This window comes from Ursus arctos, unplaced genomic scaffold (assembly GCF_023065955.2).
Source record: "Ursus arctos isolate Adak ecotype North America unplaced genomic scaffold, UrsArc2.0 scaffold_32, whole genome shotgun sequence".
Taxonomy (NCBI): Eukaryota; Metazoa; Chordata; class Mammalia; order Carnivora; family Ursidae; genus Ursus; species Ursus arctos.
In genome coordinates this window covers 2,203,015-2,340,039 of record NW_026623008.1, presented here as the reverse complement: position 1 = coordinate 2,340,039, position 137,025 = coordinate 2,203,015, and the positions used below count along the sequence as shown (strand labels likewise).

The 137,025-nt window shown below is 56.6% G+C and overlaps 6 protein-coding genes and 1 long non-coding RNA gene across 14 annotated transcripts; 3 read left to right on the top strand and 4 right to left on the bottom strand.

The window, feature by feature from the left end:
• The first annotated feature begins 28,679 nt into the window (after nucleotides 1-28,679).
• On the top strand, nucleotides 28,680-35,753 carry CUNH1orf174 (chromosome unknown C1orf174 homolog). The gene is made up of 4 exons (XM_026519997.4): nucleotides 28,680-28,801; nucleotides 33,302-33,412; nucleotides 34,281-34,766; nucleotides 35,151-35,753. The coding sequence occupies exons 1-4, from the start codon at nucleotides 28,787-28,789 to the stop codon at nucleotides 35,262-35,264; spliced, it is 726 nt and encodes a 241-aa protein (XP_026375782.1). The 5' UTR covers nucleotides 28,680-28,786; the 3' UTR covers nucleotides 35,265-35,753.
• DFFB (DNA fragmentation factor subunit beta) lies at nucleotides 35,580-54,681 on the bottom strand. 5 transcript variants are annotated; one of them, XM_057305126.1, is made up of 8 exons: nucleotides 54,363-54,643; nucleotides 53,234-53,360; nucleotides 48,397-48,585; nucleotides 47,499-47,578; nucleotides 47,249-47,419; nucleotides 45,396-45,496; nucleotides 36,902-36,992; nucleotides 35,580-36,758 (listed from the first exon to the last, which is right to left on the bottom strand). In XM_057305126.1, the coding sequence occupies exons 1-7, from the start codon at nucleotides 54,483-54,485 to the stop codon at nucleotides 36,926-36,928; spliced, it is 858 nt and encodes a 285-aa protein (XP_057161109.1). In that variant the 5' UTR covers nucleotides 54,486-54,643; the 3' UTR covers nucleotides 35,580-36,758; nucleotides 36,902-36,925. The 5 variants fall into 5 exon arrangements, 4 of the variants coding, with proteins under 4 accessions (XP_057161109.1, XP_057161110.1, XP_026375777.1 ...); XR_008956717.1 differs by having other exon boundaries at nucleotides 35,891-36,474; nucleotides 36,648-36,992; XM_057305127.1 differs by having other exon boundaries at nucleotides 35,891-36,763.
• Nucleotides 54,682-54,750: 69 nt separating this feature from the next.
• On the top strand, nucleotides 54,751-88,665 carry CEP104 (centrosomal protein 104). 3 transcript variants are annotated; one of them, XM_057305124.1, is made up of 22 exons: nucleotides 54,751-55,002; nucleotides 58,774-58,899; nucleotides 61,494-61,667; nucleotides 61,981-62,119; nucleotides 63,328-63,390; nucleotides 63,691-63,767; nucleotides 66,168-66,336; nucleotides 66,774-66,929; nucleotides 67,871-68,092; nucleotides 70,401-70,598; nucleotides 71,164-71,331; nucleotides 71,876-72,049; nucleotides 73,476-73,652; nucleotides 77,269-77,475; nucleotides 77,874-77,981; nucleotides 81,794-81,830; nucleotides 82,210-82,276; nucleotides 82,829-82,937; nucleotides 83,200-83,338; nucleotides 83,492-83,559; nucleotides 85,299-85,389; nucleotides 86,299-88,665. In XM_057305124.1, the coding sequence occupies exons 2-22, from the start codon at nucleotides 58,787-58,789 to the stop codon at nucleotides 86,412-86,414; spliced, it is 2,772 nt and encodes a 923-aa protein (XP_057161107.1). In that variant the 5' UTR covers nucleotides 54,751-55,002; nucleotides 58,774-58,786; the 3' UTR covers nucleotides 86,415-88,665. The 3 variants fall into 3 exon arrangements, with proteins under 3 accessions (XP_057161107.1, XP_048077677.1, XP_044247343.1); XM_048221720.2 differs by lacking the exon at nucleotides 54,751-55,002 and adding an exon at nucleotides 55,244-57,902 and having other exon boundaries at nucleotides 86,302-88,665; XM_044391408.3 differs by lacking the exon at nucleotides 54,751-55,002 and adding an exon at nucleotides 55,244-57,902.
• LOC125283064 (uncharacterized) lies at nucleotides 88,666-96,652 on the bottom strand. Its single transcript, XR_008956718.1, has 3 exons — nucleotides 94,937-96,652; nucleotides 91,098-91,252; nucleotides 88,666-90,904 (listed from the first exon to the last, which is right to left on the bottom strand). It is a non-coding gene; the product is annotated as an uncharacterized LOC125283064 (long non-coding RNA).
• Nucleotides 96,653-98,729: 2,077 nt separating this feature from the next.
• Nucleotides 98,730-109,852, top strand: LRRC47 (leucine rich repeat containing 47). Its single transcript, XM_026519998.4, has 7 exons — nucleotides 98,730-99,365; nucleotides 104,636-105,094; nucleotides 106,005-106,121; nucleotides 106,816-106,931; nucleotides 107,442-107,544; nucleotides 107,845-107,934; nucleotides 108,064-109,852. Exons 1-7 carry the CDS (start codon nucleotides 98,745-98,747, stop codon nucleotides 108,310-108,312), a joined length of 1,755 nt encoding a protein of 584 aa, XP_026375783.1. The 5' UTR covers nucleotides 98,730-98,744; the 3' UTR covers nucleotides 108,313-109,852.
• On the bottom strand, nucleotides 108,830-115,050 carry SMIM1 (small integral membrane protein 1 (Vel blood group)). Of its 2 annotated transcripts, none has more exons than XM_026520000.3 (4): nucleotides 114,950-115,050; nucleotides 114,557-114,693; nucleotides 112,785-112,904; nucleotides 108,830-112,498 (listed from the first exon to the last, which is right to left on the bottom strand). In XM_026520000.3, exons 3-4 carry the CDS (start codon nucleotides 112,892-112,894, stop codon nucleotides 112,372-112,374), a joined length of 237 nt encoding a protein of 78 aa, XP_026375785.1. In that variant the 5' UTR covers nucleotides 112,895-112,904; nucleotides 114,557-114,693; nucleotides 114,950-115,050; the 3' UTR covers nucleotides 108,830-112,371. The 2 variants fall into 2 exon arrangements, with proteins under 2 accessions (XP_026375785.1, XP_026375786.1); XM_026520001.4 differs by having other exon boundaries at nucleotides 114,557-114,686; nucleotides 114,950-115,040.
• Nucleotides 115,051-116,034: 984 nt separating this feature from the next.
• Nucleotides 116,035-130,092, bottom strand: CCDC27 (coiled-coil domain containing 27). The gene is made up of 12 exons (XM_026520163.3): nucleotides 129,679-130,092; nucleotides 129,042-129,174; nucleotides 127,851-127,961; nucleotides 127,130-127,287; nucleotides 124,628-124,807; nucleotides 123,529-123,786; nucleotides 122,892-123,270; nucleotides 122,613-122,743; nucleotides 120,510-120,587; nucleotides 120,004-120,216; nucleotides 117,891-117,995; nucleotides 116,035-116,449 (listed from the first exon to the last, which is right to left on the bottom strand). The coding sequence occupies exons 1-12, from the start codon at nucleotides 130,090-130,092 to the stop codon at nucleotides 116,324-116,326; spliced, it is 2,286 nt and encodes a 761-aa protein (XP_026375948.1). The 3' UTR covers nucleotides 116,035-116,323.
• Nucleotides 130,093-137,025: the final 6,933 nt, after the last annotated feature.

The window sequence follows — 137,025 nt, the reverse complement described above, 5'->3', positions numbered from 1 at the left end:
CAATCAGCACAGGGAATTCTCCTGGTGACTATTATAGGTCCAGGCAAGGACACATTATCTAGGCTGGCCAATCAGAGTGATGAGAAGAACTTGGACTCCATCTATCTTTCTCCCCCTGGGTGTTGTCCAATCGATAGCTGGCAGCACATATCTTGAAGCTATGAGGGAGGCTGCCTGGGGACAAGGAGAGGCAGAGTCAAGAGAATCACAGGACAGTGAAGCTAGAGCTTTGATGGCACCGTGCCTGCAGCTGACCTCACCTCCGAACCTGTGTTTACGTGAGATGATGCATCTCTTTATGGTTAAACCAGGCTGCGTTGGTTGTTCCATTCTTATGATCCAAGGTATCCTCACTGGCACAAGTCTGAGAGTCATTCTTTCATCCACTCATACCGTCTTTGCTGAGAATCCAGTACACTCACTGGGGTACTCTCTCCTTAGTGCAAGGAATAAAAAAACCAAGTAAGAAAAAGTCTTCTGCCCCAAGTGCTTATAGTACAGGAGAGCAGACAGATAATTAACAGACATGTACCACCCAGGTGAGCAAAAGACAATGAAGGAGGGTCTGAGCAAGCTTGGCTGAGGGGTGGAGGCTCAGGGGAATAGGGTCAGGGAAGTTCCCAGCAGAAGCAGACTTGTGAGCCATGGTTGTGTTGCTTCCTCATGGTCCCTCAGATGAACCATCTGACTACTGAGAAATGCCCGCTATGTCTAAAGTTAGAGGGTCTAAAGCGTGGCCAGACCTCCATGGCCCCTCAAACGTCCAAGCCTCAGGAAAGTGTGAGTCAGTAAAGGAGCACACAGTGAGACAAAGGAGAAAAAAGTAATGGCCAAATTGAGGTTATCACCAGATTTTATTCTAAGCTTTGTGGATAAGTTCACTTCTGTTTTTGAAGACCCACACAAAGTACTTTCAAATTTAATTTAAACCCATTCCTCACCATCCTGGAAATGTCCATGAGAAGAGCTTCCTGGGGAGCTCCCTGCTGAAGCCTAAGCCTAACCTCAAATGAGGCAGGACACTGGGGTGGCCAAGAGCCCCACTGCCTGCAATTGCCCTCACCACTCACTAGCTGAGTGACCTCGGCAAAGCTCAATTACCTTCTGTGGAAAATGGGATAACAGCAGTGACTACTTTACTAGTTAATGTGAAGAGTCCATGGATAAGAGAAATAAAGTTCTTAGCACTGCTTCTGGTATGCAGTGGGTGCTCAATAAGTGTATTATTTTCTAGATACTTTCACTCTAATTAAATGGTCTATTGGTGAAGATTAATCTTTCTGGCCAATTGGTATAACAGGGATTTACCTTCCCAGCTAAAATAACCAAAAAAAAAAAAAAAAAGGAAAAATATATGAAATAAGAGTTTTCATTCCATGGACATCAGGCAACAAAAGAAAGTAATTTCTAAGACATAGGAAATAAACAATGTGAGCCTGAAGATCTCCCCTGCTTGCTGCTTACATTGGGTGAGTTTCCAGACTGCAGCACAGCACAGGGAACCCAGTTGGAGGCCAAGGGACCCTGAGTGGAGAAGACAGAGCTAAGAATCCAGGGAGGCCAAGGCATCCAGAGTTCCCAGGATACTGCACTGGAAGGGAGAAAGCAGCAGAGAGAATTCTGGAGATCTGCAGAAGACCCCCTTCAAGGAGTGCAAAAGACACATCTGTTAAAGGACCGTTACCCAAAGTGCACCAAAAACTCTCAAAACTCAACAATAAGAAAACCAACTATCCAATTTTAAAATAGGCAAAAGACCTGAACAGATGCCTCACCAAAGAAGATATACACGTGGCGAATAATCCTATGGAAAGATATTCCACATCATACGTCATCAGGAAAATGCAAAACAAAAAACGACGAGACACCAGAGCACACCTATTAAAATGGCCAAAACCCAGGATACTGACGACACCGAAAGTGGAGCACTAGAAAGTCTCACTCGTTGCTGGTGGAATGCCACGTGGCACAGCTACTTTGGAAGACAGTTTGGTGGTTTCTTACAGAACTGAAGGTACTCTTACTATATGATCCAGCAAGCATGCTCCTTGGCATTTGCCAACATGGGTTGAAAACTTACGTCCACACAAAAACCGGCACACAGACGTTTACAGCGGCTTTAGTCATAGTTGCCAAAACTTGGAAGCAACCAAGATGCCTTTCAGCAGGTGATGGGTACATAAACTATGGTGCGTCCAGACAATCAAACAGTACTCAGAGCTGAAGACGAGTGAGCCATCAGGCCACGAGAAGACATGGACTGATGTTTAAAATGTGATTACTACGTAAAAGAAGCCAGTCTGAAAAGACTACATATGTGTGACTCCAACCATATGGCATCTGGAAAAGACTGAACTGCGGAGACACTAAACTATCAACAGCTGACAGGAGTGGAGGAAGGAGGGATGAACAGAGAACAACGGATTCTTAGAGCACTGTTGTATGGGATAACAACAGTGGACACGTGGCATTATACGTTTGCCAAACCCATAGAATGTACAACACCAAGAATGAACCCTCACAGAAACTATAGACTTTGGGTGATAATGATATGCTGACATAGCTTCCTCCTTGGTTAAAAGAAAAAAAAAAAGGCCCCCTCTGATGAGTGATGTTGATAATGGGAGAGGCACAGAGTATATGGGAATTCTCTGTACTTTCCCCTCAATTTTGTTATGAACCTAAAACCTCTCTAAAAAACAAGTCTTTTTGGAAAGAAGAAAAAAGAAAAGTTATCACAATCACATATATTCAAAAGCTATAAAGACATGGAAAATATTTTAAAAGACCCAAATAAAACTTCTAGACATGAAAACCACAGTATCTGAGATGAAAAATACACTGGATGAAATTAGTAACGGATTAAACTGGGCAAGAGTAGACTAATGAACTTAAAGACATAGCAATAGGAAGTACCCAAAACAAAACACAAGAGAAAAAAATAATTTTGAAAAATTACTAGAGAATTAGTGAGCTGAGGAACAACTTCACACAGCCCAATATAGTGTAACAGGAATCACCAAAGAAGAGGAACACAAAACCTATTTAAAGAAACAATGGCTTAAAATATTCCAAATTTGGATTTAAAAAAAGAACTACAAACCCACAGATTCAAGAAGCTCAGTGAACTTTCAGCACAGGAAACATAAATGCACATCATTTGTTTACCTCCAATGATAAAGTGAAATTTGCAAAATTAACCAGAGGAAAAAGACTTGTTACATAAAGAGAAACAAAGGTCAGAATAATAGCAGATTTCTTACTGCAAACAATGAAAGCGAGAAGACAGTGTATCAACATCTCTAAATCACTGGTTTTTTTTTAAACCGTCTACTTGGAATTTTATACAGTGAATTATCTTTTTTAAGAAATAGAATTCTTTTCTGTATTTCAATATAGTTGACACAATATGCTACATAGTTTCAGGTGTGCAACATAGTGATTAGACAGATCTATAAATGAGGCTACACTCACAAGTGTGGCCACCACCCGTCACCATACAAGGCTACTACAATACCATTGACCATATTCCCTGTGCTGTACCTTTCTGGAAGCCTTATATAATGAAAGTATCTTTAAAAAATGAAGGCAAGGATTCCAACTTCAGATAAGATAAAGTAAGCACACTCCACCTGGTCTCTCCCACTAAACGCAACTGTAACACTTGCACACATATACGGACCAGTTATTTAAGAGTTTTGAAAAGTAAATAGTAGCAGGCAGATTGAGAAAGAAAAACAGATTTTTTTAAGTACCAAAAGTGGACACTGGCACAGAGGGAACTTAAGAAAAGACTTCTAATTCTGACTGAAGGAGAAGGAACAGAGCCCCTAATGCTCAGAGAAAACATGGACATCCCACATCTTTCCTCTTCTATTTTCTCACGTCCCCGCCCCCACGCGATCCTATGGCAGGACCACACTAGAAACGAACGAGGGCCAAAATTCTGAGGCAGAGGACTCTTCCTCTCCAGTCAGTGGATCAAGGATCCCAAGAGGGCAGGGGAAGCCCCATTGATCTTTTCCCTCTTTCTCCAACACTGGCACCAGATAAGGACATAGTCGCACACGTGCATGTCAGGGCAGGGTCACTAGAGCCCTAGGTTCCTGGCCAAAGGACTAAAAAGGGCCAGAGATCATGGGGAAGATTGCAGAGAGGGAAAAGCTCTGGAAAGCAACCCCCTGAAGTTGCTATGAACTCCTGGTCTCACCTCCCCAGCCATGCATGGCATGAATCTGATCCTAGATGGTATACCAAAGACTTGGAGAACTGAATCACCTCGGGCTCAAAGACTAGCCCCTCAGCAGAGCACAGGTGAGACAGATTTGAAGGGTGTCCCAAAGGCTTTGAAAACTGAACTGACCTTGGAGTCACAACCCACAGAAGATGTGTTGGAAAATGTGGCTGGAACCCAGTCAAGCTTATTGTTTGCTGAAACAAAAACGCCACCATTCCTCAAAGTATACAAAGTACAGAGTCTCATAATATTCCCAATGTCCAGGATACAATCCAAAATTACATGGCATATGATGAACCAGGAAAATCTCAACTCATATGGAGAAAATCAACAACCATCCCCCATGGCAAGATGGCACAGATGTTCTGATTATCTGACAAAGACTTTAAAGCAGCTATTATAAAAAAATTCTCCAAAAGGCAAACATGAATCGTTTTAAAACAAAAGGGAAAATACAAAGTCTACTTAGCAAAGTGGGAGTCATAAAGAAAAACCAAATGAAACTTTAGAACTGAGAAAATACAACGATTGAAATGTTAAAACTCCCTGGACAGGGTCAAAGTAGCTCACATACAACAAATGAAAGAGTCCGTAAAGATCAAGATAGACCAATAGAAATGATCAAATCATAACAACACAGAGAATAACAGCTGGAAAATAGAGACTCGGGGATCTATGGGATGATTAAAACAGAAAATCTACCTTCACGTCACTGGAGTCCCCGAAGGAGGCGAGGAAGAGCACAGCGTGGAAACAGTAATAGCTGAGGAGCTTCCCAAATTTGGTGAGAGACATAAACCCACAGGTTGAAGAATCTCAGGGGACCGCGGACAGGATCAACCCAGAGAAATTCCCTTCTCTTCGGCCGGGTACTGAGCGGTGGGGAATTTCGAGCATACGTGGCTCACCCGTTCCCACGATGTGCCCAGATGTGGAAGCAGCTGCAACACATTGAGTCATAGGAGAGGCCGCTCCAAGTGATGCTAGCCTCTCTCTCCTTTCCCACAGTTCTCTCTCAGCCTCGAACAGTCAGATCCAGCACTTGGAGAGGTATGCCTACAGCTTCCTTCTGGCTTGGGGGTCGGGGTGACTGAGAGAAGGCTAGAGCCGCCAGAGGGTTCCCACTTTGGCTCCTCATCCCAGGGCCCCCCTCCCCTCCCCGGGCTCCTCCGGGCCTCCAGGGGGTACCCTGGACTCTTTCTGCCCCCTTTGCTTGCAACCATGGCTTCATCCCACTGTTCTTGGTACCTTCAGCCCCATGTGTGCCCTGTGCCCCTTTTCCCCATGAGACCGTGCAGGGTGGTGACTTGGGTGCTTGTATCCAACAGAGCTATGACCAGTTTGAGCCCCTCCATTCTGAAGACCCCAGCATATTTGGACCAGAGCATAGGGCCTTTGGTTCCTCCCTGGGGGCAGAGAGACCTTGACCCCACCCCTAACCTGTAAAGCAGCTGAGGTCAGAAAGGACGAAGGGATCTGAGAGACGCAGAGGAAGGGTCTCCACGCCAGTGTGGGGGACACATTGACTTACCATAGCTGCTCATGGCTCAACTGTCCTTGTCTTGGGCCCCCCGGCAGCCCTACCCAAGCTCCAGGACTTGCTGAACCGTTTCTCCTCCTGCCTGGAGGGGAAAGCAACACACAGACACACTTCTAATGTTTTCAGCCCACCCACAGTCCTGTGTCCGTGGTGGGGGCTCCTTTTCCCCTCGCATCTGGAGGAGAGCACAGCTCGGCCTGCTGATGTCAACCCCCTCCCAACATCCAACTTTCATCCACCCCCCACCTCTCCTCATTTACAGGCGACAACCAAGAGGACCACGTATTGCCCGAGAGACCACACTGTTTGGTTTGCTAGCAATTCCCATGGGATTTCCCCCAAATGCACTGACCGAGCCTCGGGGCCCTCAGCTTCCTCGTTCTCTGGACATCGCTGGCAGAATCCCGTCGTCATCACCAACACGGCTCAGCTGGAAACCAGGGTGGGTCCGAGCTGTTGTCCTACTGGCAGGCTGGTAAGTCAGCCAGCCAACTTTACATGCTCAGGCAGAAAAGTACAACACCACTCACAGGGTAGCTTCCGGAACAGTGCCTCCACGTGAGTGCTCCGGGCCCGTGTGCAGTGGGCTGCCACGCCCAGAACCCCACAGGTAGGACACTTGGGGCTCCTTTGGGGCTGGCATGTCTGCCCTTCCCTCCCACCCAAGAGACCTTATCTCCTGAAAACACGCCACCCCCAGCTTGAGAAGGAAGGCCTTTCGGCTCGTAAGCAGAGCTCTCTGAGCAGAGGCATGCCTGCTGTTCCATCAGCTTGCCAGTCCCCTCTGCTCGGTGAGCCCGGGCTGTGCCGATCCTGACGTATTTGTGGAGAATTCTCTCCCCAAAATTAATAACTGAGTTGGAGGGATTTGTTTCTAGTTTGTGACTGAAGTAGAAGGGGCAGAGGGGGGTCATTTGGCCCCAGGTGGGCTCCTCCAGGGGCCACCCCATACGACACCGTTGTGGACAGCCGGCAATGGCTAGAGGGACCTCAGACAGACTGGACAACCTGGTCTGGGAAGGACAGGGCTCTCACACCGAGGCAGTCACCAGGCGTCTAGTTCCCGCAGGGAAGGAATTGGGGCCTGTGAGCGTGGAGGCCCCCATGCAGCCTCACCCGGAGAGCAGGACTGCGGACCACTCTCTAGGTGAGGCAGGGACCACACAGCCTGGGGACCATTGGACCACTTGGCTGCCTAGTGGCCTCTGTCTCCCGAGGCAAGCAACGTCCTTGACATTCCCGCACTCTACCCTGCAGGAGCACAGCCCCTGCAGTTGGACATCCTGCTCTGCCACTTGCCTGCTGGGTGACCTCAGGCAAGTGTCCACCTCCCTGTGTCGATCACGTGGGGGAAATGGCAGCGCCTGCTTCTCTGAGCGCGGAATGAGCTGATGAAGCGCTTCATGTAGTGTGGACTGCACAGAAAACGCCCAGCGGCTCTTAGAAACAGCTCCCCTACACTTGGCTTCTCAAGGCAAACCGTGCTGTTCAAATGCAGGCCAGCTCCTCCCCCGCCCCAGTCACCACCAAGGAGGGCTCCCCCTCTCCCCGCCTCTCCTCCAGCCAGGGCTCCCCTCTACCCGCCTCTCCTCCAACGAGGGCTCCCCCTCTACCCGCCTCTCCTCCAATGAGGGCTCCCCCTCTACCCGCCTCTTCTCCAACCAGGGCTCCCCTCTACCCGCCTCTCCTCCAACGAGGGCTCCCCCTCTACCCGCCTCTCCTCCAACCAGGGCTCCCCCTCTACCCGCCTCTCCTCCAACCAGGGCTCCCCTTCCACCCATCTCTCCTCTCAGGAGGAACAAAATATGGCTGTCTTCGTTTCTGGGGCTGTAGTAACAGAGCACCAGAGATGGGGGTGGGGAGGGGGCTTAAATCACAGACATCTGTTCACCCCCAGGTCTGGAGGCCGAAGTCTAAGATCAGGGTGTCGGCAGGTCGGCTCCGGTTGAGGCTGAGGCTCTGGCCTGGGCTCGCAGCCGTCTTCATGTGTCCGTGGCGCTCCCACTACGGTCCGCATTTCCCCTACGAGGACACCAGTCCTGCTGGATTGGGGCCTCATTCAGCCCGAAACACTTCTTCACAGACCGTCTCTCTAACAGGGCTTCCTTGTGAGATAGGCCCGTGAGGGCTTCCGCATGTGAGTCTGGGGGGACACCATGCACTTGCACCCGGCTGTCTGCGTTAACGCCCTTCCTGCGGGTGAGCTCGCGCAGAGGGGTCTTCCCTCACCCAGCGCCACGCACGGGGGGCGCGCGGCACACAGCAGCGCAGGTGGGGCCCCAGCGCCCCCTCCAACTGACTGCTCTATTTTCTGCTCCACGTGGGAGCAGACAAGTCTTTTGTACAGTTTCTTAGGACGGAGACTGCTCTTTATACCTGCAGCTTCGGGCGGGGGTGGGGGCAGTGAGGCAGAGAAGGGGCGTGGAGAGCTGTGTCCAGGCGACTCTGGGCCAGCAGATGCAGACACATGACAAATAGTGCTCAGGTGGGCTCCCCGCTGCCAGCACGGCCTCTGCACATCTGCCAGGAGGAGGAGACAGGAGCTGACTCCCAAATTGTCCGGGTCCCAATTTCCCTTGCCAAGAAAAACAAAGCCATCAGGCATTGGCTCCCTGGTTATTGTCTCTGCTCACTGTCTGTCTCTGGCTCTGAGAATTACCCACGGCGCTGGTAGCCGCATCAGAGGAAGCCCTAGGACCTGGTCACTCAAAGCTGGGCTCGAGCATGACCCCGAGAACCCAGAGGGTCACCTGCTGGAGGCGTGTCAGCACCCCCCGGAGTGGGGTTCCCCCACCTCCCTGCTGAGACCACTCGGAGGCATTCAGAGAGGTACTGTTGGTGGGAACTTAATAAACTGTGGCATGAAATATTTATCCACTTATACCAGCTTAAGTAATTTAAGTTTGCTGGAAATCAGCATCATGTTTTCATTTTTAATGAGCCTTCTGTAAAGCAGCCCCTTCTGTCACTGTCAGGTGTTGGGGGCAGGAGTTTCCACAGCCCGATGCAATTTTAATCTCCCTCCATAAACAATGCTGAACAATGCACCATGCGTGGAAGCCTTGCCCAAGGCCGGGGGGAAGCTTGGCCTTTGTTCTAAGTAAGTCCCATGTCCACTAAGGTGTCTCCTCCCTGCTCTCCCTCCTCTCTGAACACCAGGGACACGGGTCACTGCTTAAGCAGAGCCCGCAGGGGCTGTGGTTGGCTGAACGATGGCCCCCAAAGGCGCCCCCATCCTAGTCCCCACAACCTGTAAACGTGTCCCCATATGTGGCAAAGGGGACATTGCAGGTGCGAATGAATTAAGAACATTTAGATGGGGATGATCTTGGATTATGTGGGCGGACCCAATGTCGTCACAAGGTCCCTATAAGAGGGAGAGGTGGGGGTGTCACAGAGAGGAGATGTTTTGCAGACAGAGGAAGGGTCCACCAAGGAATATGGGGAAAAACAAAGAAACAGTTTCTCCCCTAGAGCATCCAGAAGGAGCACAGCCCTGAGGACCCATTTTAGACTTCCTGTCTCCAGACCACAGAAGAACAAATGTGAGTGACTTAAGCCACTAAATGTGTGGTCATCAGTTACAACAGCAATAGGAAACAGATACAATGAGTTTCTCTCTTCTGACTGCCCCCCAACCAGGTGGTTCTCACAGGCCACCCCAGTTCCGCAGGTGCCAGGCTTCAAACCCACCTCCCACCGCGTCCTGGCCCTGGGCCCCGGCAGGTGCCTGAGTTCTCTCTAAGATGATACCGAATCCCTGGGCGGCTGGAATGGGCTGTGAGCCGTGGCGCCCCCACAGCCCTGCCCCCTCTCAGAGCGGTCTGCGGATGGCGCCCGCAAAGTGGGAATGTCTGCCACATTAGTGCTGCCCGTGTGTCTGAGACAGCGCCTCCAGCAAAGATGAAGTAAGGAGCTCCCATGGCTCAGTTAGGACCAGTGACAGCAACGGTAGGCAACATGGCTCCGGGTGGGGGAAGATTCGGGCCGGAATCCCACGAGGGACTCTGTGACTCACAGTCTAGGACGATAACCTGGGGGCCTCCCTCCCAAGCCTAGCACTGCTTCCGGGAGAGAACTGAGCTCCCCAAACATTCCAATTCATGCAGCCCACGTTCTGAGCCCGGGGGGCGGGGGGCAGACAGGGTCCCTGCCCTCTGGAAGCCCAGGGAGGGGGTGGAGGAATATCACTGGGCTGCAGTGAGCTCCTGGAGGCGGAGATGGGATGCAAGGGAGGATCCCACCTGCAGGCAGGGAGGGCTTCCTGGAGGAGAAGGTGACTGAGTACACACTGGTCCAGATGGTCACAGTTAGGAAAGGTGTTTGCCATCTACTTGGAGACAGATGCGTCCGCATCTCCCACATCTCACTGTGATTCTGGAACCCATGAGGGGTGCTAAGGACCACCCAGGGCAGGGGACTGCAGGGGAGGAAGCCCGTCCAAGGGCTACTGAGGAGGCAAACAGACATAATTGAGAGGCTGCTTCCCTGAGGGGCCAGGAGGTGTAGGGACTTGCAGGGACTGGCTGGTTTGGGCCTGGGGGCCTGGAGAAACAGAGGTCTGAGGGCTGGCCAAAGGTCAGAGCCGGGCTGGGGAATGCAGGAGTGATGTTGGCTTGGGTCCGCAGACTTCCAGGACCAGGCAGAACATCTGCGGTCAGACACAGGCAGCTGCCACCCGGGCTTTGCTCCGGAGACAAGGAACAGTCAGAACCAGACGAATGAGGCTGCCAGCCAACCAGGAGCCCTCTCTGAAGAGCAGACCCTGCTCTTCCCACGCAGGGATTTTATCTCCCACCCCTTGTTCTTCTCCCCATGGCTGACGGCAGGGGAGAGATACCTGTCATTCTCCTCACCCACAGTGATGGGGCCCTGCCTCAAAATCCATCCGGGGAATGTGTGGGGGTGGCTTGCCTGGCAGGGGCGGGTACAGGCGAGGGAGGGACCCTTGCCAGACGAAGGGCAAGCAGGCCCTGCGGAAGGAGGAGGAACGTGCCAGGCAAGGCATTCCTGGGCTGGACAGTAGGGCCCAAGCCAGCTCCTTGAAGATGTCCTAAGGTCAGTCTCTCTGGCAAAACCCTGGGGAGGGCAGAGCTCACAAGGCCCACTTGGGAAGGCTGTCTGTGGCTTAGCAGGAGCTGTCAAGGTGTCTGTAATGACCTCAGAATTTCTCTTGATCCCTCCAACTCTGCGAGTGCCTAACCATCCATCCATCACCAGGGGAACGTGGGGTGCCATGTCCCCAAGTGACCCTGACCTGTCTGGACCACAGGTGGGCTGGGACAGAGGCTCTCTCTTCTCGTGGCCCACAGGCTGCTCCCAGCTGCAGCTCCCACGACCCACCCACAGGGCGAGAACCTCACAGGCCCAGGGTCTGCAGAGCTGGGCAGCTGGCGTTTCCAGACACAGCCAATTTCCCTCACATGCCCTATAAAAACCTAAATGTTTGGGGAGGCACTGTCGCTCCCCTGGGACACAGACCAGGCCTGGCACCTCTCTCACTGCCAGGCCCAAGGTGGAGTCTTTTCTCACCACCCCCTAGTCAAGCCAACCCCTTAACCCACACTCTGTGATGTGAGGGATGTGGCCCAAACCCTGACACATTGCTGGGGAGAATGAGGTCTGTATTCCCCCCTCCCTCTTCTCGAAAGGACCCTGGTCACTGGATGAGGACCCACCCTAACCCTGTTTGGCCTTATCATAACCGGATGCCATCTGCAAATAAGGTCACATTCACAGGTATCGGAGTTTGGACTTGAGCAGCTGTGTTTGGGGGGGGGGACAATTCAGCCCACTACAGCTGCGAACATCAAACCAGAGTGAAACCAGACACGACATGCCTCTGGATGAAAATAACTCAGCACCTTGCCAAAGGGACCACACTGGAGTCCAACTGAGCCTCTGGTTTTAGGGGCCACGTGCCAGGAAGAGCCGAGGACAGAGGGACATGACAAAGTACACCATGAGGGTGCAGTCAGCAAACCCGGAGTGTGGGCACCTCCGCGGCCCAGCGGCCGGGGCCTTGACAGACAGGCTGTAAGGGAAAGCAAGGGGTGGATGTGGAACCTGTCAGCTGAAAGAGACATAACGATAGATCAGGTTTAAAATAATGGGTAAGACTAAACCAAGTTCCACCTGTTGACGGGGGTGGGGGCATCAGGGCTGTTGGCCTTAATAATCCATGAAGCTAACTACAGTTTTCTCTATAAGTGCTTTACTTTACAATGGAAAGGGGGGTGGGGCAGGGAGAGGCAGAGGGAAAGGGAGAGAGAGAATCTCAAGTAGACTCCATGCCCAGTGCAGAGCCAACACGGGGCTCGATCTCACAGCCCTGACCTGAGCCGAAATCAAGAGTCCGACACTTAAGGGACTGAGCCTCCCAGGCGCCACCCCTACAATGAAAGGTTTTAAAAGTTAACTACTGTAATTATTATTAAAATTACCATCATCTCCATCACCCTCATCAGTATCCTTAACTCATGCCGCAAGTACTTCTAGAGTCCCCTCTGTTGGCACTACCCTGGGTGCTAAGCATCGGGTGATGAGAAAAGCAGGCTTGATCCCTGCACTCCATGAACTCACCACCTGGGGCAGGTAGGTGGCGAACAGGTAAACATCCGTCCACATACTACCACACAAGAACCGCCCTTCCCCAGCCCAAGCTGTGTGGGACGGGGGCGGCCCTGAGTCTGGGGGCAGCACGTGAAGCCTCAGGAGAGGTGGGCATCAACCCACAGCCATCCACCTTTCCCACTCAAGAGAGGATGCAGGGGCGCCTGGGTGGCTCACTCGGTGAAGCGTCTGCCTTCAGCCCAGGGCGTGATCTCAGGGTCCTGGGATCGAGTCCCGCATCGGGCTCCCTGCTCAGCGGGGAGTCTGCATCTCCCACTCCCTCTGCCCCACCCCCTGCTCATGCTCTCTCTCTCTCTCTGTCAAATAAATAAATAAAATATTTTTTTTAGAGAGAGAGAGAATGCATCTTGCTCCTGGGAAGGATAGCAAGATGTGGCAGCGAGCCTGTGGTGATCGCCACGTCCTGGCACGTCCCTTCCTAAGAGCCTGACGTGGTGACTCAGTTATCGCCATCCCACGTGGAGAAAGCAAAAAGAAGAACTGGCTGGGGCTGTGGAACGCTGTCAGCGGACATATGACCCACACATGGGAACAAATGCACAGTCTCAGTGTTCACTGCAGAGTCGGGCAATTCTGCCCCAAAGGGGAGTACAGGAGTCTTCTCCATCAGCCCAGAAAGTCCCCTGGGGCCCCATCCCCATCCATTGCTGCTCTTCTAAAAGCTTCACTTTTCCATTGTGGACACCTGATCCAGGCGGATCTGTCATAATCCTGCTGCTGCTTTCCCAAAGTGGAGGCCAGGCCTGGTTGTCATCCCCAAGGCCCTGGACACATCACTGCCCACCGTCACCCCCAAACCTGCAAACATGGGCAGGAAGAAGTGCCAGCCGGCCAACCCTTGGGGAAGGGGCAGAAGGGCGTGGCAAACAGGTACCTGCCAGCCTCGGACCACAGAGTTCAGCCAGCCCACCTGCCTTCCCACCTGCCTTCAAGGGGTGAGGGCCCAGGATCCATGCCAGCCCCAAGCAGCAGGCTGGCAAGATTCCAGAGCAATCCCGGGAAAGGGGGAGGGGGCGTTCCTGCGTGGTTGGAAGTACCACTAGGACTGGAAAATCAGGCGTCTTTGTCTCCTTCTCCCAGGCTCCCAATAGGCAGAGGAGCTGGCGGCAGCCGGTTTCAGGGAGTGGAGGGCAGCTCGTGTCTGGATCTTTCTCCAACAGTTCTACCCACTGACTGAAACGTCCCTGGAATTGAAGCAGGTGTGCAGTCCCCGGAGGTGACTTATCCCTGCTTCCTGGTGTCCCAGCCAGCCACCTTGACATTTGCCTTGATCACAAGCTAAAGTGGCGGAGAACGTGGGGGTCTGCCGATAAGACTAGCCCCCACTCCCCATCCCTGCCCACTAACAGAGCATCCTCTCCAGGGGCAGGAAAGAGCATAGCCACCCACTGCCACCATCGAGAAAGGGAGGTGTTTCCACGCAGATGACTTCTGAGCCCTATCTGGTAAAGGAAAAAGATTGTCCCTGCAAAAGCGGCTGATGTCTGTGGGCCGGGAGTAAGTGCCAGGAGGAGCTGGCCTCCGGGCCGGCCTTCCTGGCGTACAAAGTCTTCCTCTGAACGGAGTAGGAGCCTCGCATGAGCCGCGAAGCCACAAATAGCGCTGGAGAGGGTGAGTCCTTTGTCGCTGGTGAGTCCAGAGGCGGGAGGGAGGCAACCGGGGGTGTCTTGCCTGAAGGGTCAGGATCCCATGGGCACCACGCTTCTGTGTCCCTACAGCCCTCTGCCTCCTCTTTCGCAGGTCCCCCAGGTGGGACCTGTCCTTTCAGCGGCCCCGTGGGCGGCCTCCAGGTCTCAGAGGCGTGGTCACAATCTGACATCACCCACCGTCCTGGCTGTTTGCAGTGGGCATTTTTGGATGAGAATTCCACCTGGAATTAGTTCAAGAGTTTCGTAGGAAATCTGCTGCGTGAATGTCAGTGAAGGGAGTCTGGAGGCTGGATTCCATCCCCCATGAGCTAATTCCGCCTGTGCTTATTCCTCAAAAGGAGGTTAAGTACCGACTCCCACCCCCGGGCCCAGGGTGCGATGTAATCCGGATGTTTTCCTGCGTGCCCTTCACAAGGCAGCTGCACAAAGCAAGCCTGGAGAGAGGACCCTCCAGAATGCTGGCAGCCCCGTTCTCCGGGCGACCCACGGAGGTGAGCAGAACCAGAGTCAGCAGCTAAGCCCGGGGTGTGCAGTCATGGGATCTGTCGTCGCCTCCTGGGCTGGAGCCTCTGGGTGGCTTCTCTCCGGACCGCCCGAAACCCAGAGTCATAACCCGTGCTCTCCCCACTTTCAGAGAAGGAACTGAGATGCAGAGGGGTTGAGTAGCAAGGTCAAGTTCACACAGCAATTTAGTCGCAGGGCTGAGCTCTTCACTCAGATCTGTCTGGATCTGCCCGAAATAAACCGCGTGTGCCATCAGCCCCACATGCAGCATGGTTTCATAGACCCCGGAGAAGCACAGAGGGCGCCGTCGACCACACTTGACCACAATGCTTTCTGGTCTCTTCTAATCGATCTTAGAATTCCTGAAAACAAAACTCCTGTGGGTTTATTTACAGATGTCTTATCCCTCTTTCCCTCCTGTCCATGCTCAACAGGAAAATGTCTGTGCGAGAAGGTGTCAGAGGAAGGGTGTCGCCCCCACGCGGAGCCCCTGCTCCTTCTTCACACGGTCACGTGTGGTTTGTGGCCCGGGGTCTCCAGGAACAGCCGCCATGTCCCCACGAGAGCCTCCAGGGACGACCCCAGCCAGGCTGCCCCACTGGCTGTGCCCCACATCCCAGGAGGGGAAAACGTGCATTGGGGTTGATGAAGTGGGTTTGTCTACACGGCGTTCTGCCGTCTGCAGAGCATGAGCTCACGCACTATCTCACTTGATTCTGAGAGGAGCTTCAGTGGAAAGTATTTTTATCTGCACTTTACTGTGAGGACCCAGGGATCTGGAAGTGTCCCCAGGCCACGCAGAGAGTAAGTGGCAGAGCCCAGATCCCAACCTGAGCTTTCTGTTTGGCACGAAGGAAATACCAACGTGGAGAAGAACACGTTGCTGCCTCGAAAATGCGCGTTTTAAAGCTTGCCTGTCACCCAGGTCTTTGGTGGGGGGGACAAATCATACCACCCTCTTCCCATCCGCGTTCTGAACTGATTATGAAATCAGACGAATGAGTCAGTGTGGGGAGAACCAAAATCTCACTGCTGCCGTGAAGGGTTGGGGGGCACAGCCTTGTGGCAGAGCCGGGAGGGCTCCCTGCCCCAGGGCAGACCTGGCTGGCTGCGCCCTGCCCCCACCACAGTCTGGGCAGAGAGAAAGGAAGGAGGGAGACCCAGTTCCCTCGGCTCATGATGTGTCCTCTTCTGTCGGCCTCCCACTGGCAAAGGTGGGCCAAGGGCTGCCCCCCACCCACCAGGAGGTTCGCTCTGCTGGGAGGGAGGAGAGCAAGGACAAGAGGCCCGGAGCCTTCCACAAAGGGACATCTCTCCCCTGGAAGGAAACGTCAGGAGCAGGCAGTGACCACCCACCCAGACGCCTGGGCCTCCCCGTGGCACAGAGACGAGGCCCAGAGCCCCCTGTGAGGTTGGACGGGTTTGGAAAAAGACCAGCTGACCCTCCTGGTGCAGGGTCCTCTCCTCGTGAGGAGGCCGCACCCCTGCTGAGACCTTTCTCTGTGAGCCATCCAGGGCCACTCAAGAAAGCAGAAGTGCTGCCCACATTTCAGGAAAAGGGAGTTTCTCATGGGAATTATGGCTTCTGAGAATGGGGGGGGGGTGCCTGGAGGAGTGAAGGTCTGGAGGGAGGGGAGCGGGGAGAAGGGCACAGATCCCTCCCACCTAAAGCAGCAGCAGGTGGGAAACTGAGTCTCAGGAGCCGAGGCCACGAGGGTGTGGCCCCAAGAGGTGCCACGCACGCGTTCTGTGGGGGGATGGCTGAGCCCCAGCCACTGCCGCCCCACCATGCCAACAAAGCCGCTGTGTCTGAGCACCACCACACCCCCCGAGAGCCACGGCTCATGCTGCATTGAGCCCCGCAGAACACACACTGGCCAACCCGGCCTGCCCGGAGGCAGATCGCAGTCTTTGCAGGAGAGGCCCAGCAAGTGGGCGAGAGATGCCCCAGCCCTCTGGGTGGAGTGACAGAGATAGTGTGAATTCTGGGGGATGGGGAGAGTCCTCTATGGGACTTGGGGGGCTGCACACTGGTGCTGCACTAGGGAGGAGGGGAGAAATGCAGCCAAGGCCCAGCGTGGACAGAGGACCAAGAGACTTTTCAGAAGGATGGCAGTCAGCTTCTCCCTTCTTTTCCCTTTCTGGAAGTTTTCGTGAGTCAAGAGGGGCCGAGAAGCACCACAGAGCAAGGACGCCATCGGTCAAGCCCAGGGAAAAAGCTGGGATGAGCGGGGGCTGGGGGTACCGGACACCCCAGAAGGCTCTGTTCTTGAGGAAGCCCGTGCCTGTGATGGGTCTCTGGGTTCTTGCAAAGAGATGCCCGTGGCCCCAGGTGACCCCTGTGCCTGCCAGTCTGACAGCAGATGCAGGGGCTCAGGTCCTGCCTCTTCTCTGGGCCCTGGTTAACTGAAGATCTGGGATAAAGTTTCCGAGGGGGTCTGGGAACCCCCGAGGCAGAGTGTTGGTGGGGACTGTCCATGTTCAATCAAGGCTGGCCTCTCCAGGGAGCCTGAGGGGCACGACCCCTGAAACTCAGGGACCTGTGGGCTGCTGGAGTCCCTCCTCCTGTTGGGCTGGGGGCTTCACTGTGTGGCCCAGGAGAGAAGCTGAGGAAGGAACAAGGTTTGAGACACAAGATGGGAAGGAAAGCTGCAGGGAGAAGAGGGGAGTAAGGAGCAGCTGGAGTGTAGAGCAGAGACACAGAAGCGATACAGAGAGAACCCAGCCCTGCCCCCAGGGGGACGCACACACCCCCAGGAGCAGCCCAGCCAGCAGCCCCAAGGCACGGTCAGGGCCTCGTCACTCTGGGCTTCCGCGTCTTCCTTCATGACTGAGGGGTGTGGACCAGCACATCCCTCCCTCCATCATGATTCACTGGAGGCCCCACAAAGAAAGGGCGTCTTCCAGAAGAAGCCCATGGAGTGGGGAGTGGGTGAGAGAGGGAAAGTCTGCAGCCTTGACCTGGGTCCCAAGTCCTGGCTGTGCCCCCTGGGTCCTAGCAGCAGAGGCCATGTGGCCGCCTGGCAGTGCCCCGAAGAGCGCCGCGGAGGGGCTGGGCCAGGGGAAGCAGAGGGTGGGGAAGGGCAGGGCGAGCAAAACTCCACCCACCACCAGGACCCCCAGCACAGAAGGCGCATGCGGGCATCCCTGAGAATCAGATCAGCGTGGCCTCCAGGCCCACGGGCGGACACTGTGCAGGTTGGGGGGGGGGGGCGGGGAGTCCCTACTGGTGGCGAGCAGGTGAGCTCCTCCATGATGACCCTGCCCTGATAGCAGCTGCCTCGTCTCCCCGATTCCCGTTCAATACGCTGATTTCACGCCCCACGTCCACCAGGGTGTTGGGAATCCAAGAGGCACTTTCTCTACAGAGGTAACTGCTGCTCACTGGACCCTAGCCCACCCGCAGACTCCGAAGGTCATCAGGGACGAAGGAGCGGGTTCCCTGCCCCGCACCTGCACCTGCCGCCCTCCTCCCCAGCCTCCTCCGAGCCCGAGGCCTGAGCGGGATCTGCTGCCGTGGCTGCAGTTCCCTGTCTCATCCTGCCCCCTGCTGTCAAGACCCAGACAGCCAACTCTGCAGGGTGAGCGGCTGGGACGGCTCTCCACCCCGCCACCCTCCACTCAGCCCTTGCTCTGCACCGGCACTTCCCCTCCCTGGGGGACAGGGGCCTCTCCCCTGCAGCCCACATGGCGGGGGAAGTTCGGGCAGGGGCAGGATATCCAAGTCCAGAACCTGACGCTACCACCTCCTCGTTATGGGGTCTTGGGCACCTGACCTCTCCTCCCCGGGCCTCAGTCACCCCAGGTGTAAATGGTGCAATGAGAGAACCCATGTCTAGGGTGCTTTGAAAATCAAATGAGATAATGCATGAAAGAAGCTTAGAACGGTGCCAGGCATGATGAAAGTGCCCTCAGAACATGTAAGTGTCACGGCTCACCCCATCAGTGTGGGGGCTCAGACGCCGAACATCCCCAGGTTCTCCTGACTTGGTTATTCTATCCACACTCACCAGGGACCTGCCAGGGGCCCGGGCCTGTCCCGGCACGCCCCACCTCTGCCTTAGCCACCTTTGCAGGGGAACACCCTCTTCTCCACAAAGGTGACACCCTCGAGCTGGTCAGTAGTTGGGAAGGCTAAGTGTGCAAAGCAGGGGCCCCACACCTCTTCTGATGCCTGCACAGCCTGCTTGTCCCGCCGTCCTCCGAAGACTTCCCCAGAAGACCGCTGGGCACCTCCAACACCAGCCCACAGGCGTGGGGCTGCACTGCTGGCCTCGTGGTTCAACGAGTCCTCGGCGTAAGAGCCGCCCAGGCCGGAAGGCTAGACAGGTATGTGGACATTCAGGCCTGGGCCACCGGACCTCAGCAGCAGCTCTGCTATCTCAGAAAGTTGGACGTACCTGACCCTGCAAAGTTTAAAAAGCCACTGCTAGGGAAAGCCCCGTGGAGATTCTCAAGCTGAAAACAGCACCATCTGGACACAGCACCATGCCTAGTGGGCGACGTTAAGTAACCACCAGCTCCGGTGCCGCCGGGCACGGAACCAACAAGGGTTTCCTGACCTTAAAGCACATCCCTCGTTAAAACTCCAGGAAGCAAAGGCACAGCAAGAACGACGTCTTCCCTTTGGAGAAAGAGACGACTAGTTTGCGGCTGCCGGGGAAGGCTGGCCTCCGGGGAGCACCAGGGGCCAGGCTCGCTGTGGGCTGGGGGGCAGAGGAGCCTCGCCTGGGTCCCGGGGGTCCCGGGGAGGGGCAAGGCTGAGCCTCCTCCACCGGCCGAGGGACCCGTGTTTCATCGTCTCGGTGAGTTGGCGGGAGTTGTTGCACAAATTACTGTGGTTTGGCGGCCCCTGAGCTCTCGTGGGCCTCATTTCGGAGCAGCGCAAATATTAAAACATCGTTATCTGCGTGCCTCTCCGCGGGGGATTGCGTCCTCGCAGCCACGGAATCAAAAAATTTTAGTAAATTAAAAAATTATTCAAAAGAACATTTCTCTCTCACCAAGAAAAAGGCAGGGTGCCTCTCATTTTCCTGAGAGGAAAAATGTTCTGTAAAACCTTCCCCTTTGTAATCAGGTGAACACAATGGGCATTAGTTCCAGGGAATTCAGCAGAAATCAAGAGAAAAGAGATAAGAAAGTTCCAACCAGACTATGAGCGGGGGAGGGGGAGTTACGGACCCACCAGGACACTTCGTTTCATCTTCTCCATGGGAAGGGGGCAAATACTTTAATCCGGCCTTTGGCCCCCACTTGTGGGCAGTCACCTCTACCATGTCCTGCCTGATAGGAGGGCCTGCCTTCCTGGGGGCCTTGGGTCACCCTGGGCAACCCAACAACCTGATGCAGAGTGGTAGTCTTAGGGTAGGGCTGGCCGTGCCAGAAAGACCACCCCTGCGATTTGGGGTGGGGCTTCGGGTCCCAGGTACCCTTACCTGGAGACCAAGGTCAACCATGCAGGGGACCGACGAGTCATTAATCAGTCGATCGTTCATCAGTCACACTCTATGAGGCAGTCCTATCTAGCAAGTGTGTGGGGCAGCGAGGCTCGGGGGCTTCCTGGCTGGTGATGCTCCCTCTGTGTGTCACACACACAGGACGGTCACGGGTCCTGACCCCGTGGGGAGGGGACAATGGGCACTCGCTTTGGGCACTTTCCAGGAAGCGTCTCTTCCTTTGGCTGATGTCAGTCTGTGTCCTTTCCCCAGAAGAGCCCAGTGAGTTCGGCTCCTTCTAGAGAATTAGCCAACCTCGGGGTGGTCTTGGGGACGCCCAAGCTTGCAGCTGAAGTGAGGTCTTGTGTGGACCGCGTCCTTTCACTTAGAAGTTAACTTGCGCCGTGCGTGTGAGACAGACAGACCGACAGGGCAAGAGACAGAGAGAGAATGAATATCAGTCCCCCGTCTCCTCGTCTGGTACAAACGTGTCTTCTGGAATACCAAGGTTCTATATCCTGGGACTAACAAATCCAAGGGAAAAGATTATCCCCACCTTTTCACCTCTACACTCATGCCAACTGCGTTACTTTGAAAATGTCCAAGAATTCCAGATGGTTCAGTCATAAACCTTGTTAGCCGTTCCCTGTCCGTGAGCCAGTAACCCCACGAACCGAGAGACGTGTGTGTGGGGACCAGATAACAAAGCCGGCCTGCCTTCCGCTCTGTGCCCAGACTCAGAAAGTGTGGCTGGAGCATGGTGAAGCTGAAACCGTTCCATTCAGCAGCCGGGAGGGAACGGGGAGGAATCCAGCCTTGGCGGCAGCACCGCCCAACAAGCAAGGTGACCTCCGCGACATTCGCTCACACCTGTTAGCTGCTGAGAATGAGGCCGCAGGTAACCCGGCGGGGCCGCTCAGATGTACGTACAGCTCCATTTATCCAGCGTTTAGCTGCCTCGAAATGCACTGACCCAAATCTGTTCTGGATTCTCAGCAGGCGGCAAGACGGGAGTGCCGGCCGCGGGGACACGAGGAGGCCGATGCCCTTAGAGGAGAATGGGGCTTCCTTCGTGCAGAGTGAGGGGAGGCTGACCGCTTGCCGTGCTGCTCCCTGTGCCCAGGGAGCGAGGGAGACCTCCGCTGACCCACGCAGGGCGGTGGGGGCGGGGAGGCCCTTCCTGCGTCCCTCAGGATCCCCGTTGACTCAGGGCAGCCTTCCCAGGTCGACCTACAGACGCATATCAGATATGGTTTTGTGAATGAGCCACCTCCCCTGTCGGACACCTTCCTCTGTTCCCCGAGCCAGGAACCACCCGTGTGATACGGGGAAATATGGGGCTGCCCTGACTTTGCCATGTTTCCCAACAAATACTACCGATGCCAAGTCTCTCCAGCCCCACATCACCGAAAGCAAACCCGTGCATAGTAACGGCACGTCTTTCGTGTGGTTGAAAGGCCACGGGAAGCGAGGGCTTGGTGCACGGTGGGGTCCTCCGGGGGCGGGCACCTCTGCCTTCCTGAGCTGGCCCTTCCCCCGCTGCCCATCAGAGGGCCTTCATCGCCTGCGCGGACAGCCGGACAGCCGAGGAGGACGCAGTGCCTGACAGCATTCCGCAGCCCAGAGGAAACGCATCTGATTTGGAATCTGATGGAATTCAGCCCCTCAAAGCCACGGCCAGAAACGGACCTAGACTCGGGGTCAGTTGTTCCTGGTCCTACTGAATCTATGTCCTGCCAGAATGTGACGTCAGTGCGACCTGGCAGGGCCCCCGCTGTGCCTTCCCCTGGGTGGGTGGTGGCGGGGTCCTACCCGTGCTCGGGATTCGGTGCCTGGGACTCAGACCGTTCCAACAGAACCGCGGACAGGGACGCGGCCACGGAGGGGAAAACCACCACCAGTTAACAATCACCACACTTGGGGACAAATTTCACTTCTTTGGCGGCTGTCCCTAACGCGTCACTGATGCCTAGCCAAATGAGCCAAAAGGGCAATGGGACACGGAAGCACTTGTGAGTGGGCGGCAGGAGTAAGCCCGCTGTGAGCGCCTCTCACACATCTCGGCTCCGCAGCCCAACCCTCGCTTGGCGGTTAATAGGATCATAAGCTGATTTCCATCACCACCACCCCGCTTGCTCCAGGGCAAGGGAGCTCTCAAAACAGGGCTTTTCATCTTTGTGTTTTTCTTCCTGCCTGCCCAAAGGTTCTCATAAAATGGCATTTTCTTCATCTAGCTGGAAATTTAGCCTTTTCCAGGCTCTGCCAAGCCCAGGTTTTTTATTCAAAGGACATTGTAACTGCGGTGCCCCCCCACCCCCCCACACACACACCATGGGCAGCAAGCCGCTGGGAAGCTTCCAGGCCAAGGGGATGTCGGGGTTCGTGGTCTGAACACTCGGTGCTGATGGCAGCTCCTTTGTACCCCAATGGGAGTGTTTTCTGTGCTTCTCTGTTATCAGGACTGTCCTGGTCTCGACGCTTCTCTGCTCACTTTCTGAGTGTTTCTGTCTGTGGAAGTCGGCAAGCCCCTCCCTCCTGAGCGGGAACCACACCTCCCCGAGGCCAGGGTCCCAGCGCCGTGGTGTGGCCTGCCATGTTTCTCGCGGTCTGGAGGCTCCACAACCAGCTCCATAAATGTTTGGTGAACGAAATGAAGGTACAAGGGTAGCAGTCACGACGTGCTAAGGAGGAGTCAGGAGACAGTTCCTGGCTGATTCCGGCTGCTTTTCACTGGTCCAACGTTGGTAGAACATGGAGGCATCATTAGAATTTTCTTTCGTGCACGTTGACATCTGACTGCGTCCCAGAATGACCTGGGAGTTGCTCTCAATACAAACAGAAGCGCTGTTAGATTTTTAGGACACACACCTAATCGCAGAAAAGACAGAAGGCAAGAACTGAAAGCCAAGTGGACGGAATCTAATCAGCGTCAAGAAATCCTGAGGAAGGACCCCTCGGGTGGTGCGTCCAGGTGACCACAGCTGTGAGCGTGGAGGGCACCGGTTCCCTGTCTCCGAGGAGCCAGAGGAGACTCTGGCCCTGGATAATGACCTTCCGTCGACCATCAGCTACCGAAGCATGAACACGTGTCATCCCCCATGCTTGCACACGCTTCCCAGCAGTTGTTCTCCAACATTTCAACTCCACAAACTGTCCGATTAGCCTGCAAAGTGAGCTACAGAAGTCCCATCTGCGTTTAGCCATGGGGGGAGCTTTGTGAAGGGGCAGCACCAGGCTTCCCCCCCACCGCCCCACCCCTGCACAGGGGCATGCACACGTACCCCTCCGCGTCCTCCTCCGGCTCGGTGTGCACACACGTTCTGCACACTGCCTCCTCCAAAAAGCTCTTCTTGCCCAAACTGACTACGGTGACCACTTCCTGCTCGACGCTTGGCGGCCCTCTGGCACACCGTGGCACTTCCTGGCGGCCGCAGCAGGAGCTCTGCGTGCCTCTCAGGTGCCCGCTGAGGCTCCGAGCCTGCACAGATGCCTTACACGCAGTGGGGCCCCGGCGAATCTGTGTGGTATTAGCCCATGTGAGCAGTCGACATCTTTTCAACAGCAGACAGCTGTCCGACCAGGGGGCTGCGCTTGTCCAGACACCTACGATGGCAAACCAGGCTGCGAGCTTCACCGGTCTTTTACTTTTTTAACCAATGCTTAAACGTATCACATCCCTTTTATAAGTAGACCTGTTTTTCAGAGGAGTTTAGGTTCACAGCAAAACTGAGAAGATACTGAGATTTCTCCTATTTCCCCCCTCCACTATCACTCAGCCTCCCCCACTATCAACACCCCTCCAGACTGGGACATATGTTATCATCGACGAACATATGTTGACACGTCATCATCCCCCAGAATCCACAGTTTACACAGGGGTTCATTCCTGGTGTTGTATATTCTACGGGTCCAGAAGAAAATAGAAATTCCTCACCCGGAGTTGCTTCACTGTCCACAGTCCCGTGTCCTCAGCTCATGAGCCCGCCCCACCTGCCCCTGGCCACACCGACCTGGGTGCCCTGTCTAGTTTTGCCTTTTCCAGACGTCACATAGTTGGAATCATACAGAATGCCTGTTTTTCTGATTGGCTTCTTCCTCTTAGCGTGATGCATTTGAGGCTCCTCCGTGGCTTTCCACGGCGTGATAGCTCATTTCTTTTTAGAGCCGAATAATATTCCATTGTCTGGATGGACCATTTTCTTTATCCACTTGCCTTTTCAAAAGATCTTCTTGGTTGCTTCCAAGTTTCACCAATTACAAATAAGGCTGCTAGCAACATACTTGTGCAGGCTTTTGTGTGGACATAAAGTTTACCTCCTTTGGGTGGATACCAAGGAGCATGACTGCTGGATCACATGGTAAGAAGGTGTTTAGCTCTGTAAGAAATGCCAGCCTCTCTCCCAAAGTGGCCAGGCCATGCTGCACCCCACCGGCGATGAGAGAGGTCCTGCTGCTCCATATTCTTCCGTGAGCTGGTTTGCTTGTGGTTTTCCCTCACTTAAAAAAAAAAAAAAAACTATTATATCTGTCTTTTAAACATAAAGGGTCAGCATGTGCAAGACAATCCCTCATCATACAGGCCACCACCTGCTGGCAGAAAGGAGACCTGCTCTGGCCAGGATGACCCCGGTTAACGAATCCACTGACTTAATCAATTGAAAATTCTCTTCAACTTTCTCGTCAGCCCCGCAGTGTTTGTGCAAGGCAAACACTGAGCTGTGGACAGAGTGGTGTTTGGGGGGTGAGCTTGTGTTATGGGCGAGAATACAAAGTTTCCTCCCAATCTTCAATCCGCAACTCCCTTATATGCATTCTTACCACCATCCGTCCCTTCCGCAAATATTTGCTGAGCACCTAGCAGCATGTGCCTGCCTCGGAGCCAGGCTCTGGGGCCATGGTTGTGAGCAAAACACAGGCCTCGCCTTCTGGGAGCTTGCAATCCTGGTGGGGGTCTGACCACAAACAAGGACCACACCAACCTCACACGCCTGCCATCGAGAGGAGGAGAGGATGGCCGTGGAGGGCGGGGGCACAGCTAGTCTGGAAGAGGGAAATGAAGTCCATGTCAGGAGCGAGAGAATCCAAGAACATCTCCTCCACCAGCTCGGGGCTTCCCGCCTCACCAGGAGGGGCGGCCTTGGCCCAGGTGTGGGCTCCTGCCTGCTCCCTCCTGCTGGGCCCCTGACATGGCTTCTCCCCTGTGGCTCTCCTCACTGCTGCGGATTTACAAGTCCTTGTGTGATTATTCCACCAGCACCCATCCCCCTGCCCCCTCCCCCCACTCCCCCACTCCCACCACCCCCCAGCTGGACTAAAAGAATGACAAAGGCAGGCCGGGTGACTCCTTCGAGGGCACCACTGCCACTGCTGTAACGCTAGGCCGAGCTCGGTCCCAGGCACACAACAGGAGCTCAGCACACACACTGAATGAGTGAGCAAGCGGAGCGAGCGAGCGAGCGAGCCATGCTCCAGGAGAGAAAAGAGGCAAGCTGCCCCTCGTCCTGAAGGAAAAGCAGAATGCTAAATAAGGTATAATGAGGAGACTCAGCTTGTGGGTGGCCGGGAGACTGCTGGTAATGCCCCCTCCCCCCCCAAGGACATGCAATTTAAGCTGATTTGAGGTTCAAAGTGGGGATTAGCCAGGAAGGATAGGTGGGGGGCTGGGGAGAGCAGGTTTTCCAAGCAGAAGGCACAGCACGGGGCCAGGTGGGGAAGGGGATTTGCTGCACTCTGAGAGCTAGGAGGGGAGCGGTGCGAGCAGCAGAGAGTGAGGGGAGAGGGCAGCAGGGTGAGATGAGCCTGGAGGAAGGGCAGTGGTGGGCACCTTGCCTCCAACACATTCATTCAACAAACATTCCCTGAGCACCTGCTATGTGCTGGCCTTAGAGGTCATACTACTCCGGTTCTTGATCCTAGAAGAGGGGAAGCAGGCCCCCGCCCACCCCACCCCCCAAGAGCTTCAGCAGGGGTCAGGCCACCACTGGTAAGTGACCACTCTGCTGCTGGAGAAGCGGGACCAGCTGTGCAGTCTAGAATTAGCAGGAACGGTCACTGATTGGAAGTGGGCAGTGAGGGAGGGTAGCTGACGGGGTGGCCCTGGGTGTCAGGCCTGAGCAGCTGGGGGGCTGGAGATACCGTTCACACAAACAGGGGGGTCAGGGGGACGGGGCAGCTTTGTGAACAGAGTTGAAGCCCTGCTCTTGGGAGGTTGCACTCCAGAGGCACCCAGGGCTCGGGCCTCACGGAGTCAGGCGTGCCCAAGCAGGGGTTCTGACATCCGCTGACACCATGAGCAACTGGAGAGCCAAAAACTGGCTGGTGGCAATCGACTCCCAGTTTATGAGAAGTGGAGTTCTGAAGGACTCCAGAATAAAACCACTGAACCTAGCTTATTAGGAAACCAATCTCAGCGAAAGTGGGACAGGTTAGGTGTTTAACACGGTTTGGCCTTGGGTTTCCCTCCAACAGCTGGCGGTGATTATATTAGTTTCCTTTTCAAATGGATTTTCCTGCCAGTCCACATTTGTCTTCTCCCTTCCACATAGACCGTGGGAAATAACGCAGTGGGGAAGCACAACCCTGGGAAGGAAGAAGGATTCGGCAAGCAGCCAGGTAGATGAGTGGCTGTGAGTGTGCATGAGCCTGTGAGCGTGTGTGTGCATGTGAGTGCGTGTGTGCCTGTGAGCGTGTGTGAGCCTGTGAGCGTGTGTGTGCATGTGTGAGCATATATGAGCACGCATGAGCTGTGTGTGCATGTGAGTGTGCATGAGCCTGTGAGCGTGTGTGTGCCTGTGAGCGTGTGTGAGCCTGTGAGCGTGTGTGTGCATGTGAGTGTGTGTATGTGAGCGTGTGTGTGCATGTGTGAGCATATATGAGCACGCATGAGCATGTGTGTGCATGTGAGTGTGCATGAGCCTGTGAGCGTGTGTGTGCCTGTGAGCGTGTGTGTGCATGTGAGCGTGTGTGTGCATGTGAGTGTGTGCATGTGAGTGTGTGCATGTATGAGCATGTGAGCGTGTATGTGCATGTGAGCGTGTGTGTACATATATGAGCATGTGTGAGCATGTGTGAGAGCATGTGAGCATGTGTGTGCATGTGAGCATGTGTGTGCATGTATGAGCATGTGAGCCTGTGTGCATGTGTGAGCACATGTGAGCATTGTGTGTGCACATGTGTGAGCGTGTGTGTGAGCATGTGAGCGTGTGTGCGTGTGTGAGCGTGTGTGTACACGTGTGTGAGCGTGTGTGAGCGTGTGTGTGCTTGTGTGTGAGCGCATGTGAGCATGTGTGAGTTTGTGTGCATGTGAGCGTGTGTGACCGCGTGTGAGCGTGTGCGCATGTGTGAGCGGGCTTCACTCGCTGTCAGCAGCAGCCCCCGCGTGCGGTCCGACTGAAGGGGCCCCACCTGGTCTGCAAGGCACGGAAGAGCTGGCTGGACCCTGAAGGACCCTCACTTTTTATGCACCAGACAGCGGCAGCAAGTGTATTTCCAGGCTTTGAGGGAGTCGTTCCACAGCAGCAGAGAACATTAACGCTCCTGGAGGAGAATACGAATCACCCTCTGCTGAGGAACGACACACAGAGGGACCCTCAAGCGGTACATGAGGCCCAAGCACAACACAGGTCACTTTTCAACCTTCACAGTTTAACTGGAGCATCTAATGCGTCTGACAAAACTGCCTGATTTAAATGTTCTCACCTGCAAAAACATAATAAACACCACTCTCATCGACTTGCCACACTCCTGTGGTTGCCGCTGCAACGGTGCGGGCCACCTGGAAGCCAGTTCCAGAGGGGCACCAGCCAGGCGAGCGGACAGCGCTGGGTGTCCCTCAGCCCTCGGACGGGGGGGGGGGGGGGGGGGGGGGGCTGATGGCCACCGCGTCCTCTTCCAAAGCACATGTCCTAGACCGCGGAGCTGGGGGCCTGGGTGTTTAAAGGCAAGACTGGATTTCATCTTTTTTTAAAACTCTCAAAATTGGTCATGGCTTCAATGCAGGGTTCCTGAGCTGCCAAGAGCCAGGACACTGGAGAGGGGAGGGGGCCGCGCCGCCGGCCGTCACCCTGAGGCCGGGGCTGCGGAGGAGCGGTGCTGGAAGGGCTGAACCCCGGGGAGGAAGGGCCGTCCGAGGGCCGTCCGCGCTGCAAGAGGGACTAGCTGCGGTCCCCCTCCACCGCGGGACAAGCTCGGGCGCGGTAGCCAGGGTCCCTGCCGCCAGCTTCGGGGCAAAACCACGCGGGGACTCGCCGGCCCACCTCCGGGGGAAGGGGCTTCACCAGCCCCCAGGCCAGGAGCATTACAGCACAGTCGCGACGCTCACACACCAGGGACCAGAGACTAGAAACAGACGTCCCCTTTGAGCCTGGAAGAGACCGCCCTCTGGTGAACAACCACTTCCCGCCTTTCCCCCAGACACGTGGCCGGCGCTTCAGGGAGATGCCCCTAACAAACATGGCCTCCGCCCCTCTTTAAATGCTGTGGCCGCGGAAGCAGCCGGGCAAGGGCCCCTCACAAACATGGCCGTCGCCCCTCCTAAACGTGGCCCTCATGGCAGCCGCCAGAAAAGCGCCCCTCACAAACATGGCCGCCGCCATGCCCACTGCTACATCGCCGACTTTGTTGGGTCACATGCCTGGGGACGCCGGGCTGTGATTGGCCAACCTTCTGGTGGCGTCAGACGCCGGGGCGCGGGCCGAGGTCCGCGGGGTTGCAGCTCCTTGGAGAAGCGTTAGACCGGGACGCGGGGATTTGGGGCGGTGCTGGGGGCGGCAGCGCGCCGCTCACACTCATGAGGAGCCGGAAGGTGAGGGGCCGAGGCCGGGTGCGCCGAGGCTGCGCCGAAGAGGCTGGGGCTTCGGCCACCCTTTGTCTGGGGAGCAGAGGAGTGGCCGCAATTCGACCAGGGCCGAGGGGCGGCCTCTGGTCGTCACCCCCTAGGCCACCCCTGGGTAAGGGGGCTCCCAGACTAGGGCCCCGGGGTTAGGGGGTTTCCAGAGCACGCCACCGGGGAGCCGGGGTATCCTGGGTCACGCCCCCCGGTTAGGGAGCGCCCAGACCATACCACGGGGTGGGGCGGGGGGAGAGCATCTTGGGTCACGCCCCACCCCACCCCCAGAGTAAAGGGCTCCCAGATTACTGCCCTGGATAGGGGGGCTCCCAGAGCATGCCACCGGGGGAGCCGCGGTATCCTGGGTCACGCCCCCCGGGTAGAGGGCTGCCAGACCACATCCCAGGAAAGGGCGTCTCCTTCTCCAGAACTAGTTTGGACCCTGGGAACTGCGGCCCCCACCGAAGCCCTGGGTTCTTCAGCGTATGACCAGCTTGGCCGCAGTCGCCTCAAGTGCGAAGGGGGTTGGGAGGGGACTGACCCGGGCACCGGTTCCTGCACTGGGTACCTGGCGACGGGCTGGGGCCCACAGTTGGGTCTGCGGGTGGGGGTGGGGGTGTTCTACCGGCCTGACATCTCTGTCTTTCATGGAATTGTTTGGCCCGTTCACGTTTAAAGGTACTGATAGGGTTGGATGCACAGACGCCGTTTTACTCTCGTTTTCTGTAAACATGTCTGTTTTCTTCTGCTCCTTGTTTAAATGGATTAAAATGAGTATTTTCTAATGCAGCATTTTAATTATTCACTGTTGGTGAACATCTTCGCAGCAGTTGCTCTGGGTTCTGGTGTGTGCCTTGTAACATAGTGGAGTCAGCTGCAGAGGGGCAGCTGCTTCGTCCCAGGGAGAGGCAAAAATGTTCCTGTATCCCTTTACCCGCCGTCTCAGGATGTTGTTAGACCCATTGCGTCTCTTCCTGTTGGAAGCCGGCAGCCCCTGCTTTCATTCTGTCTCCATCTGTGCGCGTTTTCTCAGCCCGGGACAGCCTTGCTACCACCCGTCCTTTGTGCCGTTGCTGCCAAACGAACCACGTGCCTCTGTGTCTACAGCTGCTTTGTGAATCAGTAAGAAAAGGGGTGCATGGGCATGTAAACGGGGTTCTGTACGATAGAGCTACTTTCCTGGTGCTCCTCCTGTGAACTTTAGTTCCCGTCGGGGATCCTGGAACTTCCTTTACTGGTCCTCGGAAGGCCAGTCTGCCCGCAGCAAACTCGGACCTCTCTTTCCCTGGGACTGTCTGCCTTGCTGTCCTTTTTGAAGGATTGCTTTCTTAGATAGACGATTCTTGGCTGGCAGGTTTTTTTCTTTGAGAACGTTGCGTATGTTTGACTATATCCATTGTTTCTGCTAAGTTAGCGGTTTATTTATCGGGCTCCCTTGTCAGCGAAGAGTCATTTTCTGGGGCTGTTTTCAAGATTTCTTTTGTTTGGCTTTCCGTGTTTAAACCGTGCGGTGTCTGCGTATGGAGCTTGTTGCATTTCTCCTATTGGGAGTTAAGTTCTTGGAAATTCCTGTGTGTTGGTGGTTGTTTTGCAATAAATTTGGGAAGTTTCAGCCATTATTTCTCTGAATATGTTTTCTGCTCCTTTCCTTCTTTCGTGGTACTCCCATTACACGTATGTTGGTGCACTTAAGTGCATCCAGTGTTTTCACAAAGACTTCCTTTTGCTTCATTCTTTTCTCTGTGTTCAGTTCTTTAGTTGTGGTTTTTTTTAGTTCTTGAACATGTTCGTAATGGCCACTTTTAAGGCTTTTGCTGATAAATTCACCCCTGGTCGCTCTCACAGGCACTTCTCTTGGCTGGCTTTTACTCCACTGTAGGGGTCTGCTTTCCTGTTTCCTTGCACGCTCCATAATTATTTGTTGAAACTGGACATTTCAGATGATGTAGCAGTTCTGGGTTCCTGTCTCCCACCCCCACCCCATGGCATATTGTTGTTAGTAGGCTTTTTATTTGTTTAGTGGCTGGGCAGATGTTTCTATTGGACTTGATTTCCCACCTCTCATCTGTCCACCAGGGCAGCACTGGACAAGCCCACATTCACCCTGGGTTGGCGCTCTTCCTCTCTCCCTGACCACACCTGGCTGTTAAACTCCCATTAAATGCCATTTGATTGCTCAGTTGATTCCAGCAGTAGCCTGGGGCAGAAACTGCTCTGCAAACTAATCCAGTCTCTGGGTGGCTTTGAAGGCTGAGGCCTAGTTTCTGGAGTCATGTTCGATACTTGTTCTGACCCCAGGAGGGCTCCTCCAGCTGAGTCATTCCCTGCTTCTCACCTGCAGACTATCTGGCCGAAAGCCTGTCTTCATTCTCTGCCTTTTTCCACCTCCTCTTCTGTTCCTGAGAGCCCACTTAGGCACGACCTTGTCCACATTCCTACGAATGAAGTCAGTTCCTTAGGGATCAAGAGCTCTCTGTTCTAATGTCTGCCTCTCCCTCAGGCGAAGTCTCAGAGTCCGAGCTCTGTCCTGGGACAGTGACAGGACAGGCTTCACTGCAGGACACCTCTGTCATACTGAGAGTGCTCTCAGAGGGGCGGGGTGGTGCCAGCACCTGAGATGCCCTCGGCGTGCTTCTCCTGGCCTGGACCCACCTCCACAAGCAGAGGCCAGGGTGACGGGGCCCCAGTCTTCTTAGTGCTCTGTTGGGGTAGAGCCTCCGTCCCACAGCTGGGGTCTGGGCAGAAGAAGCCCCCTCCTCTCAACCACACACATACACACACACACTCCCGGACTCAGGCTCAGAACAGGAAGGATGAGGAGAGAATGAGAAAGGCTGACATGCTGCTCCGGGTGGGAGAGAACCCCTCTGTGTGGGAGCGGGAGGGTGCCCTGTAATCTCAACGGTGGCGGTCTAGAGTTCACATACCGCTGAGTTTTGTAGGTGGTTTTGAGTGAGTGTTTCTTCATTTGTTCTTTGCCCATAGGACCATTTCCAAAATCACCTGCTATGTCAGTGCTCAGTGATACTCGGTGATAGTAGCAGCTGTCCTCAGGGCCAGTCGTCCATCCATCCATCCGCTCCCTGCCCCCCCCCAGCACAGTCACATGAGAAAGTGTTGGGAGGAGGACTTAACAGAGAAGAGGAGACAGTCGGTGGCCTGGGACAAACGTGGCCATTCCCTCCTGGGGGGAGAGGGCTTCAGGAGGTGTGCTGGTATAGGGCAGGGGGGAAGGGCATTCTGGAACCTCTGCAGGCTCCGCTCCCTGCGTGTGGCTGTGACCCCGCCACTGCCAGGCTCAGCCAGCCCTACTCTTGACACGATGTGGGCCTAGACCCAGTGCACCCACCCAGCAGGCCCTTTACCTGGTCCAGAGCTCCTTGTCCCCACTGTGCTCGCAGCTGGGAGGGTACCCTGTCCTTCCACAGGCCACTGCCTTTCCTTTTCCTTGCATTTTGAATGCTCTCTGGGAACGCTCCCGCTATCTCACAGCCTGGGTGAGCCGCCACCTCCCAGGGCTTCTGGAAGCCTCTAGGGCTGCAGGCGGGGATGGGTGGGACACCACTGTAGAGATTTCTAAGCCAGCCCGTCTCCTCTTTGACCGGTTTCCTCTTGGTGAGCATGCTGCTCTTTACCCGGCCCTGGGGCCCCCAGTTTTGGGGCCTGCTGTGACGAGAGCCCTCAGGCTCCCACCTGCATGCCCACCCATCCTCACTCACTATTCTGTGTGACTCACTTCCATTGTCAGGTTTCAAGCTGAGCTTTAAATGATATCATTTTCTAAGTGCATTTGGTATCCATTCCAGAACAGAAAAAGGAATCAGTGGAAAAGCTGGTGAAATTCAAATCAAGTCTGTAGTTTAGCGAGCGGGGAGGGCTGCCGGCAACGCAGGCTTCGTTTTGCCAGATAAACCAGGGGTTATAAGGTTTCACTGTTTAAGCTAATTCCTTCCTTGTCATTAGAAGACTGCCTCGCATTAGGAGTAAAATGGACACAGACCGTTGATAAGATTAGCTAGAAGTTAACGGCTTTAAACCCATAGAATCGGGACTGTTTCCTCCTATAACTTGAGGGAGGGTGGAGTGTGGGGGTGGCTTTCATTTTTCATGTCACCTTTTATCAGGAACTTGAACACCAGGTGGAATTTGGAGAACCTGAGAAAGGGGATGTGCTGCTTCTGAACACATTTGAAGTTGACTTAGTATCTCCTAACTCCCAAACGGAGGTTCCTAAAAATGTGTAAAGGAGACAAACTGCCCCAGGCTTCCAGGACTGTAGGAAAGAGTAGATCTGCATCTTAAACCCAAAACAGTTTTGTTTGAATTTGCACAAGGCCACTGGAGTTTTTCTAGAAGGATGATGAGGGTGGGGGTGGGAGGGAGGCTCCAGCGCTTTCTGCAGGTAGGACATCCGCGTGTCCGTGCTCACGTCTCGTCTCCCAAGAGCACTTTCTGACGCTCCGGGACCTGCTGTAGCTCACAGGTGCAGTGCGGTCTTCAGCGCGCCTCCGAGCCCGCCGCTGCTCAGCCAGGTTGGCCTCTGCCCGGGAAGCCGGCACCGCCACGTCTGCCAGGACAGGATGTCAGGTGAGCCTTTTGACCACAGAGACGCCAGCACTTGACCGGGGTGTCCCTTTCTGTACAAAACGTTGGCCCTGAGATGTATCAAGAAAGAGTGCGCTGCTTACACCCCAGACAGAAGACAGCAGTGCTGTGATCGCTTTCAGGGAAAGCTGTGCTCTCAGGTCCGGGTCTGTGCTTTGGGGTGCTCGCCCCTCCGTGGGCGTGTGTGTCTCGCACTCGGTCTCCACACGCACCTTTCCGGTCACTCTTGGAATTCGACCTTCTGCATGACGTTGGCTGGCGCGGGCCACGCCCCTTCACCCCTCAAGTCTCGGAGAGAAAGGTGTGCTTATGCCCGCCGTACGGGTGCCTAGCAGCCCTAGTGCCCCGAGTCCTGGAAGGCTGACCTCCCGTGCGGCACGCTCACAGGTGTGGTTGGGACATGGTCTGCCACCAGCAGCTAACACAGTTTCACTTCCGTGCGCTGCTCTGGAAACCGTGAAGTCCCTTTGACAAAGACTTGCTGAGCGCCTGCTCCGCGCCAGCACGCAGACCCTGCCTTCGCGCAGCTTACGTTCTCGCAGAGACGCAGGGGGACTGGTGGTTGGTTGTGTTACCGTCTGTCCTGCCTGCTTCCGAAGTTCCCTCAGGATCGACAGCGCCCTTGGGGAAACTGGCGGGGGGTAGGAGCGCCGGGGGTTGTGTGTCTGCGTTCGTCCCCAACCGCAGGTTTAAATTCTGTCCCTTTGGAGGCACTGACCTAACCCTATCGTAGAAGTCGTGGAAGGTGTGAGAAGGAATACTAACCTCTGGGACTGAAACGTTCTTAATTTGCTCTCTGCCTCGTAATCCTAGATGTGTCCCGTTTCCCCTTACATTTTTCTCTTGACAGACCTCGTCACACAAAGCCGCCGACAGGCGAACTTCCAAGAAGTTCAAGTATGACAAAGGTCATCTCCTGAAATCAGAATTACAGAAACTTGTCCCTAAGAGCAATAGTGTTGCATTGCCCAAAATACCACCCGAGAGCCCTTGTGCCAGTGAGACTCGGGGGTTTGCTGAAGACCACGTGCTGCCTCCAGGAAAAGGAGCTGGTGCTCTGGCCCAGCCGGAGGCCGCGGGGCGCCCCCTCGGGCCCTGCACCGCTGTGGGCGCCGCCAGCCCAGCAGGGACCGAAGACGGCCCACGCCTGCCCGCACCCGGGGCTCTCACAGGAGAGGAGCCTCCCAGCAGCCGCACGGCGCGGGGCAGCTCAGCGCTGCCAGCGGAGCAGGTCCACAGGCCCCCGCTGCAGACGGATGACAGCGTCTTTCTGGACGAGGACAGCAACCAGCCGATGCCGGTGGGCCGGTTCTTCGGAAACGTGGAGCTCATGCAGGTAAGACTGGCGCCTCCTGCCCCCACGGGCGCCCCCACGCGGGCTGCACGCTCGGTCAGCACTCCCCCCTCCCGGCGTGCGTGTGGCGCTGCCTCGGGACAGACTCCAGTCCCCGCGAGGAGCAGACAGACCAGCTCCCTGGGAGCAGCCCCACTCTGAGCAGAGGATCCCTGCCAGAGTGCCAGCTACTGCCGGGAGGCCTCTCCTTCCTTGCTCGGCCCTCGGGGTGTGGGCTGCTGTGTGACTGGGCCTCCCCGCACGGTTGTGGGTGGGAAGCAGCACCCCACGCTTGCGGGGCATCGGTCGTGGGGAGCGAGCCCTCACCTGGAGTGCTGGCCGGAGCGGTGGGCTGCTGGTGGCTGAAGTGTGTTTCCTTCCTCCAAGGACCTTCCACCGGCGTCTTCGTCTTGTCCTTCAATGAGCAGACGAGAATTCAGGAAAATGCATTTCCGAGCCAAAGAGGACGATGATGATGATGACGACGGTGCAGAAATGTAGAGAATAAAGTACATGGTGATTTCCTTGCATATTTAATAACAGTTAATAGTTTGACAGTTTAGCAAGTGATGAAATTTATATCAAGTTTATCTCCCAAGAAAATGTATTCTTAACCAGACGTTGAAGCCGACGCACAGAAGTCCTCGTGCAGAACACCAAGTACCTGGAGCGTTGACACTCGTGACCCAGAACCATCTCGGAGGCAACCCAGCCGCTGCTCCCACGCACGTGCATTTTCTTGTGTCTGTGTGTACGTGATGGCAGCTCGGGGTTCACTGGGGAGACCTTTCTGAAGAAAACTCCTCACTTAAGCTCTTTAGTTTTGATAATACACAAGTTTATTTTCCATTATCAAAATTTGATCATACTTGTGATTGAGTCAATGCCAGTTCTTAAAGAACTCTCCTTTATTTCTGTATATGAAGCTAATGTTTACCTTGGAAATTTTGCAAAATACATATGAGAAAGAAATAAAATATATTTTGAAAATATTTTTAAGAAATCTTTACGTTCCTACAACACTATTCCTTTCTAAAATGTTTGAGAGCCAAGTGGAGAAAACGAATCCTTTCCTCTCTTCCGCGTGTAAGGCTGGGTCAGCCTGGTTCACGGGGGGGGGGGGGGGGCGTGACATCCTTGAGTGCCACCCAGAGTGGAGAGCTGAGGCCGTGCACTAGAAGGGACGCGGCCCCCCTCGTGTGGAGTGTGGGGTTCCTGAGACGGCAGCGGTGGTCCTCGCGGTCCTCGCCCCGTGTAGTGACGAGGCCGCCGGCACCGAGGGCTATGTGCTCCTCTGTGGTACAGGGAGTTACAGAGCGTTGGGAGGGGAGAGCACCAGGAGGGGGCCTGGGTCCCCCACGACCCACACAAGGAGAGAAGCTGCCTGCAGCTCAGGAAGACGGGCCTTGAACATCCGCTCATGAGCAGGTCTCTTGTTGAGCTGTGGTTATGTCCACCCCCTTGTCCTTGTCCGCAGTTTTAGCCAGGCTCAGCCGCAAGTCAGAGGCAAGTGTCCTCCCTGTGACGCGTCTTCAGAAGATGGGAAGTGGCCCGATGCTGCGTCGCCCGCCCACGGCACTCACCTGCCTCTCTGCACGTAGGCATTCATCACGTCCCATCCCCCCGGGGAGCAGGTGAGTGCAGGCCCGGCAGAGCGCGAGACCACGGGCACCCGACCTCACGGCAGTGCGTTGCTGTGATTGTCGTGTGTCTGTTGGTCACAGGTACGCCCGGTCACGGGGTGCGTACAGGGGAAAGATGGCACATAGAGGGTTCGGGACGAGCCGCGCTTTCAGGCACCCACTGGGGGTTACGGACATTTCTTAGTTACGACAGCTGCTGGAGTTAGCCCTGGGAAAATGTGCGGTGGGGCACGGAGTGTACCTTACAGGAAGGATCGCTTGGGGGCAGATAGTGGAGGTTCCCCGAACGCTTCCCGCGTGGCCCCTCTGCTTCCACTGTGACCATCTTCCCGCCAGCAGCTGTGACCTCCGCCTACTCTGGATAATTTTGTAGTGTATTGATCAACAGACTATTTAATAATTTGAAATCATTGCTCGTAAAGGCATTTTGATGGCAGCCAGAGGAAACAAGTAACTACTTGAGGTTACTGTGGAAATAACTAGTAATCACGGCACCTGGTTCGTGGTGACCGGGCTGCCTCAGATTCCAGGAGTCTCCGTCCCACGTCCTGGCTTCTGGGAGAAGCGTCGGCCTGAAGCAGCACACCTGCAGGAGAGATGTGCGGCCACATTACCACCAAAATGCAAAATGAAAACTGTGCCCCTAGGGGACCAACCCCTGCTCACGCCACGCGGGATCTCCTGGGGTTGGGAGGATAGCAGGGGTGGCGAAAGTGTAACCGTGCTGGTTACTCCGCGGTGAGGGGCAGCGTTAGAAGGAAACTCCAGGTGTCCCGTCACCCTGAAGCCCGTGCAGGGTGACGTCGGCCAGATGGAAGGAAGCAGACTCAGCCCTGGGAGCAAAATGAAGTTTCAGGAAGCCTATTAAAATAGCCGTTCACTCTCAACAACTTTAGTTGTGTGTGCTCGGTGATCTGTCCTGCCTCGGAATGCCGGCTGCAGGCCCTGTAACAGTGTGACTTTCTAGAAGCGCTCTCTGATGTTGGTATTCACAAAACCACGTACCCGTGGTTGGGTGAGCAGTGCAGGAACTAGGAGAGCCATCCTGCCATGCTGTCTCAGCGCCTGTTGTGCCGGGACCCTCAGACCCGCTCCCACAACCCCCGGGATTCAGGAGAGATGCCACGATACCCACGGTCCCGTTTATCATGGAAACCACACACGGGACAACGTGCCAGAGGAACAGCCCCCCGCGGTGACTCCCGGTGGCGGCACAGACGTGGGCCTCATTCTCCAGCCACGCGGGAGGCTAACCGGGCCTTACTGCGGTCAGTCACAGAGGCTTTGACTGCCCACCTGAGGACCTCAGCTCCTCAGGTCTCAGGCAGTCTGGAGAGCAGCTCTCTTGGGACCCACAGTCAGGCCCCTCCCCAAATTGCTTCAAGGGCTTCCTAGAGCATCTGGAACTGAAACCCCCCTTCCCCCGGTCTCACCTCATCAGCCCCTGCCGTGCTTGCACCCCTCACTGGCCTCCTTCAGCACAGACCCCCGCACCTCGTCCCAGCCCCCACTCCTCTCCCCACGCTGAACGGCCGGCTCCCTCTGGCTTCCCTGCCCTGGCTCCCCATCCTGGCTGCCATCAGAGGCTGACTGCCGGCAGCCCCTCCCGTAAGCTGCAGGATCAGGATCTGGAGGTCCTCCCTCTGCTGCCTTGCTGACCAAAGAGCCTGGCCCATGGCAAGTGGAGGGCCTGCCAGTACAGGGGACCTCGTGCCCGGGCAGTTCTGTACCCACAGATCACCAGACCCTCCACTCATAGCTCCCAGATTTTTCCTCCCTTCTTTTGTTGAAAACAGCCTGTGAACCCCTCATTTGCAAAGAGGTTGTGCCACCTACTCTGACCTGGGAGTCTGAGGGTGACAGAACTGCTGATGATCCCCCTCCCGTAACAGGCACCCAGCACCCAGGCCGAGGGCCCCGAAACAAGCAAACTGAACCGCGTCACAACCAGGAGAGCCTTGCGCTCTTGCTCAAAGTCAAAGACTGGATTTCCGATGTCCCGCCTCCCGAGGGCTTGAAAGTGCCCATCGGAAAGGTGAGCGGCAGGGGCGAGGCGGCGGAGCCCCAGCAGATCAGATCTCAGCGCCAGCCAGGCGGGCCGCACCTGCCGGGCTGCAGGAGGGTCAGCAGGACAGCCCAGCGCAGACACCCTACCCGGCCGACTGCGCCACACCCCCACTGGTGCGCTTCCACGGGGCCAGGTGAACGCCACGAGCTAAGGCCCCACACGCAGGATGGGCTCCTTCTAAGACCTCTCTAGTTCAGTGAAGAAAAGAGAATCATTTGCATCATTTTTTAGAAATTACTGACCCTTTGTTCTTATCCTTATTTTCATCATTCCCACAGAGTGCAAACTTTTGACACATCTACTGAAAAATCTTTATTGCTTTTTACGATTATACAAAAGTAAAAATTCAAATATTACAATGCGTAGGACTTTAAAAAGTAAATTTTAAAAGATTATGAAATACATGCTCATTTTAAAAACTTCAAGTTTTATAAAATACATGATTTAGAAAGTTAGCCCTTTATTTTATTTTTATTTTTTTTTAAGATTTTATTTATTTATTTGACAGAGATAGAGACAGCCAGCGAGAGAGGGAACACAAGCAGGGGGAGTGGGAGAGGAAGAAGCAGGCTCATAGCGGAGGAGCCTGATGTGGGGCTCGATCCCATAACGCCGGGATCACGCCCTGAGCCGAAGGCAGACGCTTAACCGCTGTGCCACCCAGGTGCCCCTAGAAAGTTAGCCCTTTATAATCCAGTGCATGCCCACCGCATCCCCAGGGTCACCGTTGTCCCGACGGCACATTTCCTCACAGACTGTCCCGCGTGCACTAACACACACGTGTGACACAAGCACAGACGTTATAAAATCAGCAGGTCACACTCCGCGTGGAGCAGCCTGACGCACAGCCCCCCGTTTCCGTACAGAAACACAAAACTGCTGCCCCGCTTTCCATGATGTCGACGGGTAAGACCGAAGCACGACAGCTGAGTACGTCTAGTTCACAAGAACAGCAGTTTCCTGTGGTTCAGCACGAGACCACAGTCAGCCCTTCCCCTGCGGACACACGTGGACAGTCTCCCTCTCTCTGACATCACAAAGGGCACGGCAGCGCGTGTCCTTGCACCTGCTTTACGGAATACAAACGTTTTACCCCACGGGGGCAGCAACCCTCGGGAGCCATCAGAAACACCCCGAGGACAGCGCTCTGCATTCGCCGCGGACTGGAGACCCAGCCGAGAGCTGACACAGACTACTTGTCCCGGGACCGCGCGGCCACGTCTGGCCTGACGCCGTGTCCGTGTGGAGGCCACTGGGCATGCACCCGGCAGCAGGACCATCAGGGTAGGAGGGGCCCCTGAGCGGAGGACAGTGCCTTGTCCCGGCCGACCCACCCGCGCCCCGGCCGTGCACCAAACTGGTCGTCTGGCGCTTGGGCTCTCGGAGGGGCAAAGGCCGACTGAGAAATGTAGTGAGGTCAGAATCTGTAGGAGGACCTCTGAAGTGTCTCCAGGAGCCACCGCAGTGACGAGCACAGAACAGCAGCCACTGGAATGGCGCGCGCCGGGGGAGGCGGCACGTGTGGCCCGTCACCGGCGCTTCCGGGCCGGCCGCCGCCTCTTGGGCTTCGTCTGCGGTTGGTAGATCCTGTGTGGGTCACAGCCGAGCCTGTGGGTGGTTTTCTTATGGCAGGCGATGTGGACCAACTTCAGGTTCTCCAAGGTGAAGAGCAGGCCGTAAAAATACTCCCAGGCCACTTCTCTGCCGTCTCGCTCCGTAATGGCTTCAGCCAGCGCGGGGACCACCGTGCGCTTCTTTTCTATTCTGTAAAGGAAGTAAGAGCCGGTCACTGTGCGCCATCGCCATCCCCCGGCACCTGCCAGGACGCCTGCTAGGACAGCACAGCTGAACCGTGAACCAACGTGGGGGCTTCAGGAAAAGACGTGAGCGCGATGGTTCAGATTCCAAAAGGAGCCGCGCTTGGAAACACCCCGAAGGAGCAGCGTGGCAAGGACACCTCCTGTTGCTGTCAGCGGCAGGAGGACTGGGGGACTGTCCTTTACCGGGGCATCACCGCACGCGGCCACGCCCGCCGGCCCAGCCTGGTACAAGCAACTTGGCTTGTCTCCTGCAGGACACTGGGGCCATGCACATCTCTAAGTCCTGGGAAGTATGCCGAGGGAAAGGGGTCGAGCCCGGCGTCCTCAGTCCCCACCAACGCCTGTCCTCGCGGTGAGCAAGTTCCTCAGCAGAACCCGTGTCCTCCCCGGAGAGCGTCATGGTCAGGGCTGACGTCTGTCTTTCCAACCCGAGCCTCGTGCTTGTGTGTGCCCATAATGCTTGCTGTAAACCTGTTTCACTTATGAACAAACCATTCAAAGCCCTGTACTAACAGGTACGGAAGCCTGCAGACCAACAAGAAGGCCTCACAAGTACCGGAGCTGGCGGACCAAACCGCACAGACTCGCGTCCCCACCGCATGGAGAGATGCTGAATAAAGGGGAAAAGAAGTACATGCTTGAGATCACAAGAAACAAGGGGGCCCCCACTGCCAGAAACAGAGAGGTCCATGCTTGACCTGCAGGGGTGAGCCACCCTCCTGCAGAGCCCCAGGGGAGAGCCGGGGAGGTGGGACTGACAGCCCCCTGCAGCCATCGGTGTGGGAAGGGGAATGGTAGGGAGCCCGGGGCTCTGGGGAGGGAGAGAAAGCCACCCCATCAGCTGCTACGGCTGCGTACCCAGCCCCAGAACAGTGGCTTGTGAGGGTCAGTGTGGCGGGGCTCCTGCTGACCCTGACCCACTCCTAGGGCTGTGCTGGCTGGACGGCTGACTGGGGCTGGGCTTTCTCCCCACGGCACTTTTCACCCTCAAGGAGCCAGGCCAGGCCCCTCCCTGGTGACGGCAGCACCTGGAGAACGGGCCCCAGTGAGCAAGCACGTATCAGGGCTCCACTGGCATCCTGTCTGCTGGAGCCACGTGGCCAAGCCTTATCCAGCAGTAGGAGGGGCGGGGAGGACACACAGGGTGCCCACAGCAGGAGGTAGGATTCGGGGAGCACCAACAGCAGGACCGTTTCCACAGTCACCCAGAAAACCAGGACCTTCAGCTCACCGTTCACGGACAAGCAGTCCGACCTTGCGCCACCACACGGCGTGGGGGCCAAGCTAGAAATTAATACTCAGTGGTTTCGGCACCACTGAAAGCCCCGGGTGTCCAGCAGAGACAAATGCAAAACCACTCTGTGGGGACAGGACAAGCCAGCGCACACAGAACGCCTACAGAAAACAATCCCACCAAGGGTGGACTGGGGTCCGGACACACCACCGTCGCAAGGACCCCCGAGAAAGACCGGGTTACAGCCTCTGAAGCAGACCGCTGAGAGCTTAGGGAGGGCTCCCCGAGACCTCTTCTGACACCAACTGTGAAGTCCAGAGCTCCCCGAGACCACCCCCTCTTCTGACGCCAACTGTAAAGTCCAGGGCTCCCCGAGACCACCCCCTCTTCTGAAGCCAACTGTGAAGTCCAGGGCTCCCCGAGACCACCCCCTCTTCTGACGCCAACTGTGAAGTCCAGGGCTCCCCGAGACCACCCCCTCTTCTGATGCCAACTGTGAAGTCCAGGGCTCCCCGAGACCACCCCCTCTTCTGATGCCAACTGTGAAGTCCAGGGCTCCCCGAGACCACCCCCTCTTCTGAAGCCAACTGTGAAGTCCAGGGCTCCCCGAGACCTCTTCTGACACCAACTGTGAAGTCCAGGGCTCCTCGAGACCACCCCCTCTTCTGACGCCAACTGTGAAGTCCAGGGCTCCCCGAGACCACCCCCTCTTCTGACGCCAACTGTGAAGTCCAGGGCTCCCCGAGACCACCCCCTCTTCTGACGCCAACTGTGAAGTCCAGGGCTCCCCGAGACCACCCCCTCTTCTGACGCCAACTGTGAAGTCCAGGGCTCCCCGAGACCACCCCCTCTTCTGACTCCAACTGTGAAGTCCAGGGCTCCCCGAGACCACCCCCTCTTCTGACTCCAACTGTGAAGTCCAGGGCTCCCCGAGACCTCTTCTGACGCCAACTGTGAAGTCCAGGGCTCCCCGAGACCTCTTCTGACGCCAACTGTGAAGTCCAGGGCTCCCCGAGACCTCTTCTGACGCCAACTGTGAAGTCCAGGGCTCCCAGAGACCACCCAGCTTTGACAGTTTGCTCAGCAGGCTCAGAAGCCCCTGGACACTGTTATACTCACGGCTGTGGTTTATAATCACAAGAGGATGCATATTAAAATCAGCCAAGGGAAGGGACCCACAGGTAGAGTCCAGAAAAGTTCCAGGTGCAGGACTCCGGCCGCCCTCTCCCCATGGCGGGCAGAGGACCCCCCCTGGCAGCGGCGGTGAGCACACGCGTGGGGTGGTGCCAGGTGGGGACGCTTCCCTGGGCCTCAGTGTCCAGTCTTCACTGGGACTCTGACACGCGGGCATGGCTGGCCACCCAATGATGGGCCTCATCTCCGGCCCCCATGAGACCAACAGCCCCACCCCAATCACACTGCTCCACCATGCAGCGAACCACAGCCCCCAGGGGAACAAGGACGCTCCTAGGCAGGACACTCCAAGGGCTTCGGGGTGACCTCCCACGGGTCGGGGGCATAGGCCACATCTCTCTTTGGACATAGCTAAATTCTTTACAGCCATAAAACAAATATGCTTAAAATGAATAACCAATGAAATTTAAAATAGAAATAACAATGAAAAAGGGGTGCCTGGCTGACTTGGTCGGGGGAGCACGTGACTCTTGATCTCAGGGTTGTGAGTTCAAGCCCCACGCTGGGTGTTAGAGACTACTTAAAAATAAAATCTTCAAAAAAATAAAAAATAAAATAAAATAAATAAAAAATATAATGAAAACAGATTGGTATAGAAAGGCTTGTTTTACAAAGAACCCAGAAGCACTTCCAGGAAGGAAATATGGACTCGGTGGACAGACGGGAGGCATCACAGCTGCAGAGGGAATGAGCGAATGAACGACAGGGAAGCGTCCGAGGTGGCCCAGGTGCATCGCAGACACCACGCGCTGGGGGTGCAAGCAACAGATGTAGCTTCCCCCAGTTCTGCGGCTGGGTGGCTGGCCGGGGCTGAGAGTCCCTGGCTCAGAGAGGCACCCTCCTCACTGCGTCCTCACCGGACGGTCCCGCAGGTCAGGCCCGTCCTCGTCACAGCCGCCCTGAGGACCCATCCCTAGACAGTCACGCCGGCCACCAGGGCTTCGATGTACGAATGCAGGGTCATAGCTCAGCCCATGGCCGGACGTGGCCGGGAACACCGCAGCAGAGCTGGAGTCTGAATGACCAGACGCGGCACAGGGGAGCCAGGACGAGAAGGCCCAGCACGCAGCCGCGGGTAGTTCCAGAACAGCCAGACGGGGAGAAGCCAAGAAGTCGTGACTAATAAATGCTTACGAGTCTTCCAAAATCCAGGAGAAAGTCATCTCAGAACAAAGAAGACAAGTCCCAGGGAGAACGTGAAGGAAAAATCGGCCCCTGCACACGCCACGTTCAAGCAGAAAGAGACAACCCGAAGATGCCACCGAAGAGGCAGAGAGCAGGCCGACGCCCGGAGACCCTGCCATCCTGCCTTCCCGGCTCTGAAGGGGGACCCCCGGCGCCCCAAATACGCACGCGGGAGTACAGGCTACAGGGACGTCTTCCAAGACGGAAGAGCACGGAGCGCCCACAGACCCGCACAGAAGCAGCGCGTCTGAGGTCGGGAAGGAGGCTGGAGGTCAGACGCACGGAGAAGCCGGCCGGTTTGCTGGAAGGTCTAAGTGCTGCACTTACAGACGAAGATATGACCGAAGTTTCAGAAACACTGCTCCCGCCTCTGCTGCCTCATCTGCACTCTGCTCCAGGCTGGTCTGTCCCACCCTTTAAAGCTGGGACTGAGCCCCAGATCAATGTCCCCATGCCCCAACGGGTCATGGAAAGTAGCAGACGATGAGCTGGGGAGCCCAGACGGCATCTTGGGGTGCTCGGCGCCCGTCAGAAGGGGGGAGGCCCAGCCCCGCAGCTCAGGCACCAGGACGGCCCTTCTCCCCTGGATGTGCGCCCCCTCCCCGGTGCCCGGGGAATGGCTGACAGGGCCTGAGAATCTGCCTTCCTGACCAGTCCCCAGATGCTGAAGCTGCCGCCAGCCCGTGGACCACACCTACGTGGCCCAGAACAGGAGACCACGCAGGCATGTCCCGAGCAAGTGCTCACCCCAGGCTGTCTTATAAGAGTGGAAACTCAGAAGACCAGACACGCCTACCCGTACACACAGAAATGCAGGTTCAAATGACATTCTAGTCACAGGGTGAAGCGCTCTGCCCCTGGGGAAACGAACGCTCTGAAGCTACAAACGCGTCCCCGTGAGCAGGACTTAGAATGGAGAAGCACGGCGCGGCACCACGTGTGAGCCCGCTCCGTCCATCCTCAAGCTCAGACCTGCAGGGGAAAGGCCTGGACCAACCAGTATCACAAGGACCCACACGCAGAGGAGCAGTTCCCGGGGGGAACTTCACACACCCGGGTGAAAGCAAGAAATGCCCCACACGCCATATCAGAGCTCTCGCTCTGAGATCATCCTGCTTAAGGCGGGAGCTCCCCCGCCCCAAGTGCAATGTCGTGACAATGCCCACTGGGCCGCACAGATGGGAGCTGAACAGGACAGGGGGACATGCGCCACGTCACATGGATGTGGGCGGGAATCGGACCAGTTCCTGACAGAGCCCGCCACGGTGAAGGACACCTACCCACACAGGTTAGGAGTGTGCCTCCCGCCCACCCTACACGCCCAGGACATGGCTAGGTCCATAACCCACAAGCTCAGCACAGCAAACACAAGGCAGCCGGCCAGCCACGGACGCCACAGCGTGGACAGGCCCCAGCAGGTGCTCTTTGGGTCTATATACTTAGTTCGCAACAAGAGACAGTCCTGACGTCTACGGAACCCATACTCACATGTGGTCCAGGTTCCACGTGCTGAAGAGGACCCGGCTCTCCCTGTTACCATAGGGATTGATGGAGTGTTTGGAGGCACAGGTGTCCACGTCAAAAGGACCCTAGGTCAAAAGAGAACAAGGTCCACGAAGTGAGCTCAGCTCTAACCCACTGGCCTCATAGCTGAGAAGAAGGTCCCCCCCAGTAGGGGATTCAGTCCTGGTAAACAGCATGCTGTTTGAAGCAATTAGGAATTCTGTCTTTGGAACAGTCTCCCCCTTTTCCCTCGTGACCCCCAGTATGATACTCTGCATTGGCCAAGGGGACAAGCTAGTTCCTGCCATTGTGAGGAATGCCAGCTTCCCGACCATGTGCGTCTGGGGTCTCCGTGCCCCACACCTACCGTCTCCAGCCCTCCCCACACACCTGCAAGCACTTGCCACCACCCGCCCCGTCGTGGGGAAGGAAGGCCCACGGCCCCGCCCACACACCGGCTGCTCCCTTTCCATCTGCTCCACACGCCTTCCCGGTATTTCCCTACAATCACAACACAGCGCCTGGGCATCAGAGACGTCAAAGAGTCTGAACTGCCCGGCTTCAGTTTTCCTGTGGTCGGCGTTCCTGGCCATGCCATGCTTCAGTCACTCCTACACAGACGTCTGCTGAGCACACGCCACATGCCGTGGTCCCCACCCCCCATCCTACGCTCGCCACCCCCAAGGCTTCCAGCTCCCCAACAGAGCCCGCTGCCCCCACTTTCCCACCCTTGTCCCCCCGCAGGGTCACTTGTCCACTCCCACCTCATTGTTCAACCCAGCTTTAAAGTGTCACCTCTTCCCTGAAGGCCCCTGCTCACCGCACCTAGGACTGGCCTGTCCCCTGAGGGCCTGCACAGCCTCCCAGCTCCAAGCCCACCGCCCTCACTCACTTACAGGCCTCGGACCTCAAGCTTCCTGATGATGTCAGGGTGAAGTCCTCGTCTCTGCTCCTCCCCCACGAAACACCTGGGCTCAGGTGATGCTCGTGGAGAGTAGCTGGGGTCATTTGCAGGCTAACAGGAAGTTGGTTGGGAAGGAGCAGTGTTCTGCTGGTCAGGGCCCCTCACCCACAGAAGGAACTGCCCAGGCAGAAAAGCACAGGGAGCCAGCCTGTGGGAGGGAGGCCATGCCCGCCTCCAGGGCCTGCTCTGTACCCTCAGGCCACAAGTGGGGGGAGATTTTACTGGACATGCAAAGGAGCCCAGGTACTCAAAGAAGCCCAGGAGACCAGGAAGGAGGCATGGGCAGCAGGACAGCCCCTGCCCCTCCTTGCAAAGGCCAAGCTCCCAGACTCGTGACCCTGGTCAGTAGCCCCTGTTGGCAAGTGGTGCCTCTGTAATTTCTCCGAGTGTCCGGAAGGAGGCCCAGAACACTGCTTCCAGCTGCTGGGACCCCACCAGGTCACATCTGGCCACATATCCTGAAATCTGAGCTGCCATCTAGTAGGCTTCCCTTGGGGGACACACCGCATTTCAGAAGCTGTGAAACTGTCCTTCCCTTTTCCGCCCCCCCACTCTCCTCCCAACGGGGCCGAGGGGAGGCCTCCACTCCCGGTGCAACTGTGCACTCCCGACCACATCAGCGATTCTCAGAGGAGGGCCCAGACCGGCAGCACCACCGGGGAAGCTGTCAGAAGGGCTGCTGAACCAGCGGGGGGGGGAGGGGGGAGTGGCAAGCGGGCGTCTTCCACCGACCGTCCGGCAGATGGGGGTTCCAAGGCCACCGAAGTCGGAGAACCACGGGCTGAGCTGACCCTTCCCTCAGGCCAACGCCCACAGGGCTGCCCAGGGAAGCCATGGGAGGCTGGCTCAGCGGGATCCAGGGCCCACGGCGCACCTGGCAGCAGAACCAGCCTTCCGGCGTGCAGAGCCGGCCTCCCGCCTTGGCGCCTCTGTCGAAGTAGCTGCCGTTGTACCCCGCCGCCCGGAGCTTGTGGCACATGAGATCAGCAACGCGGGAATACTCCCCCCGAGCCTCCACACCGACCATGGAGGCGTAAGAGTGCACCTGGGGGAGAGCAGGGGACGCTGCGGCACGCTGGCGCTCGGCGTCCGAGACCCGCAGCCGGCCCGGCCCGCACACCCACCTCTCTCAGGTAGCTCCGGATCCGGCTCTCGCAGCTGTACCTCAGGTACCCAGACTTACTCTGGAATCGGGACTCCAAACCTGCCAGGAGCGAGACAAGACGAGCCCCCCTGCGTCCCCGGCTGTGCTCTCCTGCCGGCAGGCTGGGCACACCGCTGGCCTCGTCCAAGAATCGCGCGTTGTCCTGCTCGCCGGCCCCCCCGCTGGGCATCTAGACGGCACCCAGGGCCTCTGCTCCTGCCCCCCCAGCTCCCTCGTCCACAGGGCTGCAGACGCGAGGGGCTGCGCCCACGGGCTTAAAGGCCGGCCCTGAGGGGGACGCACCCCGTGTCCGTGGCCAGGTGATGGACCAGCAAATACGGACCAGCAAATGCGGTCCAGCCATGCAGCAGAATGAGAGCAGCCCGAAGAAGGAAGGCGGCTGTGACACACGGACAGCACGCATGGCCCCCAAGGGCACGGTGCTGAGTGAAACCAGCCAGGCTCAGGACACACGCTGTGTGATCTTGTGTGAGGCCCTGCAGGGGGCAGATGAGAGACAGAGCGTGCACACGGGGGCGCCAGGGGAGCGTGCACGTGGAGCGGCCACAGGGGCCGGTGTCTCATAGGACAGTTTCAGTTGAGGAACCTGAGAAGGTTCTGGAGAAGGATGGCGGTGACGGCTGCATGCCAGGGTGAACGTGCTCAACCCCATTAAACTACACACTCACACTGGTTAAAATGGAAATTTTATGTTGTGTCACTTTTCCACAGTTCAGAAATAAAAAGGCCAGCCCCAGGGCCGCGAGAGCAGAGATAGGCCCCGGCCCGGGAACTGCAGCAGGATCCGGTCCCCCCCCCCCCCCCCCGCCGCACGGCCAGCTCTGAGCAAGCCCTCCCGCTCCCAACCCCCCAGCTACCTTCAAACCACGGCGGGTCCTCGTCCCTGGTCTCGGCCGCGATGTTCTCACTGACTGTGTGCAGGAGGTCGGCCAGCAGCTTCTGCCGCAGCGGGGCCTGCTCGTCGGAAAGCAGCTGCCGGGCGGCCTGGATGAGCCCCGCGTGCGGCTTGTGGAACGCGCTGAGGAAGCGACTGAGGTCACTCACATCTGCCACCAGAAGGGGAACCGACAGAAGAGCCAGCAGTCCTTGAGTGCTGCCGCGGGAGACACGGAGCTGCCGGCCGTGAGAACGGGCTCTCCGCACATCCAGCATCTCCTCGCTTCTGGAACTGCCCAACCTCAGGGACGTCCTGGGCCCCAGTCCTTGCCCAGACACCAGCGAGCCGTTCCCCTGCGCCTGGGCCTGGGGACCCGCCCCACAGGCGATGCAGGGTCGGGTGTGGAGGGGACAGCACCCAAGCGAGTGGCTGCCTTTCTCTTCTCCAAATGAAACCTCCCACATCCATGGGCCTCCTTCTAGACCCCCCTCTGGATCTCCCCACCACAGTGCTGTCCCCCCAAGAGCCCCCCCCCCCACACCTGCTCATGGCCGAGCAAGCACGGAGCACCAGCAGAACCAGAGTCCACCAAGACCCTCCGTGACACCTCGGCCAGCATGTGCAGGAAGAACAATGCCCCAGGCCCAGCGGGGTGGTTCCAGGGACGAGAGGCTGTTCAATGCTCAAGAATCAACCAGAATCATCCGCCCTTGATGGGCTAAAGACAAAAATCCCACGACCACATCCACTGCTGCAGAAAGACTGCAAGAAACTCTTCCAGGCCAAGGGCTTGGTGAGAAGTTTCTGGACTTAACGTGGAGAGCACAAGCACAAAAGGAAAGCACAGACAATATGGGCTTCATCAAAATGGAAAACTGTCGCTCGGTGAAAGTCTGTTCCGGGGACGCACAGCCAAGCAACAGAGCAGGAAGGAATGCCCACAGGCCACACCTCACAAAAGACTCGTATCCAGAACTCATCATGCGAAAAACTCAAAACTCAACAGTTAAAAACTCCGTGAGAAGACGGACAAAAGACATATGGACAAAGAGACACTTCCCCAGAGAGGACACATGGACGGCCGACCACACCACCCACACCAAGACCGCCCTGCACACCCAGCCGGGCTGCTGGGGCAGCAGACAGCCACACTGCCCGAAGCTGGACACGGGACAGGTGCCGCGACTCTGCAACACAGTCCACTGCTCTGTTCTACAAAAGACCACTTTATCGAGATGGGATCCCCACCCCTCACAATTCACCCGCTCGAAAGGTACAACCCCGTGTTCCCTAGTTTGTTCACCGAGCTGTACGACCATCCGCAGATCAGAGCACCCGCATCGCCTCAAAAAAGGAGTCTGCACCGGTCAGCTGGGATCCCCTCCCTGCACCCCCGCCCCCAGCCCGAAACAACCACCAGTCTCTGTCTCTGTAGATGTCTCCGCTCTGCACATTTCAATACGAACGAGATCACGGGATACGTGGTCTTCTATCCTCGCCTCCTTTCCCTCGCGCGAGGCTGTCCATCCCCTTCCGAGCGGTCAGTATATATTCCAGTGTGCGGACACACCACACTTTGTTTACCCCTTTGTCTCTCGGGACGCTACTGGGGTTCCACCTTTTGACCATATGAACAATGCTTCTAGAAATAATGATGTGCAAGTCTTCGTGTGGACGTGTGCTTTTGTTTCTCTGGGGTGTGTGCTGGGGTGGACTGCGGGGTCACAGCTGACTCTGTTGGATCATCGGGGGAGCCACCAGCCTGTCCCCCACAGCGGCGGCACCACTTCCCACCCTCCGGCAACGGCGAGCGCTCCGGTTCCTCCCGTGCTCACCAGCTTGTGAGCGGTGGGTGCAAGGCGGTGCCTCACTGTGGGTGCGATTCGCATTTCCCCGATGACGACGACCGGGTTGTGAGAGTTCTTGATTTATTCCGGATACAAGTCCCTGACCTGATACACGATTGGCGACTTTCTCCCATCCTGTGGGTTGTCTTTTCACCTTCTTGATGGTGTCACAAAAGTCTTACACTCTGAAGTCAAATGTATCTATTTTTTCTCTAGTTCATGTTTCTGGCGTCACATATAAGAACCCTTAGACAAACTCAAGGTCATGAAGACGGACTGCTGGGTTTTCTTCTGAGGGTTCTACACGTTTAGCTCTTGCATTTAGGTCACTAAACCATTTTGAGCTGATTTTCGTATACGGTGCCAGGTGAGGGCCGGGCCCACTCTTCAGCACCTGGATGTCCCGCTGTCCCAGGACCGCTTATTAGAGATTATTCTTTCCCCCACTGGAAGGTCTTGGCACCCTTGGCACCATCCGCTGATCGCAGACCCATCGGTTCCTTTCTGGAGTATCTTCTAGTCCGGTGTCTTGACTACCGTTGCTTTGTAGTAAGTTTTCATATGAGGAAGAGCGAGCGTTCCTCCTGTGTTCTTCTTCAAGGTTGTTTTGGCTACTCCAGGTCCTTTGAAATTACGTAGGAATCAGGAATTAGCATCAGCTTGTCGATTTCTGCAAAGGAACCACCTGGAATTCCAAGAGGGACTGGGATGCTCTGCAGGTCAGCCTGAGGACTGCTGACATCTTAACAGTGTTAAACCTTCCGGCCCATAAACACAGTGTATTTTCCCAGGTATTTAAATCCTTATTTTCTTGGAACAATGTTTTATACTTTTCAGAATATAAGTTTGGCACTTCTTTTATTACATTTATTCCTAAGTATTTTATTCTTTTTCATTCTGTTATAAACATAATTGTTCCCTTAATTTCATTTTTAGGGTATTCACTGCAAGTGTACAGAAACAAGCTGGGTTTCATGTATCGATCCTGTATCCCACGGTGCTGCTAAACTCACTGATCGGTCCTAATAGTTTTTTAGTGGATTCCTTAGAATGTTCTATACACGAGACCACAGCATCTGTGACTAGTGATAGTTTTACTTCTTCCTTTCCAATCTGCATGCCTTTATTCTTCTGGACTAACTGCCCTGTGCAAAACCTCCAGAACAGCGTTAAACAGACGTGACAAGCGTGGACAGCCTCGTCTTTTAAAATTAAACACACACGATATGACCCAGCAACTGCACTCCGGACGTTTATTCCAAAGAAATGCAAACTTATGTCCACACAAAAACCTGTACATGACTGGCCATGTGGGCTTTATACGTAATAGCCCAAAACCAGAAACCAAAACATCTCTCAGGAGGTGAACACGGCCGCGTCACGGAATGCCACTCAGTGAGAAAAAGGAACAGACTACGGATACACACACCACATACGTGGATCTCGGGGGCTTGCTCCTGAGTGAGAAAGCCCATCTCAGAAGATCATACGCTGTGTGATTCCATTTCCGTCATGTTCTCGAGATGACAACGTTACAGAGATGGAGAACACATCAGTGGTTGCCAAGGATGAGGGATGGCGGGGATGGGAGAGGCAGGCATGGTTATAAAGGGGCAGCGTGCGGGAGAACTTTGGAGGGGGGGTGCTTCTGTACCTTGACCGCAAACACACGAGCCTGCACAGTGATAAGACGACACAGAACACACGCCCTGGACCAAGGTCAGCCTCCAGGCTCGGATGCTGTGCTAGGACTATACCAGGTGCACCCTTTAGGGGACACTGTCTTTGCAACTTCCTGTGAATCTATCACGATTTCAAAATAGACAATTTAAACTTTTTCTTTAAAGAAGTTCACCAAGTAAAATGACTAGTGGTCTCAGCGGAGAGGGAGGGGGAGACAGGGAGAGAGAAAGAGAGAGGGAAGAAGAGAGAGACAGAGGGTGGGATGGAGGGAGACAAGGAGGGGTAGGTGGGAGCAGGGAGGAGAGCAACCCAGCCTGGTCTGCTCTCAACTACACCATGACATGGGAAAGAGAAGGAACAGCCAAAGATTCTCAGGACCACAACCCTGACCTGCCCAGTCCCCGCCTCCTGCGAGGGGCCATCCCAGGTGGCATCACAGTGACTCTGCTTTCTGGCTGCCTCTTCCAGAAGGAAAAGGCCCCACAGAGAAAAAGCACTCACGACCTCAGAGCACACACTAGATGGGTCACCCCTCACTACTGACAGCAGAGTCCCAACCCCACGACAAAGCCACAGGCACACTACTGTGGGGCGTCCTTCTGGCCCTCGGGCCGAAGAGGCAGTTATCTCCATCCTCCAGGCTGCCACTTCCTTCCTGGGGCACCAGAAACATCTCCTGAAATGTCAGGCACTTTGCATAAGAGCCAGACAACCCTCCGAGGAGGAGAGCACACTCGCTTTGCCACTGGCCTACGGCTGCAGCGTGGAACTTGTCATCTAGCTGGTGCTTAAACACAGACACCCCTGAAGAACCACTCCTGAAAGCAATTGCTCTGACAAGGCCCCCAATGTGATAGCACACCAGCCAGCGAACACCAACGCAGAACAGACACTGAGCACGGCTCCAGCCACTGCCCCTGCCCTCGGAGCCGCATGGCCCACCTGCATGGAATGGCGTCCCTCCCTCTGGCTCTGCCTCACCCACAAACCTGTTCAGATACCAACCCCCCAATCCCTCCCTCCTGCCCTCGGGAGTTACGAGGACACTGCAAATGAACATAAAATTTAAAGAACTCAGAAAAGAAGAAAAGACACCTGAAACACCCAACTGGAAAACTGGGCTCCTGGGCAAGAGGAGGGACAGCTCTCCTGATGCCGAGGGCTGCCCCCTTGGGAGTTCGGGGCGGGAAGACCCTCCCTTTCCCAGGCTGGTATCCATGGCAGGCCCCCAGCACCTCCAAAGCCAATCCAGCTTCCCAGCCACGCTCCCACGTCCCCACCACTTACAGCCTTGCCAGGTCTGGCCCGAGGTGAGAACCACCAGCTCCGAGTTGTCAGGGACGCTCCAAAAGTAATCTCCAGTCAGCTCCGTGCCATCTTCGTAGAGGCACAGGCGGGAGCCGGCGACCGGGAGCTGCAGAGAGGGAGGGCAGGGCAGGATGCGTCTGTGTTGGGTCTCAGGCAGGCCCACCCTGACAGCAGGAACCTGAGCCTTTCCACCGCGGTCCTCACAAGCGTTTTAAAGAATCACGACCCGATGCCGTCTGCATTCTACAGGTGGACAAGCACCTGAGACAGTGCTGAGGTCTCAAGGACCCACGTGTTGAAACAGACACCTCCTGCAGGTCATTCTAAAATACGACAAGTCGTGTAAAAATGTATACACCGTGGGGACGACTTTGCAGGATGCACCACGCAGACACTTTCGACGTTAGCTCCTGAAGGGCACTGAAAATCCCAGCCTGTTTCAGAAAATGACACCTGACTGCTTCCACTAAGCCCATAAACACACCCCCATCAAGAGGGCACATCACCTGACTGGTGTCAGGACTCCCCCACTCAGCGCACTCAGCTTCCTTGGGCGATGATTCATGAAGGAGAACATCTTACTGGAAAGGACTCATGGCCTCGGGCTGACAAGGCATAACCAGCTCGAGGTACCACCAGTTGGCTAACACCTGCTGGACACTGAGGCGTTTTATGAACGTGGATGGCAACTCCTCCCGCACCTGCGCCCCACTTATACACACACCCACAACCCGCCCTGCTCCAAGTCCAAGTCCAGCCAAGAAAACAAATGCAGTAAGAATCCAGTAAGAATAATGACTGAAATCGCTGGAACAATAGTGCTAGAAGGGCCTTTCGTGGGCCTCTGAGCACAGCCCTTCATTTTACAGAAGGGCAAACTGAGTCCCAGAGAGGCCGAGGGGCTGTGCTCTGGAGCGCACAGCGAATTAGCAAACGTGCACTCGAACCGGAGTCCCAGAATCTCAGGCCAGGGCTGCCGTGATCCTCACGGTCAGAAGGGGGAGGTGTTGCCCCAGAAGCCCTCCGCAAACTCCCGCCGAATGGGGCTCGGGAACCAGAGGAAGAAGTGAGAGGACGCGCCCGGTCCCCGGACCCTGGCCACAGGCACCTGCAAGTGGAGGCACCCCTTCTGCAGCACCTCCTGGCAGCTCCTCCCCGCCACCCCGAACTTCTCCTGGCTGTGCAGAGCCCGCAGCTTGAACGTCTTGGGCTTCCGGAACACCGCCAACATCCTCAGGGCCTCCGAGCCCGCCGGCGGTACCTGCTTGGCGGGCCGCTCAGGCGCGTGGTCGCCCAGGCCGCAGATATCAGCTGAGCGGCGGGGGTCCTCCGCCCTGTGGGCTCTGCTGCGGGGACGAAGGTCGCACGGAGTGCCCCGGAAACTCCATTACCCAGAAGGCCCGGGGAAGAGGAGGCGCGGTTCCGTCTTCTGCGCAGGCGCCGCCCCCCAGAGACTCCATTACCCAGAAGGCCCGGGGAAGAGGAGGCGCGGCCCCGCCTTGTACGCAGGCGCGGCCCGGTCCGGCCGGCCTGGTTGTCATGAGAGCGACGGCCGCGGCCCTGGCGCTGGGCGCAGGAGGCCGGGGCTGCTCCTTGGCGGCCGCCGCCGCTTTGGCTCTGGGGTGCGGACGGGCGGTGGGCGGCGGAGGAGGCGCCGCCTGAGCTCCGGAAGGCGCTGCCGAGGGGCGGCGGAGAGACCTGAGGACCGTGCAGGCGCCGAGGTCCGGACGGGCCTTCGGTCCTGACAGGTACCCCGAGCCCCGACAACGCGCGGACCCGGGATGCGGGGCCTGGCGGCTGTGGGTGCGGCCCGGGGAGTCGGAGGGCCGGGAGGTCGGGGTGCGGGGCCTGGCGGGTGTGGGCGCGGCCGGGGCAATCGGGGGCCGGGGGCTGGGCCCAGGGTGCGGGGCCTACTGGGGTGGGCGCGGTCGGGGGGCCGCGGACCCGGCCGGGGGCGGGGAGCTAGTACGAAGGGTGCCCCTGCCGCGTTGGGCGCCGCCCGCCACTGCCCAAGGTCCGGTCTGCGGTGGCCTCCAGCCGGCGCCGGATTTACCGTCAGGTACTGTCCGCACGTCCGGACCTCCCTGTTCTGGGCGCACAGATGACCCAGAACCCTGCCTGACCCGAGTGAAGAATGTGGTTACGCCCCTGTGCAGGTTCAGTGCCTCTCTTCACCCCCACTCTCCCCCATCTTTCTTTGGTTCCTATTCAATTTCAGATAGGCTCTGCGGCACTTTCAGTCTTTAAGATTACTTGACCAAAAATTATTTACTCGTGTAACATTTAGGTGTCAATAAAAAGAAAAATGGAAACAAGGTTTGTTTCTTAGTCTTGTAGCAAAATGTTGGGAAGTTGCTGGATTGTTTCTGTTTAATTCATAGATGTCAGCAATCCTGACACATAACTGGAAAGGTACATGTTGATAGACTTGGTGAAGGAACCCCGAGCTACCTTGGTCCATGCAGGTACTATCAGGCGTAGCAAGGAAGCCGTGGACAGCAGTTGCTGCTTGGGGTCCTGCATGCTAATAGCTGAGTATTCAACAGAGCTTTGATTTTTCCCAAAACGTTAGTGGTGATTTTTATAGTCTAATGGCAGTGTCCTTTAGTGACATCTCAAGTATCATGTAACACTCCTGAAGGTTTCCACAAAGGGGACCCAAGGGTACAAGGTGGAAGGGCTTTGGAAGAGGGTGGCCAAAAAGGAATCCTTTTCAATTACTTAAAGTGAGTTAATAATGTTGTCTTTACAGTGCCCAGGCATGTCTCCTACCTGGTTACTAAATGCCAGTACTTTGTTTTGAATTTTTGAGGCAATATCGTATAGTGGACACAACCTCTATTTGGACTTCAAAGGTCCTATTTTAAGTCTTAGAACCTTAGCAGAGGGTTTTGGTCAAGATCAGAGACTCTGGAACCCAACCAGCTAAAAATACTCTGCCTACGTGGCTTACTAGCTGTGTAAACTTGATCATGGGCCTCTCTGTACCTCAGTTTCCATATCTCTAAAGTTGTGTGACAACAAACCTATGTCAGGGTTGTTATGAAGGTATGTGTCTAGGGCTGAGGACAGTCCTTGGCACACAGTAAGTGCTTTAAAGGTAGCGTCCATCTGCAAGCAAGAGTGCTATGTAAAGGAATATACGTCTTCTACAAGTGGGGCAATGTGAATGGTATTTCGGATTTTAGAATTTCAAGGTACATAATCACATTTCGTTGAAAATACTTAGTAGATGCCTACTAATTTCAAGGTGGAATAGAAAGTAACGGGCCCTGCTCTTAAGGATGATGGAAGGTTTTGAGAAATTCAGAACAGAGAGATAGAACTGAGCTTTAGTTAAGTTTGGCTGGACTTCAGAATTCGAACAGCAGGTCGGATCAGGACACAGTTGACCCTTCAGCCCTGGACAGGGAGCACATCAAGAGCTCTGAGTTAGGATACAGGTACTGATGACCCCAGTTGTGCTTGAGGAGGAACACAGGACAATTGGGGGCAGTGTTCCAAGTGGGGAGTCTGTGGTCACCCACTAGAAAAGACAGTGGGATGGAGAAGAGTGCATTCAATCGTAGTCAGTCATCTGAAAGGCAGGACCAACAAGACTTGGCACGTGATGGATGGAAGTGGGGAGGAGAAAGTGCAGGGTAAGTGGAGGCTGAAAGCCCCAGCTCGTGGAAGGAGCTGCAGTGTGGACGACAAAGCCCGTTCCTGGTGGGAGCGCAGGTGGGGCTCTGCAGCACGCCTGCATACAGTCACGCTCATTCAGTGTTGGCGCTTGCTTTCCTTTATTTTCTGAGTGAGTTTCCTTCAGTGCTCCTCTGCTATACTGTGACGTCCTTCAGCAAGCTTGTGTCAAAAATTATGATCTTTAATAATGGTTTATTATTCTGTTAGTAATGCTTTTGTTCATATATTCGAAGAAGAATGGCGAGTACCAGCCGATGATTAATTTATTGATGTGGGTCATTTGAGGTTTCGAGTGAAAGTACAAGACCTAGATCATGTCAAGCACATTAAAATAAGCAAAATCATGCAGGATATATGTATATGTTGCCTCCTACTCAGGATCTCAATTGACAGTATGTCCTACCCCAGAGAACTTTCTGGAGAATTCTTTATTTTCTATCTTAGTGAGGACTCTTCTTGTTGCAGATACTTAAAGCTAATTCAGATTGGCTTACTGGAAGGGAATTTGACTGGCTCAGGAACTGGAAAATAACCAGAAGTTTATGGGTAGTTTGGGCCTTAAATGTGGCTGAACCTCTGGGTTCCCGAGGCAGCTGTTTCCCCGTGTCAGCCTGCTCTCCGGCAGGACCTCCCCACTGGTGGCCACCAGTAGCCCCCGGAAATGTTCCCCAGCTACAGCCCCAGCAAGAGGAAGGCTTCTCTTTCCCTGTAGCCCCAGCAGAGTCCGGGGATAGAGCCACATTGGTCCCATTTGGGCCCTCTCATGCTCCCACCCCTGAATAGCTGCTGAGGAGGGACGTGGAGCCCACAGACTGACTGAGCCCGGGAGCGGTGCGGGCAGAAACTGCCGCTGAGCTGCTGTTTTCAAACCAGGACAGGATGGGTGCTGAGCAAGCAAAACCAGACGTCACGACATCCATCCTCGAGATGATATTCAGCCGTGGACTGTTCACTCAACAATGACGTAAAAAGTTCATCCAACCACTATTTAAATATCTGACGCAGGCCCAGGCGCACATCTGCCCCTGGCGTGTATCCCCCTGGAGTCTTGCCCTCCCTGCTCGGGCCGTGCCTTTGCATTCAGCGGTCACCATGCTGTTGATTAAACTGCCCCTTTCCCCCTTATTTTTTTATAACTTCTTAGCGTACCTGTTGTAGTAGTTTCTTAAGTAATATAAAAAAATTTGGTGTTTGTATCTTAACAAAACTCTTTGGTCTTGCCATATCAAAGTGCCCAAAGTGGGTGACTTAGAACAACAAAAATGTACTCGGGAGGCTAGAAACCCACAATCAGGGTGTCAGCAGGGCTGTGCTCTTTGTGAAGACTCCACGGGAGGGTCCTTCCTGGCTCTTCCACCGTCTGGTGCTGACAGAAATGCTTGGCATTCCTGGGCTTGGCTTCTTGTCTGTGTGCATGTCTGTGTCTCTCAGATGGACACCAGTGCTTTTGTATCAGGGCCCACCTACTCCAGCACGACCTCGTCTTCACCCCATTACACTGCAAAGACCCTATTTCCAATAAAGCTCATATTCACAGGTACTGGGAGTTAGGACTTCATCCTCTTTTGGGGAGGACACCATTCAACCCACAACACTGGTCAAATTTTTAGGACATGTATTTGGAAAAAGTCAAGATAAATGGTACCTGAAGTAGAGTTAGAGGCTCCTAGGAGAAACACTTAACAGAAAAACTGGATTCGTTGAAAGTGATGGGAAAATTCTGATATGTTGTGAATTATTTTGTCTATGAGCAGGGCATGAGCTAACAGGTTCAATGCTGTAAAGCGTCACCAAGTTCCTTTATCTTAAGGAAGTCTCTCCTGCCCTATCAACAGCCCAGCACCCAGGATGCCCCACAAGATTGGCTTCGTCGTCGTCAGCTCCTCTGGACATGAAGATGGCTTCAGCGCCCGGGAACTAATGATCCACGCACCAACCGTCAGCGGGTGGAGGTCACCGAGGTGGGCCGGGCGGCGGCCGTGGGCTGGGGCGGCGGGCTGCCTTCTTTCCGTGCTTCTGCTTGTATTACGACTCAGGCCTCAGAACCACACGCTGTGTTTGCAGTGATGGGATGGGTTATTTCCTGCTTTTAGTGTTTTTAAAGACAATTTGTTGGATCTTATTCCCTGATAACATTAACTGATGTTCACTTAAGAAATGTGCTACGGAGGAGAGGGAGAAGGGACCACGCAGGGTTGTTAGCCGTCCTCCCTAGCCTCATTCCCATCCGTGTTCTGTGCCGAGCTCCTTAGTTTCACAACTGTGCTTCTGTGGGTGAGATTTTGTGAACCCCAAACTTTAACCAGGAACGTCTCTTTCAAATGTTTGTCTACGATATATGTGCACCTTTAAAAATGTCCATTACTTGAGAAACAGTACTAGTTAGTATTTTTCTGAAACTAAGCCTTTTCCTGAGAGGCGTTCAGTCTTCACCAAAGGTGGAGTCATAGGTGTTCAGGAGCCCAAGCGCCTGATCAGGCTTCCTGCCCGTGAGGCCAGCTCCCCATCCCGGTCCGCCCCCTCCCAGTGTCCCTGCCTCTCACGCTCCCCACCGCCCTGTCACCTCTTAGTGTCCCTGAAGGGCTTTGATGCGTGCTTGAGCTCGATAAACTACGTTTGAATTACACACTCCCAGGCCCATCTTTTGAAGGGTTTTAAAAAGCATACAACTTCCAAATTTTGTCCATTGTCTTTTCCTTAAACTGCTTCGGAGGGTTTTTTTCATCATCGGTCACTAAGTGCCTTTATGCCTGGAATGACCTCACCAGGGGTCATAACATGTGCTCATAACATGAGGCCAGTTTGAGAGCAGTAAATATCTTACACGCCTGAAGCCACGCTTGCCCACCATGGGAGACTGAGCAGTGTTCGTCTCACAAGCCCGTCCTAGCTGCCCTCCTGCCCCAAGTGCATTTCTCTTCCGAGCTTTTCATTTCTGAAAACTCCAGGCGACGGTGCCCCTGGGCTGAGAGGCCATCTGATCTGAGCTCACCCACCCCCTCCTCACCACACACCCTCCCCCAGCACCCCTGCACACCCCTCGGAGTTAGACACAGAGGCTGCACAGGTTCTCGTGCACTCAGCCTAGTGTTCCTTTGTGCACTCTTCCCTCCTCGTTTCTGTTGTGCTGTGTGAGACCGGGCACTCGTGGCGCAGCAGTGGGTGAAGAGGGTCCCAGGGGGGTGGCGCTGCTGCTGCCCGGTGGGCAAAGCAGGGGGCCGAGGAGATTGGCTGCGAAGGGTGGGGGAGGGTGGCTGGGTCAGGAGTTTGTTTTGTCTGTCATATCCTATGCCTTTCAGGTGACTGCATGGAAATGTCAAGTCACCAGCTAGATCATAGGCTTGGACTTGGGGTGATGTCTACTTGGGGTTCCTTGACAAGCAGGTTTTTAAAGCCAGGTTCTGATAGGCTCCCCAATGGTAAATGTAGGGAGAGGGAGGAGTCTGGAACCCAGCCCAGGGGCAGTGCAGGCCTGGTTAGAGGGGAAGACACCCTAAGGTCATAAGGGCTCAGGCCTATGGGCTGAGTGAAGCCAGGACCGGAAAGTACACTTGCACACAGCGTCATGGGTCTCAGCGGTGACCTTGGCAAGAGTAAGCTGTGAAAACACGGGCCAAGTGCCCTGGAGGGGGCTGGGGAGGGGGTGCATGAGAGAGCTGTGCTGGTTTGCCAAGGGCAGCCAAGTGGTGGCATGGGACCTGAGAAGGATGTGGGGTCATTTAAGGGTTTCTTAAAACAGGGGGTTCTAGAGTGTGTTTGTGTGTTGATGGGAGTGACAGGAAGAGAAAAGGCTGGGTGGGGGCAGGCAGGCTCCGGAGCAGTTCAGGGGAGTGAGTGGGGGGTGGGGCACCAGCAGGGAGGCTGCTCCGTTCAGGGAGCAGTGGGAGCAGCCCCGTTTGAGGCCAATTTTCTCAGTGGAGTGGGGGGCCGCTGGGAGAGGTGGCAGAGAAGGGGGGAGCATGGCCAGTGGGCAGGAGGGGCCTCAGCTAAGAGGCCGCCGGGCCCTTTCCAGCTGTTCCATCCTTTGCTGCTTCCCCCACCCCAGGGCTTTCGACGGCCCACTGTTGTAGCAATCCAGCGCTCGCCGGCTCTGCCTGCAGAGTGCCCACTGTCGGTGCTCTGTCGCTCAGTCACGAGCAGGTCCCGCAGCCGACACTGGTTCTCCAGCCTGTTCTCATGTAGGTTGTTAATGTGCTCTCACTTACGAGGCAAAGCTAGAAGCTCCACCGTGGACCGTCGTAGACTTCTCCTGCGGACACTGAGCACGCGTGGTAGGCACGCATCGTTCAGGGTTCTCTGAGCAGGTGGCTTTCCCGAAGCGTTTGGGTTCCTGTGCAAAGTCCTTGGGCTCCGTGTTTCCCGCTAGTACAGCCTCTTAAGACCGACGTGTTTATCTCGTGTTGAGGTTCATTTCAAACCGTTTCATTTCATACCATTTTCCAGCTGCCAAAAGCGGGAGGGGGGGGCAGTCCGAACTGGGGCTCCCGGTCCGCGTGCCCGGGGCGCTGGCGCCAGCCCCTGCGGACCGCCGGGAACCCGCACATGTTTGCTTCAGGTTTTGCCAGTTTCCGCAAGAAATCGTTCTCCAGATGGTGGAGCGGTGCCGCGTCCGGAAGCTGCAGCTGCTCGCGCACCAGTACATGGTCCCGAGTAAGGTGGAGTTCTACGTCAGCGAGAGCCTGCCCGGCTACTTCGTGCCCTACCAGGCCGAGCGGTTCCGAAGACTCGGGTAAGCGGGAGCCCGCGGGCTCGTGAGGGCGACCTGCAGCCCGCCTTTCCCGTGTCAGCTCTCGGTCCTGGTCTGGAGGCGCGCTCCATCAGCAGTGTGTCAGCAGGACCGCCGGTCGCGTTCGTCTCTTCTCCCCAGGGACAGAATTTGCTCTAAGAGAACTGGTTAGAATACGATTTCTGGGCTTCTCCCGAGGTTTTTCCATTGTAGACTTGACTTTGACTGAAACCCACGAGTTCAGTAGGAGCAGAGGCCAGTTCCGTGGCACACACGTTTTCTGTCAGGTGATTCCGGCGTGTGCTCTCCCTTCCAGCTACGTCTCTCTCTGTGACAACGAGAAGACGGGCTGCAAAGCCCGGGAACTGAAGTCCGTCTACGTGGATGCAGTAGGACAGTTCCTGAAGCTGATTTTCCACGAGAACCACGTCAACAAGTACAACATATACAATCAGGTGAGACGCGCGCTCCCCACCTCCTCGCAGCATCACGGGGCCCCGCGCCCCTTGGCAAAGGCATTTCAAATCTTGCTTTGAGATGGTAACTCTTACGGGAGAACGTGAGCTCTCCAGGAGCCGTGCTGTGGGATCAGGAGCTGCTGCCCCCGCAGCAGGTGCACGCGGGGCACCTGCCGGCCCAAGTGCGGTGGGCCGCTCAGGCTGGCTGCCCGCTCGAGCTCAGAGGCTTTGTGGGAGGAGAAGAATCAGTTATGCGGTGAAATGATAGTTTCGTGGTGATATTAGGTTTAAAACCAATATCATCTGCTGCTTTTTACAATTTTTTACAGTGTCCACTAGAAAATGTAAAATTACCCACGTGGCTTGTGTCGTTGCTGTCAGGTGACACTCTTCTAGATAAACCCCTAAACTTCTACAAGATAACGCCCCTGGTAGGACTTGGGCATGTGATTTCGTGGTGGCAGCCCAGCTCTGAGTCCTCATTCTTATCTCTCCCTCCCTTGCATCCCGTCTTTCTGTCCCTTTTTCTTGTCTTTTCCTTTAGTTGTGTTTTTGGCGTGCTTCATGTAGTAGGTCAGTTGTGTCCAAAGCAGACTCTTCGTTAGCATGGATACTGGCATCAGGCCCTGCCCCTCTAAACATTCCACCAAGTCAGGGTTTCACACCCAGCCAGCGCACTGGGGAGAGCTCTGGTGTGCAGTTCTGTTGTTGGGCCGCTAACCTGTTTCTACGTGGCCCCAGCAGTAATAGCCCCTCACGTAGTTCCACCGCAGTGACGCTCCAGGAACGGGGGGTGTGGGAAGGGCTCCTCTTGAAGGGGGAGCCACGGACCCAGACAAACGGAGCTGTGCTAATGCGGGCTTTCGGTCCATTGTCCAGTTTACCAGGATCAAACAGATGGGACCCTGTGCTGGACTATGAGGGGACGGTTCGATGTGATGCTGTGTTAAAACCGTGGAGGTTTTTAGCCATTATTGTTTTAACGTACTTTAGACGTTAAAGTAACCATTGGATTAGGCATTAGAATATTAACTTACATAATTTACAATAACTATTAATAATAATTCTGTAGCTTGACATTTTATAATTACGTGGTTTGTTGTACGTCATCCCATTTGATGACAGTATGGGCAAGCAGTTTATAATAAAGGGGGTAAATCATCACAAATTTTATACTTAATTTCGACTGGTTAACTCTTTCTTAGGTTGCTCTGGTTGCAGTAAATATCATTGGAGACCCTGCAGATTTCGGTGATGAAAACAATATTGTAAGTTTGGGAAGTTTCATTCTTGAAGAAAATGTATTTCTAACAAGAGGGGATTGATTATTTTTGGCACAAAAAGTGTCATCTTGAAAATCTTTATACAATTGTTGAATAACTAGCAGATAATTTCTAGCAGCTGTAGCATATTAAACTTTCTTTCGCTCAAGAATTTTAACTGTCTGTCCAAGAGACTAGGATTCTCGAAGCGGGCTGACGTCTTTATATCACACCACCTCTTAGTTAAGGTTTCATGTTGTTCCTGTTTTCCTCTGAGACGCTAAGCAGAACTTTTTGCTCCCAAAGACCTCTAGAGAGAAGCTGATTGATCGTTATCTGGGGCACAGCGGCGAGGACCCAGCTCTGGAAGGAACTTGTACTGGGTAAGAGTCCTCCCCCCAGGGCCGCCAGCTCCTAGGACTCTCCGCAGAATTGCCCGGGTGTGAGTCACCTCCAGAGGACTGTGGTTCCAGAGCCTCTAAATTCAGTTCCGAGCTAGATAAGCCACAGATGGGATTGACTTAAATACACTTAAAGATTAAGGTCACTGTTGTACTTCGCACATCTTCGTTTATTGCCCTTTGGAGACCGCTCCATTTCTTGTGTGTTCAGGTATTACTAGAAAGTTCCCACATGCAGGTAAAAGATCTGTCGGCCGTCCTTTGATATTGTATTGGCACAGGCAACTTCATAGGTAAGAATTCAAGGAATTAATTGACCCAGATTATCAGTTTCTAGCGCGTTCATCTTATGTCTGCTTTAAGCCCTCCCCTGTCTCATCCAGCCCATGTTGGTGTGGCTCCCGCCTCCCTCAGGCCAGGGGCCCTCATGAAGCCCGGGCTGCAGGCCCAGGGCAGGCCACACTGGCAGCAAGGCTCACTGTCCACTGGTGCACGCCCTTAGCACGGCAAGTGGCTCCGGAGTGACTGCAGAGATTCTCTCCATAGTTTACGCAAGCCTGGCTTAAGAATGAACGACCTCGTCACTGGTTTGGACTGCCTTGCTTCCTGTGGCGCCTCCCTGGGCCTCCAGCCTGGCTGTCACAGGGCGGGTGTCAGTAGGGAGTGCTTGAAAAGTAGAGGCTGTCCCTAAATGTGGATTACAGTAGTGAGGAAAGTGACCTCTCACCTAGGCAGCCCCTTGGTCTCCTGCAGACTCTCCTGTGCCTGACAGAGTAACAGCAGTGCCCGCCCTACCTTTCCGGGTGGGGACTGCCACACTGTCCCTCCCTGTCCGTCAGCACCACCCCCGGGACAGCTCTTTGGCTCTGTCCTCCGTGAAGCTCCTCCAGCTGGTGAGACATGGACAGCCAGTCCCACTGGTTGGTTTTAGCATCTCCCGTAGAAGGTCTTCGGGTAATTTGGACTCTGTTTACGCCAGTTCTTTATCAGGTTAGCCCACTGGGCTGGCAGACTGCGGTTTGTCTATCCTGACTCTTCTGCAGGGCTTTCCTGAAGGTAAAGGGAAAGCAGAGCCCTCTGTGGAAGGCGCGTGTGCAAGGCTGAGCCAGGGTCACCACTAGGGGGCGTTCATGGGCCGGGCAAGACCTGCTCTTGGGAAGCTGCCCACTGCCCTGGAACTGACTCCCATGCCAGAGGGCGTCTTGTTTTCCTTTGTAGCATTTTCATGATGAAGTCGTTGTTTTCATCTCTAGGACTTCAAGGCAAAGTAACTTTGACCTAAAAGTGTAGTATCTGTATTTAGGTAAAAATAATTAATCTTGTGCCAATACCAAAGCGTGTTGCTGTTTGGTCCTTGCTGAGATTAATTGCTACTGTTCAAAGCTGCCGGGGCTGAGCCTGCCCCCAGGCCTGGAAGCAAACAGCCTGATTTCCAGGGGTCAGGAAGTGTTGGGGAGATGTTTGATCGTTCTGAAAAGTGATGTTGTCCTGTGTCCTGTTTCAATTGATTTTTAGACAACCAAATTTTTTATAAGTAATGTTTTTATTAAAATTTACCTGTATATGAAGATATCTGAGTCAAAGCTAACAACCGGCTTATTTTGTGTAGCTGATACGGCCGACAGAGACTTTGAAACATGTTCTCTGTCAGCACTTTTGTTGCGTGGTTAGACTGGCATTGTTCTCAGTGTTAGACCCAGGAGAAAGCTGCCAGCCTGCTGTAGAATTTGAAAGAAAGAATGAGGTGATACTTCATCAGGAATGGGTTACTCAGATCACTGAACAGATCTTTTATTCCTGGAAGAATTATTCTGATCTGCCCAGGACATGCAATATAGTGCAGCCTGACCCTCTGGCTGAGGCCCCGGCATAGCCCATCTGCGTCTTTAGTCTCGTCATGGTCACTGTGGCGCTGGTGTCGAATGTGGATGCCTGGACCACCTGGGACCCACCAAGGCAGACTCTAAGGATGGAGCCTGGCCGTTTGCTTTGGCTTGGGCTTTCCCTCGTCTACAAATGATTCACGGCACTGTTATGTCCCCGGTGCCCAGAGCAGAGCCGGGCACAGAGTCCACACTCAGAATATCTGTGGAAGAGCCAATGCAGCAAGGGCTACGGTGCCCCCAGTGCAGTTTAACTAACGGTCCGGAGCACAGGCTGTGCATCCGGAGAGACCTGCCTGCACGTAAGAGCTGGGTGACCGGAAGCCCATTCCTGATTTTTCTGCGCCTCCACTTTCTGTGGCAAGAATGCTCCGGAGCAGATGTGGTGGGGTGCGTGGCTGCGACCATACCTCCCGCACCGAGCCCGTAGCACTCCCTCCACCACTGTCCTGTCACACGTGGCAAAGTCAGCGCTAAAGTATTTCTTTCTTTCCTTTAGGAAACCTGACTATATCTCTCCACTAGATGACTTAGCCTTTGATATGTACCAAGATCCAGAAGTTGCCCAGATTATACGCAAATTAGATGAAAGAAAACGCGAAGCCGTCCAAAAGGAACGTTACGACTATGCCAAGAAGCTAAAACAAGCTATTGCTGATTTGCAAAAGGTACTGCTCTGGAGAGAATAGTCTTCCTCGGGTGTGTGAGACGGCGGTCAGTGGTCCTGAGCCGCAGTACAGCAAACGCGTAGGTCTCTATAAGCTATGGCCACGAGTGTGGGTCCAAGAAGGTAAGTGAAATAAAGTTACAGATGGATGAGCCCTGAATAAAATGTAGGTGAGGGCTCACACTCAGCCTCTTCAGACGCCACCCGCAGAGGCCACGTTGCTGTCCTAAAGTGGTAGGAAGACATAAGATGCTTACGTCCCTGTGGACTCGCGCCGTCTCTCAGACGCCCTCAGTGCGCCTGCTGCCGCGTGGCCCGGGCTCGGGCCCTCCTCCTGGCGGGCTACGCGGGCGGGCAGCACCTGCGTGACCCGGGCCTTGCTTTGCCCTGGCCAGGGGCGGATGCGCATTTGAAGCAGCACGACCTTGTGTGCTTCAGGTCGGAGAGCGGCTCGGGCGGTACGAGGTGGAGAAGCGCTGTGCGGTGGAGAAGGAAGACTACGACCTGGCCAAGGAGAAGAAGCAGCAGATGGAGCAGTTCCGCAGCCAGGTGTATGAGCAGCTGCAGCTGCACAGCCTCGTGGACGCCGAGCCGGTAGGTGCCTGGGCACCGGTCCCGAGGGCCGCGGAGACGCACCTACGGGGCCCGCGTGTGATGTGCGCACAGCTCCGTCATGCGCCGGTGACGGTTTGGACAGCTGGTGCCAGCTCTGGGGCCTGCAGTGGGGGCGCTGCTGGACCCGAGCTTGCAGGAAGACTCAGGGGAGGGGGGGAGGTGACGAGCCAGAGCCAGGGATCTCACCGCTCCTCCCCGGCTTGGCTTCCTCGTTGGTAAAATGAACTGAGGGCAGCCCTGCCCCGTACGCCCCATGAGTGGCCTCGGGAGTGTCATGGTGGATCATCCTAAAAGCCTCGGCTTGTCGAGACCGTGTTTCCACCACTGATCTTCGGAACCCCCCAGGCAGTTGGTGTACCCCCTGACGTGGCAGAGTCGTGCGGGATGGTGCGGACTCTGGAGCCGTGCTGCCTGGGCTCTGATCTGGCCCCTCGCTGGTGGTGTGGTCTCAGGGTCATTCCTTACCCACTCTGCCTCAGTTTCCTTATCCCATCTATGGGGTAAAAGTGGTGTGCATTAAATGAGAGCCTCTGTCTGGCACACTTACTGCCATGGCCGGTGCACGGTAACTATGTTGTGATGACACAGAACAGCCTCTGCTTTTGCAGCCACAGGGCACACGGCCACGCCAGGGTTGGGGTCCCGCCCAGGTGCTTCCTACTCCCCCATACCATGTCCTTGCTGGCAGGGCCACATGCGTGCTTCCACGCTGTGGTGACGGAGGCACTGTGCTTGCTGTCACGCCGGCACTCTGGTGTGCTCTGTAGGCCACATGGCCACCATGGAGAGACGGTTGAAAGGCTGTGACAGGACTGGAGGACACCGTTGATGCAGACTGTCACTCTGCCTTCCTAAATGGTCGTGTCCCCCAGAATGGTGTGGCAACAGTACTGGGAGTGAAGTGTCCCATTTTTCCCCAGATGCGAAGGCCTTCTGACCTGCCCCTCCAGCCCCTTGCTCACTCTGCCAGTCCTCGCCACCAACAGCCAGTGCCGTCTCTACCGCAAGAAGAAAGCGCACCAGACAGCCGGTTTGCAGAGCATTTCCTTCAGGAAAACCTTCCAGCGCATCCCCTGGGCCCCTGTCAACGCGCCACAGTGGACCAGTCACCGCCCGCCACAGACCCTCATCTCAACGCCCATGTAGGTAACTGGGTTTCAGATCACGTGCAGTTTATTCAACAAACACATAGGACCTGCACAGTGCCAAGGTTTTCCCAGTGCAGGGGATGAATCAGGGTGCACAATTGCAGAACCCCTTCCTGCCGTACGTTCCAGGAGAGGGGGGCAAAGGTTGAAGCCAGAACGGGGTGCCGATGCAGCCAGCAGGTAATCACACCTCACTGGGAGGCCCTGTCCACACTCAGATGTGCTGGGCCTCCTGCCTGCTTCTGCCCCCACCAGCCGGTGGTCTGGGACACCCCATCCTTCTGAGCCTCTACTTTTCTCTCTATAAAAGTGTATGAACATCTGCTAGAAGGATTGTTTCCAGGAATAAACGAGACCGTGTTTGTAAAGTGTCCAACGTGAACTGAGTCATGTGTGGTTACTGTGCTTTGAGGATTTTCTGGCTTTTGTCACTCAGGACTTAAGAGTTCATGTAGGTTTCAGGGTTCAGTAGCTTCACGGTGTCCTCAACCGCCTCCTTTCCTCCTATCTTTCCGCTCTGTTTCCTGTGGTTCCAAGTCACCCTAGAGCTGGAGCCGTCACGTGGCCCTCAGCTTCATGTCTGCACGTGGTCCCCTGTGAGGGGAGAGCGTGTCCCATTCTACGCTAGAGTCTCCGAGTTTATCAGCCACACGCCAGCCTCTGAGTGATGACGAGGACCCAAGGAGGGCCTTGCTGGAGCTCCTGCTGGCGCGCAAGGCAGCGTGGCTGGCGGACTCCGGGGAAGAAGGCAGGGTGTCAGGTGGGCACAGGCAAGTGTCTGCTGCAGCCAGAGGCCCAGGAAAGCTAGAGAGGACAGCACTCATCTGCTGGCTTCCCAGTGCACATCTTTGAGGGTCCCGGTCATCCCCACTGGGAGCATCCGGTCTGTAATGTCATTGCTTTAAGTCATATTGAACACTTGGGTTTAAAATACTCTAATGTCTCCGTTGTCAGCACGTCACCATGTTCTGTTCTATAGCAGGGTAGGTTTAGACTAGAGAAGCTCACTTGCACACGCGGCATATACCGAGTTAACATCTCATCGGGGGTTAAATGTGAGTGTCTCTGTGACACCTGCCTCAGAAAATGACTGGAATCTCTCTTCTCACTTAAATTCCCGAAAGTCTGCCACATACGTACGTGCCCAGGTGTGCGTCTCTGTCTCGCGTGTGGATGGAAGTCCCAGGAGGTGGGCCGTCCATGTCGCCCACCGCTTGCCGGGGGGCCCAGCAAGCTCCTGCGGAGCTGACGGGGGGCGTGTGGCAGACAGCTGCCCGCCCGGAGCACAGGAAGGCTGTTGAAGGGTTGTTAGCTTGGCTGCCTGTTTTAGTAGACGTCCGCCAGATAATGAACACATTTAAAACGAGGCCTGGTACTTATTTCTAAGCCATAAACTAAGAAAGAAATCAGAAGTCTTGTCAGGAAAATATGTAATAACTTTTACTTCGTAAGCTACGTGTCCGCTGAGCTGTAATCACTATCGTAAGCTGCATGTCCGCTGAGCTGTATCGCTATCGTAAGCTGCGTGTCCGCTGAGCTGTAATCGCTATCGTAAGCTGCGTGTCCGCTGAGCTGTAATCGCTATCGTAAGCTGCGTGTCCGCTGAGCTGTAATCGCTATCGTAAGCTGCGTGTCCGCTGAGCTGTAATCGCTATCGTAAGCTGCGTGTCCGCTGAGCTGTAATCGCTATCGTAAGCTGCGTGTCCGCTGAGCTGTAATCGCTATCGTAAGCTGCGTGTCCGCTGAGCTGTAATCGCTATCGTAAGCTGCGTGTCCGCTGAGCTGTAATCGCTATCGTAAGCTGCGTGTCCGCTGAGCTGTAATCGCTATCGTAAGCTGCGTGTCCGCTGAGCTGTAATCGCTATCGTAAGCTGCGTGTCCGCTGAGCTGTAATCGCTATCGTAAGCTGCGTGTCCGCTGAGCTGTAATCGCTATCGTAAACTACGTGTCCGCTGAGCTGTAATCGCTATCGTAAGCTGCGTGTCCGCTGAGCTGTAATCGCTATCGTAAGCTGCGTGTCCGCTGAGCTGTAATCGCTATCGTAAACTACGTGTCCGCTGAGCTGTAATCGCTATCGTAAGCTGCGTGTCCGCTGAGCTGTAATCGCTAGGGTTAAGTAGTAACTGAGGCCGAATCGATACCACTTTTCTGTTGGGTCTACTAGTGAGTTGAATCCTATTATATAAATTATTCCGATCTGATAAAAGTACCATCATGCAGAGCAGTTGGCCTGCGGTGTAGACGTGGTGTCAGCAAGTGGGGAAACCCGGGGAGCTCTGCAGCCACCCTTCCTCTCCCGTAGCTCCAGTCAGTGCCCTACGATGAGCGGCCCCTTCCTGCCTCACGGAAGCAGCCGGCAGCAGCGGCCCCAGAACCAGAAAAGAGTGACACTGATGTCAGCGAGGCTCCCAGAGGAGGTGCTGCTGGGGAGCCGGAGCCCTTGACAGAGAAGGCCCTGAGAGAGGCTGGCCCCGCCGTGGATGTGCTCGGAGAAAGCCTGGTAGGTGGAGTGCCGTGTGCAGGTCCGCGGAACGGGGAGCAGGCAGGCCGGGGAGCGCCCTCAGCTTTGTGATATTGTTGGCGTCCGTTTGGCCTCAGTATTCAGTTGAAGTTTTTCAGTAATTATTGATTATATAAAACAGCAGAAACAGAAGCTAGAATTTAAGATTTTATGAATGCGTGTTCATTTAAGACTGGGTGTTTCTGTCTAGTACTGACAGAGCTAGAATTGAAAATCTGCCCCTTCTGGAACACCTGGCCATCCCAGGGGAAATGATGGCAGAGCGAAACAGGAGATGGAAGTGTGTCTGTATGGAAATGAGCCCAGTGGGTTTCCCCTAGCTCCCAGCTTCCCAGTATTTCTCTTGGCAGAACTTCTCCTACTTCCCGTATTTTAATAGGGTCTTCAGAATTCCATATTAGAAAAATGACTTCCTCAAACGCACATACTTACTCTGCTCCTACGAGAGGTTTTTCTCCGTGTGTCAGGCCGCACAGTGCTGGGGGTGGCGGCGGTGTCACTGACGTGCCTGCTCTGAGTTGGGCCGGCCTCCGATCTGTGGCAGGTCGCAGGGGCCTATTCCAGGACGTGGTCGTACCGGGAAGACGCACTGCTCGCCCTGCATAAGCAGCTGATGGAGACGCCTACTGGGAGCCCGAAGGAAGAGCTGAAGAGCACGCTGCGTGCGTCCGTCTTCCTCGTGAGAAGAGCCATCAGAGACATAGTGACCCCGGTGAGTCCCCTCCACCCCTGGTGGCCCCGGGTGAGGTGCCCCAGGAGGTCGGGTGGCCTGGGGGTAGCGCGGCATGTCACTAGGAATGAAGGTTCTCTAGTGAGAAATGTCAGCCACTAGCCTGCGGAGTCTGTCCTCACCTGGCCGCGTGCCCTGCTCCGAACGGCAGCAGCTTCCCCACGCGGCCGATAAAACGCTCGGGGACCTGAGGAGCTTGGGGTTATTCCTGGATTCCCCTGGCTCTGAAAGGGGCCGTAAGAGTGAGCACGTCCTCCATGCACGCTGCCTGCGCGTTTGCAGTTCGGCAGGAGCGTTGGGGCGCAGCCTCCAGGGCAACGCAGGGCGCGTCCCGACACCGACTGAGAGCACACGCCTCCCGTAGGCCAGGCACTGCATTAGAAGGCGGCGTTCCGTTGGCCTCCCCAGCCCTTCGGGCAGCCAGAATCTCCAACCTAACGTTCGTACTTCGTACCGGCGGTAAATGTGTTTTCTTCGCTGGAATGCAGTTACGGGAGCTCCACCATTTCTGCCACTTTTTTCTTAGGTTTTTCAGGCTTCTTTGAAATTGTTGAAAATGATAATTACGCAATATATTCCTAAACACAAACTGAGTAAGCTTGAAACTGCTCACTGTGTAGAAAGAACCATCCCCGTTCTGCTCACCAGGACTGGAGACTCTTCTGCTCGCCTCCGAGTCATAGCTTCAAATTTTATTCAGGTACGAACTTCACCATAAAATTTGAAACAGGAAATAATGAGCCCGTTACTACGCTATTTGACTTTCTAAATACCTCACCAGGTTCTGTCTCTCCTAAGAGCGTTATCGACCCTCCTCGTGACTCGCTGGTGCTCTGAGAGCTGACGTTTGCCTTCGATTAAAGTATAGTTTGCCTTGCCTAGTATTCCTCTTTTTCAATATATGCTAGTAACTTTTAGTAAAAATATACGGAAAACTAAACCGGAATAGCAAACTGGGGGTAAAGAGATAATAAGTGTGTAACGATCTTAATCTTAATAGTTTTGTTCGTTCAACAAACGTGCCTCCTCCGAGCCAGGTACTGTGGGGATACTGAGAGAGTGCTGGGAGTTCTTACCCTGAGTGAGGCCCGTGCTTGGGCTTCAGCGAGTCAATGAATTCCTCAAATGTTATACAACGTTCTGTTGGGAAGGACTCCAGAGCTTTCCTGGTTTCTCAGAGGGGTCATTTTTCCAGTGTGAAGAACCACTCATCTCGTCTCCTTTAACATGAGTTCTGGGGGAGAATGAACACGAAGTACATTATACTCACAGGAAGGTAAAAATAAGTGACACTGAAGCCCACCAGATACTCCCTCTCAGTGCGGCTCAGAATCTGCGGGAGGTGGCGTCTGTCAAAAGGCGTGTTGAAGATGAGAGTGTGTTGTTCCTTCATGTAGTCATTCACTTTTTAAGAGAGGGAGAGGAAGGGGTGAGGAGGGGGAGAGGGAGAGAGAGAATCCCAAGTAGACTCCCTGCTGAGCACAGAATCCAACACGGGCTGGATCCCGTGACCCTGAGATCATGACCTGAGCTGAAACCAAGAGTCGGACGCTCGACCAACTGAGCCACCCAGGCGCCCCCAAAACTGATTTCTTTCTATATTGCAACCCATGAGCCCCCTTATTTGATCATTCCTCTTTCTGTGTCTGGCTGCTTGAATGATAAATACCGTAAGTATAGGAAGACTTGCTCATTGGCAGTGGGACTTCATGCTCTCCCGTCGGCCCGCCGGGAGTCCCGGCCGCCGGAGACTGTGCACTGCTGCCCTCTCGGCCGCCATCTCATAGAGACTAACAGTACTCGTTTGTTTTAGAATTTTAGAAATCAGAAAACCTTTTTCTTGAAGTTAGGAAATCCTGAGAAGAGAAATCTTAAGTTTTAGATCACATTTGTTGTAAAACTCTCATTGATCTTTGAGTGATCGTAGTTTTATTTTTTATGATTTGAAGTTTTGTTTTTAATCATTATATCTTAAATAGAAATATAAGCTTATTAGAGATAAATTATTTTACCACCATTTTTCATTCCCTGTTTTTTCCTTGGACATTTGAGGTTTATACTAAAGTATACTAAATGCCTCTAGCATTTTCCAGTACAAATTAACACAGTCATGTTGGTTTTTATAGGAAATGGCCTTGTTCAAGGAGGTTAGGTCTCTCCAAATTATTCCATCTTACTTGGTGCAGCCATTAAAGGCCAACTCTTCGACTCATCTGGCAATGAGTCAGATGGGCCTCTTGGCCCGGCTTCTGAAAGACCTGGGCACCGGGGGCACAGGCTTCACCATCGATAACGTGATGAAGGTAAGCGCGCCTCTGGTGTCACACGGTCGTGGCCTTGGCACTTGAGGTGGGCCTGGAGCATGGTGGGTGTCTAGTCAATGTTTGTTGAATGAATGAATGAATGAATGACTTCAGAAAAATAGTCCGTGTCATCTAACAAAGGAGAGCAAGGCTTCCTGCTCCTCGTTCTGCTGTGAGTCTGTACGTACGTGCAGACGTCGGTCCGTGGTGGTGCACAGACCCTGAAGAGCCCGTGTCTGTAAGAGAGGACTGCGGTGTCACTGAGGACATCAAGTCTACGGGAGTGTAGAGCGGCTGAAATGGACAACCTGATGAAACCACAGACGTTCTGGGAGAGAAACTGCCAGAGCAAGGATTCCCTCCTGCCTGATTTCACGTGTGCTGGCAGCGAGCGCTGAGCGTGCAGCCAGCATCTCGGCCAGACGCGGAGCTGCAGCGCGCTCCCGACGGCTCGTTTCGGTGCAGCCCGCACGTCAGCACTCCACGTTCGTTCCTGTCGGTGCGGGAAGGGGAGGGTTTCCCTTCTCCGTGGATTCCACGTGTGCCTTGACTCGGAAACCTGAACCGGGTCCTCACACAATCAAATGTATAATCAGGAAAGACAGGATCCTATGAGGCCACTTCCATTCATGTGTTTCCTCTGAGGACGTATGATTTAGACACTGAAGTAAATAAGCCTTTGAAACACTCCCTCCCTTGACTTCTGGAGCTCTGCACCCCACTTTCCCCACGCTTGGCCTTGTTGTCTGGGTCCCTTTTCCGGTTCTTCATCCTCCTGATCGCATTAACATGGGAGTGTCCAGGCCTCCTGTTCTCATTTCTGTGCACATACCTTCCCTCGGTGACCTCACCCGCACCTCCCCACCGTCCGTGGAAGACACAGTCTCTGCACATGCGCTTCCCGGCCACCTGACTCCTCAGGTAAGCCGTGTCCGCCTGACGTCCAGATGGAGCGCCTGCCCTCCTCTCCGACCCGCCCCTCCTCAGCCTTCCCTGTTTCTGTAAATGGTAACGCTGTTCTGTTTGCTCAGCAAGTGCTCTGGGCTCTTCCTTCAAATATATCCAGCTGCTGACCAGACCTCCCAGCTCTCCTGCTGCACTCAGGTCCAGCCCCTGTCATCGCTTGCCTGGCCGGCCACTGCCAGCTCCCCAGTGGATTTTTCTTCTGCAGTCACGTGGACCACCCACTTTCTTGCCTCCAAGTTCAGTTTCTTTGCTCCCCAGCACAGAACACAAAGCCTACCCCACATACCGGAATCCCTGTTACACGGTGCCCCGTTTTAAGATAGCTGCATTGACATCGGTCCCTTTGAGCTCCGCGGCACTATAGACATTTCAGCAGCGTAGTGCAGGGAACGTTCATTGCTCTCCCGCGTGGTCCCGTGTAGTTCGCGAGGGGAGAGGGCGCTCTGCCCCACGCGGGCCTTCAGGCCTCCACCTCCTTCCAGTAGGATGCCACCAGCCTTCTCACAACTCAATCACTGAATGGAGGAAGCGAGTGGAGGGTGGTGAGGGAGTCTTTACGGCCGGACCGCTCCCACCTACCCTTCCCTGGACCTGAGCACACGTGGCCAGGAAGGGTGGCACAGCTGTGCACATGGAAGAAGGCAGCTGGCTTGTCGAGCACGTAGCTGTGTTCAGGTCCACCTGCGTGCTGGAAGGATGGATCCAGATGGAGGGAAAAGAGGAAAGAAAGACACAGAAGTTGGAAGGAAGAGTCGGTTACTGCAGGAGCGAAGTCCCTGAATGGCCAACGGGATTGGGCTCTGGCGTATACACAGCAGGGCTGGCTGCACGTGGAGTGGGGAAAACGTGTCCTCTCCACGGACGAAGTCTGCTCAAAGCCAGACTGGATAATGGAGGTTTGAGAGACAAGAAGGATGAATGAAATGCCCCCTTGACATCTGGGAAGGTGAACTGACCAGAAATGCCTCGGGTCAGGTCACTGTTCATTGCCCAGGGCCCCCATGGCACCTGTCATGGCAAGTCTGGCATGGGGCCAGTCAGCATGCTTCTCGAGTCTGCAAGCATGTTCCATTTGGCCCATGACTACACAGGAAGAAGGGGTCCTGGAAGTGACTTAGTGATGGACACGCTGGGCAGGAAAGACTTGAGGGAGGTGACAGACGGGAGAAGACAGTGGTGGGTCCGGAATAGACCGAAGACGCAGAGGGGGCTGAGGAATTGTCCAGGGAGGGAGTACAAAAAAGTGGGAAAGGTAGGAGGTGACCCTCAGAGGTTGGGACCCCTAAGGCCGGGACTCCTAATGGCCATGCCACAGTTGGGGGTGCCGGGGTCCAGGGTAAAACCAAGAGCCTGTGGCAGGCTGAGACTGTGGGAAGTGAGAGGCTGGCGCCCAGAGCCCCACGGGGAGACATCGACTTACTGAGCATGGTAACGACCGCGTAGGACGGGACGAACGTATCATGGTAGGTCCTTGTGACAACACTGTAGAGCCTCTGAAATGGATCATGACAAACGAACGTCCCCGACAAAGGAATGTGGAGTCGGAGGAAAGAAAGTTTCAGAGAGATAAGCACAGTATACTGTTTAGAGTGTCGGACAAAAACCGCACATGTGTAACCAGCATGTGTATGCACACACACACACACACACACACACTGTACACACGGAAGCGTGCGTCTGGGTGGGAGCGCGCAGGCCGGCGTCAGGAGAGCCGTGCCTCCACGGAGCGCGGCAAGACCGTGGGGCCGGGGAGCCTTCTGTGGGGACTCATGGCATCACCACGGTGTTCCCTTAAAGACAAAGATCTGAAACAAACATGGCAAGATCATAACATCAGTTACTGTGGATGGTGGATGCGTGAAGTTTCTTATATTTCCTCTTCTCTGATTGGAATATTTTATAATATTTAATATGAAGTCTGCGGAAGGATATAACCTAAAGAATGTTTGTTGGCACGTTAAGTGGAAAAAGCAAAGCACAAAGATAGATAGATAATAGATAGATAGATAGATAGATAGATAGATAGATAGATAGATAGAAGATAGATAGATAGCAGATAGATGATAGATAGATAGATAGTAGATAGATAGATAGATAGTAGATAGATAGATAGATAGTAGATAGATAGATAGATAGATAGTAGATAGATAGATAGATAGATAGTAGATAGATAGATAGATAGTAGATAGATAGATAGATAGTAGATAGTAGATAGATAGATAGATAGATAGATAGATAGATAGATAGTAGATAGATAGATAGTAGATAGATAGATAGATAGATAGATAATAGATAGATAATAGATAGATAGGTAATAGATAGATAGATAGATAATAGATAGATAATAGATAGATAGTAGATAGATAGATAGATAGTAGATAGATAGATAGATAGATAGATAGATAGATAGATAGATAGATATCTCCAACATGAGCTCCACTGCGTGTGTGAGGCAAACACGGTGGGAAAAGCTCGGTGTCGTAATAGCCAGAACTCTGGGCCGTCGGCGGCAGTGGCGGGGGGGGGGGGCTTCTTTTATTTTCTTTTTCAAATTTTTATAATGTGCCTGTATTTCTTTTATGCTGGGGAAAAATAAACTGTTATTGTAAGAATCAGTAACCACAAGGACCCCTCCCAACTTTATGTTTAGTTTTCAGTGAGTGCCCTGGAGCACAGAGTGTATGAGGTTCGAGAGACAGCGGTTAGAGTTATTTTGGACATGTATAAACAGCACCGGGCTTTTATTCTAGAGTACCTCCCTCCAGACGACAGCACCACACGCAAGAATGTTCTCTATAAAACAATTTTTGAGGGATTTGCTAAAATAGACGGCAGACCTACAGATGCTGAAATTAGGGTAAGTCAACTTTTATGACATTATGACTTAATCCTCTATTGAAGTTATTTGGTCCATGAATAAACCAATAGATGACCCAAGAAGCTTCAGGTGCAGGAAGCCAGGGAAACGTCATCTCCCTGAGTTCAGATCCTGGCTCCCCCACGTTCTGCCTGTGAGACTCTCAGTTTCCCTATCTGTAAGTAGGAACAGTGACAGCCGAGAGGACGTGTGTGGTTTTATCTGTCCGTAAATATTTATCAGATTAATCTGGTGAAGGTACTTCGACCCCAGTTATGTTGTTAGTCTCAGTGACTGTCATAACATATAAGAAACATAATTCATATGCCGTAACGTTCTCCCAATTTCTAAGATTACCCTCAAAAGATATTCTAATGGAAAAATAATTTTCATACCAGGCACAGAAGAAAGCAGCTACAGAAGAAGCAGAAAAACGAAAGAAAGAAGAAATTAAAGCTTTACAAGGGCAGCTGGCCGCACTCAAGGACATTCAGGCCGAAGCCCAGGTTGGGAAGGCTGCCGCACCCTCACCCCTGCGCGTTCGTGGACGCCCTGAGTGCTTGTCCCACAGACAGATGCACGGCGTGCTTGCTTTCCTTTCACGGCATTACGCAGATGATATCTGTAGGCTTAGTTGCTTTTTTAAAACTAGTTTTGGGTCACATAAAAGGAATCTTTCATCAGCTAGTTTGAATTAGATACAGTCCAGGGAGTGGTATGAGCTGCTGGTGATCTCCTCTCTAAAGGAGGAGGCGGAGGGTAGATTTCGCATTCGGAGCTCCGAGCCTCCTTCAGAGGCAAAGGAGGACAGTAAGCTTGTGTGTGGAGATCTGATTCCCATGCATTGAAGAAGGCAGGTTTCAGGGAAGTGTTCCCCCTCAGGAAGCCTCTGGTCCTCACCCTCTGGGAGACGCCGTCTGGGGGTGACTGCCCTGCTTCTGGGACTTACACCCGTTTCACGACGTTCATTTTGTCATTCAGTTCCTTAAGTTGAAAGAAAAGGGGAAAGGGGGTGGGGAAGAGCTTACCAAGGAGCACGAGGTTTCAGGGGTGCAGGAAGAGAAGGTTCCAGAGTGTGCTGCATGGCACTGTGCCTATTGGTGACCCGACCGCACTGTGCCCGCAGCAGGCTGTTAGGAGGGCAGACCCCTCAGTGAGGGTGCTTACCACGGCTCAAAAAGAGAGAAACGCAACTGAGTGTGTGTTGAAGTGCCTGTGGCCCAGAGTCACAGTGACGCCTTCGGTGGTGCTGGCAGCTGGCAAGAACAGGACAGAAGGGGCCATTGAGGAAGGGGGGAATTCATGGGGATGGGGCCTCACACCATGGAGTCAAGGGTGGGCCTTCTTTTTTTTTTTTTTTTTTTTTAGAATTTTATTTATTTATTTTGAGCAAGAGAAGGGGTGAGAGGCAGAGGGAGAAGCAGGCTCCCCGCTGAGCAAGGAGCCTGATGTGGGGCTCGATCCCAGGACCCTGTGATCATGACATGAGCCAAAGGCAGACACTTAACCCCTTGAGCCCTCCAGGTGCCCCCCCGAAGGTGATTCTTTAAGACAGTCATGTTTGGTCCGATTCTCATAGCCGCCCACTGAAGCAGGTCTGGCAGGTGCTCCTGATTTTTCCTAATGTTATACAAATGGAGAAACAATTTTTATTTTATTTATTTATATTTTTAGAGAGGGAGAAACAGCGTGAGCAAGGGAAGGGCAGAGGGAGAGAGAATCCCAGGCAGGCTCCACGCCAGCTCAGGGCCCAACACAGGGCTCGATCTCAGGACTCTGAGCCATAATCAAGAGTGAGACCTTAACGCACTGAGCCACCCAGGCACCCCAATGAGGAAACAAATTTTTAAAACTAAAGTGACTTACCCAAAGCACAGACCTCTCAGTGGTTAAGCCAAGACAGCCGGGCTGTGCTCTTACACCCACCTCCCCCCCCCCATCACGGTGCAGCACCGAGCTGCAGTGAGCCCAGCCTCAGATGCTGTGGGTGCTGCTGAGGTCACGCCCCCCCCCCATAGATACCTGTGGAAACGGTGCTGGGAAACCTTGTCCTTCAGCTGTCCAGGAGCACCTTCACCAGCTCATCTCCATCCAAATCATGTTTGCTGAGCACCTGCTGTGTGCCAGGCGCTGTGCTGGGCTCTGGAAATAAGCAGGGAACAGAACCAAGTGGCCCTGGGCCACTGCTCCAAGAGGAAGAGACAGGGAAAGAAAAAGTAACACAGGGTAGATGGCACGGCGGGGGCAGACATCGGCCTGCGTGTTAGAAGGACTGCTGAGGACTATGGTATCTCTTCCTCTGTTGTTTTTACCATGGTGAGATATTCGTAGCATATTTCCCATTTTAACCCTGTTTACACATACAGTCCTGTGCCATTCAGTGCATTCACAGGGTTGGCACTGTGCCCACCATCCTGCTCCAAAACTTCTGTGAATGACAGAGTATTTTTAGATTGCCTGATTGCTCCTGAGTTTTAGAAAAAAGGATTTAAAAATTACTGATTGGTTTCCTAAGCTATTCAAAGCATCGATAAGGTAAAACTTGAACTAAAATTCAGCTTTCGGCATTGTTTACACTGTCTCCCTGCAAAATGCACAAACCCATCTCTCTTAAGAAGTTTTGATGCCTAAAGTACAGTCCCGCTAAGTTTGCTTCTGTGTAGGCATACAAATCGTGTGAGCCGCGTGCCAGCTTCTCGTTAATCTGTTACCCCCCAGCTCTAAGACTGTTCTGGTGTGCGCTTCCTGCTCCATGGCTGGCTGTGACAGAAGTCACTTACTGGGACATGAAGCTTAATTCTCTACAAATCCAGCAGACAGCACCCGTGTTTGTAACATGTCACTTAAATGCTACGTGTAGGGCCACCCACTGTCCCTGTTCTCTGAAAGTCCAAGAAGGCCCTCAACCCCCGCCCCCCAGGCCAGGCTGGTTGGTGCCCAGGGTGCTGTGAGGCGCTCACCACACGGTCAGGCTTCGTAGGGACGATAGCAGTGTCCAGAGAGCCGGCGAGGAAACGTGCTAACGTGGCTCCCAGAGCTCTGGGGTGGGGGAGACTGTGGCGGGAAGGCCTGAGCCCCCACACGGCTGGCCACCAGCAGTGACACTCAGCTGCTCCTAAGGGACCCCTCTGTCCACTCCGCCGCTTGGAGTTCCCCTGCATCCTTAGCACCCCAGACACGGGGTGTCTGACACAGGAAAGGAGCCTGGCGGGAAGAGCGAGGCCCAGCCCACCACACTGATGGCTGCCTTGCTGCCCGGCGTCTGCCTGGGCACGGGAAGGCTGCAATGCCAGGTTATCCATTTAGTCCACAAGCGTGCTGGGGACAGTATGCCAGGGAACAGAACAGACAAAAATCTCCATCCTTGGGGACGCTCGTCTCTTTTAGGGGCGTCAGTGATCAAGATACATGAGGGATTGCATGGGGGTGTGGTGGGGCCGAGGAGGGGCTGCCGGCTGACACCTTGCTCTGGGGAGGCCTCTCGGGCAAAAGCCTGGGTGAGAGGAGGAGAGGGCCAGAGCTTGTATGCCAGGACCCCTGGAGGGGCAGCTGGAGCCAGGTGGCTGGTGTACAGAGAGCGCTGCAGACAGGAGATAAGTGGACAGGTGAGCCAGGAAGCCGGCTGAGTCCCAAGCAAAAGTACACCAGCCTGCCGGGGCACTCACGGGCCCGCCAGCCGCTGCTGGGAGGGCCCCCAGAAGCAAGGCCCCGACCTGGCAAGAGGAGGCCTGGCCTGGGTGTGCTCGAAGTCCAGCCTCGGCTCTGCTGGCGGGCTGACGGAGGCTGAGTGGGCAGAAGGGGAGAAGTACGAGATCTCTCCCAGGGTGCTCCTGGGGCTCTGGAACCTGGTCTGTGACCGGGCAGCCCACGGCAGCAGCTCAGCCTGCTCAGGAGAAGCTGGGTCCTGGGACCCCAGGGAGAGAGGGCTTGAACCCTTGGTCATCCACAGAGAGGGCTTGTGAGCCTGGGAGCCGGGACGAGCACCCCTGGTGTGAGGAGCCAGGAAGGGGGAGGCGGCTAGGAGACGGGGCTCATGGGGCACCCCCGGCGTCGGTGGAGAAGGGTGACAGTCCTGTGCTGCCCAGAGCCCACGGGCACTGAGGACGGTGAACCACTGGGAAGCGGCAGCGGGGACAGGAGCCCGCTGTTGGGGCTTGTGAGGGGAGGGCACACGTGTGGGCATGGACGGCTCACGGAGATGTGTTACTTGTTGGTAGAAAGTCTGAAAACAGAAGAACTTACTTTTGGCGTCAGAACGTGCCCTGGACGGACTCACTGTGTAGCCCTCTGTCTCTGATCTTTCCGTTTTTGTTCTTAGGGGAACGAAGGCCCCTCGGTGGAGGCGGAGAGTCGGGGTAGGTGCTGGGCCTGGGGACTGTCAGCAGCGGGCACCTCGTTCCCTGAGCAAACACCCGGGGAACGTAATGAGGTTAACACGACCCTTATCGGCTAGTACGCTTTTTTTTTTTTTTTTAAGATTTATTGATTTGAGAGAGACAGAGCGCTCAGGAGCACGAGTGGGGGGGGAGCAGACGTCCCACTGAGCGCAGAGCCCGACACAGGCTCGACCCCATGATCCGAGCCAAGACCAAGAGGCGGACCCTCAACCGACTGAGCCCCCAGGCGCCCCTCAGCTTGTAGCTTCTAAATGTGTTTCACACCAAACCGGTGGCTAAAAATGCGAGAGTAATTTTTACAGAAAGTTATTTTAAATGCTTTCGTTTTTCATTTCAGACACACAAGGAGGGAAAGCAGCCCCACCTCCGGCTCCAGAAGTCCCCGGGAGTCACTGTTTAGATAAGTGAGTAGGGGTGGCCTGAGCCTGTGCTGTGGGGACTGAAGGGACTGGCCGCGTGCAGATGCCACGGAGTCAGTGTGTTCTCCAGCGCAGTGGGATTACGTGAGCGAACCGGCTCTTCTCGGTCATTCGTAAAGGTGGGGAAGCGGCCCTCCCGACTGCCGGGCGTTCCCGCCGGGAGAGCCAGGATGCCTTCCCGCTTTGCCCCCAGAGAAGTCAGCAGCCCATTGTCAGAAGTGCTGTTAAAGGCCCAGAATCCTGTGACAGCAAAATCCTTTCCCCGTGCGGCCCCCACAACAAATCTCCAGGCATTTCAGTAAAATATCTTTGTTCTCGCGACTTAAGTAGCGTCTGTGCTTGATTATGCTGACAGGTTAGAATTGGAAGGGACCTCGAGCTCAGGCGTCACAAACACCGGCTCTTCCTACAGCGCACTAGCGGGCTGAACCCCCGCGGACCCTCCAGCAAGGTCCCCCGGGGCCGCCCGCGGACAGGGCAGGTGTGGTGTTTCAGGCGACATCCCTGCCTTCATCTCCGGCTTCTGTTCTCTTGCAGTCTGTGCATCTTCTGTGGGGAAAGGAGTGAGTCCTTCACAGAAGACGGCCTGGACCTGCACTACTGGAAGCACTGCCCCATGCTGACGAGGTGCGCCCACTGCAGACAGGTCAGTCCCCCTGCTGACCAGGTGCGCCCACCGCAGACGGGTCAGTCCCCGCGCTGACCAGGTGTGCCCCCCGCAGACGGGTCAGTGCCCGTGAGGACAGCCCCGGCTGCAGCCTTTTGCAGCTGGATGGAGGGCTCCCCAGTGTGTGTGCGGGCTGGCGGGGGAGGACTGAGCTGTGTGCGAGCCGGACGAGCTGGCCGGCGGGGCAGCACACGCTGCAGCGTTCTCGGACACAGGCATCCTTCTGCGTTTCGGGATGCAGGTGGTGGAGATCTCCAGCCTGACGGAGCACTTGCTGACGGAGTGCGACAGGAGGGACGGGTTTGGGAAGTGTTACCGCTGCAGCGAGGCCGTCCTGAAAGAAGAGCTGCCCAGACACATAAAAACGAAGGAGTGTAACCGTGAGTGCGGCTCAGGCAGCGCCTCCGTGTCCGCGGTGCCCTGCCGGGTTGGGGGGGGGACCCCGCTGCAGAGGGGGCGTCGGTCAGGTGTCTGCTGCTCCTCGGGCCGCTGTCGCGGAGGAACTGAATCTCGTCTTATTGACACCACTGCAGCTGCCAAACCAGAGAAGCTGGCAAACCGGTGTCCTCTGTGCCATGAGAACTTCTCACCCGGAGAAGAGGTGAGGGCCTGACGCGGGCCGCGAGCCAGCACGGGGTGGCCAGCGCCGTGCAGGGGACGGTGACGAGGTTGTCAGGGCTGGGCCGCGGGCGGGGGACCGTGAGTGTTCGGGGAGCACCCTGCCCTGTTCAGTGCCGCCCGAGCGTTCCCTGTGCTGAGCTGCCTGCTCGGGTCCCCTCCTGCCGCCGCCCTAGACCCTCTGCAGGGGCCTCGGCTCTGGGGGCCGATCGTGACGGGCTTTGGCCTCTGTCTGGTCCCCACGCTCCTCTGGGCGCTGGGGCCCCTGATGGCAGCTAGGCTGGACCACAGCACGCCGGTCCCTCCTCATTACTGAAACCGAGCCCGGTGCCGTTTGAAATTGCACCTCACGGGTGACTGCGGGCTCTCCTCCCTTCCCTCCGTCCGCCACGCCGTGACTCCAGTTCAGTGCGCGAGGGGCAGGACCGTCCTCCATGTGCCGGGCAGTCCACCGCTGTGTCCTGTGGCCGGGCTGTCCTGTCCCAGCTCTGGGACGTGTGCCCACGAGACAACGGCTCAGACCCAGCGCACTGTGCAGAAACCAAACAGTCAGCCCTGTACCCGTGCAGTTGTCCCAGCTCGTCCTCTCTCTCAGAAAGTGTCAATACTATCGAGTCCCCAGCAGAGCAGAGGCGCCTGCAGGCAGCCTTCACGTCCCGTCCGCCACTTGACTGACGGTGGGCTCTCGTTTCATCTGTACCCCACCCGTGGGCCCTTTCTCGTGCTCCCTGGAGGCACAGCCAGCAGCGCGTCCCTTCCTCTGTAAATGCCCTGCCACGGAGCTGCACCGGCAGCGTTGAGTTTTAAAACTTAGTTCTCCTGCGGCTGTTCCTTAGATGCTCGCGCGTTCTTCCATAATAGACGGGGGTTTTTCAGTTAAGTCTTGTAATGACATAAAATGCTTTGCTCGTCCCAAAGTCTATAAAATGGGACATATTCAGGGAACGGAGAGCAGCTGCTGTCCCTGCCCCTGCTCACCACCCTCCTTCCTTACGGGCTTCGCCTTTTTAAAAGGTACATAAGCAGTTCTCACGTGCGCACACTCTCGCGTGCCGTTTAGTTTTAGAATTTAGGGGCCTTTGCATTTCTGTTCTGATTGCTCCCGTGACACTCATGCTGCCTGTGACACCCCATCCCCTCCTCTGGCTGCTGTGTACTGTGGGGGCTCTGAGCCTTGCAGCCCTCGGCTCCTCTTCCTGCGAGCCCTCCTGTCCCCAGCGCCCGACCGGGAGCGGCAGCCGGGCTCACAGCTACGAGGCGGTCAGCAGGCCTCTCGTACTTCCCCTCTGCTTGCTCAGAATTCAGTCCTCCGTGCCAGGAAGCGAATCGCCACACACTTTCTGAGGGCACAACCGACTGTCTCGTCTGCTCGGGGTCTCACCAGGCTGCGTTCCCATCTGCGGGCCGGGCTGGGCTCGGGAGGGACAGTCCACGCTCACCCAGCTGCTGGCAGAATTCTCTTTGTCATTAGAGGACCGAAGTCCCTGCTTTCTTGCTGGCCGTCCACCAGGGGCCACTCTCCACTCCTGGAGGCCACCCCACAGCCCCATGCCCCGTTTGCTCCCTAAGCCTCCACGTTGGTGCCACTCCCGTGACAGCGCTCCGGGCACCCGGTCGGGCAGGAGCCGTGGCTGCCCCTCATTTCAGCTCTGGCGGGAGCTCATCTCACTTGTGCCCTTGGTGGCCTGGCGGACACACCGTGTGCTTCTCCCTTTGTTGCAGGCGTGGAAAGCTCACCTCATGGGCTCGGCGGGCTGCACGGCGAACCTGCGTAAGACCCGCGTGCTGCACAAGGCGCCCGCCCTGCCGCCGGGTAAGGGCCGTGCCTGCCGGCACCTCGGCACCCATGTGGTGGGGTCCCCGCCCCTCTGTTGTCACTTAGTCTCTGTGTCTTGCCTTGGGCGCTTAGTGAGGAGGCCTACTGTGTGACCAGAACTCTCTCTGTCAGCACCAGACCCTTGCACAGATCCTGCCCGTCCCGGAGGCCCCACGAGGGCGTCATCAAGGCAGCAAACCCAGCCCCCGGGTGTTCCTCAGGGGCAGACCCTGGTTCTCGGCGTCTGTCTGCACCACCAAACCGGAGTATTTAGAAACACAAAGTTAAATAGTAGATTCACAGATGATGCCACTACCCGTTTTATAAATCGTAATTTTCACTATTTTATGTTAGACTTAGAATGCCTTACAAGGAAATATATTTTCCATTAGAAAATTATTCCTGACCAAAACACTGTTGGAGGCACAGCTTTCCGTTAGGGGCGAGCAGGAAAGTCACCAACACGAGTGTGACAAGACGTGGGTCCTGGGCTCCGTCCGCGGCAGGCGCCCTGCCGAGGGCCTCGCAGCAGCCTCTTCCGTAAACGAGGAATACAGGCCCTTGGAGGGGCCGCCAAGGTTCCTCAGCCCCACACGGAGCTCCAGTCCCGCGGCTGCTCCTTTCCTTCGTCCCTGGAGCTGAGTTTCTGAAGCCAGCAATGGGCGGTCGGCTCCGGGCTCTTCCCTCCATCCCTGACGTCAGGCCCTTCCTCTGAGCCCTTTTCCTTCCTCCTCTGCGGGCTCAGGTGCACGTCCTCAGCAGGTGCGGCCGGTCCTCGCGCCTGCCCTGCTCAGCCCGGCCCCCCGCAGACCGAGGGGCCACCGTGCCTGCACCGCGGCCTCGCGCTCTGTTCGTGTCGTGTCCCTCCTGACACGGTGCCTGTGTTTTGTGTGTCTGTGTGTCCAGCAGGGAAAGGCCCAGCCATGGCCAAATCGGGGACCTCAGGATCAAAGGTCGGAAGCAAGATCCCTACCCCAAAGGGACTGAGCAAAAGCTCTGGCAGGACATACACCAAGCGGTGACGTGACGCGTTCTGTCTCCTTTGTCCCCACGAGGGCCTGAGCAAGTTTCCTGCCTGTGAACCATTTGTCCTAAAACCCGTCCTTGGACGTGGTACCTCGGCCCCGCGTGCCCGAAGAACCCGCATGCCGGAGTTAGGACCAGACCCGCCGCAGCTCACGCAGCCAGGCTTCTGACCTCCCAGCCCCGTGTGACCCGAAGAGCATCGGTCTGTTTGAAGGGCAGCAACACTGTTGCCCGGAGGGTCCGCCCGCGGAGGGTGTAGCGCGAGCACAGCGCCCTTTAGTCACGCGCTTGCGGTGATTTCCATAAAGGCTTCCCCGTGAACCTTGTGCTGTTGGTCTCTCACACGTGGGCCTTGGCCCCCCGCGCAGCGGTCACCGGCTGGAGAGACGGCGTGCACGAGTCTCACCTGGCGCCTTCCCCCCCAGGCACGGTCTGCCCCCCCCCGCCCCCCGCCCAGCACAGCTCCTCACCTGTGTCTGCGGAGCCCGCGCTCCCCCGTCACAGGTCACCGAGCATGGGTCCCCCTGCAGCACTCGCCCGGCGCGGGGTCTGCGGCCGTCCCCCCGTCAGGGCAGTGCCCCCGGGGGAGCTGAGGTTGTCGCTGCTGTGCGTGCTCACGTCCCTTACGTGCGTGCCGCCCCCTGGCGCCTGATTGTCCTGTGCTCACCTGACCTCTCGTGTAGGTCGGAACAACCCTCTTAAACCCTAGAGGCAGATGTGGCGCTGTTGACCCTGGCGCAGAGTAGCTTCTAGTTTCCGAACCATCACAAGTGAGCCTCCGGCACAGACCACAGAGCGTCCTCGTCGGGCCTGTCGCGCTGCCCCTCCCACGTCGACGCTGGAACTGGGACCGTGCGTTCATTTTCTCAGACGCGTCCTGTGATACTTCAAGCACCAAACATCACTTCCCAAGAAGAAACCAGACCTCGAAGTCCAGTCCCGTCTCCAGCTCCTGAGCAGCCATCCGGTCCTGGGGAGTGGCTGCGCCTGCTTCCCGTGCACGTGGCCGTGACGGAGCCAGTGCGTGTCTGAAGTCTGCTGGCAGTGGTCTCCCCGTGCAGGCCTGTTCCCCGCAGCCGAGCTTCCCGGGGACCCGAGGCGGCCGGCCCTTCCTGTCCCACCCTGTGGCCGGGGCGTACTTGGCCGTCCCCCTGAGCGTCAGGCAGGCCTTCAGAATGCCCATGAGAACTGGGTGCAATGGATGAAATGTGGACTATATGGTTAGCGTATAAATGTGTTTAATTCCCAACCGTGTGAAACAACAAAATGGATTTTAGGAAACCCCTAACAGCTGTTTGGGCAGTGTGCTCCCGGAGCACACTCACGTTGGTGGCCGTGAGTTTGCACGACTCACTCTCCATCTGGGCAAACTAATACCGTCTCGTATACAGCAAGAATAAGACTGAGAGAATTACCCTCAAAAACAATAACCACTTAAAAAATCAGAAGTATATGGGGAGAAATCACGTAAACCTTCAGTGGACCGAGCAGAGTGCAGATGCCAGCCCATGACGCATGAGGCTTCCTGGCTCTGGGAACCGTGGCTCGACCTGCTGGCCCGTCCTCCACGCGAGGACCAGCCGCTTCCGTAACTAGAGCCGCGGTGACACGAGTTAGTGAAGGAATCACTCCTTCCTCTCCGATCAAAACTTTCAAATACATATGTCCTATTCTCTATATATTGTAACTTAAAAAATATTTGTAAAAATATTTAATTTTACTGATTGACAAACAAAATCAGGTGCATTTAAGACCAGTCAGCGTTGCTGGTTATGGAAGAATCGTGCATTTCTCTTGATCCCTGGCAGTGACTCATGGCTACTGAAAGCCTTACAGAGTTATACACTATTAAGGAACCACACGGAAAAGATAAAAATTTGGGAGGAACTGTAAGATCCCTTGGCCATTTATAAATAAATATGTAAATTCAGAACAGGAATTAATAATTGACTTTTCATTCATGAATATGTTGTGGATATTTAACTATTTATTTCTATTATTTTCATATTTCAGAATATTTTATCAAGCTAATTTAAAAGAAATGTGTCTATAAATTTGGCATCAGAATACACATGTAAATACTTTTAATGAAAATTTACAGCTTTTTAATGTTTTAACATAGTTTTCTATTTGTCTTTATTTCGGGTACCAGAATTATAATATCTAACTAATATATTTTTGTTGTTACTTCAGGGCCTAGGGGTCACTTCACCCTGAGCATATTAACAAAATAAAAAGATCACTAAATGTTTTGTCACTTTTATTTCAAGATTACAATTACAAGGCAGACGGAGTGTCGTCTACTCTGGCCTGGCGCGCAGGCCGGGGCGCAGAGCCCAGAGCCCGGCCCCCAGGATGCTGGGTGCGTGTCCACACGAGCTTCCTGCTGAACCAGCTGAAGGACCCTCAGCCCCATGTGGGTTGGAGGAACCAGTTGCCCAGCTTCACCCTGTGAGAGAAAATCAGAATGTTCCTCAGACGGTCTCACTGTGCCCACTGCACGTCTCCACACCTGGTCCCCTTGGCCAGAGGGACGGCATCTTGCTTTCAAATGAGTAAAAAGGCAGTATTTTCTTTGTTCATCTGTGGAGTGACTTTAAGCTTTTCTGTTTAGCGAATTGTAGAATTGCTTCCATTTTGAAGTTCTAATGCGCAGTTTTTTCCCTTCCACAAACACGTGTTAACGTAAAGCTGACAGCATCGCAGTTTCAATGGAACAATGACTTCGTTTTCTCTTCCTTTGGTGACTGGGGCACCTGCGTGGGGGAGGGGCCAAGTGTGTGTGCTGCAGAGTGTGGGACAAAAGAGCACAGGGTCCAGAGAAGCGCTCCACTCACCCCTGCAGAGGCGTGGGAGGAGGGGCCCTTCCGCGTGCTGCTGGAATTGGGTGTCGGTTCCTGCCGTTGCATATTGGCTCTTAAAAACCAGGAAGGCGGCGGGCCCAGATGAGAACTCTGGATCAGACCCGGGATGCCTGTGAACAACAGCTCATCCCTGCCTCGGTTTCCCCTTTACAGAGTGGAGCTGGGGAGATGGTGCTGATGAGGCCCAGCCTGGCCAGTGGGTCTGCAAGTTCGGCAAGGGAGCCCACCCCTAATTGGAGGCGCACCCCCACAGTCCTTCGTCTCTCATTAGGCTGTGCCTGCAAGGGGTAGGAAGCAGGGAGACTGAGGCATGGACCCCCACCTGCCCAGAAAACCTCAGAACTCCACCAAGCTTCCAGGCCCCAGGCCCACCCACCTGAGCCCACTAGTGCTGGGATTGCAGGGGAGGGGCAGGGAGAGTGGGCAGGGCTGAGGTCAGACGCCCCATTGGGTGGAATTCCTTGTGCACGGAAGGAGCTCATCCCCAAGCGAAGCCTTTTTGTGGCCCCGGTCCTGCAGGTTGAGGACTTCCCAGGAGAGGCGTCCCTGGCTCCTCTCAGTGTCCCGGGACCAGTCCGGGAGAGGGAGGGGTGCAGGGTGCTGCCTGAAGGTGGGGGACATGGCAGGAACCACTGCTAGCGTTCTGGATAAAGTTCTCTCCCCATGGCGTAGGGAGCAACTTGGGAGTGCTGTTTACCAAATGCCGGGATCCTAGACTGGGGTGGGGGGTTCCCTGGTGGCTGGGGGAGGCAGGAGGGGGAGCCGGCAGGTGTCCAGGCTCCGAACCTCAGCCTGGGCGGGGCCAGGCCAGGAGCAGGGCCAGGAACAGAAAAAAATCACCACTTATGTTCTTCCTATTGAAAGTTTTACAAGTTTGCTTTTTAACACTGCCATCTGTAACCTACCTGGAGCTGTTTTGTATTTCCTGTTCCCGAATGAGGTAGAGATGTGTGAAACAAGACACACACACAACAGCTAAACGATGGGTCACCTGACTCCATTACAATCATGAAGACTGTGTCAAAGGTGCATTGAGACGCCTTTACAGGAACAGAAAACCAGAACCCATTTGTTCACAACGTGCGGCCAACAAAGAACTGGTACCGAAAAGACACAGAGAATTCCTACACAACACAGGAAAGGGCCAAGCAGGCCTCTGGTGGGCTCTGTGAGTGCAAATAGGTAAATAATTCCAGAACAGGGCACGGCAGGGATCTGTTGCTGCTGCCACAAGTTATCTCGAGCACAGGGACGAAGATCGGGGCTCAGCCAGGTGTGGGGGCCCCGAGGGGATCCACTCCTCGCCATCCCAGCTTCCAGAGGCGCCCACTTTCCCAAGCTCGGGGACCCTCTGTGCAAGGCCAGCCAGGCACCCCTGCTTCTCACGCTGCTGTCCCCCTGGTTCTCGGCCTCCACCTTCCTCTTCTACTTGTAAGGCCCCTGTGGTTTCACTGGGCCCACAAGACCATCTCCCCATCTCGAGGTCCAAATACTTCAAATCCCCTGTGCCGCAAAATCTACCACATTCACAGGTTCTGGGGGGCGTGGACCTCTCTGGGGGCCGTCTTCCTGCCCACCACATGCCTAATGTCTGCATTGCTTTTCACAGCGGCCCTCACCACCTGGAAGATACACAGGAAAAGTTTAACAAAGATTAGTGCTGGTGATACCAGAAAAACAAAACAATACTAGCATATCCGTACTTATTTCACATAAAAACAGTATTTTCACCAAAAATGGCTCACAATTCATATGACACAAATACCAAGGCAACTTAACATCCAATGCATTTAAAATAACATACACTTGGGGCACCTGGGTGGGTGGCTCAGTTGGTGAAGCGTCCGCCTTCGGCTCAGGTCATGATCTCAGGGTCCTGGGATCGAGCCCCACGTCGGGCTGCCTGCTCGGCGAGGAGCCTGCTTCTCCTTCTCCCTCTGTCTGCTGTTCCCCCTCCTTGTGCTCTCTCTCTGTCAAATAAATTTTAAAAATCTTTAAAAAAATAAAAATAAATAAAATGACATAAACAAATTACAAAACATTAAATGAATCGTAAATTCATAAAGGTAAAGACTGTAATTCATCATTCAATAGATAAACTAAGGAAAAAATTTATAAAAATATTAAAAATACACTAAGCAATATGCGAGTGGAAAAATACAATTAGTAACACACATTCTTAAATGAAACAATATTTTCTTTTTAATATATGCGTGTGGAGTTATTCTTAGAAAGCATATTGTCAGCCCTAAGGGGTGACGGGAAGCAGCGGGAACGTCAGCAGCGTTCCTGGTCTCAGGGTATTGAACGCAATGGCCCGGAAGGAACAGGATCCCACGATCCCCAGGAACAGGGCATAGGTCAGGAGCCAGGAAAGTATGTAACTCCCAGTGCCCCTTCCTGCACCTGGCGATGGCCAGCGATGGCCAGCGCGCACATCCTGCTCCTCCCTTACCCCGTGACTGCCGCCCTGCATGCCTGCGCGTCTGGGAGAGTGCAGGCAGCTCGAGGGCTTCAAGGTATTTGCCCCTTTGTACTCCTGTCCCACGCCTGGAGGCATCTGTCCTTGCTTTTCTGATAAGAACAAATGCTCAGTGCGGAATCCAGCTGGTGCTGCTCTCGCAGACGCGGTCCCGCACGGCGCTCAGATCCTTGTCTGAGAGCTTGATTTCCGTGCCTGACGACATTTGGCACCTGAACAGGGACTTTTTCAGGGCTCGAAATAATCCCCATCCTGCACGTCACTCCTCAAGCCCGAGAAAGGGAAACGACGTCCGCTACAACACTTGACGCCTGACACGGAGCCACGATTGAACTCGCTTTTCTCTTTCTTTCAGGCACGTGGAATTTTACTTTCAATTTCTCTCTGATCTGTTTTTCTGTTATAAACGCGTCAGTTATGGGAACATCTTCCAGTAAGCAACAGGCTGTCCGTAGGGAGCAACTGCATCGGCCGCCGCTTTCTACGGGGCAGGAACTGATAGGACATAACGCAAGTGTGTCTGTAATAGGTCAGCTGGCCCCCGGGACCCGCCCGAGGGCTCTTCCTCAGCTGAGGGCTGGGGACGTGTGCGCAGACGGCTGAAAAATGCACTGGGTCCCCTTAAAGCTTCTCATTTGCATACATGGAATCTTTGCCCGATAGCTATCCACTCTTTACAGAAAAAAACCCACCCCATCTAGTTGGCAGGACCTCACTCCTCCCCCTTCAGATCGGCCAACGCCGCCCCGTCTCGGCAACAGCCCCGATGAATGGAACCCCCAACACCCCACCGGAGGCTCCAGTATTAACCCCCGATGGATCCCCTCCTCCGCCCTCTCTAGCGCGGAAAATAAAGGGGTCAAGGACACTGCCTGCTTCTCCGTGGTGGAGAAAACATTAAAGGAGCCCAAGTACAGGAAGGCTTCATTGGCTGTCCTTGGGCCCAGGCACGAGCGCCACCCCGGGGTCATTTACGTTCCAGGTCTTCCAGGAGCCTCGGAGCGGCCGCGAGAACGGGCTCTCAAGTACTTCCACGAGGGGCATTATGGAAGGGACAGGCGGTGGAGATGACATGACCCCTTGGCACGGCAAACATCAATCAAAATGGTGGTTAACGCCACCCCGTATTCTTCACGGCTGCACGAATCTCGAGGTGCTGCTCGGATACCTGCCATGGGCAACCTGACAAATAACACGCCATTCCAAGGGCTTCTAGGACTGTGGTTCGAAGGGCACGTCGGCAAGTAGCGGATGCGGCCCCTAACACGGCCCGGACTCCAGATTCTCAGACCCCATCTGGCTCCTTCGCTACGGTTCGGCAAGGAGCCAATGAACCCTGTATGACCTTTACAGAGAGACGACAAACTGCACAAACACTTCTGACGACACAACGGGCCTAGGAAATGCCAGTCAGCACCGCCAGAAGGGGCTGGCACCATTAAGAGGCCAGCGCCCAAACGCTGTGGAAACGACGCGAGCCTGCCAAAATGCGGGCGCCGTCTCGTAGGGCAGTATTGCTCGCCTCCGCTTTGAGACCTCAAAAATGCTGTAAATGCGGCAAAGAGGGACGTTTTCAGAAACAAGGCCGACAACAAGAGCGGAAACGTCCCACTCAAAAATGCCCCAAATGTAAAAAGGGCTATCACTGGGCTAACCAATGCCAGTCCAAGTCCGACTCGCAGGGAAACCCCGTTGGGAAACTTGAAGAGGGGCGCTGGTTCCCGAGCCCCCATGCAAACCGGGAGCCAATCCTCGAACCCGAACGCCCAAATGTGGAATGTCAACGCAAAGACATGGGTCCCCAAAACGTCCAACAACCCCTTCACCCCAGACGACACCGAGTGATAGACGTGCTCGCTGCAGACAGCGCAGGACTGGACCCGCCTCTTGCTTTGATGTGACCTTTAAAATGGTTGGGGAAGCAAAAAAGGCCCCCACAGGCATAGTTGGTCCTTTGCCACCCAGAAAAGCAGGAATAATTTTGGGGCACTCTAGCACAACTATCCAAGGCATATTCATTCTCCCCGGGGTTACTGATCCCGATTACAGAGGGGAAATTCAAATAACATTGACTTCTTTTACCGATACAGAAATACCGCCACAGACCGCAGCAGCACAGTCGCTCCTGCTTCCTTACTGGGCCCCCAAACAGTCAAAATAGACAAAGACATGATAAGGGCTTTGGCAGTACCAGTGCGAAGCAGGAGGCCTTTTGGGCTCTGCCCATCCAGGACACACGACCCACATTACAAATTACAATTGCAAAAAGAACTATGAAAGGCTTAATAGATCCTGGGGCCAACGCACCTGTCATTCAAGCCCAAGACTGGCCAACCGAAGTTCCCCTTGTGCCCACTTCACGAACTCTTACCAGAGGAGGGGGACAAGACAGTCCCCTACAAAATAAATTTGCTGTTGTATGCGCTGATATGGAAGGGCACCGAGCCATCACAAGACCTTTTGTCCCAAACATCCCTGTTTCTCTCTGGGGAAGAGACTTATGAAAGCAATGGAATCTTTCCTTGCAAACAGATTTATGCAGACGGCCATTGCTGCAGAAATGCCCCCACTCAAGCTGTCTTGGAAACCAGGTCCCCCTGCGTGGGTGGAGCAATGACCTGTAAAAGGGGACAAACTAAAACCCCTACTAAGCCGAGTGGAATTAACTCCTGGACGTAGAGAACCTTCGACCAGCCCACGGAATACTCCTCTCTTTTGTATCCCCCAAAGTCAGGCAAATGAAGACTGCTACATGATTCATGGGCAGTTAATGCTCAAATGATTCCCATGGGGCCCTTACAGTTTGGTCTTCCAAATCCTTCCTTACTCCCTTCAACTCAGTCTCATTGGGATTGATCTCCAAGATTGCTTCTTTACTATCCCCTTGCACCCCGAGGATAAAGAAAAATGTGCCTTCTCAGTCCCCACGATCGACAATCACAGAGCTGTCCAAAGACACCAATGGAAGAATCTGCCTCGGGGGTGGAGAAGAGCCCCCCCCCCAGGTGTCAGTCTTTTGTCAGGGCAGCCCTTCAACCCACCAGAAATAGATTCCCACGCATACGGATTCATCATGACATGGAAGATATCTGCTTGCTTCAGATAATAACACCCTTCTCCGTACGTGTTTACGATTTCTTATTGATTCAGTCACCGCCGCGGGTTTGCTCACCGCTCCTGAGAAAACACCACCGGCAGCTCCACGGAGTATCTGGAGTATAGGCTCGCGTCGCAGACAGTCACTGCTCGACAGATCGCTGTCCGTTTTCCGTCGCCACTTCACTTTTAGCTCACTCCTTGGGCACAGCTGCGTCCCACTCTAGAAATTCCTACTTGCCAGCTGACCTCCCTCTTTAACTTATTACAGGGAGATCCAAACCCTGCGTCCACACGATGGATGACGCCTCGAGGAAACCAACGAGATCTGTTATTCCAACGACGAACCTCTACTTTGTCAGACCGCAGAGATCGCTCTGCCCGCGTAACTGTCCTTGCCTTGAACACCCCTCACTCCCCTTACAGGGTAATCTGCCAAGTTCTGCCTGATAAATGCCTTGTTCTTGAAAGGCTTTTCCTCCCAGCCCAACCCAAACACAGGGTCGCCTCTCACCTCTCTCTTGGATTGCAGCTCCTATGAGAGGGTCGGAAAAGAATAATTCAGCTAACTGGCTTTGATCCCCAATATATCTACTAGGCATCAGCAAAGAAGAAAAGCACGACCTACGGATACATGATGGAAAGTTCCAAACTGCAGTGGCTAATTTTATGGGTCAATTTATCTTCCTATTGCCCTCAGATAAACGTATCCAGAGCCTTAAATATTTCCACCTGTCCTCCTACTCTCTCATTTCTAATAAACCCTTATCTGATGCTCTTACAGCCCCAAAGCAGCCGCAGGAGGGGCTGTAACATGGAAACAGGAATAAATGGAAACAGGCCTACAGAGCTTTACCATATCCGCTCACAGGGCAGAACTGGCTGCTGCCATTCTTGCTCTAAAGGTCTTTTCTCGAACACCTCTTGATCTAATAACAGACTCCCACAATTACTGGGACCTCCCTGCCGCCGCTCTTAACACACACACTAACCGCCCTCTACTATGTCTGTTTCTTGAAGCTCGGTCATTGTTACAACACAGGCTTCCCCGTTGTTTGCCCTTCACGGGCAGTCGTTCTCATCAACCCGGGCCTCTTGCGGAGGGCCACAATCTTGCGGATTCCTGACTTACTGGATCTTAATTCTCCTCTGCCTTGGATTCTCACTCCTTTCTTAGCCAAGGGGCAGTCTCTCTTTCACAAGCAAAACACATCACACGCTTCTGTCCCAACCGCCAGTGATTTTCTTCTGCTCATCTTCCTGGAGGAGTCAGTCCCTGTGGTTTATCCACAAATCAACCATGGCAAATGGACATGACCCGTTTCCCCTCATTTGTTACTACTGCTACTTACCCTGGATATATATGGGCCTCTGCTCAGAGCGGTGAAGCTCCTCTCATGTCATCAGTCATCTTTTGCAATGCTTTGCCAAAATGGGCATCCCCCAAAAAACGTAAACAGACAATGGCCCAGCTTATATGCCCCATCGCATAACCCAATTGCTAAATACATGGGGAATCACACATTCCACTGGCATTCCCCCACAATCCTCCAGGTCAAGCCACTGTTGAACGTGCCAACAGTATCTTGAAACTACTGCATAAACAAAAAGGGGGAACTGAGGCCCCCAAAATGAGAGTAATGAAGGCACTGTTTACTATTAATCACTTACAACTAGACAAACATTTTAATTCGGCTCATTCAAAGCATTTTCGGGTTGAGGAACCCCTTCCCAAACTGCAAGTATGGTATAGACTGCCCAACGGCCGGCCACGGGGGAATGGCCCGGCACCTTTACTCACCTGGGGGAGAGGTCACGCTGCTGCACTTTCTCCACAAGGTCCTCTGTGGCCACCCGCTCGGCTGATAGCTGGCGCGAGGAACTCAAACACCGGCTTCCACGCTTCAGCCTGAGGTCGGTAACTCCACCAGCCGGCATGCCATCAGCCGAGAGGAGGAAGAATGAACCAACACCTATCAAAGACCTCTCACAGGGTGATGCAGAACAGGTCTTAGGGATCCCACTGGCAGCTCTCTTAGCCATCAGGGCTGTAGCCGCTACCACGGCAACCACTGCCACATCTTTGGCTCCCTCCCTCCAAAGGGCACAACAAGTGCATTCATATATGCAAAACACTACAACTGATTTAGAAGAACAGGTCGAAATTAACAAATTTTAGCTAGACTGCTGGCTTTAGAAGCCGCTGTTGTCTGGTTAGGAGAACATCACCAAGCACTCTGGACCAGATCCCAATTAACCTGGGACTCGGAGTTGACATCCTACTGCATTACTTCAATTCCCTACAGCAAGTCTTGGGGGCAACTGAAAATTCATCTTAATTAAGCCTTTTCCTCCTCCTTGAATCTGTCCATTGAAAATCTTTTTTTTTTTTTTCTTTTTTAAAGATTCTATTTGTCAGCGAGAGAGAGAGAGAGTGCGCATGCACAAGCTGGGGGGGTGCAGAAGGAGAAGCAGACTCCCGGCTGAGCAGGGAGCCTGATGCCGGACTCCATCCCAGGACCCTGGGATCATGCCCTGAGCCAAAGGCAGACACTTAACTGACTGAGCCACCCAGGCATCCCTCTCCATTGAAAACCTAAAACTTAGGTTACAAGCACAAATACAGGAACTCCAACAAGAAAGTCAACAAGCTACCATTAATGCTCTCAATTTCATTTCTACCTAGCTCTATCCAAAAAACTGGTTTTCTGAACTCAAACCCCGCTCTTGGTTTCACACGGCTGTACTGCTTATACTGATCTCCTTTCTCTTTACAGTCATCAAGGCAAGCCTCTCCTGCTGTTCCGCCTGGAGGACCCAAAACACACTTGTAGCAACCACGCAGATCCTCGTCACCCCCTTCAATAGCCCACCTACATATCCCACTAAACAAAAAGGGGGGCTGTGGAGTTATTCTTAGAAAGTATATTGTAAACCCTAAGGAGTGAGTGTGGAAGCAGCAGAAAAGTCAGCAGCGTTCCTGGTCTCAGGGTATTGAACGCAATGGCCCGGAAGGAACAGGATCCCACGATCCCCAGGAACAGGGCATAGGTCAGGAGCCAGGAAAGAATGTAACTCCCAGTGCCCCTTCCTGCACCTGGCGATGGCCAGCGCGCACATCCCGCTCCTCCCTTACCCCGTGACAGCCGCTCTGCATGCCTGCGCGTCTGGGAGAGTGCAGGCAGCTCGAGGGCTTCAAGGTATTTGCCCCTTTGTACTCCTGTCCCACGCCTGGAGGCATCTGTCCTTGCTTTTCTGATAAGAACAAATGCTCAGTGCGGAATCCAGCTGGCGCTGCTCTCGCAGACGCGGTCCCGCACGGCGCTCAGATCCTTGTCTGAGAGCTTGATTTCCGTGCGTGACGACATATGTGCTGAAGGGAGGACTATTTTCTCTTAATTTTGTTTAAAGAGAGGGAGGGAGCGAGAATCTCAAGTAGACTCCAAGCCCAGCGTGAAGGACGCAGGGCTCGACCTCATGACCTTGACATCATGACCTGGGCCGAAATGAAGAGTCAGAGGCTTAACGGATGGTCCAAGCCAGCCAGGCGCCCTTGGACTGCTCAGGGTCAGACGCGGGTGGGGTCAGGGGCTCCACTGCTTAGGGTTGGACAGGGTTGGGGGGGCCATCACTGCTCGGGGTCGGACCCGGGGGACGCGCCGCTCCGCTGCCGTGACCCGGTCGGGCGGCGGGTCCCGGGCCCCCGAGCAGCCGCAAAGGCCCGCAGAGTCCTTTCCCGTCAACGAGACACCTCCCGGCCGCTCTTCTCCCAGAGGCGCCCGGGGCTCGTACTGTGTCGCGGGGCCTCCCCTTCCGGCCCGGGCCGGAAGGGGCGCGCCGTGCCCCGGAAGCGCCCCGGGAGCGGCGGCGGAAGTGGCGGCGCGATGGCGGCGGCGGCGGCTCCCGCGCCCGAGGCCTGGCCCGAGCTGGAGCTGGCCGAGCGCGAGCGGCGGCGCGAGCTGCTGCTGACGGGGCCCGGGCTGGAGCAGCGGGTGCGCGCGGCGGGCGGGCGGCTGCCGCCGCGGCTCTTCACGCTGCCGCTGCTGCACTACCTGGAGGTGAGCGGCTGCGGGAGCCTGCGCGAGCCGGGCCCGGGCCTGGCGCAGGGCCTCCCGCAGCTGCACAGCCTCGTGCTGCGGCGCAACGCGCTGGGGCCCGGCCTGAGCCCTGAGCTCGGCCCGCTGCCCGCGCTGCGCGTGCTCGACCTCTCGGGCAACGTGCTGGAGGCGCTGCCGCCGGGCCAGGGCCTGGGCCCCGCCGAGCCGCCGGGCCTCCCGCAGCTGCAGAGCCTCAACCTCAGCGGCAACCGTCTGCGCGAGCTGCCCGCCGACCTGGCGCGCTGCGCCCCGCGCCTGCAGACCCTCAACCTCACGGGCAACCGCCTGGACGCCTTCCCCGCCGAGCTCTTCCGCCCCGGCGCGCTGCCGCTGCTCAGCGAACTGGCGGCCGCGGACAACTGCCTCCGGGAGCTCAGCCCGGACATCGCGCACCTGGCGTCGCTCAAGGTCAGCGGGGAGCGGCGGGGCGGGGCGGAGCCCTGGAGGCGCGGCGGGGATGGACCTGCTCCCGGAGCCGGGCCGCACTCCCATGCCGGGGCCTCCAGCCTCGCGGGCCTGGCTCCACTGGCGCCGCCCTCTGCGACCCGCTGTTGGGGAGTTGTTGGCAATCTCGGCTCCCGTCCCAGGTCGGGAGAAGGTCAGCAGTACGGCCCCATGTCTAAGTGTCTCTAGCTCCAAACATTTGTGATTCCGTGACCGTGGTGGGTGGGGAGGCGGCCCCGGGCAAGGCTCGGAGATGTGAAGTAACGGGAATTCCCATAGTGCAGCTCCCTGTGATTTCATGTAAGGTATTTCCTTCAGCCCTGACGACTGCCTTCCAAGGGAAGAGATTGTTACTCCTGTTTTACAGAGGCCGGAAGGGGTTGTTCAGAGTCAGCAACAAATACTTTGGGTTTTCCTCTAGACTCCCTTGTCCAGGAGCTGCTTACTGACCCCTCCCCAGGCCCCAGCAAAATACTAGGCGGACAGGTGTCCATTAGGCCTGCGGGGTGTAGTGGGGAGGATGGAAGTTGCCCGGCCACACCTATATCCAGTCCAGAAGCTCCTGTGCAGCCCTGTTTCCCCTGTGTCTTCCCATTTCATCCTTAAAAAGGCAGACTTGTATTTCTTCTTCCTCCTACTTTCATCCTTTAATGCAGATTTTCTTAAGCAATAACATATGTCTACGCTTTAACAGCTGGTCTATTTCAGCAGGAGTTACTCTTAAGATACTGTCAACTGATCTTACAAATGTGTGTATATGTCTGTATACATATCTAAGTCCGTGTCCGCTTGGGTGTATGGACGTGTGTGTGTTTGTAGTTGAGAGAGTGCCACGTGCTTGCTGGCCTTTGCAGAGCGAGGCTGTGGGGGTGACTCCCGGGTCACTGTGGTCATCCAGGGCTGGAGGCTTCGCTTTGTGGCTGCGGTGTGACAGACCACGTACAACACGGTTCACTCCATCTTCCCATCTGTCAGATTTCGGTTTTCCGGAAGGTCAGCATACCGGATGCGCAGCTGAGTACAGGCCATGTGAGTGCAGTCAGTTCTCCTTCCTTCAGATCCAGAATGGCTTCCCGGTGGTCAGGTCTGCTCTGAATGTCTGTACTCGTGTGCGGCACCCACCAGTGACATCCGTGGCTTCCGTTGTGTCTGGACACCATCGTTCAGGGCATGTGTCCTCTGCCAACCCCTCCCCCCGCCATTGCTAGGCTTCTGTCGATCTCTTCCAGCTGAAGAGGGCTGTGCGTGTCGCGGAGGGTGTTTTGCCAGAGCTAGTTGGAATCCCTTTTGGACTTAGATGTCCTCCGGGGGCCTTTCTAAGATGATGTCTCGGTGAGCAGTTGCTGCACGCATGCCGGGGTTGTGCGTCCAGATGTCCCTGCTGGTGCTGCGGGAATGCAGCTGGGGTGCAGGAGACTGAGCTCGGAGGCAGAAGTGTGGGCGCTCCCAGCATCTCGTGGCCATGCCGCTGGTTCCTGCACTGTGTCTTTGCCTGTGAGAGGCTTGTGGGGACGCCACAGGGCCGTGAACAGGGAGGTTGCGGTACTGCGCGGGCCGTCCGCCACTGCAAGACCAGGCCAAATCCTTGCGCCAGAACAGCCAACAGTTGCTCTATGTGTGACGGTCTCCGCCGGGGCTGGCGCAGCTGAGCGCCGCTCTGCTCGCTGGCTCACGGTCATGAGTGCCTGCGCTCAGCTGGCCGTGAGCTCAGGGCTGGGCCCAGCTGGAACGCTGTGATGGCTGCTCTGTCTCCAGGATGTCCTGGCGCCGCTCTCTGCCCCGCAGGCTAGTCCACTTCTTACGTGGCAGCTCAGGGCTCCTGGGAGCACCACTTCGAGAGGACTCCTTGAGGAGGAGGCTCGGAGCTGGTAGCCTGGCACTCCCACTGCACCTGGCAGATGAAACGAGTGAAGGCCCGTTACGTTCCTGGGGAGACTTCACCCAGGATGTAAATTCCTGGAGGCACCGGTTCCCTAGGAGCCACCGGAGAAGCCACAGACAGGCCTCTGCTTGTCGCCTCCCTCACTTCCTGAGGGGGGAGACAAGTGCCTCGGTGCGCCCTCCCCCAGGGAGCTGTCCCAGGCGGTGGCCCCAGACTCAGACCCGACTGCCCTGAAGGCCTGGCCCTCTTCCCCACTCTGGCCACCAGTGACAAAGGAGCCCAAGAGATGGCTGAGTCCTCACCGGCTGGTTAACGGCCTGTATTGAGCCCGGTTCCATCGCTATCCTGGTGTCTGGCCATTCAGCTTGGCTCCCCACAGGGGGCCTCGGAGCATCTGGAGGGGTTTCTCCCTGGGGGCATCTGTCCTTGCACTGGGGTTCTGTCACCTGTGGGGCCCAGCTGCCAAGGCAGTGGTGCACCAAGCCTGGCGGCCCCTCACGTCACTCCTGCCTGCGTCACAGGTGACTGACCCCAGCCTGGGCTCTACCCAGCCAGGGCTGACGGGGACAGGCGGGACACATGTCCCCAGGGTTTCCCCACCCCTTGCCCTTGCAGGTGCCCGCCCCCATTGGGGCCACCCAGGTCACTCACGTGGGAGTCCCCACGGAGAGGTTAAACTCGGAATGTGAAACTCTGCCCGGCGCGCAGACACACCGCAGTATAGAAGCCGTTCCTCCGTCTTCGTGTCTTCCCCAGTGGCTGCGGAGGTGACAGCCGGCTCGGTGCCTGGGCGGGGTCCAGGTACCCTCGGGCTGGCATGCCCGCAGGAATGAAGACAGTCCCTAGCGTCCCTCCAGAAGTGGCGTATGAGTGTCAGGTTGGCACAGCCAGGGATTTAGGAGCCCTTCCCCGGCAGCATGGCCCTGCAGCGGTGATGTTCGCAGAGGCGCTCAGCAGCCCAGGCCAGGTCAGCCGTCTGTGTGACCTGCAGGAAGGGAGCAGACGGTGTCTCGGCGTGTTGGCTCCAGGCAACAGGCAGGTTTCGGGGCACCAGTCCACGTGCAGTTCATTCCACTCTGCGTTTCGTACCCTTCGGGGGCACGCACCGTCCAAACTTGGCCTCCTGCCCTCCTGCACTGTTGCCTGTCGTCTCCGGGCACCTCCTGGGGCTCCCTTGTTCCCTTAGTGTTCCTTTTCTAGGCGTGAAACCCTCCTGAGTCTGCTGCTCTTACCTGCTGGTGTCCACGTTTCTGCAGGGCCCCCAACCTCCAGAACCCTGATCTGCCGACCCCCCTCCCTGTCCACATTCCCACAGGGTCCCGCACAGGGCCTGAGCTGCTCTCTGGGCCCTGACTGCCTCCCCTGCCTACTACTCTGAGATATCCACGATTTGCTCATCCTTGCACCTGAAAGAAGCCCCCCACCCAGGACTCTCGTGCCGTTGGCCCCTGTAGTGGGGGCGGCAGCCAGTGAGGTGCAGCCCCCCAGTCTCCCCTCCTTGCCGACTCTTCTCTGCTGCCAGCACATGGCGTCCACCTGGCTGGCCCGTTTCATGCAGCAGTGAGGGTGCCCCTGACGGAGTCCTCAGGCTGGCCAGAGCCCTTCAGACAGTGTGGCGGACCCCAGAGCTGTGTGTGCGGGTGGAGCTAGTACAGGCTACCCCAAACCTGACCTCAGAACACCAGCCCCTCGCTGCTGCTCACAAGCCTCCGGGTGGTGGGGACCTGGAAGGGCCCGATAGAGTCCACCTACCCCACCCTTCCCGGTCCTGCTGCAGCGAGGAGAAAGGCCCGGTGAGGCACAAAGTGGCCACAGCTGTAGGAAATAGCATTGCCCACAGCCCCTCGGGGCCACTTGGCCCCCCAAGGGTGACTGATGGCCAGGTCTGGCTTACGTCCGTCCATCCTCCCTCCCTCCCTCCCGGTCCTGAGTGCGGAGTGGAAGGCTGTTCTAGTCGCTCTCTCTCTCTGAGCTCTGGTACAGCCTTTAGAGGCTTCTCAGTGACACCCGCCCGGCATTCGCTCAGCTGTGACAGCCCTTCTGTGCACTGGCTCTCCCGGCTTCTCAGCAGCCGCAGGATAGCCTCGTTCATAACTGGGGGCTGGCTTGTCCTTGCTACCAGCCAAAGCAGACAGCGTCTTCTGGATCCTCAGAGCCCCTGCTCCCTTTTCAGCTCGTGATAAAGTCCGTCACCAGCTTTGTTGGGGCCTGTTACATCCCAGTCAGGGCTGGGACTGGTGCCAGCCTAGCCACCAAGTGTGAGCACTTGCTGGGGCAGGGGGGCTGCCCGCCAGCATTGCTTTGACTCTAGGCACCGTCCAGACAGGCCCCCTCTGCTCCAGAGCTCTCCCCAAGCCACTGCCCCTTGCCACCTCACTTTCCAAACACTGGTCCCCTGTGCTCATGCCAACTGACCAGATAACAGGTTTCTCCCAAGGCTGCCCCGTCTGGTCTCAGCCGTGCCGAGCAGGGCAGTCCTGAGCTTCCCAGTGGCCCGGGAGGAGAACGTGATAGAGGCAGTCCATGTACAGTCCCAGTGCTGCCTGGGCCAGGACCGCCACTGGCACGGTCACGCTGGGAAAAGATGGGGCGGCGGCTGGCCTCTTCCCGGGGGGGCCAGTCCCCACCACAGCAGCAGAAGGGGAAGCAGAGGACCTGCCGCAGACCCACCTACTAGAAGACAGCTCCGTTAGTGTCCCTGCTGTGGGCGGGATGACCCCGCAAGGTGGCTGTTTTGATGGTTTCCCTCATTTCGGGGATACTGATGCCAGCCATGCGTTTTTGTCCAAGCCCAGTCATTAACAGTGATGGAAGGTTCTTCTGCATGGGCCAAAGGGCTTCACGAGCCGCCTTGTGGCGCTGACAGCTGTGGCACTAAACCCTTCCTGGGTCAGGATGGGAGGCCGAGAGCCCAGGCCAGCATCCTTGCACGCGGGTGGAGCTGAGGTCTCTGCTCCAATTTGTTGCTGGGGACTTCGTATTGCTATATGAAGAGTAGTGCTTGTTACTCATGCTGTGCTCTTTGTAACCCCTTTAATTTAAAAAGTGTGAGCACCATTTTGTGGGGAACCTCTCATCTCAAGTACTTACCTGTTCATGACCACACGTTCCCCTTTCTCTGTCACCTTCGTCCATCAGGATAGTTGTCGCCACGAGGAGCCTTGCAGGGGAGCAGGAAGAGGAAGACGAGCGTTCCCCGCGGTGGGGTGGGGGTTGCTGGCAGCCATCACCGTCGGCTGCGTGGTCGTGGTAGCAGGTGTCAGTCTGGGCGCAGAGCTGGGGACAGGCCATGTGGGGTGGGGCAGTGCTCGGGAGGCGGTGTGTGACCGCAGGCCCTCCGTCTTCCTCCCAGACACTGGACCTCTCCAACAACCAGCTCAGTGAGGTCCCGGCGGAGCTGGCCGACTGCCCCAAGCTCAAGGAGGTCAACTTCCGGGGGAACAAGTTGACGGACCGGCGGCTGGAGAAGATGGTCCACGGCTGCCAGACCAAGTCCATCCTGGAGTACCTGCGCAGTGGAGGCCGCGGTGGTGGGCGGGGCAAGGGCAGGGCGGATGGCCAGGACAAGGACGAGGCCCGCAGGAGGCGGCGCGACAGGCGGAGGAGGGAGAGTGGTGAGGGGGAGGAGGACGAGGAGGACACCACCCGCAGGCTGCTGCTCCGGATCCTGCACGTGTCCGAGAACCCCGCCCCGCTGACCGTGCAGGTCAGCCCCACGGTCAAGGATGTCCGGCCGTTCATCGTGGGGGCCGTCGTGAGAGGCATGGACCTGCAGCCTGGGAACGCGCTCCGACGGTTCCTCACCTCCCAGGTGGGTGCATGCGGCCTGGTGTCGCAGTGTGTGTGCACAGAGCAGGTCAGACCTGGGCCTCGGTACCGGGGCTGCCTGTGGGGGTGGGCGCCGTCTGCTCGTCCACAGAGACCGTTGCAGTCCTGCTCGTTTCTGAAGTCAGCTTTGTTACAGTGGGAGATCGACGTTTCCCCGAGTTTCTGATGGCTTGGGGGATTTTCTGATTTCTGTAATAGTATGAAAATCGTCAGCTCTTGCCAGCTGTTGTCACGGTAGAGGAACGTCCTGATTTGTTTTTCTGTGCAGTCTGCCCAGCTTTTAAAGTAGAAGCCACATCTTTGATGTTTGCAGACCCCCCACCATGGCCCTGTGGGGACGACGCAGCTTTCCCGAAGTCCGTGTCTTGTGTGCTCCCAGCCAGGAGTTTAGAACTCAAACATGAGTGTTTTCGAAGAAAAACGTGCTGGGGATATTTTTCTTTTTAAGTCCTATTTTTGTTTATTCAGTCATAAATTTTAGTTCAGGAAGGGTTCTTTGAAGTCTCAGATCCTCTGTTACAGAAAGAAGAAATTCTGGGGCACCTGGGTGGCTCAGTCGTTAAGCATCTGCCTTTGGCTCAGGGCGTGATCCCAGGATTCTGGGATCGAGCCCCACATCGGGCTCCCTGCTCTGCTGGAAGCCTGCTTCTTCCTCTCCCACTCCCCTTGCTTGTGTTCCTGCTCTCGCTGGCTGTCTCTCTGTCAAATAAATAAATAAAATCTTTAAAAAAAAAAAAAAAGAAGAAATTCTACCCCTGAACAAATAAGAGCGTTTTCCAGTGACCATTCCACAGGATGCATTTGGGGCAGGGAGGCCGCGGGAGCAGGCAGAGGGGCATGGCGCGGGGTGGCCAGGGCGCTTGGGTGCTGAGCTCCGCGGGTCTTGGTTACAGACGAAGCTCCATGAGGACATCTGTGAGAAGAGAACGGCAGCCACCATCGCGACCCACGACCTCCGGGCCGTGCGCGGGCCCCTGCTCTACACCACCCGCCCGCCGCAGGACCTCAAGGTGACGTCACATGCCCCTCTCCCCGTTTGCTCCTGTTCCTTTTGCGGTTTTCAGTGACCCGCACGCACTAGTGAGGGCGCACCTGCGCTCTGGGACAGCATCTGACGCTGCCCGGCGAGTACAGCAAGTTGTGCCCGGGCCGTGTGGACGGTTGTGAAAGTAAACTCATCAGAGTAGGGAGTGACTTCCAAGTGGTTTCCCTCATTTGCTCAGCTTTCACCAAACACTGTGGTTTATGTCCCGATTGCAAAACCCGTCCTTTGGAGTTGACTCGCGTGAACTTGGTTCATCGAAGTCCCACCACGGTCTGTTACTCCCTGTGGTGCACCGGGGTCCCCAGCGGCTGCCTTGCGGTCCTGGTGCCCAGCTGCACGCCTGGCTTGACGGGCCGCGGGCCCTGCCCCTCCCCCTTCGGCCCTCTAGGGGCCACAGGCCTGGGAGATGCCATTGCATGGGGCAGGTTGAAGGTTAAGCTTGGCTTCGAGAGGACGGGTGTGTGTGGCTGTCAGGTCCCTGAAGGGCCTCTGTGGCCCCCTCGTGCTCACGCCACCATCCCAGGGAGAATGGAGGGCAGAGCCGAGAGGAGACGCTGTGCCGATGGCCACATGAGCGGAGGCCCGGTGTCGTGTGGTGGCCTTGGCTCTAAGGGGAGCTTGTTTCCATCCGAGCTCACCACCGGGTGTTCACCCCACAGATCGTCCCCTTGGGGCGCAAAGAAGTCAAGGCCAAGGACCTGGTGCGGCAATTACAGCTGGAGGCCGAGGAGCACAGGAAGCAGAAGAAGAGGCAGAACGTGTCGGGCCTGCACAGGTGGGCAGGCCTCCCCTGCGGGCGCCGCACCCACCCTGCCGGGCGCACCTCGGCCTCCACTTCACTCACGCGCTGCCGTAACTTGAGACTTTTCCTCACGGGTGTTAAATCTCCCACACTTCATCCCTGTGCTGTTAGGGATTCTTGCGTGAGGTACAAGGAGCCGCCTCTTCTCGGTGGAGCCGGGGCTCGGACGCTGCTTTGGGGAGAACAGGCTTCCTTGGGCACGCAGGCCCTTCTGGAGTGACGGGTCCTCCTGCACGGGGGCAGAGGAGGGCAATGTGGTCACAGCCATCACGCCCACGGCATTTTGTCCACACCACCAGCGGCTCGAGTTGGGGTATGGGCGGCCCGCTGCACTAGGCCTGCGTGAGCACGGGCTCTCGCACGTCTTCTTCCCAAGCTCCGAGACGCCCTGACCTTACACTGACTTGCTCAAGAGCTTACGTTTGTCCGGCATGACCCGTAGGCGTGCGTCCCCATGGCCTCCCCTGTGTTTCTCCCCCACAGATATCTGCACTTACTGGACGGGAAGGAGAGTTACCCCTGCCTCGTGGATGCGGATGGTGACGTGATCTCTTTCCCACCGATAACCAACAGCGAGAAGACGAAGGTAGGGCAGGGCCTGTGTGTGTCCGTGTGTCTGGGGCCGCTCCACCGTGACATCCTGTCTGCACGCCAGACCGTGCAGGCCCCGAGCCCACGCCGCTCAGAGGCCCCGTCTCCAGAGCCTGTGTCCCTGTCACATGCGGGGCGGCACCAAGCGTCACCGTGTGTGCGTCCCTGCCTCTGCCTGGGAACGGGACAGTCCTGGTTTTCGTGGCACCATTGTTTCTGGGTTTTTCCTCAGAGCGCCTGCTGATGTCTCTGGTAACTTTATTCTTCTCTGACACCCCTCTGATTTCTTTTTAAGATTAAGAAAACAACTTCTGATCTGTTTTTGGAAGTAACAAGTGCTACGAGTCTGCAGACCTGTAAAGAGATCATGGACGCCCTCGTGCTGGTGAGTCCGTCCTGTTGCCCAGTCGGCACTCTGGCCATGAAGGACGGATGGCGCGCCCCCCATCTTCCTGCTGCCCCTCACGCACAGGGCTGCCCCAGTCACCCCTAAAATGGTATTTTTCCTTTGCAGAAGATGGCAGAAATCAACAAGTACACGCTAGAAAATAAAGAGGACGGATCCCTTTCAGATCCCGAAGCTGACGTGGTCCCTGGACAGCCTCCGGGTCCCAACGCGAGCCCAAGTGCCGAGAAGGCCGGGAGCACCCCGCTGGTGGTGGAGCAGGTCCGGGTGCTGGACGAGGACGGGCACCTGAAGGTGGTGTACCCCTCCAAGACGGACCTGGGCCTCACCGCTCCCCACGTGACCGTGATCCGCTGAGCCCCGGCCGCGGCATGCCCGCCAGCTCCGCCACGCAGGTCCTCAGTTGTGCCTGTTGTACTGACGTTAAGTTATTCGTTACGTTCTCACCCCGGTGGTTTTTGAGATCCATGCGTTCTGTTCGGTTGTCCAGACGGTTCTGTCCTGTTGCGGAGACGCCCCATTGTCAGGGGCTTGAATCGTTTTGCCTTTCCAGCGCTGAACTGTTTTATTAACGCTTTTTACGAAATTACTCAAATCCTGGAATTCACTGTTCAGAATGTTCTGAAATCATGTGAACACAGCAAACACCTTTGTTCAGGGGGAAAAAAAGACTCTGATGGGTTTGGATATTCAACTCTAAACTGGGAAGCCAAGCGACGGCGTTTCCGGGAGCTGCACCATTATTTTTCTACGATTCAGCAGCTTTGCGAGCTGCTCCCAACCAGCGGCGCGGCCTCGACTTGGGAGTGACATCCTGTTCCTAGCTTGCCCCAGATTGTCCTCTTTTTATGAAAAAAATATTTTTAAGGTGATCTCAGAATTGGCAAAAGCATTTTATTCTTAATATTGTGGTTGCATGTGTTAGGGTAGAGCCGCTGAGTCCCCTCGTGCGGCCGCGGAGGGAGGAGCAGACGTCAGAACGCGCAGCTCGGGGCTCGCACGCGGCTCCCTGTCACAGAATCGGCTTCCGCGGACGGGCAGGACCCTTCTGCTGTCAACGAGCTAGAGGACAGACCGCGGCGGGGGGTGGGGTGGCCGCGGGAGGCCAAGTCTGAAGTCAGCAACAGCCACAGAGCGGGGCCAGGCGAACAGTTCTTCAGCATTTTGTGTTTCCGGTTATGTCCAGGTTTGAATGTCTCGGGCCCTAGACCGGCTGTGTGAGTGTGTGTGTGTTTCTGTGCACAAGTACACTTGCACACACACCCCCCCGAGAGCCGCAGACACGGGCCAGCCACGAGGTGGGTAGGTGGTTTTGACTGACCTCCCTGCTTCGTGATCTGGCTGGGTTACGAGACACTGACTCACTGGCTTTTGGTCTTTAGTGACCTCATCTGTGTCATGTTCTGTGGCCTGCGAGACACAGTGTGTGTGTTCTGACTTGGGGAGCATTTGCAAGAGGCCCACTGAGCCCATGCGTTTAGCCATCGGAACCAGCTCACGAAGCCACGTGGTTCTCCCAGAGCTCGGCCTGCCCGCGCCGTAGGACCCAGCTCGGCTGCCTTGAGACCCCGACCCGGCTCTAGACGCCTCTTGGCCTTCCCTTCTTCGGTCCCTAGACGCAGCTGGGCTGAAGGAGGTGTGGTGGAGGGTGGCTTTTCCTTGTTCTGTTAGCCCTGGGCACTTCGGGCAGCAACCGCTGCGGGTGCCGTGGCTGGTGTGGGTCTGCAGCTGGGGGGGTGGGGGGCACATCCTGTCAGCTGGGACCTCACTGACGTGGACAGCTGCCGGCCTGTTGCCCTTCTGACGCAGCTCAACCCCATGTGAGGTCACCACCGGAAGCTGGACATCCTTCCTCTTGCCGGTCCGGCCCTCTTACAATAAATGTCATTTAATAACATTTCGGCTCCTCCCCAGTGAATCCTTTCTTGCCAGTATTTTGGGGTAGTGTCTGTGGGGAAACAGGATCCGAATGCCCCCTGTCCCAGCCCAGATCTTGCCAGCAAAAAGCAGGAGGCACTTAACTATCACACAGGCTCTGCCCCTCTGGGCCTGGAGTGGGGGGTGGACCCCCTCCCAGGGGCACCTGCCCCCAGCAGCTCTCATTCCTGAGTCTTACGTGGAGGGGAGACTGCCTGACAACTCAGCGGGGTGCTGTCCCCCTTCCTGGCCAGGGTCTGGGGGGGCCACATCTGGCAGAGACAGCTCACAAGGAGGTGGCCTGTGTCCCCAGGGCCTGGCTGCAACCTCTCGCGCAGAGGCCGGGCTGCTGGCAGAGCCCACGGAAGGGGACGTGCACGTCCACCAGGGAGTGGGCTGGTGCACCCCGCTCTCCGTCCCGAGGCTTGCTGGGCCTCAGAGCGCGCAGAGCACGAAGGCCAGATCCAGATGGCTTTTGTCATCTGCTGTTGCCCATGGGGTTCCCCCCAACCCAGGGAGGAGGTACTTGTGAGGACCCGCGGGGACCACTGGGCAGTGCTGGGCTGAGCTGGGGAGGCTCTGAGGACTGGTTCCCCACAGTGCCCCTCACGCGTGGACCACACCTGCTTGCTGCCCCCCACCCCGCTCTGTCCCCCCTCCTTGCTGGGCTCTGGCCTTGCCCCCAGCCCCTTCATCTGACCTGACCCAGGGGCTCTCAGGCAGTGGGACCCTGAAGCCTGCAAGGCGTTTGGGAAGTGAGGGGGGGCCAGAATGGCCTGAGAGAGGCCGGTGGTGGGCAGGCAGCCGCCAGGGGCCCTCCTCTCTTCTGTCCAGCTCCCTGGCCCGGCTTTCGGCAAGGGCTGCACCCAGTCTTGGGGAGACCCAGCCCCTGCACCTCAGCAGCAGACTGCCCTCGTCCTACAGCCCATGGAGGCCACGCAGCCCAGCTGTGCCCCCTCACCCAGTGCCCACCCTGTGGTGGCTCCAGCAGGGGCACCAGGGGAAGGCCGGCCAGATGGGGGTCGGCTGGTACCCCTCCCTCCTCGAGTGTGGCCAGACGGGCTGGGAGGCGGGGCCGCCTTAGAGACAGGTGCCGAGGCCCAGATGAGGGCTGGCTGGATGAGGCTCTGCCGATGCCCCTTACCCACCTTCCCTTGTCCCCACCCCACAGCAGACCCCCCATCACTGCTTGGAGACCCTAGCCCAGGCCTGCCCCCCCCCCGGCGCCACTCCCTCCTTGTGGGCAGAGCAGGGACCACCTGGGTGGTGCAGCTGTCCCCAACAGGCCAGTCTTAGGGGGTCTCTGCCCTTCCCTGCCAGCTTGGCCTCCGACACGCAGGTTTGCCATGTGACCTCCAGTCTCAGGCCCCACGAGGACAGGGACCATCCCTCACCTCCCACCCTCAGTCCTTGGGGAAAAAGCACTCTGCTAAGGTGTTTCTGGCAAGGGCCTGTGGGGCCTGAGATGTGCGCTTGTAGTCAGGTGGGGGTGAACACAGGGCCCCGGAGGGCACCTCCTGGGAACAAGGCAGGGGGACAGGACTGAACCCCTGAGCCGAGAGGCCTTGTATGTGTTCAGTAGGGTGAGGCAGGAACAGGTCCCACTCGCGGCCAGTCCTCGGGCCTGCCCCCAGGGGCTCACTTCCCACAAGAGAGTCCAGCCAGGCAAAGACACATTCCAAGGCCCAGAGCCAAGTGGGAGGGAGGACAGGCCCTTCCCACAAGCCTCCCAGTGTTGTCGAAATGCCCTCCAGCTGGCCTCACCTGGCAGGCACCTGGGGGCTGGTGGAAGAGGCCCTCACCCATCCTTCATTCAACAGACTTTTAATGGCTGCCTTGGCACAAAGGCTCCCACAGGGCACAGGGGGGGAGGCATCTTCCCACTGGATCTGCTCCCTCGAGGGAGCCAGCCCAGTCCACTACAGGGAGGACTAGGTGGTGGGTTCCAGACAAGGGCGGAGGCCCCACTGCCCACCCTGCCCAGGACTGACTTCCAGGATGGGGTCTTGGCCCTGGGAGGGTGGGCAGAGGGACACACATGACCCCTTCAGAGCCACCCTTGCAAAGAAGAGTCAGAGGACCGAGAGAGGGCAGGGGACCACCCAGGGCCACACAGCCCCACAACGTCCGCTCAGGGAGGACCCCTCCCTGGAGCTGCCAGGCCTGGACCCTCGGCAGGGGCTCTGGGGGCGTGTCCTACAGTCTCAGCTCAAACTGGCCCATGTCTCTGGGCCATGTGGTCTTGGGCTGGCCACCCACGCCAGGCACATGCACCTGTGTCCCTGTGTGCCCACGTGCCAGCCAGGGACCTCTGCACCCTGGGTCTGTGTGTGTGTCGGGGGCAGGGGCACGAGTCTGTGCAGAGAGAAAAGTCTTCTGTATACGCGATCATGTATATAGGGTTCTGTGTATACAAGGACATTCTGGTGTACGGGACGCCCGCCGAGCCCACGTCCCCACGCACGGGCATCCAGTCCCGAGCACGCGTGCTGGGTAGCCTTATTTGCACTTGTGCACGTAGTAACCAGTGAGATAGCCAAGGATGAAGACGACCCAGAAGAGGGCCACTCCACCCAGCACCTTCATGGCGATGCCCAGCTTGCCCGAGCACAGCTTCCGGGAGACCCTAGGGAGAGAAGCCCCCGCACATGAGCCCCTGAGTGGACTGGGGGGCTAGGCTGGAGGGGAGTGGGCCCTGGGGCAGGTGGACCCCGAAGAAGGGTGGCCTGTACGCTCTGCTGACTCAGGAGATAGGAGGGAGCCCAGCAAGGGAAGCCGCACATGGAGGTGCAGGGCCCAGGTTAGCTGGGACTGCTGGGGCTGGGGTGGGGGGCCTGCAGCGTGGAAGCCGCCAGAAGGGACATGGAGGTGGAAGGCTCCCCCTGCTGGCCTGTGGGCCTCCGGGCCCTCACCTCTGCCAGCTCCAGGCCTCCTCTATGCCGGACCCAGCCACCACGTGGACTTCATCCCGGCTGCGGTCATCCCACCTGCTGTACTGGACTCCGCTCTCCTGGGTCTGCATGCTGCGGGGGCTACAGAGAGGGGCAGAAGGTGAGCTGAGGCACTCTCGGGTGGGGAGACCGAGGTCCGGCGTGCAGGGCCCTGACTCCGGTGAGGGCAGTGACCGGGGCTCCATGTGGGGCTGCATTTAAGGCCAGGGTCTGCCTGGGGGTACAGGCAGGAGTGGGGAGGCACAACGGTGGGCTGTCTCCTTCCCCCGAATCTTCTTACCTGGCTTACCAGGGGACCAGGACACCAAGTGGTCAAGCCACTTGCCCAGGGTCACATGGGAGGAGGGAAAGCAGGAATTCCAACCCAGGGAGGCTGGAAACCCTTCCCTCAGGAATGTGAGAGGCTGTCTCCACCCAGCCCAGACCCGGGGGGGGGGGGGGGGGGGAGGCGGGGCACCCTGGAGGATACCGTGGGTCCTTGACCTGATAACTGCCGTCCTTCCCTCCCTATTCCTGACAGGCCCCAGAGCGTCTCCAGAGGCTGGGAGGGGAAGGGATGGGGCTGCAGCTGGTACCGCCGTCTGGCCGGTCAGGGGAGACCTGGAGCCCAGAGCAGCGCCGGCAGCTGTGTCCTGCGTCCTCCGGCCTGTCCGGAGTTGCAGCCCCTCCCCTCCACCCCGCGTGCGGGAGAAGCCGGAGCCTGGGGGCACCTGGGCCTGCGGGGAGTCCAGGGGCTGGAGATGCAGGGGCCTCTCTTCTAGGGACCCCCTCCCACAGAATCCTGGAGAGAGGCTTAAAGGCACAGCAGGCCACTGAATGGCAAGAGCCAACCCAGAAACTCAGGAGACCTGGCAGTTCGTCAACTCCTGACATGCCTCTGTGTCCACCCTTTCCCCAGTCCCAGGCCAGGGAGGAGGAAGGAAGGGAGCTTGTCTCCGAGCCACAAGGCCTGCCTCCCAGGTGGGAGCACCTGCTTTGTAGGGGCCGCTCAGATCAGCGGCCATTCTCAGGCCCAAGGGAGGCCAAGCATCTGCAGCGTGTGGGCTGCGCTTTCCCAGGTGTGTCTGGGAAAGTGGCTCTGGGCCCACTCTGCTAGCGGTCTCCCTCACGGCCACCCCTGCCGCCTGGGGGCAGAATCCCCACTCTGTTCCAGGCAGCAACGTGCCACCCCAAATGACAGCCAGGGGCTAAGACAAGCTTAATACCCTGGCCCTGCCTTCCCATGTCACCCGGATGAGGGCAAAGTGCTGGGGTGTAGCAGGAGCTGGGCTTTCTTGCTTTCACCAAAGAAAGCAGCCATTTCTTCCTTCCCGCCCTGGCACGGTGGCTGGAGCTGCAGCAGGCACCTTGCAGCCCGGATATCCAGGCAACACCTGCCCTCATCGTGTGCGGTCTCCAAATCCACACCAATGACCCACCCCTGGGCTTGCTGGTGAGAAGAGTGAAGCCCCACCTGTTCAAGCCTGGGTTCCTGACGTGCGCAGCGGAAAGCATTCCTAACTGATGGAAACTAGACTTTGGCTCTCAAGTCCTCTTGGTTGGACAAAGCCACTAGAAGCGCCTAGACCCTGACAGCCTCACTCTCCAACCCCCCCACTGCAGGGTCACGCCCTGTAGCAGGAGCCGGGCTGTGCCGCCTGGAGACACTCGCCAAGCTAGGGACCCTCTGGGGTACGACCGCATACCTTAGACCCCTTCGCCCCCACAGCACCTCCTGGGAGCCCACAACTTACAAAGGTGGAGTCCTGGCGTGGGGGCCTGGACTCTGGCGCCCAGGAAAGTGGTCAGGTGGTCGAGCCCAGCCAGTGGATCTCGCCCGCCTCCTCCCAGGCCGCAGGTCAAGGTCCGCGGTGCAGCCGATGCCTGCAACCTCAAAACAAAAACAAAACAAAACAAACAAAAAAAAAAAACACAGAAAATAAAGAAAAGGTGAAGAGGAGCGGCCGTGCGAGGAGCGGGTAGGGGAACGGAGCCCTGGGGTGTCCCCGAGCGGCCAGCAGGAGCCGCCCGGCCGCGGGGAGGCCCAGGGGCGCTCGGCCGGCTCAGCCCTCCCCCGCCGCCCACCCCGCAGCCCCGGGACTCCCGGGAGGCCGCTCGCAGGCCAGGAAGGCCGCGGCCAGGCCCACCTCCTCCGTCCGCCTGCACGAGGAAGCTGCCCCCCGACGCGCGTCCCACCCGCGCCTCTGCCTCCTGCCCTCCGCGCCGCGCAGACGTGTCCCGGCCGGGAGGGGCGGGGCCTCGGAGGGGCGGGGCGGCCTGGGGGCGGGGCAGGGGGCTAAGCCGGCACGGGGGCGCCGAGCCCAGGCCCCAGGTGATCCGGACCGTGCCTCCTGAGGGCGTGCGTGCCGCAGAGAGAGGGACTGCAGAAGAATGAGGGGGCTGCTGGGGAGAGGGGGCAGCAGAAGATAGGGGGCCACAGGGGAGAGGGTGCCGAACGGGCGAGGGGTCGGCAGAGGCGAACCGCCCCCCCCCGGCGAGGGTCTGCAAGGGAGAGGGGCCGACAGAGGAGAGGGGGATTCCCGGGCGAGGGGTGCCGGGGCGGGGGGGGGGGGCGGGAGGGAGGGGGCTGCAGCGGAGAGAGGGCCGCCGGGGAGAGAGGGCCACAAGGGAGAGGGTGCCTCAGGGGCGAGGGGTAGGCAGAGGCGAGCCAGCTCCCCCCGCCCCCGGCGAGGGTCTGCAGGGGAGAGGGGCTGCCCAGGCAGCAGGGCCCTCAGGGGTCCCAGGGGTGAGGGGGTCGGGTCCACCCCCAGACCGCGCAGGTGCGGAGCTCTGGTGCAGAAGCTTGCCCTGGAGCCTCCAGGCGCTCCTGAGTCTGATCCGACTGGCGAGGCGGCCCAGCCGGGGCGCCCCGGGGGAGCCGACGTGGAGTTCCCAGCTCCGTTCCTCCAGCTCCCGCACTGGGCCCGCGGCGAGCGCAAAGCAGGGAAGGCCGGCGGCGTGCACAGGTGGGTGGGTGGAGGTCGAGGACAAGACGCGACGCCGCGGACGGGTGCCTGCATTCAGCGCGTTGCTGTGCCCAGAGCCTGAGGCGTGCGGGACGCAGACAGGGTGAGCGGCGCCGATCAGGGTGCCCGGCCGCCTGGAGCTCTCGCCCCCGCAGCAGTGACGGGAACAGGAGAGAAAACCGCCTCCACCGTCTTCCAAAGGGGTTTCCGCAGCAAAGCAGTGCCCGGGCCAGGGGAGCCCCCGCCTCACACGGCTGTGCTGCGGCTGGAGGGAAGGAGCGGGGTAGGCTCCCGGTCTCAGGCCTCCTAAGCCTGGGGCCTCGGGGGACGGCCCTTGCCCAGGGTGGGGGTCTCCCCAGGAAGGAGCCAGGGGCGCAGATGGGGGCTGTGGTTGTCGCCCAAGCCCCCACGAGCCCCGAGGAGAGAAAGAAAAGCTGAGTCCACGGCCAAAGACAGTTTAATTCTAAAGCGAAAAGGCAGGGCCACACAGAGGTGGCTTCCTGCACTGGGTCCAGGCCTCCGCTGGGCCGCGGTGTCTGGGGGTGCAGGCTGGGTCTACTTGGAGGTTATCTTCTTGGACTTGTTCGGGGAGGACAGGGCCTCTGACTGCTGCAGGGGGGGCACTCGGACACCCTTCTGCTTGAGCTGACTGTAGTAGTCGGCTCTCTCGGAGACTATCCTCTGTAACAGAAGTCCAGGCCTGTGGCTGCGGGGCCCTGCCTCTCCGCCCCAAGGGCCCCCAGCAGCAGCGTTGGGCACTGACTGTGGACCGCCCGCTCTCCGGGGCGGGGAGGGGAGCCCTGCTCTACAGCATCTGCTGACTTCTGTGCTGGAAACACCCCACCACCGCTGATCCCGCTCTGGAGATGAAGCCCCAGAGCTCAGAGCTGGGAAGACGGCCCGCCATGGGGGCGTCACCTCTCCCCCGAAGCAGCGCCAACTCCACTGCTTATGTCCTCTGAGAATGTGGAGCGGTCCAGACCGAGAGACCTCGGAGGCCATCGAGTCTGTCCCTCAAGTCCCTTTCTGTCCTGCGCACAGGGAGACGGCCTGGCACCCCCTCACCCCTGCTGCTTTGGCCTGTGCACCACTGTTTTGTGTCCAGCCCCGCAGAGGAAAGGGCTTCTTTCCTGGCTGCTGGGGGGGTTACTGATGCCTCCTCCCATTCCTCTCTCCTCCCCACCCTTCTCCCTCTCTCCCACACCAAGCAACAGGAGCCAGGCTGCCTAGACCCCTCCCCAGGTCCTCTTGCAGCCCCCACCCAGGGGCACTGCTGAGCAGGGCCCCACCCGACAACACAGAGGAAGGAAATCAGGTCTCGGGGAAATGTGGGTGCTGGAAGGTCATGGGCACCTGTTGAGGCAAAGGGCCATGTCATGGGAGGCTTGGGACATGGGGACAGAAGCAGCCCCTAGTGAGAATCCATAGAGCCCTGCACAGAGCGTGTGATAGTCAGGGGCTCTTCTCCCAGAGCCCTCCCCCCCAACCACGCCCAGAGGCAGACAAGCTCTCTCCGTTGAGCAGAGGGAGGCTCTGTGGCTCAGTGAACTCTAGAGCCAGCCCCCAGCTTGTCAGGCAAGGCCCGCAGGGGTGGTGGCTTGCCCCTGCCAGCCCCAAAGCCTGCACTATTTCTCCCGCACCACCCTGCCCCTGTGAGGCCTCTGCCTGGGGTCAGCAAGATGATAGCCTGAACCAAGGCGAGGGAGGGGGGCCACACTCAGGGCCTGGCTGAGCAGACGAGGATTCCAGCTGAGGCCACTCCGAGGTACTAAGAAGCATCCCCAAGAAGGCTGAACTAGACAGTCTGGGGGGGAGGGGGCGGCTCCTGCTGTTGGAGAGTCTCCAGGACCCCAGCATCTTGGCCCCCTCCCCACTGTACCCCAGAGGTGAATGCCAAGAACAGCCTGGCCTTGCGATGGGGAGATCTGGAGCTCCCTGCCTGAGCAGAGAGCAAGGATGATCCCAGGGGCACGGTGAATGGTGACACAGTCAGGACAAGGATGGGCGTCCCCGGCATCCATGCAGGCTCCTCCCCTCAGCCCCTGGGCACAGATCAGCAAGCATTGCCCCGGAGACGGAGACGCAGCCTCTGGGACCAGAGGCAGCCCAGCGCTGGGTATACCTGCAAAGCTTCCAGAATGTCATTGTCAGAGATCTCAGTGGCAAAGGACTTGACCCCAGAGGTGCTGAAGGTGGCTTGGATGATCTTGTTTCTCAGTCTCTCGAGCTGCGAGCAAAGGGGAGGAGGGGGCGAGTCACGCCCATCCCTTAGTGAAGCTTTCCAGAGGTAGATCTGTCCTCCCTTCTCGCAGCTTTAGGGACTGGAAGGGTCTGGAGAGGCCAGCTGGTCTGCCTGTGAGCTAGAAGGTGCCAGATCAAAACCTAGACCCCAGGGTGGCTGGGCACCCAGGCTCTAAGACTTTCTACTACTTTTTTTTTTTTTAACTGAAAAAGGAAAACCTGCACATGGTTTAAAAAAGAAAAAACAGTACAAGGGCTCTGGCTGATCCCGGGACACCCTGCAGGCTTAGCAGTCCCTCACCGTTAGCAGTGCAGGGAACACCTGCGGGGTGTTCCTCCCTCCGACTGTGCTCCCAGCCCTTCCTCCTTTTCTCGTTATGGTGAGGTGTTACCCAGCCGTGAACGGGGCGGTAACCAGGCGCAAACTGGGATGGAGCTAAGCCTGTCTAGTCTTACTGCCATCAGCATCATCGTGCGTGTGCAGAGCCCCAGCCCACCTCCCCCAATCTGTACCCCAGAAGCAGACGGGGCTCCCCAAGTTATGGTGGCAGCTCTGCACCAGCTCCTCCCCCTCAGTGTCCAGAAGCCCTGATGATGCAGAGATGCCACATGAGAGCCAACCTCAAGAGTTTGCCTTGCCTCAGAAGGGTTGCAGGCACGTCTGCTTTGCCTCGGAGACAGTGCTGAAGTGACAGAGGGCATGTTAGGAGCCCCTGGACCTTGGGTGGGGAGGGGGCTTCCTTTCTCTCCAGTGTGGATTGATGCCAGCTCTGTGCCTGGTACCATGCTGGGTATGGGGGTCACGGAGGGAATGGGCGGCCCACTCCTGCCGGGCAAGGGGTGGCGGTCACCTGGGGTGGCAGTCACCTGGGGTGTCTGGCCACAGTGCCCCATGCCCGGGCTGTGTCAGGCATCACTCATGGGTCACAGCACCACTTCCTGCTGACCCCAGACCTGCCCCCACAAACTTCAATACAGCATTGCAGGCTCTACCAAACTGACCCGATGCACCACCCCCGCTCACACTGGGCTGGGAGGACTGCTGGATCGGAAACACAGTTTTAGGAGAGAGCCTGGAGGCCGGTGATGCCGAGCCATCCAGCAGGAGGCTGCCCGGAAGAGGGTCGGGGGGACACACGGTGGTTCCATTACAGTAGGCACTCTAGGTGGGTGGGGAAGTGTTCTTTCAAAAGCCTACACACACAGGACTTTCTCTTTGCTGGTGTTCGGATTCTGAATCAGGTCAGCTTGTCGCTGATTTCCTTTTTGGCTTGGGTGCCTCAGCAAAGGGCACCTTGGCCTCCCTCTCCCTCTGTGCCTCTGCTCACGTGTGGCAGGGGAGGCTCAGATATGGGGTCGGCTCCTCACATCCCAGCACCACCCTCACCCCCCCCTCCCCGCTCTGGGGGCCCCGGCGGGTCACTTCGCCCTCCGGCTGCAGGCTCCTTATGCGAGCAGTGAGGACGCTAGGAACACCTGCTTCGTAGCTTTGTTCTTCACGAGGTTGGGAGACTTCAAGGAGCTGCTTAGAACGGAGCCAGACCCATGCGCGCACCCCCAACACTAAATAGACTGCGTTGTTACTATCATACCCCGGCCCCCCAGAGCGCTCCTTCCTGGCCGGCTGTCCAAACCCTCGTCGTGTCCCTTCACAGGACAAGCCAAGACAGCACCCTCAGGGCTCCCTCCCGCCGCCCGGCCAAAGTGTGCAGCCCCATCCCGCCTTTGCTCTCTCCGCCACCATTTCCGGAGCGCCCGCTGGGTGCCGGGGGCGGGGCTACGAGGACTGAGCGAGTCTAAGCCCGCCCTGCTCCGCGCGCCTCCTGCCTGCTCCGCGCACCTCCTGCCTGCTCCGCGCGTCGCCCGCCCGCTCCGTGCACCGTCCGCCTTCCCCGCGCACCTTCCGCCCGCTCCGCGCGCCTCCCGCGGGCTCCGCGCACGGTCCGCCCCCGCGGGCGGTGGGCGGGCGCCGGCGCTCCGCACGCAGGGCCTACCCGGGACTGGGCGCTCTCCAGGGCCACGCGCGCCTGCTGCTCCGCCTGCTGGATCATTTCGTTCTTGCTCAACATCTCCTCCTGCAGCCATTTCCGTCTCTGCAGGTGGTTCTGGTTCTGGCTCACCTGGGCCTGCAGCTGGCTGACCTTGGCGTCGAACTCCGCGATGGTGTGCTCCTGCTTTGCGAGTTTGCTCTGCAGCTCCAACACTTGCTGCAGGGGAGCCAGGGAGGACAGGGGAGTAGGCCCACCTGGCCCAAACGGGTCCCCAGTGATCCCCCCCTTCTTCCCCCAAAAGACAGACGGCCGACTCTCACGGAGTCAGGTCTGGGGCCGGCAATGGCAAGCAGCCTCTGTGTGCGCTCCTGGGATTCCTTCACTGGGGTGGTGCCTAAGGGAGGGGGGACCCGACTCACTGCGAAGGGGTTTCCAGCTCATCTTGCCCGCGCTGTCGGGACTTACAGCAAGAACAGCGATCTGGCTGCTTAACCACCCCTGGCGGTCACCTGGCGAAGAAGAAGGTTGTCCTTCTCGATGATGCCCATCATCTCTTCGTGCTTCTTGTCTTCCCTGATGTTGGAGAACTGGAAGGCAGATGGGGGGGGGTGTTGGCTCAGGGGGACTCGGGGGGCAAGAGGACAGATGGAACGCTCGCATCCAGCTTTTCTCCCTGAGCCTCAGTACGATGAAAGCAGCGGGACTTCTGCCCAGAGCAAGAAGAGGGGAAACAGCAAACCGGTGGGGAGCTGGGCAGCAGGGCCCGGAAGGCCGGAACCTCCACCAGCGGGGGCGGGGCGTTGACAACAAGCCCAGCTCTCTCTTCAGAGTCCCTAAATCTCAGAAATTGGTGGTGCAGCTTCTTCCGGATCCGGACCCTAATGTGGGGAGGATCGGTGGATACTTTTCCAGAAACCAAGAGCCGAAGACCGGTCCCTGCCCTCAAGCGGCCGGGAGCCTGTGCCGTGTTCCTCTGGTGGGAGGCTGGATGTCGGGGGCACAACAGAGGGTCTGCAGCTGGGGAGGTGCCAGGCACAGTGGTGGGTGCACCCCCAAGCTCCAGATGGGGGACGTCAGTGCCGAATGTGCATGCCCCCGCTGTCTTCTGGTCTTGGCTCCCAGAACACCGGCAGCTAGGCCTTCTCATTCCAGGCAAGAAACTTTCAGGTTCCCAGAAGATCTAACAAGACCATCTCCAAACGCTCAGCTGAAACGCCCACACGTGCCCGCACATGTGCAGCACAAACTTACCAGCCCATGCGCAGAGACCCCTCAGCTCTGACACAAGTGGGGCTCTCGTGAAGGACAGACACCAAGACAAAGGGACCCAGGGCACTTGCAGGAGATCGAAAAGGTTCAGGAAGCTGGGCCCAGCGATTGTGAGTGTTCCGTAGGGAATGGACAAAAGACACTGAATCGTGAAATAGAAGAAAAAAGGACGTTCAGAGAACAAGGGAGATCTCGGAAGCCGTCTGAGCGACAAAGCAGAGCACAGGAGGCGGCTGTGGATAAAGTGCCCGAACGTGGGCGGGGGAGCAGCAGGGAGTGGGCAGCAAGAAGAGGAGGAACAGGGGTCCTGGGATGCCAGGAGGAGGGTTCAAGAAACAAGACGGAGGGGAGAAAAAACAAGATAAGCGATGTAAACTTCCAGAGCGGAGTTTCAGGACTCCTGGGACCAAGATGGCGCCCAGCGGTTTTCCAGAGAGGGAGCAGTGCGCCCAGACTGCTGTCCCAGGCAAGTGAGTCAGGAACGCGCAGGGGTCCCCCCAGCAGCCTCGGCGCTCGGGCCCCCGGGGCAGTGCCTTCTCCGGACGCAAAGTGCTCTCCCGGCTGTGGTTTGACATCCCAGCAAGTTCTACTGACACGTAGAATAAGGACATTAGCCCCCCAAATTTGCACCCACTTATTCTTTTATCAGAAGACTACTGCAGGATGCACTCCAGTGAAAACATGGGAGTAGATCAGAAAAGAGAACGAACCTTAGTTCTGTTCAGCAAAACCTGTGTTTGAGTCCTGGGCGGGCACAAGCTGCTGACAGCCATACCCCGAGCACCGCATAGTGGTGGGACGGCACTGGCGGGAGGCACACCTCCCTGTGCTGGGGGGCCTGGGCAGGGGAGGAAAGAGGGAAGCACTAGCTAATGCGAGGATGGAGAAAATTCCAGAATGGGCATTAGAAGCATGCCATCTGGAGACCTGCAGAGTGATGCCTAAAGAAGAGGTGAGAGCAGTCGCCCTGGGGGACGGGAACACGAGAGGGTGGAGGGTGGGACATGCCCAGTTGTGTGACAAGCCTGTGGGACTGTTTGATTCTCTAGCCTGTGTGCATGAATAACTTCAATAAAACAAAATGCTTAGCAAGGGGTGGGCTTGGCGGACTGGCGGCCTCTCTAAGCATGTGTGTGTTCAACCCAGGGACTCAAGCACTGGGGATGCTGGAGAAGTGGCCGGGAGCCCAGAGGCCCAGGGAGGATGGTGCGGGCCAGCAGGCAGTGCAGGGCCAGGGGGCATAGTGTGACCCAGGACAGGCCACCCTGGCTCCCAGCGCCGCCTGCCCAGCAGCGGGATGGCCGGGGCTGCTGGTGCCCACCCTGTGACAGGGGCACGGCCACCTTGTTGGACATGGCTTGTAACTGGTCCTTCCGCTCCCGGAGCTCCTTCTGCAGGGTCTCGTTCTCCACGTTCAACGTCTGCAGCTGCGATTCCTGGAAGTCCACTTGGCGTTGTAAAGACGTGATGGCCCCTGTGTGAGCAGCGGGAAGGAGGGGAGAGAGGACAGGGGGCTGAGAAGCCGAGACAGAGCGGCTCCATGGCCCCAGGCTGAGGGCTGCAGCCACCTCCGTCCCTGGGCCACCCTCCCTCCGGGGGCTCCTGGGCCCCCAGCGCCCCACCTGTTGCGAGCGAGTATCTGGTCCTGGTGACCTCCAGCTCTGTCTGGAACTCCTGGATCACCTGCTCGTACTCCTCCAGCTGGGCTATCAGCTCCTGCTCGAAAGTCTCCTCCAGGGAGTGGGAGCTCCTCCTGCGCTGGTCCCCGTCCTGCACCTCCTTCTCCTCCTCCTCCTCCAGCTCCTCCTCCTCCTCCAGCTGCTCCTGCCACCCACCCCCCTCCTTGGCTGCAGCCCCCTTGCCGCCTGCTGCGCGCTTCCCTTCCCCCTCGGCGGCCTCTTCGGCCGCCTCTTCAGCCTCGGCATCTGCTGCCTCTTCCTCTTCACCACCAAGGGCTTCCGTGTCCTTGCCTCTGCTGAGCGCGGCACACTCCTCCTGGAGCTGAGTAGGGAGGGGGTGCTGCACAGGAGGGCAGGGGGGCGAGCACACCGCCCGCAGCCGCGACGGCCCCCAGCCTCATGGTCTCGGGACACCACCCCTCCCCCGGGGCAGGGGAGTTGGAGCCCCCTTTTCCGGGAGCTGCCCTGCCCCCTGCACCTGTTCGCCTCAGGTTTGGTGGAGGACCCCGGCATCGCCCGGCAGCCCCGGAGAGGTGAGCTGGGCCAGGCCTGCCTGCTCAGCGCCCCGGCCGGCCCGCACCTGTCTCCAGTGCTGCAGCTCCTCCTCGTCTCTGAAGGAGCTTTTCAGGATGCTCAGCCTCCCAATGGGCCTTGCCACAGTCTCCTGCAAGATGCCCACGGGAGCCTCAGGGCTTCCAAACTGCACCCGCAGCTCCCCCAGGTGATGCGCTGAGACCTGTGCTTCTGGAAGGGGCAGCAGCCTCTCCGGGTTGCAGGGGAGAGGGGACCCAGTTCTTCCTGCCAAGGGTGCTGTGTTGGTGAGAAGGGGGGCAGTGACCTGCAGTTCCCCTGGGAACATGGGGTTTCTGGCCCCCCTGGATCAGCCGTAGGAAGTGGCCTTGCAGCAATGGGCACCCCTCCTTTGTTCCAAGAGCGGAGGGCCAGCCTGCCATGCCCACGTTGCACGTCCCTGCAGGCCCAGTGTGGGCTCACATCCAACAGCCCCTTTGAGGCCAGGGAACCAGGAAGGCAAGCCTATGCCCCCAGGCCTCTTCAGACTCCTGCTGCCCCTGCCGGATGGTCCCGCACCATCCTTGTCCAGGCTGCTTTCTCTGGGGGCATCTCGGGGATTCGGCGATGGTCCGAGGCCCCCACCCCCACCCCAGCATGGTGCCCGGCTGTACTCTCAGGTACGAAAGAAATCAGGTTTTAGAAAGACCAGGTGACTGCTCCACCAGGACCTGCCTCATTCAGTCCTCTGCCCAGACCTGGGGAGGGGCAGCACCGCCTCCCTACTATACAGGCAAGGACACTGAATGTCCTGCAGCCAGAACAGATCAGGCGAATCCAGGCCAGCACACCACAGGGTCCACGGCTAAGCCAGGTCTGCAGACTTCACCTGCAGGGGGCCTTCCGTGCCATGGGGTTTCAGAGGGGCTGGCCTCATCTTACGGGTAAGGAAACGGAGTCCAGAGAGCAGCACGACCTGTCCCAGGTGGAAAAGCAGGCCGGCAGCCAAGCATAGGGGTCTAGCTGCCCAGCTCACGGCTCGTTTCCCGTACTGAGCTCCCATGAGGACGTGACAACCTTCTGGGGTGACGGGCACTTGCCAGGGGCCTGAGGCCACCTGGAGCTTTGGAGGCTTTGGACGCAGAGCCTGTGTCAGGGCGTCCACTCACCTTCCCTCTCTGGCAAACCCATGTCTCCTGGCCTTTGCTTTGGAGGACGCATTTCAGCTGTTTCTTCAAGGCCTCCCTCTCCTCCCAGAGGGCCAAGACCTCCTCATCTCGCTTCTGAAGCAGCGCCTCCATCTCGGACAGCCGCTGCACTTCCTCCCCCAGCGTGAGCAGGCAGCGATCCTGGCACGAGAGCAAGGGCAGCCCCTGGTGCCACGCAGGCTCCTCCGCGACCCACCCTCTCTGGGCACCTGCCGGGAAGCAGCTCCAGCCCAAGAAGAGCAGACCCCGAAATCCCAGCCGCTCCTGCCTGAGGGCAGGGCCCAAATCCTCGCCTGGGGAGACTCCCGGCAGCCTCCCTTTCAGGCCTGGTCCTGGCCAGCTCCCCAGTTGCAGGGGGAGCTCTGTTCTTCCTTGTGGCCCCATAGCGAGCCAGCAGCACCCTCCGAGAGCCACCCCCTGGGGCTTGTCACAGAGCCAGACCCTCTGCCCTCCACCTTCCATGCTCTAAATCACAGTGCCCTCGCTTCCTCAGCCTTGGAGACATGACACTGACATGTTTGGGTCTACGGAAACAGAAGGACTTGCCATCAGCAGCTCTGAACGGAAAGCAGCAGTAAAGGAAGCCCCCGGGCCCGCAGTGCACCCAGCACAGTCCCAGGAGGAAAAGGAAAGAACTTGGAAGTCCCCCAAGTGTTTGGAATTCAAGTGCCAGGTTCCTACATGGTCCGTGAATCAAAGCAGAAGGCACAGAGGAAGTTAGAAAATGTTTTAAACGGAACAATAATGAATATTATCAAGACGGATTGAGACTTGTGGGGTGAAGCTGAGTTGTGGAGCGGACAGATTTGTAGCCCCCCGCGCATCGGCTAGGGCAAGCAAGGAAACAGCGTCTAGGCATCCGTCGGGGGGATCCTGGAAAAAGCTGTGGGCTAAGGGAGGGAGCAGTAAGGATGGGAAGGCGGAGGACCCCGCCGGAGGTGGGGGAGGGGGAGGGGCAGGTGTGGCAGGACACCGGGGATCTCAAGTATGCGTGGAACTATTTACACGACTGAGCTAAACTAATGCCCCGGGCCGTGGTGATTTAGACCCATGACCCATGCACCTGTCCCACACCAGACAGAGGTTTCTGGAAAGGGGATGCTTGTTTCCAATGGGGCCGCTGAGTGGGCACCATGCCAGCGTGTCGCTGGCGGTGACTCTCTTGCCTCCAGTGGTGTGACCTCTGCCAGCTCAGACCAGGTGGAGATGAGAGAAAGAGCATCCTGAAAGAGCACCGTGGAAGGCCACGGTCGCGGAGGCAGCCACACCTGCAGCCCCTCCCCTGGCTGCTTCACACACGTGAGCTCTCTCCTTCCCGCGGTTTGCAGAGAGCATCCTCTTACACAGATCCGCGAGGCTCTGCCTCACTATAGCCTCAAGCTTTCCCCGACGTGGAATTGCTTTCCCAGAAGGGGTCAAAGGATGTGGACGCCTCTAAAATTGGGACGTCTCTCAGAAAAGGCAGCGTGGCAGGAATACATGTAAGATGAAACCTCATGGGGCCGCGCTATCCGGGCTACCCAGCATTTCGTGGTGCTCATTTCCGTACCTGTCATTAAAGCCTCACCAGCTTTAAAACACCACCACCAACAGGAGAAAGAGAAAGAGAAGGGCCAAGTTAGCACTGTCAGGAATGGAAAAGAGGCTCTCTCTCCTGCAGAAATTAGAGGGGTGTTAAGAGACCACTAGGCACAGGATCAGGCTAATAAATTTGAAAATTTACATGAAGTGGACACATTCCTCGAAAAACATAGCTTATCCAAACTGAAGAGGGAGAAGGAAATCTGAGTATTTTTCAAGGAAGTCAATTTATTATTTGGAAAACCTGCCCCGTGAGGACTCTCCAGGCACACACGGCTTCAAAGATGAATTCTTCACCAATCCCATGCAGACTCTTCCAGAGAATCAAATGGAAAAGAGAAAATGCCTCCCAACTTTTTGATTGTTTGTTTTGAGGCCAGAATTACTCGGACACCGAAAGCAAACAAGGGAATTCCAGACAAGCGAGCTGCGGGCCAGCCTCTGTCACAAAGATGCAGAGGGCAACGTCGCAACAAGTCAGCTCGGAGCTGGAGCGTTGCCTACCGAGCGGATTACTACTGTTTTTAAGAATATATGCTCTTAAGTGGACATGGTGGGTCAAAGGTAGGTGGACAGTTGATGTCATGATACGCATGGCCAGCTGCAGGCTAGGGAGGGGACAAGATCTGTGCCCACTCAAACCACCACGCGCTGGGATGAAGATGGACGGGCGCCAGAAGGTCTGGAAAGAGCTGGGTCATGGAAGCCTAAGAAGGGTCCTCGTGGTCATTTTTGGCCACGTCTGGAGACCTGCTTGGGTGGTTAACCAGATACCGGAACAGGAGCCCGGGGGGGCTGGCTGGGCCCTCCTCGCAAGCCGGACACGGAGCTGGGGCGTGAGGGTCAGGCTCTCCGCCCAGGACTCAACACGCGTGGCTGTACCTTCTCGTGGATGACCGAGATGTACCAGGGTAACTGTTTCTTCGGGTGGCTCTGCGCCAGGACCGGGCTGCTGGCGACCGGGCTTATGGTCTGGGATTCGCTTCTCTTCCGCAAGTAGTTGAACTCACAGGCACTCTTACTAAAGGGAAGGAGGCGCCCTGTGGAGAAGCCGCAGGGCGTCAGACTCTTTGCGTGCTGAGCCACCCTGGGGCCTTCCACGGTCGTGTCCCCCTCGCAAGATGCCCCTAGGAAACCCTTTGCTGCCCAGCTGGGCTCCTCCATGCTTCCTAGTGCTGACCCTCTGCACCTGCCCATGCGTGTGTTGCAGAAATGGAAGGAGATCATCAAGGCAGCCCTTGGAGATCCCCAGAGCCTGGGAGTCAGGACACCGGCGGTCACGCTGATGGCCCAGACATTTGCGAGGGGTTTCCTCGCATTCAGATGAAGGAGACCTCTGTGCGCAGAGATCATCTTTGGATAAACCGAAGTAAGTATATTCATGCGTGGGAACAGCGTGTTCTACTGAGGGAGGGGTGCATCCTTGTAAGGGGCATAGCGTTGGGCAGGTGGTCCTGGGAAGGGAGTCCCATGGGGGCATGATCAGGGAGCCCTGGGGGGAGCGGGGGCCCCAGCAGGTGCAAGCAGAGGCCTCAGAGCTGGCCTGCCAAGGAGAGGACCCCAGGGGCATGCTCGTCCCAGTGGCGGCAGGCCCTGCCCTCACCGTCCACCTTCGTGTCCAAGCCCCGCTGGCTGCAGGACGGGTCCTGGGTCACTTTCCAGGAGTCGAAGCCCGTGCACGAGTCCTCAGGCATCTCGGCCGACGTGGACGAGCCTGCACAGTGTTAAAAAGGCCAGCCGATGACAGCTAAGGCCACGTCTTCCCAAGACCTCCCGGGCAGGGACTATGATTTCATTTCTTTTTAAACTTCAGGTAGGATTAAAGGTGACTTTTGTCAGTGGATGTATGGGATTGAATCCTGGGACTAAATCGAACCGCAGTTCCGTCCTCCTGCCCGCCATGGGTATGCCCACCCGGAACAGACCAAGTGCAACTTAACCTCTGCAAATTGATGCGTCCCCTCCCCTGGAAGGACCCCGTGTCCCCTTTTATAAAAATGGCTCAGCCTCAATGTCTCCAAAAGTCCTCTCTACCCTGCCGGGCAGACCCCGTTTCTGCTCAGACGTCATGAATCATGCCAATGGCAGGTGCCCAATGGGCAGCATGTAGGACTCAGTGTGGTCCCTCAGCCCATCCCAGCCCTGCCCAGAATTCATGGACCTGGAGCACTAGCTGCTCTCTGAGGTTCCAGCCCTGAGAAAGGGGAACGTGGAGCCTGCATGGCTGGGGGCTCCTGCTTCTGACATGAACAAGGCCCCCATGGCTAGCCACAGGCACTAAGCCTCCATTTCCCTGTCCCTAAGGACAATGCCATGTATGGGGACGTGGAACCAGCACAGGCCCAGGAACTGGGAGGTCTGGGGCACTGCCCGGCCTGGCCACTGCCCCCCCAGTGACCACTGAGCACCTGGCTGCTCTCCCAAAGCCTCCTGTTCTCCTGGATCAGAACGGTGTGCGGTCACACCAGATCGTTGTTGGGCTCCTTACCAGAGTTGGTGTCTGTCTTTGGCCTCAGACCTCTTTCCTGCAGCTTCCAGAATTTTGAACCTTCTCCCTCTCCCCTGCCCCCAACCCTACTGAGTCTGGCGAATCAGACAAGAGAAAAACAAGAAGGCTCTTCCTTCCCCCTGCCCTCAGCCTGCCCTGCTGCATGCTTTAGCTGGTGCTTCTGCACGCACAGTGAGTTCCCACCACTGACCACCACTCTGGCTGATGAGTGCCGGGAAGGTGGCCTCACTCCTCCAGGGAGGGAGGTGGTTTCCACGCGGGGGCCCCCTCGTTCGTGGCTCTCACCGTAATGAGACATGGACGTGGCCTTGGTGCTGAACTGAGGACAGCCAGGGCGCTTGAGAAACACCTTTCTCAACTCCTGAAGTTCGGCCATGAAGCTGGTGTCTGTGAGGCTGAAGTCTTGCTTGTATTCACCCTGGTGAAGTGGGGACAGCAAGACACTGGGGGAAGAGCCCCTGGAAGCTGCATGCACCAACTGCAGCCATCTGCCCCCATCCCCGAGAAATGCAGGCTTCAGGACAGGCATGTGCACCCACTGGAGAAATCACCGGTGTCCACCTGGGGATCCACAGGTGGCTCTCCGGTCTCCCTGAGCCCACGGCAGATTCAGGAGCCTCCCAACTGTACTATTCTTTCCTTGTCCTCTCTTCCCCCGACTTCGTTCCTTTTTGAGCCTCCCCCTGCCCCCCCACCCCCGCCAAGAGGAAGGCTCAGGGTGGACAGCCATCTTCTCTCCCAGGCTTCAGGGCTGCCAATTCTTTGCACTCCCAGAATGGGTCCGTCTTCCTCTGTCACCAAAGTGTATTTGGAAGGCCATGGCGGATGCCCAGGCTCTGGGTGTTCCGTCAAGGGGGAGAAGCAGGCCAGCCCCACGTTCGCTGTGCCGCTGCCCGGCCGTCCCCCTCCCGGTACCCCGCACCTTCTTCCTGTAGAAGCGACCGATGGCCTGAGCCGACTTGCTGAGGGACTGCTGTCTCTGGCGGAGTTTCCACGCCGGGACCAGGTTGTCCCGGCAGGCCACGCACTGGAGGATCATCAGGCCCTTCTCCATCAGGTTGGGCACCGCGCTGTGCTTCTTCGGCGTGCTGGCTCCACCGACTGGCAGCATCCTCAGGGCGGGGCGGAAGGACTGGAGGATGCCTTGGACAGATGGCCCCTGGGGGCCTCTCTGTCTGGAGCAAGGTGTCGGGGTGGGGGGCAGGGGCTCGAGTGTGGACCTGCCGCCGGGCACAGCCCTGGACACTACCAGCTTCAGAAGCTCCACATCCTTTGGGATCCTGGGAGTGTGTATGGCATCACAGATGTCTCCATAGCAACAAAGCGTGTCATTCATCTTAATTTTCTGTGATTTGACCTCACTGGGAGGGACTGTGTCTCCAGTTGCATTCAGCCTTTAGACTATGTGAGGTGGCTCGTCCCCCTGGGGCAGTACACAGCCCACACCTGCACCACTGGCTCCCCTCGGGGTCAGGCGTCCACATCTTGGGACTTTTGTCTTCTAAGTACTTCTCCACCTCGCTTCTTCATCTCTATCCCTGATGTAACTGTCACCACTCAAATTTGTCACCTTGCAATAGTCTCTCCCTGAATTTTTGTGACAGATTCTTAATTTATATTCACTCCCTCTGCACCCACCCCATCCCGTGCCCAGCAGCCCAGCCCGGCCCTCGCCTGCACTGCCTCTTGCCCCAAAGCTGGGCTTGGTCGGTTATCACTGCCTGAAACAAGGAGGGTGCTAGGCACCCCGGGTTGAGTGAGGATTGAGGTGGCCCCCTGGGTTCCTGGAAGACCCCTGGCATGGGCACCATTGTGTTCATCCATTCACAGTGCAACGCTCTGCACCTCCACACTGTAGAGGCCTTGAAAACAGGACCTGTGCAACCCACTGAGTCCCGCCAAACATCTGTGAATTCCCTAGCACGCGGTGAAGTGTGCCTGGTACTCTGTGTAGACATGGGTCCAGGCGTCTGCCTGCAGTCTTCCTTACATGCATGGGCGTGCACACACGTCTACACAAACATCCCCTGCGTGCACACATTCACACACAAAGCCCGGCCTGTCTCCGATGTGAAACCGCATTTGACTGTGATCGGATCCGAGGCAGGAAGGTCGGAAGGTGGCTGCAGCCCGACCGCGTGAGCTCAGATCCCAGCTCTGACAGACTAGGATCTGCATGTCCTTGGCCAGTCCCTCCCCCTCTCTGCACCACTGTGCTCGTCTCTGTAACAGGGATACAAATGGTACCCATCTCGTAGCGTCGCTGTGAGGATTTAACTAGGAAGCAGGGAGAGCTTCGCGCCGCAGGCGGTACCTAGTCAGTAAAGCCCCCGCGTCGTTGACTTGATCCTTGCTACGACCCTCACCCCACCTTTGGCATCACCCGCTGCCTGTCCTGGGGGACTGGGAGCACTGGGAGTGAACAAAGGGGATGACTGATAAAAACAAACCGTGCTGACCCCTGCTTTCACCGCATGCGTCGTGAGCCCTCTGGATCCCACGGACGCCTTCTACCCTTGCCTTTCTTCCCGCCCTTTTGGCGCCTTTGGTTTGTCATGAATTCTCTATCACTTACTGAGCATGTGCCAGGCGCCAGGCGCTGCCCTAGGCCCCGAGCGCCCCGGGGAGTCTGCCAGACGGCCCGCGTGGCGCTGGGACCGGCGCTTTTCTCGACCACATGGCCTGTCCTTGCAGGGCTGCCACTGGCTGAATTCAAGAAAAATTGCTCTGACCCTGGTTAGAATGGAAAGGAAAACTTTATTCCAGGATTGCAACAGGGGAGAGATCGAAAGCCAACACCGACTGGGGCGGGCGAGGGGGCTTCAGCCCAGGAGCAGCGAGAGGGGTCGTGGGTGGAAATTGCTCAGAGGGGACAGAAGGGTGGGGGGTTTCTCCCTCAGGGCAGGCTGAGCACTCAGACGCAGGGCCTGGCCATCGGTGGTGCAGAAGAGGAATTCGGTCACCTGTCAAGGGTCCAGGGACTCTCTGAAAACTGGCCTAAGGTTCTTGCTGAAACGGGGCTTGGCAAGGATAGACGGGGAAGGCCAGGAGGGAGGCCCTGGCGAGAAGAGGGCTCAGGGGGGACTGATGAAGCTTTGGTCAAGGACAGAGTCAGGCCAGTTGCAGTCAGTCAGGGACCCAGGCTGACGAGGCTCCTCCTCCGTGACCAGCATCTGGGTCTGGGTCATGGACGCAGAGGGAAGGAGCTCTGAGGGCCCCTGGTTAGCAGTGCTTTGGCCTGGAAGTGAGGCCCTCACTTCCACTCACATTTGACACCCAAAGCAGACCACCTGGTGCGTGGCATTACAAAGGGGTGGGGAAAAGCGGGCCCACCCTGATGGGTTCCATCATACCCCCCCCACCAGAAGGTATGTTGAAGTCCTAACCCCAGGACCTCAGCATGTTGCCTTATTTGGAAATAAGGTCTTTATAGAGGTCATTAGGGTAGGTGCTGCTCCACCCAGGTAGTGTCCTTATAAAAAGGGGAAGCGGACACAGACATTCACGGAGGAAGAGGTCTGGCGAGGATGGAGGACTGGAACAGGGCACCCATTAGCCAAGGAACTGCTGCAGCGGTAGGGACGGGCAAGGAAGCGGCCTCCCCTGCAGGTTTCCAAGGGGGCACGACTGCTGACACCGAGTCTTTGAACTTCTGGCCTCCCAGTTGTGAGAGCATTCATTCCTGTTGTGTAAACCCCCAGCCGTGTGCTTTATTACCGCCCCCAGGAAGCTAGTACACCCACCACATGCGGGCCCTGAATGTGGGCAGTGGTGGGGGCTGCACGGATGATCCCCACGACCAACAGACATGCCCCAGGGCTGGGCTCGGGGACCTAGCAGGGCGTGCGAAGTGTCCGGGTGGCCATGGGCCTCGAGGCCACGCATACCCCTAAGAGGGGCATCCCGCAGTCTTTGGGGGGAGCAGGGGGAGCAGGACCCTGAAAAGCTTCCTTTGGGAGGCACGCCGAAGCTGAGTGCTGAAAGTCTGGTGGGCTTCGGCCAGGGGTGCGCGAACTTTGAGGCAGAGGTGGTGAAATCCTGCAGGAGCTGAGGGCCCTCCCCGGCTCCGGGCGGCTCAGTGCACCTAGAGTTCACAGGGACCGAGGGCAGCTCCTCAAACTGTGCCATGCACGGGAGTTGCCCAGGGAGCTCGTCAAATGGAGATTCCCATTCACCAGGCCTCGGAGCAGCTCCTCACTGCCCGCCTCTGCGGGCTTTCTCTCCACCCTGGCACTGAGTGCCTGGGGGCAGCACCTGGGGCCCTGGCGCTGCACGAAGCCTACCTTTGACCCCTGTCAGCCGTCCACAGCCCTTGCAGCTCTTCGGCTTCCGAGAGAAGGGCTGCCCGGCCCTCCGAGGGGCCTCCGGAAATGTAATTCATGCACGCTGCACGGCCTGCCTCTTAAGTCGACTTATAGTACACGTGACCCTCAAGTTTACTGAGGAACCATGGAGACGTTTTCACATGATGCAGCGACAAAGCTCTTCATTTTTACAGATTCATACCAAAAATCCACCAATAAAGTATGCAACACCACCAAAGTCCTTAACCCGCTATATTTTTCCTAGTCTATACGAGCCCTGAGCAGGCTTTCTTTCATCCTTCCTTTCCCCTGACAAACTCGTGTGTCTCCCGTGTGCCTCCCGTGTGCCTGGCTCAGCACTCCCAGCTGGCAGACGGTGAAAACTCCCATCTGCTGGGTCCCTTCTCTCAGGAGGCCTACAACCCAGAGATCGTATGAGAAGATGACCAGAACAACTGGCTCCGTGATACTGCGGAGTTCCAAGGACAATCGTAATCGCTCTGGTTGCAGATTTCAAAGGTAGAGAAGATATCTGCATATCCGTAGACACAGCAGCATTGCTGACAATTGCCAGAAGCCAGAAGCAGCCCAACTGTCCCTTGACGGGTGAATGGAGAAACGGAAGAGAGTATGGCCACTGACTGGACTATTACTAAGCTCTGAAAAGGAAGGCCATTCTGAAGCTTGGAGGAATCTTGAGGACATCATGCTAAGTGAAATAAGCCAGCCACAGAAGGACAAACACTGTGTGATCCCACATAGATGAGGGAGACAGAAGCAGAAGGTGTGCGGGTGGGCGCCGGGGTCTGGGAGGGGGGTGCGGGGCTCGTGCTGAGCCGGCAAGAGCTTCAGTCTTGCAAGACGAAGAGCGTGTTGGACACGGACGGTGCACAACAACGCAAAGGTCCTGGAGGCCACTGAGGCGCGTGCCCAAGATGGTCAGTTTTATGCGACTTCTGTTTTGCCACCATTTTATCTAAGAAATAGCTTTTTAAAGGTGTAGAAGAGTCCTTTTCTTCTCCTCTGGTCTTTCCTCCTTCTCTAGCCGATGGAGAGGCGACAGCATGAGAAGAGGTCGGGAAGGGCCCAGAAGAATTCTTAGCGTTGCCACGGCTGAACGCCAGCAGCGCACATTCTAAGGTCCCCATCGGCCCCCGCTGGAGGCAATTGCACGGCTCCCTGCGTGGTTTGAGCACCTCCCATGAGCCTGACCCTCTGCTGAGCACTGACGGAAAGATGGTAGCCTAGTCCTTGCTCTTCTTATGTTCCAGCGGAGGAAACGCAAAAGCTGTGAAGCAGACCCACGGAAGCATTTCGGCTTGTGGGAAGGGCTCCAAAAGAGAGAGATCCATGGAGGCCGAGGTGGGGGGAATGGCAGACGCTGTGGGCATGCTGCAGAAGATGGGCTCTCACGGCGATGTCAGGGCTCAGAGCTGATGCCACGGAGTCTAGCCCCGGAAAATCAGGAAGAAGAGCTTTGCTAGTAGAGAGCAGCTCATCATCGGGAGGCGGGAGTGAGCGTGGCTGCTCAAAGAGCAGCAGAAGCCAGATTCTTGGGACCTGTACTCCTCCTGGTGGGAAATGGCCATGGAGGGTGTAAGAGCTTTGGGGATACAGCCAGAATCCCCGAGCGAGACTTATACTGTACTGGTTTCCTGGGGATGTCAGACAGGACACGCAGTGCACGGACGTTCTCACACACGTCCCGGAGTCCAAGATAAGACATCAGCAGAGCGGTTTCCTTCTAAGGGTGTGAGGGAGAACGTGTTCACAGCCTCTTTCCTAGCTGCTCAGGGTTTGCTGGTGGTCTTCAGTGATCCCCACCTCTGCTTCATCTTTGCGTGGCATTCTCCCTGTGCGCACGTCTGTGTCCAAATGTCCCCTTTGTAAGGACACCAGTCGTATTGGATGAGGGGTCCCCCTACTTCAGTAAACCTCACCTTCACTCAACCAATTCCATCTGCAATGACCCTACTTCCTAATAAGGTCACATTCATAGGTACTGGGGGTTAGGACTTCAACATGTGAATTTTGGGGAGACACAGCTCGACACATAAGAGGCTCCCTGGAGTGGGAGGATGGGGTCACTGGGTGATGGACATTAAGGAGGGCACTTGATGTAATGAGACTATATGCAACTGATGAATCACTGAACTCTACCTCTGAAATTAATAATACACTACATGTTAATTAATTGAATTTAAATTTAAAAAAATGAAGAACCTCCCTCAGTCAGCAATAGTAAGCGCAGGGTTCTCTAGACCCGATTCCCCAGCCTCAGAGCGCCTAAAGCATGCCTGGCGTGTAACAGGTGCTTGAAAAATATGTGGCTGAATGAAGTACTATCTCTGGCTTAAAGGACCTGGAAGAAAAATGCAGTAAACACTGAGGGCACTCCAGCTTCTTTTCGTCCTTCAATTCAGTAAGCATTTAAGGCCAGTGGAAATGTCAGCCTCGTTTGGGGTGCTGGGGACAGTGCAGTGAAGTCTCGGACCCTGGAGAGCTAACACTTTATCCTGAGACATTTGGCTTTACCTTTACTGTTACTCAACTGTGACCCAGGAGGCATCCTGAGTTCAAAATCCAGAAACGAGACCGGATGGCAACTGGACAGCTGCAGTATGCGATTCTCTCTTTAAAGAACCTGGGTTTTGTGCCTGGCAGGAATTAACCCAGCTAAGACAACGTTCCTCAGATGTGCAAGAGAAGGCACTGGGTTTCCAGAGAGGTCTCTAAGTGGAGAGGGGCTTGCTTAGGTTTGAGCCCTGATCTTTTTACCTTCCGTTTTCCCATCTTTAAAGCAATGTCCAATCTTCCAGACCAGGAACTGGCCTTCAGAATAAAACCATTGGCCAAAGAAGACCAAGAAAAGAGAGGGAAGCCTGTCTCCCTGCTGATGATCTCCCAGCCCTCAAATGCTACACCTGCCGAGGCTCGCCTGCACCCCTGGCGCGCAGGTGCCCCTGTCCTGCACCCTGGCGGTTTCAGGACCCTCGTTCATAAAATCCCAGCGAACATCAGATTGCCCCCAAAGCCTATGATTTTTGTTACTTTAAAAAAATTTATTTATTTGACAGAGAGAGTGAGAGAGCAGCAGAGGGAGAGGGAGAAGCAGACTCGCCTCTGAGCAGCGAGCCCGATGTGGGGTTCGATTCCAGGGCCCCTGGGATCATGACCCTAGCTGAAGGCAGAAGCTTCACCGACTGAGCCATCCAGACAGCCCTGATTTTTGTTACTTTTTTAAAATTTTAATTGCAAAGCCAATTTTTGCAACGATAGACATTAATACGTGAGAAAGCCGTCTCTCCGGTCAGGGAAACCCTGTAGGGGGAGAGGCTCCGCAAGGAAACAGATGCTGAGCAACCGCCCAAAGGTGAGGGCGGCGGGAACCTGGAGACTGGCCGTCATTCCACGCCACGCCCAGGCCACGCCCAGGCCCCGCCTCGAACCCAGAACCACGCCCCCTAGAGCTGCTTCGGTCCCGCCCCTCGCCCAGAACCACGCCCCACGCAGGACCTGGCGCCTTACGCCCCCGCACTTCCGGTTCCGGGTCGGTGCGGTGTAGCGGGGGCTTTAAACCGCGGGCGGAGGCGCTTTGGTTCGCTGCCCTCCTGGCCCTCAGCCTCCGCTCATTCCCTGGAGCCTTCCCGGCACCCCTGGCCTGGGGACCCTGTCCTCCCGCTGGCCTCGCGTGTCTGCTCCCGCCTCCCCAGCGCCATCAACTCCTCTCCCACCAGCGCCGCGTCTGCCTCCGCTCGCCACCCGGCCGTGTTCCCTGCTCTCCGAATGAAACGGCCATCGGTCCCTTCTAAGCAGGCCGACCAAACGCTGCCCTCAGATGCCTCTGACGCCTCGTCGTCCGGCCGTGTCGCCAGAGCCGCGGGCCCCCGGGCTCTCCTGCGCTGGGGAGCGTGCGGGGGATGCCGGCACGTGCCGCTTGCTTTACGTTGTGAAGCAGACGGGTT

Bases quoted from the DNA above. Each gene is read 5' to 3' on its own strand.
- CUNH1orf174 (XM_026519997.4), top strand. The intron at 33,413-34,280 runs GTGAGCCTTTTG...TTCTCTTGACAG, and splicing joins CTGCCAGGACAGGATGTCAG to ACCTCGTCACACAAAGCCGC. The intron at 34,767-35,150 runs GTAAGACTGGCG...CCTTCCTCCAAG, and splicing joins GAAACGTGGAGCTCATGCAG to GACCTTCCACCGGCGTCTTC.
- DFFB (XM_026519992.4), bottom strand. From the start codon at position 54,485: ATGTTGGCGGTGTTCCGGAAGCCCAAGACGTTCAAGCTGCGGGCTCTG. The intron at 47,579-48,396 runs GTAGCTGGGGGG...CGCTCCTGGCAG, and splicing joins GGACCCGCCGTGGTTTGAAG to GTTTGGAGTCCCGATTCCAG. The intron at 45,497-47,248 runs GTGCGCCGTGGG...CTTTTGACCTAG, and splicing joins AAGGCTGGTTCTGCTGCCAG to GGTCCTTTTGACGTGGACAC.
- CEP104 (XM_044391408.3), top strand. The intron at 61,668-61,980 runs GTAAGCGGGAGC...TCTCCCTTCCAG, and splicing joins GAGCGGTTCCGAAGACTCGG to CTACGTCTCTCTCTGTGACA. The intron at 77,982-81,793 runs GTTGGGAAGGCT...TTTTGTTCTTAG, and splicing joins ACATTCAGGCCGAAGCCCAG to GGGAACGAAGGCCCCTCGGT.
- LRRC47 (XM_026519998.4), top strand. From the start codon at position 98,745: ATGGCGGCGGCGGCGGCTCCCGCGCCCGAGGCCTGGCCCGAGCTGGAG. The intron at 99,366-104,635 runs GTCAGCGGGGAG...TCTTCCTCCCAG, and splicing joins CGCACCTGGCGTCGCTCAAG to ACACTGGACCTCTCCAACAA. The intron at 106,122-106,815 runs GTGACGTCACAT...TTCACCCCACAG, and splicing joins GCCCGCCGCAGGACCTCAAG to ATCGTCCCCTTGGGGCGCAA.
- SMIM1 (XM_026520000.3), bottom strand. From the start codon at position 112,894: ATGCAGACCCAGGAGAGCGGAGTCCAGTACAGCAGGTGGGATGACCGC. The intron at 112,499-112,784 runs GTGAGGGCCCGG...TTCTCTCCCTAG, and splicing joins GAGGCCTGGAGCTGGCAGAG to GGTCTCCCGGAAGCTGTGCT.
- CCDC27 (XM_026520163.3), bottom strand. From the start codon at position 130,092: ATGAATGACACGCTTTGTTGCTATGGAGACATCTGTGATGCCATACAC. The intron at 127,288-127,850 runs GTGAGGGCAGGG...GCTTCTCCACAG, and splicing joins CTTGGACACGAAGGTGGACG to GGCGCCTCCTTCCCTTTAGT. The intron at 122,744-122,891 runs GTGGGGCGCTGG...CTGCTCACACAG, and splicing joins CAGATACTCGCTCGCAACAG to GGGCCATCACGTCTTTACAA.